The sequence below is a fragment of the Chlorocebus sabaeus genome, chromosome 5 (assembly GCF_047675955.1).
Source record: "Chlorocebus sabaeus isolate Y175 chromosome 5, mChlSab1.0.hap1, whole genome shotgun sequence".
Classification (NCBI taxonomy): domain Eukaryota; kingdom Metazoa; phylum Chordata; class Mammalia; order Primates; family Cercopithecidae; genus Chlorocebus; species Chlorocebus sabaeus.
In genome coordinates, this window is record NC_132908.1 from 55,181,197 (window position 1) to 55,315,771 (window position 134,575).

The following is a 134,575-nucleotide window of genomic DNA, read 5'->3' on the forward strand; positions in this document are numbered from 1 at the left end:
CATAAGGAAGAGAAAATCCACTTACTATTCATTAAGTGGATCATCATAAAGGTCTTCATCATCACATTGATGAGGAGGGGAGGAGAAGGAGGTGGAGTGAGAGGAGCAGGGACTGGTCTGTTGTCTCAGGGGTGGCAAAGGTGGAAGAAAATCCTCATATAAATGGACCCGCACAGTTCAAACCTGTGTTGTTCAAGGGTCAGCTGCATAATATGTCTTGTTCTTTAGATACTTTAATACAAGATAGTTCACAGCATGAAATATACAAGATGTTCAATGGAAATAGTTCTCTTTTCATATCACAAAGGAAACAGAAACATCACCATGAAGAAAGACAAACTAGGAACAAATTTACAAACCAGGAATATATCATTTTATTCATTTCCAGATTATGAGTATTACACAGCATATACAAATATTTAGATAATATATAAAACACAGAATAAACTGCAGGAAGAAATATTGGTCTGGAATTCCTTAAGGGCCATCTTGAATTCTGTAAGTTCATGGAAAAGGTATCTGCCCCAACACTGGGACAGGCGGCGGAATAAGCTCCAGAGTTCACGCGCCACTCACAGGACTCCTTACCCCCACTGCACTTACAATGCAGTTACAGAGTTACGGCATGTTCACCGGTGTCCATGACAAGCAACACCAAGTATAAATAACAGAACTACAGCAGAGTGAACTAAGATAAATATGTTTTTGCATCATCCTCCACATAGTTTCCTCTTTAAAAGAAGAGTCACATCCAGGGTCTATCCCTTGAGTCACAATTCCAGTTATTGCTGAAGGGAAAAAACAGAAAAGAGGCATCAGTTTAAGTTACTAGAAAACAGACGGTCAGTGTCACAGGCCCCTGCCTCTGGTGACACTTGAGTGGACAGTGACTGTGGAGAATGGACACACATCTGCAGCAGACAAGCAGGGAAGCACCCACCATTGTGTTAGCAGGTACCTATCAGCTGATAATACTTTTGGGCTGATTAAGAGTGAAGATGGGGCCGGGCCCGGTGGCTCATGCCTGTAATCCCAGCAGTTTGGGAGGCCGAAGTGGGCGGATCACTTGAGGTCAGGAGTTTGAGCCTAGCCAACATGGTGAAACCCCACCTCTACAAAAATTAAAAATTAGTTGGGCATGGTGGTGGGCGCCTGTAATCCCAGCTACTCAGGAGCCTGAGGCACAAGAATCCCTTGAACCGGGGAGGCAGAGGTTGTAATGAGCTGAGATAGTGCCACCGCACTCTAGCCTGGGCAACACAGCAAGACTCCATCTCAAAAAAAAAAAAAAAAAAGAGTTAAGATGGAAGATATTTTCTGAAGTTCTGTGAGCCAGTGGTAGGAAGTGCCTCATCCCCTCTCACCGTGGAGAGGGGAGACAGCAGTAACAGAATCTTTCACAGGAGCATTCCTGATTCAGTGCTGATGCTAGAAGGAGACCTAAGATCTTGCGATATAAAGACCCCCCAAAGTGTCAACACAGAGAGGCTCTGCAGCTGAATTCTTAGACCAGAGCACCTTCCAGGAGCACAGCTCCCCCAACTCACTGGTGGGCCTTCCTCTGGGGAAGACTGGCTTACCTTTGCCTTGTTCTGAACTGGGAGATACAGTTTGAACTCTGCCGGCAGCTCATCTTCTGAGTAGAGTCTGTCTGAGAAGTAAACCCGTCGGATGCGACAGTTTGCATGGATCTGTCAAGGCAATGCTTCTTTTGAGAGGCTAAATGTGACCGTTCTCTCCCTTTTCCAGAGTCTTCTAGAGGCCCTCTTCTAGGAATGGAAACGCTTCATCTCTGGCATTTCCTTGGCTTGTCTTAGGGATGGATTCTGGTAAGAGGGAGGTCTTTCTTGCTGCATTCACCTCTATACCTGACCCGACTCCTCAATATTTCCTGGACCTTTGTGAGGCCAAAGCTCTCTGGACAGTGTGGGAAACTGAAGCCAGAAACACACACTGTTCTGCTATGTGGGCCACAAGCCAGTATTAGACGCAGTGTGCCCTAACCCCAACCCGGGGCTCTGTCTGGGAAAGGAGCAGTACCTGCACTCTGAGGGTCTCAATGTAATTGGTGCCATACGCTCGCCGCGTGAAGTCTAGTAAGTTGAACTGAATCTGGTTCCAGCCGTCATCCAGCCGCATGGGCATGGTGCAGATGAAGGGTTTGACCCGGGTGGTGCTCTGGTAGTTACTTGCCCGAAAGCGACGACGCACATTCTTGTCATCTAGTACCTGTGAAATACAGAGAAGAAGCATCACACAGAGAAGCAGCTCTGTCTTGGAAGCAGCACACAACCTTGTCCAGACAAGGACCTGAATTCCCACAGCTTGCTTTCCCAAGGCTGAGACTCACAGGAAAATAAACAGACCAGACACAGGTCATACGCTGCATGCAGATGGGCCGGAAGTAGCAAGTTTATCTTGTTTGTTGCCAAGACAACACCAGCTGTTTATGACATATAACAGTCGGCTGGCTCTCAGACCATAGAGTACATAAATGTTATTCCTTTTGAAAAATCAGAAATACTAAAACAGAACAGCCACTGAGTATTAAATAGTCACTCCCGAAATGGATACCATGCTAACTCTGAAGCTTTGAAATCGCTAGATTTTCTAGGTGCTTACTATTTCTTTAAAAACCTGGCATTAAATTTTGATTACTAATGCCAAATTTACATAACAAGGACCGCATTGGGCTTAAGGTAGAAGCAGAAAATAATACATGCGAGAGGATAAAGATACTTTTGTAGGGCCACTTTTTCCCATCAGTTCAAAGGCTATCTCTCTGGTATCGCCAAGAGTGGACACATTCACTTCCATGTACTTACCTGTACTTCGAAGGTAAAATACTTCTTCAGGTTTTTGATAATCATGACGAGGAAAGGAAGTTTAATTCCCAGTGTCTTCTTGGGGTCTGCAGGGCATGTGATATATGTGGTGCTGTAGAGAGAGGAAATACCAATAAACACATTCCTGGACTCTCTTCCTTTGTGGTATATACAACAATAATACAGGGTCCAAGAGGAAACACTGGACAGCAGATCCAAAAGATTCAGACACGCCACCCAGTGAATCCCTCAGCCCTAAGTCAGCAGATGCTTTAACAAATGCTGGACCCAGAAATAAAAGCCTAACACAGGACTAGACAGTAGCAATAAAATATCTGAAAAAAAAAAGCCAGACAGTGGATCTCAGAAGCTCCTCCAGTGAGAGAAGACCTCAATTCTGGTCCAGGGGACCCACTGAATGACAGAAAACCAAAACTGAGACCTCTATGGCACTGAAAACCACACTGTCCACCCACTGGATGAGCTGTACAACACCGCCCACTCCCCACCCCAACACACACTTTGGTTAATAATACAGCTAATACTGACATCGTGCTTACTATGTGCTAAGCAAGGTTTTAAGTGTTTTATACATATTCATTTATTGACTCCTTGCAATAACCCTATAGGGAAAATGTACTATTATTCTGTCCATTGTACATATGAGTATGCTAAGGTCTGGGGAATTCAGTAACTTGTCCAGGGTAAGCTCTAAGTGGCAGAGCTGGACTCACATCTGGCACTCTGACTCTACAGTCTGTGCTATTAGCCTCTATGACATATGCCTCCCTAGTACATGATGTCTCTGGGAGAACAGAGGTGGCAACCTACCTTACATTTGTCCCTTCAATCTCTAGCACCAGGGACTGGATGTCATTATCAGTGATTCTTTTGATGTGGCCATTCCGTACCTACAAGAAAGAAAATTTGATTAGTACTGAAATACCTGATAAGGCTGAATAGGACCATTTCAAGAAAACCACGGTAGCCCAAGAGGCGTACAAAGAAATTTGTGACACAGTACACTGAAGCTTATATGTACGTAAGCCATGCTATTACCTCTAGACAGGGTCACATCAACCACCATGGGAATCCCAGGTAACTTGGCAATCCATAAATCAGGGGAAACTTCTCCCCAAATACATCAGCTCAATTTAGATTCAGCTAATATCTACTGAATGCCTACTATGCACCACGAATATCACACACATTATCTTCTCACTTAAGCCTCACACAGTCAAAACAACAAGGCAGGTGATACTGTTTCCATTTTATAAATGTGGACATTGGCACCCCGGAACTGCAAATCCCAAACTCTAAGTAGGAGACTCAGGATTCAGCAGTCTTTCCACTGCCTCATACTGCCTCACAGATTTCTTTCTTTCTCTTTTTTTTTTTTTTTTTTTGAGACGGAGTCTCACTCTGTCGCCCAGGCTGGAGTGCAATGGCCAGATCTTAGCTCACTGCAAGCTCCGCCTCCCAGGTTTACGCCATTCTCCTGCCTCAGCCTCCCGAGTAGCTGGGATTACAGGCGCCCGCCACCTCGCCTGGCTAGTTTTTTGTATTTTTTAGCAGAGACGGGGTTTCACTGGGTTAGCCAGGATGGTCTCGATCTCCTGACCTTGTGATCCGCCCGTCTCGGCCTCCCAAAGTGCTGGGATTACAGGCTTGAGCCACCGCGCCCGGCGAGAGACAGAGTCTCACCCTGTCTCCCAGGCTGGAGTGCAATGGCGTGATCTTGGCTCACCACAACCTCTGCCTTCCAGGTTCAAGCGATTCTCCTGCCTCAGCCTCCTGAGTAGCTGGGATTACAAGCATGCAGCACTATACCCAGCTATATTTTTTTTGTATCTTTAGTAGAGATGGGCTTTCACCATGTTGGTCAGGCTGGTCTCGAACTCCTGACCTCGTGATCCACCTGCCTTGGCCTCTCAAAGTGCTGGAATTACAGGCATGGGCCACTGCGCCCATCCTGCCTCGTGTACTTCTTTGGCCAGAAAAGCCAAGGAAAAGCTGAGTGTTACTGAGGAGGGCAGCAACAAAAAGTGAAAGCATTCCTCCCCTGGAGTTATCCTGCTTCATGCTTCCCTATCTGCTTTTCCCTAATTTTCTACTTTTTAAAGCAGAAATTCAATTCCCATCTGTGCCACACACAGACGCCTTCTTTAGCATTTTCAGCCCACACTGACCTCTCTTTTCTGATTTGTTTTTCTGGCTCATGTTGTCTAGACGACATAATTTAGCACCTCATCCCACATTGTTTTGTATTGTTTCCTGAATATGTAGGAGGTGGATGATGGGGAGGAATCAATACTCAATACAGATTCCTCCTCTCAAAATATTTAGGAAAGAACAATTATCTTCAAGCACTAAACTTTTTTTCTTTTTTTTGAGACCAAGTTTCACTCTTGTTGCCCAGGCTGGAGTGTAATGACGCAATCTTGGCTCACCGCAACCTCCACTTCCTGGGTTCAAGCGATTCTCCTGTCTCAGCCTCCCGAATGCGGAGGTAACAGGCATGTGCCACCATGCCTGGCTTTTTTTTTATTTTTTTTTATTTTTAGTAGAGACGGGGTTTCTCCATGTTGATCAGGCTGGTCTCGAACTCCTGACCTCAGATGATCTGCCTGCCTCGGCTTCCCAAAGTGCTGGGGTTACAGGCGTGAGCCACCGTGCCTGGTCTAAACTTTTAAGCAACTAATATGGACAGAACAGAGATGTGCAAAGGCACTTTCAAAACAGGGCTGGGGCCAGGCACAGTGGCTCATGCCTGTAATCTCAGCACTTTGGGAGGCTGAGGCAGGAGGATAGCTTGAGCTCAGGAGTTCGAAACCAGCTTGGGCAACAGAGTATGACATTGTTTCTACAAAAAATTAGCCAGGTGTGGTGCCGCACACTTGTAGTGTGCCTATAGTCCCAACTACTTGGGAGGCTAAGATGGGAGGATCACTTAAGCCCAGGAGGTTCAGGTTGCAGTGAGCCGTGATTGTGCCACTGTACTCCAGCCTAGATGACTAGGTGACAGAGCAAGACCCTATCTCAAAAACAAAACAAAACCAAACCAAAAAAACATGGCTGGGGTTGGGCATGGTGGTTCATGCTTGTAATCCCAGCACTTTGGGAGGCCAAGGCGAGAGGATTGCTTGAGCTCAGGAGTTTAAGACCAGTCTGGACAACATGGTGAAAACCTATCTCTACAAAAAATTAGCCAGGTGTGGTGGCACATGCCTGTAGTCCCAGCTCCTCAGGAGGCCGAGGTGGGAGGATAGCCTGGGCCTGGGAGGTCGAGGCTGCAGCAAGCCGTGATTACGCCACTGCACTCAAGCCTGGGTGATAGAGTGAGATGCTGTCTCAAAAATGAACAAACAAACAAACAAACAAACAAACAAACAGGGCTGGACTATTAGGGCTGAATGGAATATCATATGGAAAAGATCAACTAGGTTTAGAACAGGAGACATCAGAAAGACAAACATATGGTCTTTCTTTAGGTATTGTGGAAAGGGCTGTGTTAGGCTGCCATAATCAATGACTCAGTCACACTGACTAAAGCTCCTCTTGTTCACTCATCAGACTTCTGATTACAATTTGGCTATTAGACTTGCATATGGGGAGAAATCAGTGTTGAGGCTGGCAGTTTTATTTTTCAACATAAATTATTAATAATATGTTTCTGTTTTTAGACATTAGTCTCTGTGACTCTGTCCCTGTGAGTCTGATCCACTCACGGTCTGCCTGGTGTTCTACAGGTGACATCTGATGTCACTGCCCACCCTTTTCACAGTTGCAACCAAGTCTTGTCTCCTTAAAGAAGAATAAGCTCAAGCAAGAGCAAGGACCAGTTATGAAGCATCATTTCTATCTTCGACAATGCTTAGCACTGTGCTAGCCATAAACTAAGCGTTCAAATATTTGCTGACTTCTGGAATCTGTCACCCTAAGAGTTGGCACAAATGAATAGGTTCAAGGAGGGTTTTAAAAATTCCTGGATAACACATCCACCGTGGACTATTATAGGAAGCCAGAGATGCTGGGGCATGTCACAAAGCCCACAGGACCGCCAGCATGAAGAATGCTTCCACAAATGGGTGCCCATTGTCAGAGACGGAATGTTGGGCTAGACGGGACCCCAGTCCCCGCCAGTGGAGCATTTCTTAGGCTCTCAAGACACAAAACGTCACATTGAAATGCTTCTCAGACAAAGCTGGCAATGTTCAATGCCCTCCTGCTTTGAATTCTGGGCCTCTTTCCAAGGAGATTAAGAGCACAAAGGCTTGGCTCTGTGCAGAACACGCCACCACTGCCCACCTCATTCGCCGTCTAAATGTTCGCAACCTAAGTGGCAATATTCCTCCTATATTTTCTGTGTAAAACCAGGCAGATTCAGTGAAGAAGGAATTAATCAATAAATCATTTCCAACCAATGCGAGCAGCCCTACTGATAAGAGCTGGCAGTATTCCAACAAGATGCAAACACTACTTTTATAACAGACCACTAATTATTCTCAATAACATAACCATTCTTTAAAATGGGACAAACTGCAAAGATCAAATAGACAGCTAAATTGAAAGGATTAAGAAGTAACTTGGGCCTGGAAACTGCTATTGTTAAAAAGCAACATGTTGCTATTTATCCACCCTTATTTAAAGCATGCCCTCAAATTTCACATCCCTCAAGCTCTCTCCGGCCAGAGTCAATAAGAGGCCTCCCTCAGTCACAGAAAGACCAGCCAGATCTCACAGGGAGAAAATGTTAAGGGAAACTGCCTTCTGCCCCTCTCAAAGTTGACGACTTCCCTGGGACTCCAGCAGATATGACCTATTCAGGTCTTTACAGAAGAAAACAAAGCCATACAATGCACACAGAAGCCAACACAGGCTGGAAGGCGGATAGACTGTAGTATTCCTACACTTCTGCCCCGAGGCAAGCTAACTTTTAGTTGGATTTTCAATAACTTACTAAAGAGATTTCTCTCTCCCCCAGTGTTACTAGATAACAAACACACTCACAAATTTAAGTTTTACAAAATGAATGAATGTATTCCACAGAACAAGGGAACTTGGAGGGGTCAAGGCAACTTTGTTGAAGGAATGCCCATCAGTCTCTCTAGAGTTTGAACCTGGCTGGTGGTAAGACAAACTAAACAGAGCTTTTCCCCAAGAGACTGTTTAACCCCCAAAGAAGAAAAATACAAGTATCCCCATATGACAAGCCTCCAGATGTTTGAAATCAAATTAAGTGAATTTGTTAGTGAATTATGATTTTCCTCCTTTATTGTTTAAAAGGCTGCAAATACAAACTCACTGGAAAAGAGTAGGGTGGAGGTGGTAAGGGCGATCAATCAGATATGTGCATTGGAGGGTAGGGAATTTCCCAAAGCCTTTTCTCTAGGCTCTGAAACTAGGATCAAAGGGGAGAGGTAACAGCCAATTGGGGCAAAGGCTCCCCACCACCATGGCAATGTGGCTGTCACTGTCTAATATTATAAAGGTCTTCCAGGAAAGCAACCCCCTCCTAAAACCAGCTTCTGACAACAGCATACAGGAAGATACATGTCTCAGAAAGTATCAACGTCCTTTCCTTAGCTCCTTCCAGTTCAGAGGTCACTGGGCAGGCTTGGCTTTGGGAGGAAGATAAAATGAACTGCTCAGCATTTATTGCTGATGGTGGAAGCAGGTTTTAACATGCTCTGTCCCTCTCTAGATCACAAAGAGCTGTTTTTGATTTGTTAATTCTTTTTCAATCATGACAAATTCCCACTATTAAAGTGTGGCCTATGATTGCTTTATTCCAAAAAAAAAAAAAAAAATCTAAAGCCAATATTGTTTTATTTCATTAATTTCTCCTCCTCTGCCCATGAGCTGGAGGTACTCAAAGAGGTTCAGAACCCAGTTACTGCCAATTACAGATCATAATGGTTCTCAGCCTCTGCAGACAACAGAGGGGACCAAAGCTTCAGGCTAGTCTTACACTCTCCCAGGCTTTCCATGGTTGCTAGGGCAACTAATAAAGAACACTGATTTCTCTCCCTCCCCAAAATGTAAGCCTCAGGGAGGCGGGTCAAGCTCAGGGAAAAAAAAAACAAACTACTACTACTGGGATAGGGAGGGAGCCGGTGGATGCTATATATTTCTATGATTGCTTTAAAAATAACACGAATTGTATCCATTCCCTCCCCCAACTTTCATTTTTCTGGCCCCACCCACTCAGCCTGGCAGGCAGCTGAACCCTCAGCCATCTGGTATCCTAGCTTTAATGACACATGCTCTAATTTACATTAAGCCATTAGAGCTGTCCCTTTCAGCAGGAAAGTTCCCGCACTGGGTTAAGGGCTGGTTTCCCAGACAGAAATTAGGCAGAGGGAGACCCCTGTGGGGAGAACTGGGCATAGCTCTGACTCAGACTCCTAGGCTCCAAGGGAGTCTGAGACTCCCTTTGCTGTACTTGACAGGGGCTATCCAGACAGCAGACAAGCAACTCTGGGCATACACCAACAACCCCTAAGTTAGCGTAAGGACAATTATGTGCATAGCTAAGAAAAGGCAAGTGTAATGAAAACCCATGCCTTTGGATAGGTGCTGTGGCTCATGCCTGTGATACCAGCACTTTGGGAGGCTGAGGTGGGCGGATCACCTGAGATCAAGAGTTTTGAGACCGGCCTGGGCAACATAGTGAAACTCCATCTCTACTAAAAATACAAAAAAATTAGCTGGGTGTGGTGGCGCACACCTGTAATCCCAGCTACTCAGGAGGCTGAGGCAGGAGAATTGCTTGAATCCGGGAGGAGGAGGTTGCATTGAGCTGAGATTGTGCCATCACAATCTCAGCCTGGGCAACACAGCGAGACTCTGTTTCAAAACAAACAAACGAACAAACCCAAAAAACCATGCTTTCGTTCAATTACAGTAAAACCCGACTCAGAATAATGAAGAACATTCTCCCAGGGTTCAGCTGACCCTGGGAAAGCCAGAAAAAAAAAAAGTTTTACCACCTTTATGTCCAAATACACTGAATTCTACTACTGAAAATGGCACCAATTTAATTTTTATCAACAAGGCGTGCTAACTAAAAACTAGAATGTAGGAAATTTTTTCTGAAGAGAGACTATTTTAAAAATTAGAACAGGAAATGGGAATCTAACACTATCCAGCAACAACAGCAAAAGACTCTGGTCTAATATTTAGTCTTGGAGTAGGGAAGATACAGCAGCAGCTGAGAGAAAGACAAGGTGACAGGAAAGACAGACAAAGGCGTTTTCATGAATTAATGCAATCTCATCTCATGTACTTTTAGGATGCTACCTTGTCTTTTTTGAGACAAAGTTTTACTCTTGTTGCCCAGGCTGGAGTGCAATGGCACCATCTCGGCTCACTGCAACCTCCACCTCCCGGGTTCAAGTGATTCTCCTGCCTCAGCTTCCTGAGTAGCTGGGATTATAGGCATGTGCCACCATGCCCGGCAAATTTTTGTATTTTTAGGAGAGACGGGGTTTCTCCATGTTGGTCAGGCTGGTCTTGAACTCCCGACCTCAGCCCACCTCGGCCTCCCAAAGTGCTGGGATTATAGGCGTGAGCCACTGCGCCCAGCCAAGATACTACTATTAAGACTGAAAATTATACCATGTTTTGCACAAGTATAAGTGGGAACAGAACCTCCTGGTATTTTCCTTACAACTAGAAGTAATGTTTACATTAAACATAAGAGTCTTTTAATAAATATAAGATGTGCTGGTCCCAGATGTCAAGGTAACATTAAAGAAACCCCTAATTTCTTCTAAGCTGTTGGTTTAGAAACTTACAAAAGCTTCTATCAGGAACCTGTATAGCCAGGAATACAGACCTTAAGAAGCTAATAATGTCACGTGTGATAAGTAGTAGTAAATTAACTTAGCCTGAAGAGTCAAGGAAGGTCACTCTGAGAAAGGCCTTTGAACTGTGACTGGAGACTAATTTGAAAAGATGGGAGTAAGGCTTGTGGGGTGATGAGGGGCAGCGCCCAGCAGAGGGACCAGGAAGTGCAAAAGCTTGAAGGTGAGAGAACAGGACTTCCTTCAATTCAGTAGGAGGCTAGTACTAAGAGGGGGAACCGGGTGAGGTGAGCCCCGCCTGAAGAACGAGTGAAGCAGGTGCCACAGCATGGGTTATGTGGCCTTAGAGCCACATTAAGGGCTTAGGGCTGGGCGAGCCACGGTGCAGCAACTAAATTCTTCTCATTTCAGAAGTCTGGTTTTACTGTATTTCGTATTCCTAGACATTTGGATGGTGGGCTCGTTTCAAACATCTTATTTTAGTTTTGAGCAAATTCCTTAGTCCCTGCCATATTTAATACTATATGTCATTACTTATAAAGTACTAACTACAGTCATGCATTGCTTAAGCATGGGGTTACGTTCTGAGAAATGCCTCATTAGGCAGTTCCATGGCTGTGTGAATATCAGAGTGTACTTACACAAACTTAGACAGTACAACATCCTACACACCTGGGCTATATGGTATAGCCTATTGCCCCTGGGCTACTATCTGTACAGCATACAACTGTACTGAATACTGTAGTCAACTGTAACATAATGGTAAGTATTTGTGCTTCTAAACATAGAAAAGGTGCAGGAAAGTACTGTATAAATGATAAAAAGTGATATAACTGGATAGGGCACTGGCCATGGGTGGAGACTGCAGGACTGGAAGTTGCTCTGGGTTGAGTCAGTGAGTGAGTGGTGAGTGAATGTGAAGGCCTAGGACATTACTGAACACTTTATGAACACCATACATTTATGCTACACTACATTTATTTTATTTAGTTATTTAATTAGGGCTGGGATTACAGGCATGAGCCACTACGCCTGGCAGGCTGCACTAAATTTATTAAAAATATTTTTCTTTCATCAATAATAAATTAACCTTGGCTTACTGAAACTTTTTTACTTTATAAACTTTAAAAATTGAAAAAACTTTTAGACTATTTTGTAATAACACTTAGCTTAAAACACAAACACAATGTTCAACTGCACAAAAATATTTTCTTTCTATATATTTTTATTCCATAAGCATTTTCCTATTTTTTTTTTTTTTAACTTTTTAAACTTTTTTATTAAAAACTAAGACACAGACACCACACACATGAGCCTAGGGCCGCACAGGGTGAGGATCATTAACATCAATCACAGTCTCCACCTCCACATGCTGTCCCACTGGAAGGTCTGCAGGAGCAATAACGCACGTGGCGCTGTCATCTCCTATGACAACACTGCCTTCTTCTGAAATATCTCCTGAAGGACCTGCCTAAGGCTATTTTACAGTTAACTTTTTGTTGTTGTTGTAAGTAGAAGTATGTTCTAAAATTATGATAAGGCCTGGCACGGGCGCTCATGCTTGTAATCCTAGCACTTTGGGAGGCTGAGGCAGGAGGACTGCTTGAGCATAGGAATTAAGACCACCTGGGCAACATGGAGAAACCCTGTTCTCTACAGAAATACAAAAATGAGCGAGGTGTGGTGGTGAGGGCCTGTAGTCCCAGCTACTTGGGAGGTTGAGGTGGGAGGATTGCTTGAGCCCAGGAGATCGAGACTGCAGTGAGCCCTGATGTGCTACTGCGTTCCAGCCTGGACAACAGCAAGACCTTGTCTCAGAAAAATAAAATACAATAAAATAATGATAAAGAGTACAGTAAATACATAAGCCAGTAACATAGTCATTTATCATCAAGTGTTACGCACCACACATCATTGTATATGCTACACTTTTACATGACTGGTAGTGGAGTAGGTTGGTTTACACCTACTCACAAACACGAGTAATGCATTTGACTTAATGAACAACTATTATGTCACTAAGCGATAGGAATTTTTCAGCTCCATGATAATCTTATGGCACCACTGTCATGTGTAAGGTCTGTCATTGACCAAAACGCCATCATGTGGTGCATGACTGCATATACTATAACTCTGTTGCTAAGGACTTTCTATACAGCTTCACTGAATCTTCATAACCGTGAGAAATAGATGAGAAAACTGAGTGGTTAAGGTCACACAACTGGAACACAGCACAGCCAGGATGCAAATCCAAGATGTCTGACCACGCCCTAGCACTGAGGTTCTTAGGCAAGATACTGTTCTTCCGCTTAAGGAACCTGCGGTCCAGTGGACGATCTACAATAGAAAACTGCCAGCCACAGGCGTACCCATGAGGCTTAACTCAAATTCCCAATGAAAGGAATGTTTAAGTTGAGATCCGAAGGATGAGATGGAGGGGAGGGGCTGTGAGCTTCAGAGTGTCAAATAAATTGCAGGTGTTACAAACACTAACGAGCAAGCCATCCTCATAAAAAGGGAAGCTTACAAATTCACTGGTACTGTGAATACAGTGCTCACTTCTACACAGACACAGAGCCTAAACAAGAGTCAAACCAAATTTCTCAAGATTCTTCAAAGAAACCAAACAGAAATTCTCTCTATATATACTCAGGAAAGAAAACAGTAAAGTTTTCTGGAAATAAAATAACTATAAATAGGCACCACAGTCAATATATACCTAGTGGCAAAAGTCAAGGCCATGTCTAGCTAAATGTAGACAGTCCTCAACTCCCCACAAACTCTGTCCTTATTACAACTTTGCCTTAGTCCCTGGGAACAGGAAAAATGTTTTCTCTATCTTCCCAAGTCTACGCAAAGCCTGTCACTCAGCTGTCGTTCAATAAATCTTTAATAAATACATCAATTCCCAGCATTCCCCCTACTGGATTGAATTTCCAGCACTTACTGAGGACTTATAGCTGAGTAAAAGCACACACGACAAAGCTGAGGGATATGGCCCCAAACTTTTTTTCTTCTCTTTCCTTCCCTTGCCCCAAGAGGGGAACAAAACCTCAATCCTAAACATTTTTCAATTGAGTCTAAATAAGAGTTAGAAACACAAAATGAACTTTTACCATTGTGATTTTGCTTGAAATGAGTGTTCTAAAGGTTTTGCCAAAATGTCTGTTTAATTTACTCCAAGTAACCCTGCCAATCGATTTAACAATGTTTTCACACGTGTTTATGTCATCAGGGTACCATCCAACTTCTAGTGGCGTTGTTAAGGGACGCAGTGCACCATGGTTACTTTGCTTTTATATTCTTGGGTAAACACGTTGACCAGTCAAAAAGCCACATTTGAAAACTAAAACACAGCACACAAGATCAAGCCCAGAAGGGTTAAAAATGGAAAACGGATACAAGTTTCCTAACAGAAATTCTGAGGCCTCCCTACTACGGGAATTCTTTGAGCTTTAGTAAGTACTCTGATCTGCTCTGAAAACCTCTCCTCCTAGGTCAAGCCTTATACTGACACTTTGTTACAGTTCAGTTTCCAAATTCCACTGGCACAGAGGGCTCCCCTCTCTTGATGCCTTCTGACAGCCCATAACTGAGTCAAGCGACAGCTGGGAAACCAATCTCCTTACAAAGTTCCCAGGCGACGCAATTTACAGTTTACGATGCTTTATTCCATTGTGAGAAAAACCATGAAACCAAAAACCTCAGTAAGGCAGCAACATTAAGGAACTGCTTTCCTGTACTCCGGCACTAGCTCTAGCTTGTGGATAGAATCATCTGAAAGAGAAGAGATGGGCAGATTTTACATACACGAAGGCCCAACTTCATTATATTCAGATTTTTCAACTATCTTATGAAAGTAACACTATGAACACACCATCCTCAAAGCTGCCCTCAGAACGCAGAGTTCCCTAGTGGTGACAGGCAGAAACCTGCCCATGTTCTCTCCCAACTTTATGTGGCCCAGAGCTCTCATCTGTGGATAAGAGAATACAGAGGCTTGTTCCGAGATAAAATCCAAAATTCTTGGCTTCATTACCAAATAAACCCTGCTGAGATTATTCCACATGCATCTCTATAAAAAGCAGCATTCATCATACCCACACTCGACATTCTCCCAGAGAGAAGTACTAAGAATATGACTGAAATTCCACACTGGAGTGCCTCCCGTAACTTATATTCAAGAAATAGTACAGCTGATTGCCTGGGAACTTGCATGAAGAACGAAATACCAAAGTAATAAAATGCAGACCAATTCATACACAGCTAGATCTTTCTTCACATCTGCAAAAAATAGACTCATCATCTCGTGGAGCCAAACACAGTATCATCTAGTGGATGCCGGAATAAAGATGAGGCCTGTACTTGGCTCTGAGTTTATTAATCCAAACAAGACTTTGACTGTCAGCATTCTGCAGTTTTCCTGATGGAGAAATCAGGCACCGAGGGCATAGTACAGGCAAGTCACAGTGAGTGTGGAGCAGGTGCCAAGGGCCACTGAATTCTGACTTATTTGGGATCAGTGGGAGGAAGGGAGCAAATGAATGAAATTGAAACATCACTGGCTTGGCCGGAGCTTTTCTGTCTGCGCCTCTGTAAGGGTGCCTGAACAAAGGCTCTGTGTCTAGCGCCCAGCACCGTGCCTGGCACAAAACAGGATATCAGTAAATATTTGGAATCCGTGAATAGCAGGTACTTTCATCTGTACATCCCCGAAGCTCCCTCAAATAAGTTTGTGCATTTCATGCTAGGAGATGGGCACCATCAACCCCATTATATTGGTGGGGAAACAGTGGCTCAAAAGAAGGGACTGACCGACCAAGTCAAGTCAGCAGCCAAGAGTCGTGGCCCTAACCACACCACAGCTGCAGGACGCTTAGATCCCAGCCACGCCCACCCACACGCACCACCCGCCTCCTCCGCTGCTTACACGACGCCCCCACCTCGCGCCCCAGTCCCGCCAGGCTGACGATAAGGCACAGCAGCGTCCTCTCGGCCTCTCCCAGGCCCCAATTCGACACAACCATTCCCCGTCCCCAGTCCCCGGACGAGGAGGGGGTGTAGCCCCTCCACCCCGCACCACCGCCGCCCCCAGCCCGACCTTTTTGTCCCAGATTTGCAGGGGCTTGCTGCCGATGCTGTAGAGGATGGAGAGGAAGCCGCTCTGGAACGTATTTTTGAACATCTCGCCGGCGGCCTTCTCCTAAGCCGCCCCGGAGCCGAGCTAGGCCCAGGAGTAGATACAGGCACCGAGCAGCGAAGGCACAGCAGCAGGCCGGCCCTGTTCCGAAGAAGGGTGGTTGAGCTCCCGGCCTCCGGATCTGCAGTCACTGATGGCCGGACTCGGACGCGGGAACGCTAAGTCCGCGATCTTCAGCTCCTAAGCTGCGAGCTCAGAACGGAAACCACAGCAACTACCGCCAGCGCCGCGGTATTTCCCCGCCTTCAATGGAGGCGGAGGGCCGCCCGTTGCTTAAAATGAATCCCTCCGCCCATCTGAGCCCGCCCCCGGGAGCGCGGGGTCCAATCCCGTTACAAAAACCACGGACTTCCGTTTCGTTGCCCTTGTAAGCCCCGCCTGGTCCCGCCTTCTCCTGAGAAAGAGCTCAGTTGTCAAGGAACTATTTTTCTTGCCGTCGTCGCAGAGAGGCCTTTGGAAAAGCGGAAGGGCACGGAGGGTTCTGGCCTTTGTTGCTGGCGCCTGCGTGGTGTCATGGGAACGTGGCGGGGCGGTGAGTGACGTGAGGGGGCGTGACGGCCAGGCCGGGAGGAGTTGCCCGCGCGGGAGAAAAGAGGCTGGGCAGGGAAAGTGGCTTTGAAGAGCTTCTTGGCGTCGGACGGACGCCCAACAAATGCTTGTCGGCCAAGTAGAGGGTAAGGTTAAAGGGAGTTAACCAATATTGAGCACTGTGATGAGAGCCTAATATACAATCCCTGCCTGTCATTATTCACATTGTGGCATGCAGTCAAAGCGACACTCTGAGGAAAATGTATCCCCTTAAATACATTGATTAGAAAATAAGAAAGCCCGAACATTATTAGGCCGGGCGCGGTGGCTCACGCCCGAAATCCCAGAGCTTTGGGAGGCCGGGGCAGGGGGATCGCTTGAGTCCAGGAGTTCAAGACCAGCCTGGGCAAAAAAACGAGACCCTTCCTCTACAAAAAAATACAAAAATTAGCCGGGCGTGGTGGCGCGCGCCTGTAATCCCAGCTACTTCGGGGTCTGAGGTGGGAGGATCCCTTGAGCCCGGGAGGCAGAGGCTGCAGTGAGCCGAGACCACGCCACTGCACTACAGCCTGGGCGACAGAGGGACACCCGGTCTCAAATAAATAAATAAATAAATAAATGAATCCTGAACATTAAGATAAAGGCAGAAATTAATAAACGAAATTAAGAAAGTTGACTTGAACCAACAACTGATTTTTATTATTTATTTATTTATATTTGAGACAGGATCTTGCTCTGTCACCTAGGTTGGAGTGCAGTGGCGCAATCATGGCTCACTGCAGCCTCGACCTCTCCTGCTCAGCCATCCTCCCACCCCAGCCTCCAGAGTAGCTGACTACAAGTGTGGACCACCATGCCTGCCTAAGTTTTTGTTTTTGTAGAGACAGGGTTGCACTATGTTGCTCAGGCTGGTCTCAAAGTCAGGCTGGTCTGCACTCCAGCCTGGGCAACACAGTCTCTGAAGAACAAAAATAAAAATAATACGGACGGCCGCGGTGGCTCACTCCTGTAATCCCAGCACTTTGGGAGGCCGAGGTAGGCGGATCATGAGGTCAAGAGATGGAGACCATCCTGGCTAACACGGTGAAACCCCGTCTCTACTAAAAATACAAAAAATTATCTGGGCGTGGTGGCGGACGCCTGTAGTCCCAGCTACTCAGGAGGCTGAGGCAGGAGAGTGGCGTGAACCCAGGAGGCGGAGCTTGCAGTGAGCCAAGACCGCGCCACTGCACTCTAGCCTGGGCAACAGAGAGAGACTCCGTCTCAAAAACAAAAAATTAATTAATTAATTAATTAATACCTAGAATATTTTAGAAAACACATAAAGTAAACTACATTTTGAGTGTAAAGGGAAATCTCAAATGTTGACATACATCAGTCACTGAGCATCTACCTAAATATTGTATTTTGTGCCTAGGCCTGTGCTGGGTGGTATGGCTGATAGAAAAGGAGTCTGTACCTAATATCATTATTAGCAGTTTTTGTCCATTATAGCAGTAAGTTGAACAATTACTATATGTCAGGCACTATATATTATTAACACCTTAGCATGTATTAACTCATTCAGTCCTCACATCAGCCCCCTGAATAATCCAGCCAGAATTTCCGGACATAGTGAAAAAATATATGAATCTTATTACTGAAGAAAGTCAAAAGCTTTTTATATGAAACTGTTATTTTTGGATGATTTCTGGAGACGCTGTACCTTAGACTGATGAACAATGTGTCCCTTGATTGTTATTAAATTGTTAAAAAATCTTAGGCAAAAACTTCAGTTAAGAAAAGCAGACACATTAAAGAAAGAATTGACAATAGAAGAGTTATTATGATGATTATTCAGATACTACACACGACTTTACCCACTTGGAAATCTATATGAGATAAATTATTTTCTAGGAAAAAAGTGACGAATATTGGGTCTAGAAGTAGAAAACCAAATAAACAATAATCATAGAGGAAAATAAAGGTTGTGATTGATCCCCTTTGGAAAGGTTCTGAGTCTAATTACTTTATGTGAGTTTACTTTGTTTTTCTTTTCTTTTTTTGTTTTGAGACAGAGTCTCATACTGTCACCTGGGCTGGAGTGCAATGGCGCGATCTCGGCTCACTGCAACCTCCGCTTCCTGGGTTCAGGCAATTCTCCTGCCTCTACCTCCCGAGTAGCTGGGACTACAGGCACCCGCCACCATGCCCAGCTAATTTTTTGTATTTTTAGTAGAGACGGGGCTTCACTATGTTGGCCAGGTGGGTCTCGAACTCCTGACCTCCTGACCTCGTGATCCACCTGCCTCTACCTCCCAAAGTGCTGGTGTTACAGGCGTGAGCCACTGTGGCCGGCCAAGTTTACTTTTTTCTGATTAATGTTATGTAATATTAAGTTCATTGAGGACACTGTGCAAAATAACATTATGATCACTCATAATGCCATCATTCAGAAATAATTGTGTACTTTCGTGTATTGTCTGTTCATGTCTTCCTGTCTTGCCATCCTCACTCATCCATTTGACTTAATTCATTCCCCTTCCTCATCCAATTGTTTAAAATATATACAGACATCCATGGAAGTTTTGTTTTAAGATAGACACAGCCAGGTGCAGTGGTGACACCTGTAAGTCTCAGCTAGTTGGGAGGCTGAGGCAAGAGGATCGCCTGAGCCTGGGAGGTCGAGACCAGCCTGGGCAACATAGTGGGACTTGTCTCAAAAAAGTAAGATAAAATAAAAATAAGCAGCACATATTTTCCAAAAAAAGAAAAAAGTCCGCCTGGGTATGGTGGCTCACGCCTGCAATCCCAGCACTTTGGGAGGCCAAGGTGGGTGGATCATTTGAGGTCAGGATTTCCAGACCAGCCTGGCCAACATGGTGAAATCCTGCCTCTACTAAAAATACAAAAATTAGCCAGGTGTGGTGGTGGGCACCTGTAGTCCCAGCTACTAGGGAGACTGAGACAGAAGAATCACTTGAACCTGAGAGGTGGAGGTTGCAGTGAGCCAAGATGGTGCCACTGCACTCCAGCCTGGGCGACAGAGTGAGACTCCAACTCAAAAAAAGAAAAAAGAAAAAAGCCAGGCATAGGGCTCACTTGTAGTCCTAGCTACTGGGGAGGCTGAAGCAGGAGGATCCCGTGAACCTAGGAGGTGAGGGCTGCAGTGCTATAATGGAGATGGTGAATAGCCACTGCACTCTAGTCCGTCTCTAATATATTTATATATATATATATATATATATATATATATATAAAGATACAATAGACATGTACTGAGCACATTCTTTAGCACTGTGGCTTTTAAGATCCATCCACCGTACCAGTGTGCATCTAGTCCATTGCTTGTAACTGCTGCTTAGTTTTCCAGGTGTGCCCCAACTACATTTTATTTGTCCATGCCTGCAGTAATAGACACGCTTATACCTGTCCCCTTAAGAACCTATGTAAGAATTTCTTTTCCTTCCTTCCTTCCTTCCTTCCTTCCTTCCTTCCTTCCTTCCTTCCTTCCTTCCTTCCTTCCTTCCTTCTCTTTCCTTTGCTTTCCTTTCCTTTCTTTTTCTTTCTTTCTTCTCTCTCTCTCTCTCCTCTCTCTCTCTCTCTCTCTCTCTTTCTTTTTTTGACGGAGTTTCACTCTTGTTGCCCAGGCTGGAGTGCAAGGTGCAATGGCACAATCTTGGCTCACTGCAACCTTCGTCTCCTGGGTTCAAGCAATTCTCCTGCCTCAGCCTCCAGAGTAGCTGGGATTACAGGCATGTGCCACCACCCCCAGCTAATTTTGTATTTTTAGTAGAGACAGGGTTTCTCCATGTTGGTCAGGCTCCAACTCCTGACCTCAGGTAATCCACCCATCTTGGCCTCCCAAAGCGCTGGGATTACAGGAGTGAGCCACTGTGCCTGGCCAGGAATTTCTTTTGTATACACATGCATAACAGAATTTCTAGGTATTCATCTATGCATACACAGTGTGTAATGTGACTAAATGGCTCTCCAAAGTAGTGTAGCCATTTACACTGACATCAGCAGTGCATGAGGATCTCTGCAGTCACATCCAACCACCAAAAATGGATGTTATTTCACTTTCTGAACATTGCCAGTCTGATAGGTATACAATGATAATTCATTTTATTTATCATTTGTCTGATTACTAATATGCTGGCTTATCTACTCATAGGCATTTAAGTTTCTTTATTTTATTTTTATTTTTATTTTTGGAGACGGAGCCTTGCTCTGTCATCCAGGCTGGAGTGCAATGGTGCAATCTCAGCTCACTGCAACCTCCGCCTCCCAGGTTCAAGTGATTCTCCTGCCTCAGCCTCCCAAGTAGCTGAGATTACAGGTGCCCATCACCACGCCTGGCTAATTTTTGTACTTTGTTTTTTGAGATGGAGTTTTGCTCTTGTAGCCCGGGCTGGAGTACAGTGGTGCGATCTCAGCTCACCACAACCTCCAGCCTCCTGAGTTCAAGCGATTCTCCTGCTCAGCCTCCCGAGTAGCTGGGATTACAGGCATGTGCCGCCAAGCCCGGCTAATTTTGTACTTTTAGTAGAGACAGGGTTTCTCCATGTTAGTCAGGCGGGTCTCAAACTCCTGACCTCAGGTGATCTGCCCACTTTGGCCTCCCAAAGTGCTGGGATTACAGGCATGAGCTACCATGCCTGGCCACTTTTTGTATCTTTTAGTAAAGATGCGATTTCACCATATTGGCCAGACTGGTCTCGAACTCCTGACCTCAAGTGATCTGCCTGCATCGGCCTCCCAAAGTGCTGGCATAACAGGCGTGAGCCACAGCACCTGGTCATTCTTTACTTTAAAATTGCCTTTTGGCCGGGCGCGGTGGCTCAAGCCTGTAATCCCAGCACTTTGGGAGGCCGAGACGGGTGGATCACGAGGTCAGGAGATCGAGACCATCCTGGCTAACACGGTGAAACCCTGTCTCTACTAAAAAATACAAAAAACTATCCCGGCCCACGGGATCGTCGAAGCAGGCCCTGGAGGAGGGAGTGGGAATTTGGGGAACAAGAGACACGAGAAATGGAGACAAGACAGTGCTCTGATCAAGTCTCGTTTAATGGCAGTAATGCAGTGCCTTATATACACTTGGAGAGGAAGGGGTTGGGCCAAGGCGGAAATGATCTCATTTCAGAGGGCGCGGCCAGGCAGGTTTTGGTTTCAACGGTCGGTCGTCATGTTGCGCCTGCGCTAGGAAGTAACCATTTTGCTATGAAGTAACAATTTTCGCGCGCGCGGGAAAGATGGGTGAAGAAGAAGCAGGAAGCGCGCCATCTTGTGCGAGGTATTTAATACAGGGAAAAAGACAAATCTGGGAAGGAGGTGAGAGGTGGAAATGAATAGAGCTCAGGCGTTTAATCGTCAATAATTACTTGCTATGGCTGGGGCGCGCAGCTCCGGACAGGTCCCCCTTTTTATTGTTTTATGACAAGAAAACGACCCCCCGGGAACTGCGCCTGTCTTAGGTTGGGTCAACTCATCCCCACCTTCTAGGCCCGTCATGGGATAAGGCAGCAGCAAAGGCGGCCCTCCTGTCTTAGGCTCCGGTGGAGATAGTGTCCTCTTACCCGTCATTGACTGTCCAGTTCAGCACACAGGGGAGGTGGTCTTATTGAGGTAAATAAGACTCACCATTTTCAGTCATCTCAAGGTGATGATAATGGACCTGTATAGGTTTGGCCTGGAAGGCCTCGATTTGTTGTCTGACGAATGCCATAAGCTTATTAAGGATTATAGGCCCGAGAGTGAGGAAGAGTAGAAGAGTAAGTAAAGGACCAAGAAATGGCAGGAGATAGGGGAGAAGTCCATCGAGTCCCGTCCACAATGGATTGGCGGCTAGGCCCTTTCTGCGCTTTTCTAGTTCTTCTTGTAAAGTCTTTATCTTATCTCTGACAATTCCGGATTTGTTGGCGTAAAAACAGCACTTTTCCTGTAAAGCCAAACAGATCCCTCCCTGTTCTGCTGTTAATAAATCTAGACCTCTTCTATTTTGGAGAACTACTTCAGCTAATGAGTCTACTTGGTCTTGTAAATCTTGTATAGTACTGGATAAGGTCTGTACATCTGAAATTAATTGGTTGGATAATTTAGTATATGGGGTTAGTGACACCCCTAGGCCTGTGGCTCCTGTGTCTATTAGTCCAGTGAATGCCTTCCCGTCTAACCATAAGGTTAGAGAGGGTTTTTGATTTGTAATTGGTTGCACCCAATATATGTCTGATGATCCGAAACCTTTTATATTTCTATTAGAGTGTTGGATATTATTATTTGTTTTGACCAAAGGTAGCAGGATTAGCTGAGCTATTCTAACTCCTTGAGGGACAGTAATAATACTATCAATAGCTCTGGCCATAATTTTAATTTCTCCTTCATAATCATTATCGATAACTCCAGGGAGGACTTGTAAGCCTCTCATGGTGACACTACTTCTTCCCAAAAGCAGCCCAAAAGTATTAGGTGGTAAAGGTCCATATATTCCGGTATTTAAGGTTTGTGGTCCCATTTCAGGTGTTAGTACTGTGTGGGAGGTGGAACTGAGGTCCAGCCCTGCACTTCGTGGGGTTGCTCTACTAAGTTTTGAAATGGATTGCTGTTGCTGGCTGGAACAAAGCTGACTGCCCCATATGCTTGTTTCGGGGCCTGAGGCTGGCCCCTCATCCCGTTTCCCTGCCTAGGGGATAAAGGATTTCCTTGACTGTCAGTTTTAGATTTACATTCGTTTGCCCAGTGCCTTCCTCTTTTACACCTTGGGCAAAGGCCTGGAATTTTTGCTTCTGGATTTTTATTTTGGTTTTCATGCCAATCTTTTGCAAAGTGTCCCCTTTTACCGCATCTAAAACATCCCCCTTTATCTCTACCTTTGTTAATGAGGAAGTCTCTTACTGTTTGGCCGCTAAAAGCGGCGGCCATTGCTAGGCCTTGTTGATATGAGGGCCCAATATCTGAACAAAGGCGAATGTATCCTGTTAAATCTGTTTTCTTTCGATAAGGTCTGATTGCCGCTTGGCAGGCGGGGTTAGCGTTTTCATAAGCTAACTGTTTAACATAATCTACACCCATTTCTGCATTTCCAAAGATTCTACCTGCCGTGGTCATAAGTCTATGCACAAAGTCTGAAAATGGCTCATCGGGTCCTTGTTTAACCGCTGTGAGCGAGGCCCCTGGATCTCCTTTAACGGGAAGTTTTCTCCAGGCTTTTGTAGCGGCAGCCTGGATTTGCGAGAACAATCCAGGATCATATTGCATTTGGGCCTGAGTGTCTGCATAATTACCTAAACCAGTTAACATATCAAAATCCCAACCGTTTCCTGCCTGTTGATTTCTTTTAGCCGTGTCTCTACAATTTTCAAAGAACTCTGACTTCCAAATTAAATGGTCTCCCCCAGAAAGGACTGCCCTAACTAAGGTATTCCAGTCTGTAGGAGTGAGCCAATTCTCAGCTACAGATTCCACTATAGCAAGAGTATATGGAGCAGTAGCCCCATACTGAGAGGCAGCAGTCTTTAACTCTTTTATAATAGTAAAGTCAAATCCAGTATGATGCCTCCAAGCCTGTCCCCGTTCATCTATGGTTTCAGTGACCAGAAAAACGTCTTTGGGGGAGGAGTCTTCTCCATGTCGGCTAACAACTAACCCCCCTTTTTGAACATGTTGTCCAGGCCGCTGAGGTGGGCGCAAGGAACCCTCCATAGCGTCTGAGTTGGGTATCTTTTCATTTCCTGTCTTTAGCTTTTGGAGCCTAATTATCAATGATTGATGTAACTCTTCAAGTTTAATTTGTTCCTCTAGTTGAGCAATTTTTTGTTTTAATTCTTCTTTGGGATCTATTGCTGCCATAACAATGGGCGCAGAAGCCTCATTATGTGTCTTATTATATGGGGGCGGGTATGAAGTAAAGGGAGGCAAATCAGGGTTGTGATATTTAGCCGCCTCTTCCTCTAAATCATCCCAATTTATGTCTGATTGATTAGGCTTATTAATTTCCTCCTCTTTTTGAAGCATCTGTAAAATTGGGTATTTTTTTTGGTTTGTTTTCGTGTGGCATTTCTTTATCTGTTACAGAAGGAGACTTGATTTCCTCATGATCACTTTCGAGGGAAATGAGATCCTCCTCCGTATCTTGCGGAGGCTTTGTAAGGTTAGAGCGGGAGCTAACCTTTAAAATATGCTCTGTCTGAGCGACCGCAGCCATGACTTGCGGATCGGCCTCCTTCTTATCTATTAAATCTCTAATGAGGTTCCAATAAGAGAAGGCAGTCACAGGAATTTTTTCTGGCCCAAAAGTATTATAATAGTCCTGAAGACAATCCCCTACTCTACGCCATCTTTTAATATCAATAGTTCCTTCCTGTGGGAACCAAGGGCAAGTGTCTTTTACAAAATCAAAAAATTTAAACAAATCATTACCTTTAACCTTTACTCCTCGTATCTTTAAAGCCTCTTTTAATTGTCCTACATAGATCTGATGTTGGCTTAATTCTTGTCCCATTTCGGACGCGTCACTTACCTTCGATTCTGACGCGGCAGGTTCCCACGGTGATCGGAAGAGTTCACTTTCTTTTGTCTTCGTTAGCGGTCGACCGTCCTTTGGCGTCCTCTTCCTCACAGAGTCCCTCGTTTCCAGGTCCCTGTTCGGGCGCCACGTATCCCGGCCCGCGGGATCGTCGAAGCAGGCCCTGGAGGAGGGAGTGGGAATTTGGGGAACAAGAGACACGAGAAATGGAGACAAGACAGTGCTCTGATCAAGTCTCGTTTAATGGCAGTAATGCAGTGCCTTATATACACTTGGAGAGGAAGGGGTTGGGCCAAGGCGGAAATGATCTCATTTCAGAGGGCTCGGCCAGGCAGGTTTTGGTTTCAACGGTCGGTCGTCATGTTGCGCCTGCGCTAGGAAGTAACCATTTTGCTATGAAGTAACAATTTTCGCGCGCGCGGGAAAGATGGGTGAAGAAGAAGCAGGAAGCGCGCCATCTTGTGCGAGGTATTTAATACAGGGAAAAAGACAAATCTGGGAAGGAGGTGAGAGGTGGAAATGAATAGAGCTCAGGCGTTTAATCGTCAATAATTACTTGCTATGGCTGGGGCGCGCAGCTCCGGACAAAAAACTAGCTGGGCGAGGTGGCGGGCGTCTGTAGTCCCAGCTACACGGGAGGCTGAGGCAGGAGAATGGCGTAAACCTGGGAGGCGGAGCTTGCAGTGAGCTGAGACCCGGCCACTGCACTCTAGCCCTGGCGACAGAGCAAGACTCTGTCTCAAAAAAAAAAAAAAAAATTGCCTTTTGGTATGTTTTGCCCAAGTCTCTATTGAGGTACCTTTCTTTTTCTTATTGATTTGCAATAGTAAATAGTATGTCCAGGTATTAATAATTGCTCGTTGGTTTTAGACACTGCAAACGTCTTTCCCAGTCAATTGTTAATTTTATTTATCAATGTCTTCACTGAACAGAAGTCTTAATTTTTATTTGTTTCCTTTCATTTTTGTGTTATGGTTTGTGCTTAGAGGTTTAAAGAAGTTATTACCCACTCTTAGTTCACCTTTGCATATTAACTGCATAGATTTATATTACCCATTTATGTTTCAATCCTTCCAAAGATAGTATTTGCATGTGGCATGGGTAGGAAATCAGTTTTATTTTTCTCTTTAGGGTAAGCCAGTTTCATTAATGTCATATATAAACTATATTTTCCTGAATGGTTTATGAAGCCACCTTTATTTTATATTAAGTTTCCATGTATACAATGTATCTGTTCCTGAACTCTCTTCTAGTCCACGGGTCTATTTAAAAGTTCTCACACCAATTATACCCAGATTATTAGATTTTATTAGTATTGTTTTGTAGTGTATCTTTTTTTTTTTTAAACAGAGTCTCACTCTGTCACCCAGTCTGGAGTACAGTGGTAAGCTCTTGGCTCACTGCAACCTCTGTCTACCTGACTCAAGTGATCCTCCCACCTCAGCGTCCTGAGCTGGGACTACAGGTGCACCTCACCATGCCCAGTTAATTTTTGTGATTTTTGGTAGAGATGGGTTTTTGCCATGTTGCCCAGACTGGTCTCAAACTCCTGACCTTGGGTGATCCACCCACCTCAGCCTCCCAAAGTGCTGGGATTACAGGCGTAAGCCACCACGTCTGGCCTGTAGCGTGTCTTAATATCTGACAGGGGAATCTCTCTCTTTTTTCTCAAGTCTAATTTGGTTAATATTCACAGACCTTATTCTTCCATTTAGATTTTACAGTAAGTTTGCTTCTCAAAAATATTTAACTGGTTTTGATTGTGATTGCATTGTAATTATAAATTAGTTTAGGAAGAATTAACATCTTTATAATATTGTCATCCCTATGAAAAAAATATGTACTGTCTCTCCATTTCTTTTTTTTTTTTTTTTTTTTGAGACGGAGTGTCGCTCTGTCACCCAGGCTGGAGTGCAGTGGCGCGATCTCAGCACACTGCAACCTCCACCTCCCGGGTTCAAGCGATTCTCCTGCCTCAGCCTCCTGCGTAGCTGGGATGCCCAGCTAATTTTTGTATTTTTAGTAGAGACAGGGTTTCACCAAGTTGGTCAGGCTGGACTTGAACTCCTGACCTCGTGATCTGCCCACCTCAGCCTCCCAAAGTTCTGGGATTACAGATGTGAGCCACCGTGTTCGGCCCTCTCCATTTCTTATTAAGGTTATCATCTGTCTTTATGTCTTAAAACTTACTCCGTAGAGGTCTTAAATTGTTTCTTAGATATTTTCATATCTACTTTTTATATCTTGTTATATCTATGTCTTCTTAGATATATTTTATACCTACTTTTTTAGATATAAATTTTTGTTGATGTTTGAAATAATATTTTAAATTATATTTTCTAGTTAGTTATTGCTGGTGTTGAAAACTACCACAGATTTTTCAAAGTCAATCTTGTATCCAGGCATCTTGTTGAAGTTTTAAATTATTAGTTTTAATAGTTTGTGATTTCTTGGTTTTTCTATGTAGATGATCAGATCACTGCACAAAATAAAAGCTATATCCCTTTTCCATTTTTATTTGAGATTGTCTCAGTCTGTCGTCCAGGCTGCAGTGCACTGGTGTGATCTCAGCTCACTGCAACCTCCGCCTCCCAGGTTGAAGCGATTCTCCTGTCTCAGTCTCCCGAGAAGCTGGGACTACAAGTGTGCACCACCATGCCTGGCTAGTTTTTGTATTTTTAATAGAGACGGTGTTTCACCATTTTGGCCAGGCTGGTCTCAAACTCCTGACCTCAGGTGTTCTGCCCTCCTTGGCCTCCCAAAGTGCTGCGATTACAGGCATGAGCCACCGGGCCTGGCTGCTATATCCTTTTTCTCGGAATGTTCATACCTCTTATTTGGTGTCCTTATTGCATTGGCCAGGATCCTCAGGACTATGTTAAACATTAGGGATAATGGTTGGCATCTTTGCCTTATTCCTTCTAATGAAATGCTTCTAAGGTTTCCCCACTAAATATGATGTTTCCTTTGGGTTTCTGGTATATAACCTTTGGTCAAAAGAAGGAGTTACTTTCTACTTCTAGTTTGCAACAACAGAAATGTTTATCACGTATAGATAATGATTGTATTTGAGGTTCAGCCAATTCAATTACAGAAGAAAAAGCAATTAGAGTCATAAGAATTGGAAAAGAAAAGGTAAAACTGTATTTGCAGATGATATAATTACATAACTGAAAAATCAACAGAAAAAATAGGACATTTCTATAAATAGATAACTTAATAAAGTATCAATATATAAAAATAATATACAGAAATCAATAACTTTCTTTTTTTTTTTTTTTGAGACGGAGTCTTGCTCTGTCGCCCAGACTGGAGTGCAGTGGCGCAATCTCTGCTCACTGCAAGCTCCGCCTCCCGGGTTCACGCCATTCTCCTGCCTCAGCCTCCCGAGTAGCTAGGACTACAGGTGCCCATCACCACGCCTGTCTAATTTTTTTTTTTTTTTTTTTTTTTTGGTATTTTTAGTAGAGATGAGGTTTTGCCATGTTAGCTAAGATGGTCTCAATCTCCTGACCTCGTGATTCCCCCGCCTCGGCTTCCCAAAGTGCTGGGATTACAGGCATGAGCCAGCACTCCTGGCCAGCTTACATCTTACTAAGAATAAACAATAAGAAAAAATGGGGCAAGGGACTTGCTAATAAGGTATTGGGAATAACTGAACAGCCATATGGAAAAATATGTAATTGAATTCCTTTCTCATCCCTCATCATGTAATGAGTTTGTATCATTCTGAAACCATCGACCCCCACCCCTGTTGTCCCCAGTCCATGGAAAAATTGTCTTCCACGAAACCATTCCCTAGTGCTAAAAAGGTTGGGGACTACTGCTCTAAAAATGTCAATAAAAAATTTGAAAACTAAAGCACAAAGAAAAAAAAATAAGAACAATGTGTCAGAGACGTGCAAAATGTCTAACATATCTGTAGTTTGAGTTCCATGAGGAGAGAATAAGGCAGAAAAAATATTTGAAAAGATACTGAGAATTTTCCAAAATTGATTACAAATGTTAACCTACAGATTCAAGAAGCCCTCAAGCACATTTGAAAAAGAGAGAAAGAAAAAGCGAGAGAGAGAACATCTAGGTATTGTCAAGCTGCTGTAAACCTAAGACAACCAAAAAAAAACCTTATAAGCAGCTAAAGGGAAAAAGCACATTACATTCACAGGAACAAATAAGAAAAATTACAGCTTACTCTTCAACAGCAACAATGGCAATGAAAAAACAATGGAATAACATCTTTCAAATACTGAAAAACAAATTACAGCCCAGAATTTTATACTGAGACAAAAGGGTCTTCAAACATTTGATAGCTGAAGAAGACAAACACATTTTCACACAAATAAAAGTTAATTCATTTCCAGCAGATTCACACTACAAGGAATACTAAAGGATGTTCTCCACACTGAAGGAAAATGATCTAAAGAGAAACACAGATCTGTAAGAAGAAATGAAGAGCACTGCTAAAGGTAAATGTAAAATTATTTAAGACTAAACTATATGTTTAAGTCAATAATAATTGTGATAATTATAACATAATAAAAGTAAAATTACATGATAATAGCATAATGGAGGGCATGGAATTTTATTATTTGCTATAGTTTGGATGTTTGTTCCCCTAAAACTCATGTTGAAATTTGATCCCCAATGTTGGAGGTGAGGCCTAATGGGAGGTACTATGATCATGATTGGGGGATCCCTCATGAGTAGAGTAATGCCCTCTTGGGACTGGGGAGCTCTTATTAGTTCCTGTGAGAGCTGTTATTAGAAAGGGCATGGCACCTCCCTCCTCTTGCTCTTGCTTCCTCTCACCATGTGATCTCTGCACATGCTAGTCGAGCTTCGCCTTCTGCAATGTGTGGAAACAGACTGAGGTCCTCACCAGAAGCAAATGCTAGCGCCATGCTTCTTGGAGAGCCTGCAGAACTGTGAGCCAAATAAACCTTTTTCTTTATAAATTACCCAGCCTCAGATATTCTTTCACAGCCACACGAAAGGACTAAGATATTATTGTAAGGTTTTAGACATTTTACACATTGTATAAGATGTGGTGAAATACAGTGGTTTGACTTACAGTTTTTCAACTTTATGATGAGTTCATTGGGATGATTAAATGCATTTTCAACTTAACAATATTTTTGGCTTACAATGGGCATATTGGGACATAACCCCATCATAAGTTGAGGAACATCTGTAGATTATAATAAATTAAACATGCACATAACGATCTAGAATAACTACTAAAAGAAAATGCAAACATAGGTATAACTAAAGAGCTGAGAGACAAAATAGATTTAAAACACTTGATTAAACTAAAAGAAGGCAGGAAAGGAAGAACAAAGGAACAAAGAACAAATGGGATAAAACAGAACATACAGCAAGATAATAGACTTAAACTCAATTATGCCAGCAATTACATTAAGTGTAAATGAACTAAATATGCAGTTAAAATACCTAGATTGACAGACTGGATTAAAACAAAATAAGATTCAACTATATGTTTCTTTTTTTTTTTTTTTAATAAGAAACATACTTTAAATATAAGATACACAGTATTTGGAAGTAAAAGAATTCTAAAAAGATATATTATGCAGATACAACTCATAAGGAAGCTGGTGTGGCTCTATTATTAGTCAGCTAAGGTTACTTTAACACAGAAATATTACCATAGATAAACAGGAACATTTCATAATGACAAAACAGTCAATTCTTTAAGAAGATACAATTATAAATGTGTGTGTACCTAATAACACAACTTACAAGGAGAAATAGAAAACCTGAATTGTCCAAATGTACTAAAGAAATTAAATGCAAAATAAAAATCCTTCCCACAAAGAACTCTTTTGGTTCAAGTGGCTTTACTAGTAAATTCTTCCATATATTTAAAGAAGAAATAATACTATCTTCACTTTCTCTTATAGAAAATATTTTCCAGTTTCTTTTTCTTCCTCCATCCCTTCTTTCCTTCCTTCCTTCCCTCCTTGCTCCATCCCTCCCTCCTTCTTTCCTTCCTTCCTTCCTCCCTCCCTTCCTCCCTCCTGCCATCCCTTCCTCCTTCCTTCTGTCCCTTCCTCCTTTCCTCCCTTCCTCCCTTCCTTCCTTTTTAAATTGAGACAGGGTCTTGTTTTATCACCCAGACTGGAGTGCAGTGGCATGATTATAGCTCACTGCAGCCTCGACTTCCTGGGCTCAAGTCATCCTCCCACCTCAGCCTTCCTAGTAGCAAGGACTACAGGTACATGCCACCGTGTCCAGCTAAATTTTTTTATTTTTTTTAGAGACAAGGTCTTGCTATGTTTCCCAGCCTAGTCTCAAACTCCTGGACTCAGGCAATCCTCCCACCTCAGCCTCCCAAAGTGCTGAAATTACAGGCATAAGCCACCAGGCCTGGCCCCAGTTTTTTCTACCAATCAGTATAACCCTGATACCAAAACTTAACAAAATAATCACAAGAAAACAAAATTACAAGTCAATATTTCTCATGAACATAAATGCAAAAATTCCAAATAAGAGACTAGCAACCAAGTTCAGCAAAATATAAATAAAGGATAATATATCATGAACAAGTAGGAATTATTCTAGGAATGCAAGGTTGACTTTACACATTAAAATCAATCAGTGTAATTTACCACATTAACAGAATAAAGGAGAAAAATAATAAAATAATCTAATTACCTCAAGATATGCAGGAAAAAAAGTTTAAATGTTCATTTATGACTTAAAATAATAAAAGAACTGGGTGTGTTGGCTTGTACCTATAATCTTAGTTACTCAAGAGGCTGAGGCAGGATACTCTCTTGAGCCCAGAAGTTTGAGGCCACAGTGAGCTATGATGGTGCCACTGTATTCCAGTCTGGGTGACAGAGCAAGGCATCATCTCTTGAAGGAAGGAAGGAAGGAAGGAAGGAAGGAAGGAAGGAAGGAAGAAAGAAAGGAAGGAAGGAAGGAAGGAAGGAAGGGAGGGAGGGAGGGAGGGAGGGAAGGAAGAAAGAGAAAGAAAGAAACAACTTTCAGCAAACTATAATCCTTCCTTCCCTCCTTCCCTCCCTTTTTCCCTCCCTCCATCCTTCCTTCCTTCCTTCCTTGCTGTCTTGGATAGCAAGATCCAAGACAGGATCTTGCTATATTGCCCAGGCTAGAGTACAGTGGCTACTCCTAAATGCAATCATGCTGTACACTATAGCCTGAACTTCTGGTCTCAAGGGATCCTCCTGCCCCAGCCTCCGGAGTAGCTGGGACTAAAGCTGTATGCCACCATACCCAGTTTCAGTTTCTTTCTTTCTTATTCTGAAGAAGGCTATTTACAAAACTATCTCAGCTAGTATCACACTTAATGGTGAAATGGAGCACTTTCCCCCTGGGGTTGGGAGTTGGATAGGGATGTTCACTCTAATCACTTCTATTCAACACTGTACTGGAGGTCACAGCCAGTGCAATAAGGTAAGAAAAAGAATTATGAGGTATAAAATTGGAAAGAAAAAAGTTAGAGTCATTATTTGTAGATTACATTATTATAAGTATAGATAACTACAATCAAATGGTTAATATTAATACATGAATTTAGGTAGTTCAATGGATATAAAATCAATATACAAAATGTCAATTATATTTTTATGTAACAGCAACGAACAACTAGAAAATGAAATTTAAAAAGACACCACTTACAAATAGAACCAAAATATCAAATTCCTGGAAATAAACCTGATGAAAGTTTGGTAGGATTTCTCCATTGAAAACTTCAAAATATTGCTGAGATAAATTAAAGAAGATGTAAATAAATGGAAGAATATGCTATATACTTAGAGTGACAGACAAGTATTAAGATGTTAACAACTTGATCTATAAATTTAATGCAATGCCAATTGAAATCCCCATGGGATTTTTGGTGAAAACTGACAAGATGATTCTAAGTTTTATATGTAAATGCAAAGGACCTGGAATAGCCAAGGCAGTCTTCAAGACACTTAACAAAACTGGAGACTTACACTTTCAGATATCAAAACTTAATACAGTTAGTATTTGCACAAGGATAAACAAATAGGCTGATGGAACAAAATCTAGAAACTGGCCAGATGCAGTGGCTTATGCCTGTAATCCCAGCACTTTGGGATCAGGCAGATCACCTGGGGTCAGGAGATAGAGACCAGCCTGGCCAACATGGTGAAACCCCATTTCTACTAAAAATACAAAAATTAGCCGAGTGTGGTGGCGGGTGCCTGTAATCCCAGCTACTTGGAGGCTGAGGCAGGAGAATTGCTTGATTCTGGGAGGCAGAGGTTGCAATAAGCCGAGATGGCACCACTGCATTCCAGCCTGGGTGACAAGAGTGAGACTTCATCTCAAAAAAAAAAACCAAAAACTAGAAACCAACCTATGTGATGTGTGACAAAGTTGCTAAAGAAATTCAGGAGGAAAAATGATGATCTTTTCAATAAGTGGTGCTGATATCCATATTTTAAAAAATTAAAGCTTGATTCTTACTTTTTAACATACACAAAATTAATTGTAGGTGGAGGGTGGACCTGAAGGTGAAAAGTAAACAATAAAGTTCTAGATAAAAGCCTAGAGAAATATCTTTAAAGTCTTGAGGTAGATAAAGATTTCTTTCTTCCCTTTCGTATTTTAAATAGAGGCAGGGTCTTGATATGTTGCCCAGATTGGTCTCAAACTCATGGCCTCAAGTGACCTTCCTGCCTTGGCCTCCCAAATGCTGGGATTACAGGTGTAAGCTACCATGTCCAACCAAGATTTCTTAAATAGGACAACAAACCCACTAACTTAAAAGAAAATATTGAAAATTTTGATTTCATTGTAATTATTTTTTAGATATTTGAAATACAGCTTTCTTCTGATTCTAAATGAAAAGGAATGGGAATGATAGTAACAAACAAGATTTCACCACTGAATATCGTGGTGTGACTGTAGTGTCTCATATTTGAAACTCAAGAAGAAATCAACTGTGTTCCAAAACAGTGAAAGATGCCGGTCCAAACAATGAAGGTATTTTTTGAACTGCCACATTTACACCAAAGCCCACTCATGTCCTTCGGCATCCCACAGGTGATAATAAAGTGGCACACATGCTGCACCACTGACATCGCAGGATAGCTTCCTATAAAACCAGACTCTGATGTTGGGCTCCAGCTTCATCCTCACAGGTCGTCCGTCATCCTCATCCAGGAGATCAGTTATCTGAGCAACCTCTAATCTGTGCTCGTACTGTACTGCCACAGCTGGGTCCATGACAGCCTCTCATAGGACAAGAGCAGGCATGGCAACCAACTCCAACTTAAGGTCTCCAATAAGCTTCCTAGCAAGCCAGAGGAGGGCTTTTCAAAGTTGTAGTAACTTTTTGACCAGGTGCAGTGGCTCATGCCTGTAATTCCAGCACTTTGGGAGACCAAGGCAGGTGGATCGCTTGAGCCCAGGAGTTTGAGACCAGGCCAGAAAACATGGTAAAACACTGTCTCTACAAAAAATGCAAAAAGTAGCTGTGTGTGGTGGTGCACCTGTAGTTCCAGCTACTCAGAAGGCTGAGGTGGGAGGATCACTTGAGCCCAGGAGGCGGAGGTTGCAGTGAGCCGAGATTACACCACTACACTCCAGCCTTGGTGACAGAGTCAGACCCTGTCTCAAAAAATAAATAAATAAAAATAAAATAAAATAAAATAAAAAACAAAACAAAAATCCCAAAAGACAACGTTGTAGTTACTTTTGGTAGAAATGTCATAGTACTGAAGGTTGTTCTTTTGGTGGAAGACAATAGATTTTGCCTTCACTTTTCTATCTTGAATATCCACTTTGTTGCCACATAACATGATGAGGATGTTTTCACACACTCATACCAGATCTCTGTGCTAGTTGGGCACATTCTTGTAAGTAACTCTTGATGTTACATCAAACATTATAATGGCACATTGGGACTGGATACCATAGCCATCTCCCAGTCCACCAAATTTCTCCTGGCCAGTCGTATTTATTTATTTATTTATTTATATTTATATTTATATTTTTGGAGGGGACAGAGTTTTGCTCTTGTTGCCCAGGCTGGAGTGCAATGGCATGATCTTGGCTAACTGCAACCTCCACCTCCCGGGTTTAAGCAATTCTCCTGCCTCAGCCTCCCAAGTAACTGGAATTACAGGCGCCCGCCACCACAGTCAGCTAATTTTTGTATTTCTAGTAGAGATGGGGTTTCACCATGTTGGCCTGGCTGGTCTCGAACTCCTGACCTCAGGTGATCCGCCCGCCTCGGCCCCCCAAAGTACTGGGATTACAGGCATGAGCCACTGTGCCCGGCCTATACATTAAATTTAAAAGGGCCTCTGTTGGTGTGAAACACAAGCAGATAAACCTCAACACCCAAGGTAGCTCTCTATACTTCTCAGATTCACCAGCCAAATGATGTTTCATGGATATAGTTTTTCCAGTACCAACATCACCAACCAGTACAAGTTTGAACTGGACTCAGGGCTCTCCTTGGGCAGCCATCGTCGTGTTGCTTCCAGAAGCATCTCCACGCCAATATGACTGGGCTGGAAAGATGGTGGAAGCACAATTGTTATCATTTTTAAAATTGGTTAATTAAAAGACAACATTATAAGAGTAAAAAGGCAAACCACAACTTGGAAGATGTTTGCCATGTATACATTAAAAAAAAATCTTTGTTTCCCGAATATATAAAGAACTCCCATAAATTAATACAAAAAAGACAAATTCAAATTTTGAAACATTGGTAAAAGACAGACACTGTACAAAAGAGAATATTCAAATGACCAATAAGCATATGGAAAGGTACTCATCATATCTGGTTATCAGAGAGGGGCAAATTTAAATCAGGATATATTATTACATCTCTACCAGCATGGCTAAAACTTAAGAACTGGCCGGGCACAGTGACTCATGCCTGTAATCTCAGCACTTTGGGAGGCCGAGGTGGGCAGATCACAAGGTCAGGAGATTGAGACCATCCTGGCTAACACGGTGAAACCTCATCTCTTCTAAAAAATACAAAAAATTTAGCTGGGCGTGGTGGTGGGTGCCTGTAGTCCCAGCTACTCAGGAGGCTGAGGCAGGAGAATGGTGTGAACCTGGAAGGCGGAGCTTGCAGTGAGCCGAAATCGGGCCACTGCACTCCAGCCTGGGTGACAGAGCGAGACTCAGTCTCAGAATTAAACAAACAAACAAACAAACAAATAAATAAATAAATAATAAAAGAGGGAAAAGAAAAGTCCTTTTTTTTGCCCCTCCTGGACTCAAGCGATCCTCCCACCTCAGCCTCCCCAGGAGATGGGGCTACAGGTGCACACACCACACCCAGCTAATTTTTGTATTTTTTGTAGATAGAGGGTTTTACTATATTGCCTGGGCTGGTCTCGAACTCCTCGGCTCAAGCAATCCACCTGCCTTGGTCTCCCAAAGTGCTGGGATTACAGGCGTGAGTCACCACGCTCAGCTATCACTATATACTCTGCACTATTGCCTTTATTTCTGATGGGAGGGAAGTTCCATTTTGACTCAGCTTTTTAAAATATATCCTATGAAGAGATTCACCAACTCAGCTTTGATGAGACCCAAATTCTCTGCTTACCTTTACAAATTTTACAAAACCATGTGGACCACTTAAATACATCGCTAAGTCACCTCCCAAGTGCTTGGAAGGGGCCAAGGAAGTGAGGGTCCCTGAAGTTTGAGTTTCCTCTGGATGAATATGTCTCCGCTTCTGTCATATCATTCCTTTACTGATACTCTATTTAGTCAGGTTGGTCTTTGCCATTTCCCATAAGTAAGCATTTTCCCACCTAATTTCCTGCCCATACCATTCCCTCCTCCATTTTGTCTGCTTATTCCCAGAAGGCAGGGCTTTCCCTTCAACCCTCTTAAAGTGAGGTAGGCGGCGGGGCGCGGTGGCTCACGCCTGTAATCCCCGCACTTTGGGAGGCTGAGGCAGGCGGATCACCTGAGATCAGGAGTTCAAGACCAGCCTGACCAACATGGAGGAACCCCGTCTTGACTAAAAATACAAAATTAGCTGGGCGTAATGGCGCATGCCTGTAATCCCAGCTACTCGGGAGGCTGAGGCAGGAGAATCGCTTCAACCTAGGAAGCGGAGGTTTCGGTGAGGCGAGATCGTGCCATTGCACTCCAACATGGGCAACAAGAGCAAAAGTCTGTCTCAAAAACAAAACAAAACAAAAAACAGAGTGAAGTAGGCTCTCCTTTGTACCCCTCAACCACTGGGTCTAGAGGTGGGATGTAGGTCCTCCTTTTTCTTCGTATCTCCTCCCAGACCATTGCCTCTCTCTCATTCCAAAACCCCCCAGCTCCTTTTAAACTCATACCATCAGGCTCCACTACCCACCACCTCTCCCTCATTGCAGCCATCTCAGATCCCTGGGTCATCTCTTGAATATTTAATGCCTGGTCCATTGTCTCTCTCCATGGCTCTCATGAACGACTATTTCTGATATGTGTGCAACAGCTTCATTGAGATGTAATTTACTTACGAGAAAACTCACCCATTTTAAGTGCAAAATGATTTTTCGTATATTTATTGAATTCTGCAAACACCATCACACATTTTCCATAACTTTCATCATTTGAAAAAGAGTCTCTCATCTAGTTTCTGTCCCTATAGATTTGCCTTTTCTGAACATTTTATCTAAATAGATTATACAAAATGTGGTCTTTTGTGTCTGTCTTCTTTCACTTAGCATAATGTTTGGAAGGTTCATCCACACTGCAGCAATCAGGACTCTATTCACTTTTGTTGCTAACGGGCATTCCATTGTATGGATGTACCACATTTTTGTTTATCCATTCATCAGTTGACAAACATATGGCTCATTTCTACTTTTTAACTGTAAAGAATAAGGCTCTTATGAGGCTGAGCGCAGTGGCTCATGCCTGTAATCCAAGCACTTTGGAGGCTGAGGCAGGTGGATCACTTGAGGCCAGGTGTTTGAGACCGGCCTGGCCAACATGGTGAAACCCTGTTTCTACTAAAAATACAAAAATTAGCTGGGTATGGTGGCATGTGCCTGTAATCCCAACTACTCAGAAGGCTGAGGCAGGAGAATCACTTGAACTCGGGAGGCAGAGGTTGCAGTGAGCTGAGATCGTGCTGCTGCACTCCAGCCTGGGTGACAAGAGCAAAACTCTGTCTCAATAAATAAATAAGGTGGCTATGAACATTCACATATAAGTCTTTATCATGACATATGATATATCTAAGAGTGAAATTACTGGGTCCTATGGCAATTCTATGTTTAACATTTTGAGAAACTACCAAATTGTTTTCCAAAGTGACTGCATCATTTTCCAGTTCCACTAGCAATGTATGACAGTTACAATTTCTCCACATCATCGCCAGCTCCTATCATTGTTTTTGATGATCCAGGACTTCACTCCACCCCAGCTACCTGCTCTTGTGGAAAGACCTCTCCCTCAAGCATCCCACTCCACTACCCCTTCCTATTATTATTCAGGCTCCCTTCTCATGTTCTGAGTCCTTGAGGCCTCAAGTTACGCAACATCACTGGGACTTTGAACATACTACTCTCCTATGTTGGACACTCCCTCACCTGTCACATCCTCACTTTCCTTTGTCCTGGCTTAGATTTCACAGCCCCTTATTAACTCATTGGTTTGAGTACATCCTCCACAACATTTTCATCCTCTCCTCCTGGTGTGCACATGGATTCATATGGCAAAACCTAAGCCAGGTTAAATGTGGTTGGGTCTAGTCTGTTTATCCCCAGGCAGTTAGACATGGCTGGAGAAAGGTTCACAGCCATGAGGACTCATCTTGCATCAAATTCATAACCATGGACCTCCAGTGGACACTTAGTGCAGCTCAGCAATTCTCTGACATTTCCTGGGCACTTGCTCTCTGATATTAGTTTGTTCTCACACTGCTGATAAAGACCTACCTGAGACATACCTGGGTAATTTATAAAGAAAAAGATGTTTAATGGACTCAGTTCCATGTGGCTGAGGCGGCCTCACAATCATAGTGGAAGGTGAAAAGCACGTTTTACATAGCAGCAGACAAGAGAGAAATGAGAGCCAAGTGAAAGGGGTTTCCCCTTACAAAACCATCAGATCTTGTGAGACTTATTCACTACCATGAGAACAGTATCCGGGAAATCACCCCCCACGATCCAATTATCTCCCACCGGGTCCCTCCCACAACACATGGAAATTATGGGAGCTACAATTCAAGATGAGATTTGGGTGAGGACACAGACAAACCATAACACTCTCCTTTATCACCTTCCCCTCTTCTCCTCAACTTTCAATGTTTCCCCCAGTGCCTTTCCAATAAATGCCATCTTCCTCCTCCTCTTCTTCTTCTTCTTCTTCCCCTATCACTATTATCTATTTTCAAACCTTTTAAATTATTTCAAACAGGAACTCTGTACCCATTAAGGAAGTATGATCTTGCTTCTATTTCACCGAGAAAACTGAAGCAATCAGAACAGGGCTTCCATAGGACCCTTCTGCAAAACACACAACCCAGATGTGTACACGTCCAGGTATGGTGCTTTCCCTCCCATTGCACAGGAGAACCACCTGTGCTATTTAAGGCCAGCCCTTGTACCTGGGCACCAGGTCCCAAAGCCATTGACTCATCACAGATGTTATTCCTGCAACAATGCCCTTGTGCTCCCACACCATCAATTTTCCCTCTGCAGAGGATCATTTCCAGCTATGAACAGCTGTAATATTCCCATCTAAAAATAAATCCCTTCCCTTGGCCCTACCTTTTTCCCCCTACAGCTCAATTTCTCTGCTGCTTTTTATAGCAAAGCTTCTCAAAAGAGTTATCTTATACTCCCCACTTCTTTTCTCCTGTCCCTACCTCAGTCCATTCCAATCCCACTTCTGCCACACCACTCTTCAAGCTCAGTTCTCATGCTCACAAGTGACTGCCATGTTCGCAAACCCAGCGGCCAATTCTGACACCTCATATGACTTGATTTTTCAGCAACCATTGCTTCCTTCTTCTTGAAATACATTCTTTCCCTGACTTCCAGGCACCATACTCTTCTAGTTACCCCCTTTTATCTTTTCACCAGTCATTCCTTCTTTGTCTTCTTTGCTAGTCCATCCTCATCTCCTCCGTGTCTAAGCTTCACAGGGCTCCAGGTGCCATTTGCAAACTCCACTCTTCCCCAAATCCACTCCCTCCAATATCAGCTAGTCTCATGGCTTTAATAGCTCCCTATATATAAGCTGATTCTTTCCACTCCTATTCCCAAAGTATATCTCCATTCCCACTGCTCCACTGGGCTCCGTTTGCCTATATCCAACCATCTACTTGACTTCTCCCCTGGGAGGTATCATGGGCATTTGGATCTTAACATGGCCCAAACAGAGCTTTACATTTCTCCACCCTCTCCCCTCACACACATCCCACACACAGCCCTTACCCAAGCCTGCTCCACCCCAAGTCTTGCTCATTTTGGTAAATGACAACTTGATTCCTTGCTGAGACCCAACACTTTGGAGTCAGTTCAAGCTCCACTTTTTCCTCACAGCCCACATCAGCAATTCTATAGCTCTACCTTCAAAATATCTTCCCAATCTAATCACATCCCTACCTTTATTTTTTATTTTTTATTTTTATTTTTATTTTTCTGAGACGGAGTCTTGCCTAGTCGCCCAGGCTGGAGTGCAGTGGAGTGCACTGCAAGCTCCACCTCCCGGGTTCACGCCATTCTCCTGCCTCAGCCTCCTGAGTAGCTGGGACTACAGGCGCCCGCCACCACGCCTGGCTAATTTTTTAAATAATTTTAGTAGAGACAGGGTTTCACCATGTTAGCCAGGATGGTCTCGACCTCCTGACCTCGTGATCCACCCACCTCAGCCTCCCAAACTACTGGGATTACAGGCGTGAGCCACCGCACACGGCCCAGGCATTTCTTTATAGCATCGCAAGAAGGGCTAATGCAGGCCCCCTCCCCTGTACACCTGAGACAGTCTCCTCCTGATGGCTCACAGCCACTCTTGCCGTCCTGTAGTCCACTCTCCACATGGCAGCCAGAAGGATCCCCTTAGTAGCTCTTTGCTCTAATAGCTACTCATTTTGCTAAGAATAAAACTCAGGCTCACACCTATAATCCCAGCACTTTGGGAGGCCAAGGTGAGCAGATTGCTTGAGCCCAGGAGTTTGAGACCAGCCTAGGCAACATGGTGAGACTCCATCTCTACAAAAAAAATGCAAAAATTAGCGGGGCGTGGAGGCGCACACCTGTAATCCCAGCTACTCAGGCTGAGGCACAAGAGTCACTTGAACCCAGGAGGCGGAGGTTGCAGTGAGTCAAGATTGTGCCACTGCACTCCAGCCTGGGTGATGGAGTGAGAAATATATATGTATATAATATTATTATATATATTATATATAATATATATTATATTTAATATATTATATATTACAATTATATATAATATATAATATATATTATAATATATAATACAATTATATATAATATATAATATATATCATTATATATAATATATATTATAACATATATAATACAATTATAGTAATATATTAAATATAATATATTATATATTAGATATAATTATATATTTTTAATATATTATATATTATATATAATTAGATATATAAATGTGTGTATATAAAATATAAAAAATATTTTTAAAAAGTATGTAAATATAAAAAATATATGAGTGTATATATACATATACATATATACACACACATACACACATATATACACATATTAAAAAAAAAATCCTTACTCTGGTCTCCTCCATCTTGTTCCCTGAAGCTACTTTGGCCTTCTCTCCCACATCCTTCTCCTCACACACTCCTCCCTCAGTATTGCCTGCACCCTGTACCCGTCTCTCACTGGGCTTCCCTCTGCCTCTGCCTCTGTGCCGGCTGGTCCTGCTCCGCCGGCTCACTCCTTTCCTCACTCAGAGCTCCACTCAGGCACTGTCTGTGTTAGCTCCCTAGGGATGCCACAACGAATGACCACAACCTGAGTATGGTGGCAACTGAACAAAATAAAATTAAAGTAAAATTAATTCAAAATAAAATTTAAATGTAAAATGACAACTATGTAATCTCTCACAATGCAGGAAGCTAAGAAGTCCAAAATCGAGGTGTTGATTGGGCCATGCTCCCTCTGAAGGCTCTGGGGCAGTGTCCTTCTTTGCTTCTTCCTGGCTTCTGGTGGCCCCCAGGCATTCCAATCTGGTTGGCTTGTGGGAGCATCATTCCAATTTCTGCCTCCATCTCCACATGGCCACCTTGTCTCTGTGCCCTCTCCTCTCATTATAAGGATACTCAGCATTGGATTTAGGGCACATCCTGAATCCAGCATGACCTCATCTTGAGATCTTTGACTAATTACATCTGCAAAATCCTTTCCAAATAAGGTCACATTCTGAGGTTCTGGGTGGACATGAATTTTGGGGGGATATTACTCAGCCCACAATACTACTTTACTGGAGAGGATGTCTTTGACAACCCAGTCTTAAAAATAGCACCCCCTCCACACCCTACCGATGCTTGTTCTCCCACTGCTCTGGCTGATTCTTTTTCATTGCACTTATTACCACTTGACAGTCTAAATAGTTATTTGCTTATTGTCTGTCTTGCCCATCACTCAGTTCTGAGCTTCTGGAAGAAAGAATTTGGTCTGTCTGGCTTATAGATGTATTCCCAGTGCTCAAGCCTAGTGCTTGCATTTTTAAGTGGGTATGCAGTATGTGTTGAATCAGTGAATCAGACTCACAGGCTTGGGGCTCTTGGCCACTGAAGGTGCAGCACAAGCTCTGTGTCTCCTGGTCTCTGCAGCTCCAGACCCACGCAGTCCATAGAGCCCCTCCTCAGCTTGGAATCCAGGCTCACTGAGCCCATTTGCCTACCCACAAAAGCTCTGTGGTCTCTTATTGGGTTGTGTTGTTCTTGCAACTTTCTCTCGGTAACTATGCATTTTCTGGACACAGTGGCTCACACCTATAATCCCAGCACTTTGGGAGACCAAAACAGGAGGATTGCTTGAGCCCAGGAGTTCAAGACCAGCCTAGTCAATGTAATGAGACCTTGTATCTACACAAAAATAAAAAATTGGCCTGGCATGGTGATGCACGCCTCCTGTAGTCCCAGCTACTCAGGAGACTAAGGAGGGAAGATCACCTGAGCCTGGGAGGTGGAGGCTGTAGTGAGCTACTCCAGCCTGGGTGACAGAGTGAGACTGTCTCAAAAAAGAAAAAAAGAGGCTGGGCACGTTGGCTCATGCCTGTAATCCCAGCACTTTGGGAGGCCAAGGCAGGTGGATCACAAGGTCAGGAGTTCGAGACCAGCCTGGCCAAGATGGTGGAGCCCTGTCTCTACTAAAAATACAAAAATCAGTCAGGCGCAGTGGTGGGTGCCTGTAATCCTAGCTACTCAGAAGGCTGAGGCAGGAGAATTGCTTGAACCTGGGAGGCAGAGTTGCAATGAGCTGAGATCACACTGCTGCACTGTAGCCTGGGTGACAGAGCAAGACTCCCCCCAAAAAAAAGAAAGAAAAGAAAAGAGAAAAGAAAAGAGAAAGAAAGGAAGGAAGGAAGGAAGGAAGGAAGGAAGGAAGGAAGGAAGGAAGGAAGGAAGGAAGGAAGGAAGGACAGCACAGACATCTCAATTGGTTCGGCTTACACAATTTTGAAAAATAAATCACGAAAAATAAAGTTAAGCAAACTTTCCATTTGATGGGTGCTAAAACTTCTGTGCCCAGATCAACTATAGAGAAGAACACAGCTTTCAATGGCAATTTTAAATAAGTGGGATCAAGAATCTGAAGCATTTCTTCCAAAAAAAAAAAAAAAAAAAAAACTGCAACAGGAGATGACACATGGGTTCACCAGAACGATCCTGAAGACAAAGCACAAAGCAGTGGCTACCAAGAGGTGGAAGTGATCTGGCCAAAGCAAAAGTAGACCAGTCGAAGGTCATGGCAACAGTTTTTTGGGATGCTGAAAGTATTTTGCTGTTAACTTTCTGGAGGGCCAAAGAATGATAACATTTGCTTCCTATGAGAGTGTTTTGAGTAGGTTACCCAGAGCTTTAGCAGAAAAATGCCTGGGAAAACTTCACCAGAGACTCCTTCTCCACCACAATGCTCCTGCTCACTCCTCATGAAAAACGAGGGTAATTTTGCAAGAGTTTCAACAAGAAATCATTAGGCATCCATCGTACAGTCCTGATTTAGCTCCTTCTGACTTTTTTGTTTCCTAATCTGACAAACTCTTTAAAGGGCACCCATTTTTCTTCAGTTAATAATGAGGCCGGACACGGTGGCTCATGCCTGTAATCCTAGCATTTTGGGAGGCCAAGGAGGGTGGATCATCTGAGGTCAGGAGTTCAAGACCAGCCGCCAACATGGTGAAACCCCGTCTCTACTAAAAATATAAAAATTAGCCGGGCATGGTGGCACGCATCTGTAATCCCAGTGCTTGGGAGGCTGAGGCAAGAGAATCACTTGAACTTGGGTGGCAGAGGTTGCAGTGAGCCAAAATCATGCCAGTGCACTCCAGCCTGGGCAACAAAGGGAGACTCTGTCTCTAGATAAATGAATAAATCAAGCAAGCAAGACTACATTGGCATGGTTAAATTCTCAGGACCCTCAGGTTTGTTTTGTTTTGTTTTGTTTTTTTGAGACAGAGTCTCACTGTGTTGCCCAAGCTAGAGTTCAGTGGTGCAGTCTTGGCTCACTGCAACCTCCACCCACCAGGTTCAAGTGATTCTCCTGCCTCAGCCTCCTGAGTAGCTGGGATTACAGGCACGTGCCACCACACTGACTAATTTTTTTGTATTTGTAGTAGAGGCGGGGTTTCACCGTATTGGCCAGGCTGGTCTCGAACTGCTGACCTCAAGTAATCCACCCGCCTCAGCCTCCAAAGTGCTGGGATTACAGGCACCTGCTACCACACCTGGCTAATTTTTTGTATTTTTAGTAGAGGCGGGGTTTCACCGTATTAGCCAGGATGGTCTCGATCTCCCGACCTCGTGATCCGCCCACCTTAGCCTCAAGACCTTAATGTATTAAATTTATGAGTGTAGATTTAGGTTAGTATTTGAATGCTTAGGAAGATTTCATCATATTTTAGGCCTTTCATATTATTGGAAGTGTGTGCAAATCAAACAGTTTAAATGTGTAATTTAAACAGTTTAAAATGGCCAAGGAAACTAGATTAAGTGTGCAAGCAATTTTTTCATTGTAATTCATTAAGTTTTGAACTAATTGAACGTTAAAGATTAAGCATTTCTATCTATATACAAAATCAACTTGTTTGTAGCTATAACAAGATTTATAAACTGATCTTAAAGACATGAGGCAAATTAGATATTTAAATGTGCAGCTTTAATAACTATTGTTTAAAACACTAGTAACCGTAAGCATCCCTTTCAGTGCACAAAAGCCCTAGTCAGATGCCAACACCTAGTGGACAGTGTCTGTTCATGTTAGTCCAAGCCCAGAAATTCAGAGCATCTGCCCTGGAGACACGACGGGCTTGCCACACACTGGAAGGCAGAGTTGACTCCCCGTGTCTCTTTTCTGATGGCGATGGGGATAGGGATGCGGAGGTATAGCAGTGAGGTGAGGAGCTGTATCCCTTAGCTGGGAGCAAAGATGGAAGGGTGCCCTGAATGACTGGAGTGTCTAGCTGGCAAAGGACAACTGTATCCCAGCCCCAGCAGTGATAGCCATTGAGCCTATCAGGAAGAGTCATGGTGGGCAGATGAGGTTCCTGCTCATCTGAGAGTGGAGTCTAAATGGGAGCCTGTGAGGCCCTGCACGTTACTATTATTTTAAAAAATTAATTTTAGGCTGGGCCCAGTGACTCACACCTGTAATCCCAACATTTTGGGAGGGTGAGGCGGGAAGATCGCTTGAGCCCAGGAGTTTGAGACTAGCCTGGGAAACATAGCAAGCCCTTGTCTCTATTAAAAACTTTTAAAAAATTAGCTAGGCGTGGTGGTGTGCGCTTGTAGTCCCAACTACTCAGGACTCTGAGGTGGGAAGATCATTTAAGCCCAGGAGGTTGAACTGCAGTGAGCTATGATTACACCACTGCACTCCAGCCTGGGCAACAGAGCAAGACCCTGTCTCAAAATGAACTTTTAACTGTACATACAATCAAATGTACTCTTTTTTAGGTGTAAAGTTTTGACAAGGGCACTAAGTCAAATAACCACCACCACATTTAGAACACAGAACAATTCCATCATCCCCGAAATGACCTCATACTTATGTTTTGTAGTCATCCCTAACCCTTGGCAACCACCAACTACATGGATCTGGCTTCTTCGCTTAGCACAATGCATTTAAGATGCACATTATTTTAACAGCCTGTAGAATAATATTCTGTAAAAGATTGTTCATCCATTCTGCCACCCGGCCCCTTACAGCCAGAGCTATTTTAAAACATGCTGGTCCTCAGCATGCTTTTTTTTTTTTTTTTTTAAAGCAGGAACTCACTCTGTCACCCAGGCTGGAGTGCGGTGGCGTGATCATAGCTCACTGCAACCTCAAACTCCCAGCCTTAGGCGATCCTCCCACCTCGGCCTCCCAAAGTGCTGGGACTACAGGCATGAGCCACCATGCCCTGCCGTTGTGCTTACTTATGAAATCTTTCCCATGGCATTTCAAATACATTAAAATGCAACAATTTTTCATATTTGTTTTCTTCTTCTGTGATTTTTGAGAAGAATCCTTAGAATTTGCTTTTGAAATTATCTGACAATTCTGTGACTCTTCACTAATTTATCATGAGAAAAATATTTTTAAAAGCAAATATTGAATTTAATGAGCGACACTCACAAGGCTGTACATTAAGACATTTAATTCCACTTATTAATATTTACTTTCAACTTTCTTAGGTTAGAGCCAACACGTTTTCTTTCTTCAGGTCTCAAACATTTCTATAGTCCCCTAGAAAGCTGAGAGGCTGCAGACACGGTGCTCCGCGTGCTTGATAGAGGCCTGCAAGAGTTCCATGGCCAAAGTCATCACAGCTCCAGCCTGCACCAGTGAGGGAAGGGATGGGAGGCTGCTTTCTGGGATCGTAAGAATACCCTTTCTAAAAAACATCATATAGCATAATTTTTAAAGATTTCATTCCACATACATACTGTCCAAAAATGTATGTGCAGATGTGTTTATTGCAGCAATACTGGTAATACTGAAAAATTAGGAACAATCCAAAGTGTATGAATAACAGATTGATTCAACTGTGGTGTATCACGTAAACCATGCAGCCACGAAAAGGGATGAGGTAGATTTATACATGCTAATGCAGTAAGGTTTTCACAACTAAGTGGAAATACAAGTTGCAGAATAAGAATGCATAGCCTGATTATCATTTATGTAAAAATGAAAATTATAATTTTAAAATAGTAAGTGCATTGGAACAAAATGGGAAGATAAACACAAAATTTAATGGTGATTACCTCTAAGGGAGGAAGAGGTTTTCGTGTGAGCATGGGGGGTGTGTGTGTGTGTGTGTGTGTGGCTGGGGGCGGGGGCTTTTGTTATTTACTTCTCTTTAAGCATTTGAATTTTGTTGTTGTTGTTGTTTCTTACCACAAACATATATTACTTTGGTAATCAGGAAAATGCAATCAATATTGTTTAGAACACAACCAGGACCACTGGGAGATGAGAGCTGATGTTCTCAATCTCCAAGCACATTGAGGAGGAGCTGAAGATGGTTTTCGTGTTATTAAGTGTTAGGACATGTCCCCTGCTTTCAAAAGTCAAAACAACCTACTCAAAAATCACCTCCTTTCCCTTTTTTCTACAACCACATACTTTCTCAACTCAACCATAATCACCCACAAAACTGAAAATTATTTGTGAAACATGATTTCCACACGGAGCAGTTAAAGAGAGACTTGGCTGAGGGGGGAAATTGGAGGAGGGAGCTATGGTTCCAAGTTCTACATGACATCTCAAGATGCAAGCCAATCAAATGATTCTATTCGAATAAGACCCTCCATGTCCGGAAAAGACCTCAAATGGCAGTAAGTCATGCTAAGTAGCACAGATACGTGCTGTGGAGATAAACATGCACGCACAAAGCATGTTCCTAGGTACAAGGTACAACAAAATAAAAGTATTGTGATGCCGTCCCAGAGATCTGGGAGACTCACAGAAATTTGCACAGTCTTGAGTCACAAAGGGCCCCACGAGACAGCCAGCTTGAGAAAATTAGGCCAGAGATGGGGCTGGAAAGCACCAGCTCCATCTGCTTGGTGTCCCACGGGTGGTGGTCTATGGGTCCTCACCTGCTGGTGTCCAGAGGGGATGCAGTCTCAAGCTCCCACACCTGAGCAACAGCTTAGATGCCACAGAAGCTGGTCCAAAGGACACCATGATGCTGTGGTGGCCCTGAAAGGGGCCTCTTTGCTTTCCTCCACAGTCACTTAAAAAACTGTGAACATCCACACTCGGGTGCCCACCGTGGGCCGGAACTAGCTGCAGAGGAGAGAGAATGTTGTGTGGACCAAGTTGCTTTTGTGGAGACCTAGCTGGTGCGCCATCCAGTGGCTTGGGTGTCTAGATCTGCCCATAGCTTCTGCTGTCCCCCAGGCAGTGGGAGGACACAAACCAGCAGCCAGGACAAGGTCATGGCCACTGCTTTCACCTGCCCTGACACCGCTGTCTCGAGCTGAGGACCATGGGAGCCAGTGAAGTCTCATTTGTAGCACTGGGTTTCTCCCGTTTAACAAATACAACCAGTGCTTCCGTCTAGCTCCCCGAGTATCCGCTTTTCCTTCCAGCTCATGGATGCTTCAGAACGTGTGGTCAGAAGCAGCCCTCAGATCAGAGACCCCGACCCCGCTCCTGCCTCAGGACAGCAGACTCAACAAGCCTCCGAGATGGGGCCTTTCTTCAGTAGCGGGTGCTCGGGGGACAGGATTGAGATGGGATGAAATGTGGAGACGGGAGCAAAGGGGCAACCAAAAAAGGGCCAAGGCTTCTTCCTGCATTCTCAGGAGGCGACTCTTCTTTGAAGGAGAGGCCAGGGAGGATGCTGGTCAGTGGGAATGTGTCCAAGGCAAGGCCCCGCTTTCCTGGCTGAGTCTACTTCAGCCATCCATGTTGTCCCCATTCCTAAGACTGGTTCACTGTGTACCTCTTACCACTCACCTCTGGAACAGAGTCCTTACAAACAGGCCCTCCTTGACTGAGTGTGGTGGCTCACACCTCTATGTAGTCCCAGCACTTTAGGGGGACGAGGAGAAAGGATCACTTGAGTCAAGAGTTTGAGACCAGCCTGGGCCACATAGTGAGACCCTGTTTCTACAAAAAAACTTAAAACTTGCCAGGTGTGGTGGCATCCACCTGTAATCCCAGCTGCTCAGGAGGCTGAAGCAGGAGGATCACTTGAGGCCAGGAGGCCGAGGCTGTAGTGCTCGAGCTATTGTTGCACCACTGCACTCCAGCCTCGTGACAGAGCAAGACCCTGTCTAAAAACAAAAATGAAACCTGGCCCGCCGTGCCCCAGGGACCTCCCCTGCTTCATCTGGTTAGAACCTGGCACAGATGCACTTTTGTCTCGTCCTGAGTCACAAGTCTCAGTTCATGACCCTTTCCATACTGAAAACTCTCCATACGTTTCTTTTAAAACCTTTTATTCAATAATATATACTTTTAAAATAATAATATGTAACTGCCGCCATGCCACATACTGCCCCCGTCCCCCCACTGTGGAGTCTGTGGTCAGCTAGTTAGCGTGGTTTGCTGGAATAACAGGCGGCCACGGGACGAGCTGAGGGGCTCTGGGAGCAACAGTAACCAACAACATTCTGCATACCCTTCACATTCCCCATGCTTTCTGGGTCGGGAAGAAGTCAACAGGAAGCCAAAGGCAAGTGAGCCTTTTACATTCGGAAGTGAGGTTTGATATACGGTGGTGGGCTGCCCTTCGCTTGGTCTAGTTCGTGCTCGCCAAACCTGCCACCGTTTTGTGTCTGCTCACGGAACGTGATCTCTCTATACGCGTTAAGACGTTTGATTTGGTTCTTGTTCTGCTTATGGAAAAGTGGGAGAACCGCAACAGACCTGGGGAAAGAGACGGGAGGAGGGAAAGACGTCATTAATCAACCTGAGCGGGCGAGGGGAGGCCTCCATGTGCGGGAGGGCCTGCGCTAGAATGCAAGCTCGGCCTTCCCATGCCACTTGGTGGAGAACCCTGCGAGAACTCGCTGAGTTCAGGTTTCCAACAGTACCCTCTGCCTTCCTCTTCTGATTATCATGACAGAGATGGTCTCTAGCATGGCCTTCTGTCACAGGAAGGGTGCTCTAGGCACCACGTGTGTTGTGACCCAGTCTTCTACCCTACCCCATCCCTCAGGTCCAGGGCGCTGATGGAGAAGGCTCGGAGACTCTTGACCATCCTGTGCCAGTCAAGCTACAAATTCAGCAGTCAGCTCTAGGTCCCCCTCAGACCTGACCTGATTATCTGAGGTGTCTTAGGACTAAGATGGGGTCTGTATTTACTCAGAAAAAGGGCTGACTCCACTAATAAACAAAGAGCAGTAAGTGAGCTCAAATATTTTTAACTCTCCCCTGGAAACAGCTAGCTGCCCGGCATGGCCTGAAAACCTCATTTCTCCTTCCAGGTCCAGCAGAGCAAGTGGGTGGTGAGATGCCGGCAGCGGAATTCTAGAAGCAGTGCCTCCCAGAACAGCACTACAGTACTGAGAAAGGACTATACACCTGGGAAGCTATCACACACATAAAATTATTTCATGAAAACTTTCTTTGGGTAAAGGAAGGGTTCCACTGCGTAGTATTTGAGAAGGGCTGCGTGGTGCATAAGGTTAAGAAAGAAATGACTATATTTGCCTTTAAACACTTCAGCTGATTCCAAGCACTCCAGAGGATCAGTGAGAAGAAACTACACTAATTAAAGACACCACCACCTGCCAAATAATAGCGTTGTGCTGCAAGGAATGGGGCTAGGGAGAGTGTTTCACAAATGCAGAACACTGGGCCACAAGGTTAAAGTCATGCACTAAAACAGTCAATCCCAAGAAGCAGGTGTCTGAGTGGCGCAACTCAGAAGCAAGTACATAAAAACGGAACACTCCCACCAGGACACCACTCTAGCCCCACTTCTGCCAAAGGAAAGTTTTCACATCAAGGTGTAACACACATCTTTGGAGTTCAACGTTTATCCCTCCCCACTCCCCAAAGAGAAAGGAAATACAAGTTAAGGTCCTCATAGCAATGGTTTGTCTCCCACTTGGGAAAGCTGGTTATTGTCAACATTTTTATTTAAGAAAACAGGATTTAACATGGCATTTTTCTTCCCTCTAAGGGCAGCAGCACATAAATCATACATCAGTCATCCAGTGATACAAAGAGGTGGCCAACTGTGTCTGAAGTAGTCACTTGTAAAGGATCATAACCCAGGCAGTGTTGCTTTTCTGCAAACAGAAGGAAACAGAAGGCTCCATGGTCCTTGAAGATTATCCAAGTTTTCCACTAGTTGTCAAGATTTCTGTCCCAACCTCTTAGTCACCATTTACAGCAAGAAGAGCCAGCAAGTGAAAAACTGTTAATTTATTGATTCAAAGTTTTTTTTTTCTTTTTAAAAAACAATCCCCAATACATGCAGTTCAGGGTTAAGTATCACATTTGTAGCACATTGTTGAGTCTCAACACAAAAATATGCAACACCTGTATAATCCCATCACATCTTTTTCCAGCCTCTACAATACCTAGTTGGGGGTGTTTGCATTTACACATCCACATAGCTTAGAAGCATGTTATTAGCGGTTGATCTGGCCCGATGCTTCTCTGCCACCTCCCCTGCCCTGGTCTCCACCGTGGGGTTATTTTTTTCTAAAGGCAGGATGTTACTCAGTCTTAATTTATTAAGGTCACTGACAAACTTTGGCTTCTTGTGTGCTCATGTGGTCCCTGCTTTTGCTTTCGGAAGGGTTTATATTGAAACGACTGTGACTCTGATCAGTTATTATCCCCTCGTTTATTTGTAGGAAATAAGTTTGCTTGTTCCTGTGGGTGCTCACACAGTAACACAGGTTCCTAAAGTAATCATTTAATCTGAACTGGCATTAAAGGAAACTGTTAACTGGGCTCTCTTAGATCTACTTCAGTTCATATAAAAAAACTCTTCCAATTGTTGCGTGTGTCTCAAAGTAGTTCTGCTTCCATCCTTATCAACAGAGCACCTGGGAGAACCTAAGTCATTTCCCTGAGTAGGCACAGACCATGAGCCCCGCAGCACTCAGCTCTCTCCGGGACTCAGCACCTGACTCGAGAGCACCACCTTTCAGTCCACTGGGACCAATCCAGCGGGCAGCGCCCTCCCCAGGGTGCATTCCAGAACATAAACTTGGTACCCTCTAATTTATCCCCTCAAGAAGTACATTTCCTCCTCAAGAGCTACCTTTAGATAGTTTTTCTTATTGGTCCCTTTTAACAGCCCCTCCCCTAGCCACTCTCTTCAAGTCCCCAACGATTACGAGTTTGTCTGTCTCTTCTAATCTGTCAGTCTGAGAGCACCTTCCTCTCTGCAAGGGAACACATTTGCTTTAAACCTTGTGAGTGCTGACATGTTACAGAATGTCTGGGAGGAGGCCCGGCTGAGTGACTGGTGTTTAAGTGCCTCAATGAATGACATCAGCACTTCTCTAGTTGACGAGAAGGCCCAGGAAAGCTTGGTCTGCATCATACACTCAATAGCTTCTCCTACCCAGCCACCTACCCTGCCTACAGGGATAGGACGAAAGCAAGGCCAGCTGACAGCATCCAGGGGAGAGTGAACTGCCACCACACCAGAGGTGCAAATGTGACTCAGCACTTCATGAGTTCTACTCTCACCATGGGATTTCTCAGCAGAAGCAAACCTTGCAGGCAGTTAGGCTCACCTGTAGCCAACAAATGATATAGCCATCTGGATTTGGCATAGGAACCTTTTGTTCTCACCATACCAGGTCTATGTTCTTGAACATAGGCAGTACCTGAGATGATAGTATAACACTACCCTGTTCCCCACATTTTTTGCTTTTCTTTAGGAAATAATTAAGTCCTTATCATAGGCACTTTTAACCTGTTTAAGATAATGAAGCAAACAAATGAAAAGTACTGAGATGAGTTTAAGAAAGAATATGCTAATTGAAAAAGATACTGGGTGCGTACATTTACCATGGTTTAGTCTAAATATTAGACACACAGACACACATACAGACACACACACACCCCTTTTGGAACTCTCCAAGACCATCTCCGAATCTAGGTAAATAGTCTTAAATTTTCGGGGGAGCTAGGTTTGGAAACAAAAATGGTTTTTGGAGACAGGAAAAGAGACGGTCTGAAACTGGACTCACTTCAGTTTGGAAAAGAATGGCGTAGGTGCCAAGACCAGACCCAGGAAGGGGTGAGCATTTCAAGCCCAGTTATGGTCTAAGTCTAAGGCATGAAGAGAGGTAAAAGTCCAGGTGCTGGAAAAGCAAGCTGTGTGCTTAAAAGAAGAATGCCTGTGTCAAAGTTGCAGTTATAAAACCCTAGGACAAGGCAGGCAGGTGGTGTCTGCACCTACATAACCGTCAGAGAGACAGGCAGAGGTCAATCACCTGACTCTTCTCCTCCAGGTACTTTTATGACCTTTGGGGGACCCACGGGAAAGGAATGGGGTTACCGCTTCGCCAAGACCCTCCAGCAGGCTCCACATGCCTGGTCCAGACAGGCAACTTAAAAAAAAAAAGGGAGGGCTGAGGAGTGGGTGATAAAGGAGATTGGAGGGGGAGCAGGAAAGACACGCAGTGGCACATCTCCCTGATGATAACCAATGCTTCAGGATTGCCTATCAGGGCACATTAGAAGGCTTTTGAGAATCCAAAACACTGAGTTTTGCTGCCTGACATATCAATATAGGTTTAGCCGAGAGCTCACATCTTGCTTTTGATTTTCAGGTAGAACAAATGTTTACATTAGTATACAGCATGTGCAATGCAAGCAGGCAGCATTGGTATGAGAACCTTAACTGAATGCATTTCTTGGCTTTGGGATCTTATTTTTTATTTTTTACTCTATAAACTCAACTCTATAATAAGAGAAGAGATTCATTTGTATTTTAAGTTCCCACAGACCAAACGACAAAAATAGAATCTACGTTTAGAGATAGGACCTGCTACCAATACCAATAAGATTTTATTGGAATATGGAATGTAAACAAATGTTTCAAACAAACAATCTAACCTTATAAAAATGTATGGCATTATTAAATAGTTAATAAAGAAATCCTAAAGGGTGATGTGGTAAACACCTCTAGTTCTAGCCTAGGTGTGTGAAGTCCCCAGAGCTGTGGCATGGCCCTGCAGCTGGGATGAGGGGACTGCCTACAAACCATGTTGCTGCTGAGTCCCCCAAATGAAATCAGCCCTATTTTTGTTTAATCAAACTCTAGCTTTCTCTGCTAACATGAAGGTTTGCACAATGGATCCAACACTTGCTCCGGGAGCACCGTTTTCTTCCCCAAGCCCCTTGTATATTCCTCTCAGTTGCTTGAGTTTCAGATGACCCTGCCCAGACAACTCTAGTACCTGCATGCAAGACAGACTTATCTTTGCCATCACATAAATGAATCACATATCAGAACTCACAAATGCATATTACAGTGGGAAACTGTATCTCATGGGGATAAAAGGAGGTGGGAGAGGGATATCTTTTTCGGTCTTTCCTGAAAAAATTCTAATGGGATGTTTTCCTCCCTCGCCTTGCCTGAAGACTGACTTTCCAGCTTTAGTTATGGTTGTGAACAAAAAGGTCTCTGTTTCAGAGAGGTGTATTAAAATAGGCGCACACATAGGGATGTGCTGGGAAACGGTGACGTTCTCTTACAAGGCTGCCAAAAAAAAAAAAAAAAAAAAAAAAAAAAAAAAAAAAAAACAAACAGAAAAAGCAATAAAAAAATAGCAACAAGATTTTATGGTAAGGCAAATCAACAAAGGTTATAGTGAGCTCCAAGTTATGCACTTAGCATGGAACTTCTGATGATACCCACGGACCAGTTCATGGCATTGTAAGGTTTCGTGATCCCTCCTGACATCAAAGAGGGCTCTTGTGAAAGTGACTGCAGTTTGCTCCCAAATGAATCCACTTGGAGGAAAACTGCAGGGATGAGGTACATTTCCTGGAGAGCTCATGTCATAAAAAAATACATGAAACATGGATTTGTAAAGAGCTTAAAAAAAATACTGTCACTGTTTTAATATCTCCTTTTTGTAAATGAGGCTGGTGTGTCAGTATAGACTGCTGACATTTCGCTAAGACTTGAGCCTGAATTTCACCAAAGGAAACCCAGACCACCATGGAATAGATAGGAAGTCAGACATTCAGAGCTTGTTGACTGAATGGGTTAATTCAACAGTGGTGCCCTGTTAAACAAAGGTAAATGTACAACAACTCCGAGTCTCTCTCTCCCATGCATTCCAAAGGCAGAGCTCCTGCAGGTCCTGAACTAGGTGCATCCCCATGCTGCCACAGTGGCAGCTCCCTGGAGACTAGCACTGGGGAGTTTCTTTCTTGCTTTTTGACAGACTTTTAGGTCTTTACTCTTCTTTGCATTTAGAAGGAACGATAAGAATTTCTTTTTATCACACTGTAGTTTTCCTTCAAGGTTTGTGTTTGGTTGGTTGGTTTTATTGGCAAGCATCAATGCCGCATTACCCGTCGCTTTCCAGTCTTCATCGTGCTGCCGTGAGACCACTGGAAAGCACAGCATTGTCTGCACAAGGCTGGGACTGCTCCTTCACCACAGGGTCTGCAAGAAAGCAGGAGGAAAGTCAGGCAATCGGGGTGGTGAATGCTGAGAGAAGCCCATGGCAAACCCACCCTTTCAACTGAGAGAGAGACAGACTGATGGGCAAGCCAGGGTCAGGGGGGCAACAGGGGAGACGGAAATCACGGAATTCCAGCCACATAAAAACCAAACACTGAGAAATGATCAGGGGAATCGTTATTGCAGTCAACTCTTACACTTTCTCAGAGTACAGACTCAACTGCTAAGAGGCATAGAAACCCTAATTTCCCACTGTTCAAAATTTCTACTATTTTTATTTTCTTTCAATACTAGTATCATCTCTAATCCCTAATTTCTTCAAAGCATGTAGAATAATAAGCACTTCAAAGGAAAGGTGAGTACAAAGAGCCATTAGAAGACCTATTCATTTTAAGCAACCGTAGTTTGAAATTTTTTAAATTGAAGTATGACATATATTCAGAAAAGCAGAAAGATCATTAATGACATGTCATAAACATCAGTATTCCTAATTTGATCTAACTCGGGTAAAACCAGCTTTCTGTCCCAGACACTGGAGTGGGGACATCTGAGTTCCCTGGGGCTGAGGTCTAGAAGACTGAAGGCTTTTCCATTTGTGGTCTCCCTTATGCATACGGGCCACAGGCTCAAGACCACAGCGACACATTCTTCAGGCAAGAATTTAGTTCATCTCCAGAGGAAATCGAAGGAGAGGGAAAGACAGCATATTGGTTAAGCCAGAGACAACAACTTTAAGTGTTGAATGTTTCCATCTTGATTCAGAAAGCGAACTGAGGTAAGTCTCTCAGCCGCCATGCTCCCCAGAAAGGAGACTGATAACAACAGGAAGTTTATTTGAAACACACATTATCAGTGGAAGGAACCACACACATGCAGAACAATAAGCAACCACACAAAGTGAATGCGCACACACTTCTAAGTAAGCAGTTCAGTCAGGATTTCAGTGAGGTCTCTCCATACCTATTTACCTTTCCTCAAATTCCTTTCATCCATCCATCTGTTCATCTCCTTCTTTCAAAATATACAATGGTTATCTTACTACTTTTAACTAATTACTAGTTTTCTGAGGGGAGAAATAATCTTCAAGTAGGTTTCCACACAAATATATATATGTTTGAAAACAAATTTTAGAAACTTGTGATCTATTAACTCAGGGTAACAGGGAGTAGTCAAACAGCCTGAATTCAAGGGAGATACATTCAGAGAATAAGCAAACACCTTTGGTGATCAAGAAATGGATCTACAAAGTTGTTTCAATCATCTACAATAAATGAGGTCAAATTCTGGAATAATCCAATCCAAATACCCTAGAATTCTCCTGACTGGTCTCAAAGATAAAGAGTGGAAGATTTGTTCTCTTGAACGAATGACTCCCTGAACACAGTGCCTGGAGACTCACAGAAGTATGGGTGCTCCATGGCCTCTTTGGCAGTCAGTCTCTGTTGATGGTCATATCGCAGAAGTTTGTCCAGAAGATCTAGGGCCTCAGGGCTGACAAGGTGTCTGTTCTCACTATGGATAAAGTTTTCCCAGCGTTTCCGTGAATGTCTGAGAAGAAAAATGAAACATCAGTAATCAGAGACTAAATTCAACGAGAATCCTTATCTACTAGGGCTAAAGCCAAAAATATCTTAGAATAATGTACTGATTACAAGCTTGTTGAATCTCTAACTGGTGCCTGCCTTACTGCCCCATAGTTACAGCATAGCATCCTGAAACACAATGGTGCTCTGTGATTAGATAAACACAACTAGGTAAAACTTCTATATCTGAATATCTGATTTAGAATATGCGGAACCTTTCTAGATTATTTTTTATGCGGTAGGCTTTTAGTCAATTCTGGGTGGCATGCAGGACAGTGGGTAATTTTTATCGGTCAGCAGATATATTTCCCAGGGCTAGCCTCAGGAACAGCGAGGTTACACAAAACACCGTTTGAAAACTGTTAACAAACTGTTTACTTCTCAACATTATTGCACTGTACCTGAAAACTCAATGTACTTTAAAATTTGCTATTGTATAGAAAAACCATTATGGAGAACAAGAAGAAATTGTAAGTCTCTCCACCTTGAAGAGGTATGAAGTAAATAAAATAAAGTAAAATAAAATAAAATAAAAAAAACTAAGTCTCTTATTGAAAGAATCATCGCTCTCTAAGTTTGGCCATTAAAAAGAAGCTTATGCTGTACCAGAAAACTTTTTTCTGTAACATTATGATTTTTGTTTTACCTTTTCTACTAATAGGTTATCTCTCAGAGAAGTAAAATGATTAAAAGACATAAAGCCCAAATCTCTCAATAAGTTAAAAGAAAATATGCATAGGAAAAAAGACGGCTATTTCCATTTTACTATAATTACAACAGGAAAAGAAAGTGATTTTGGCTAACCTTTCCACTTCTGAAACGGGGTAAGGTAAAGCACTCTTTCTCTTACTTACTGTCCCAGGATATCGTTGAAGTGTGGATCTAGGTCTATGTGATACTTCTTCAGATACCCATACAGTTCTTCTGTACCCAGAACCTTGGCAATGCGAACAAGCTGAAACACAAAACAAACTGACCAAATCACTGAGCTCAGAACATACCGTGAGCCCATGAGGACGCTTTACCAAAGAATCAGAAGACTTCCACACCACTAACCCTCTAGGGACCAGGTACAAACCCGAGTCCAGGGCAGGCAGGCAGACCCAAGGACAAGAAGTTCACATGAATGCAAATTTCCAAACTGCCTTTAAAATAACACAACTTATGATAATAATCTTCTATAGATGGACAAGTACAGGGCATCACAATCTAATGACTAAAATCTAGTTTTATTAGACAAGGAGGTGCCTGACTTCTTCACATTCACTTTGGAAGTCTGGCACAGATAGCATTATCTGCCTCTACTTCTGCGGACCTGGCAAACACAAAATTCTGTGCAATCTTTATCTTGAAGAAAAGCTCATATGCAGACACTGAGTGACATTTAGTGGCTCAAGGATAGTATTCCTATCTACGGATGCTATTTTCTTGGCATTCACCCCCAAATAAGTAAGAACCAGATTGTGTTTGCTCACCTGGTCATAGTTGTCCTGTCCATGGAAGAAGGGTTCCCTTCGAAAGATCATGCTTGCTAACATACAGCCCAAACTCCACATGTCCAAGCTATAATCATACATCTAAGGCAATAAGGACAACCCATCAGCCAAGGGTAGTAGAAATCCATTTTTCTGATATAAATTTCTTTTTTAGATGAGATTGGGTGTGTTCAGGGTGGTATGGCCGTAGATTATTTAAAAAAATTTTTTTTTAACTTCCTGGCTCCTAGAAATGTTCTGATCTGAATTTCTAGTCTTCATTTAATCTTTACAGATATTTTAGATTTAAAAACTTCTCTGTCCCCCAAAAAACTAGCTAAGAAAAAACTAAAATTAGCATTTTAGGGTGAAATAATGGCTGGGTTTTGAGTGTATCCAAACTGACTAGATAAACAGCAAATGAGAAAAAGCCCTAAGCAAGTATAAATAGCCCAGAGTAGCTGTGCTAAACAAGTGTACCTGATAGTCCACGAGGAGCTCCGGTCCCTTGAAGTACCTTGAGGCTACACGAACATTGTACTCCTGAGCAGGATGATAGAATTCTGCGAGACCCCAATCTATCAGTCGCAGCTACAAACGGGACAGAAAAAAACATGTGAAATGAGTGTTTCTAGGGGCCTATGCCTTAGAACAAGGCCACATCACATTAGGTAACAATCATTTGTCCACACAAAAAATGTGAGCAGGTGCACTGGCTTACAGATGACATTTTCAGCAACTGTGCAAGAGGTCATTTTTAGAGTAGAGCACTTGAAATGCTTTTTGAAAAAATTTTAAATTATCCTGGTTCATTCCTCTCTCTAGATCAACAGAGTTCAACCTTTTTTTCTGCCTACATTCAGAAACTGTAGGCAGTTACATTTGGTAACACATTCTCCCATTATTCATAGCTTTTCGTTATAAGCTCCAGGCGTCAGTGAAAGGGCTGGGGGGACACATCCCACTCCAGGACTGAAGCACTGCTCCAATGATTTATTCGTCTACTACTAGATGATCCATTTACTCACTGATTAGGGCCAACAGAGATGGATATCAAAAATAGGGGGGACCTAAGTGTTCTTTTAAGGCCAGGCAGATTGGTCTGCAGGTCATCAAGAAATGAAGCAGAAATCACCAGCTGTAATTTCTTTCTGAGGCCCTTCAGAAAACTATGACCAAAATAAAACAAGTGACTATAGTTAGCCAATATACTTAAACCGTCTACTTTCCTTGTGTACTACACTATACAAAGTAGAAATCCACAATGGAGATGGGAGAAATCACAGTAACAAAAGTTTGCCCAAAAACCCACCATGGGTCTACAGAAACCTTCATGGCACTGGACAGCTTTCTGGTCTGCTCTAAGCCTTTTAATCAAGCTTGTTGCTGCCTGGCTGTAATGGTACCTTTTTCTGTTGGTGATCTATCATGACATTGTGAGGTTTCACATCCCTGTGCATGATTCCCTTGCTGTGGCAGTAATCCAGAGCCTATTAGGTAAGAAAGCACAGATAATAGTAAGCAACCCCACTACCATCCCCCAATGCAAGCATAGTCTTATTATTTGTGACACCTTGACTTGAATACAGTCCCCCAAGGGGCAGCTTGCTGCCTGTAATGAAAGATTTAAAAAAGTGTGCTTCAGAAGGCACCCCTCGCTCTCTCTGCATACTACAGCCAGTAGAGAGAGGGTATGAAGGGAATGGCAAGGGCTATGAGGAAGTTTTTTTTTTTTTTTGAGATGGAGTCTCGCTCTGTTGTCCAGGCTGGAGTGCAGTGGCACAATCTCAGAATCAACACTTTGGGAGGCTGAGGCGGGTGGATCACTTGAGGTCAGGAGTGCGAGACTAGCCTGGGCAACACGGCTATATTAAAAATACAAAAGGTAGCTGGGCGTGGTGGTGCGCGCCTGTAATCCAGCTACTTGAGTGGGCTGAGGCAGGAGAACTGCTTGAACCTGGGAGGTGGAGGCTGCAGTGAGCCAAGATGGTGCCACTGCACTCCAGCCTGGGCAAAAAAGGCAGGCAGTGGGGAAGGGGGTGGTGTGTGTGTGGGATGATAAACCAGACTTTGGAACCTCACTGGAGTCACCTCTCATAATGGTTCAAAGGACAGACCAGCATCTATGTGGACATGAAGAATGACATTCAAATACATCTTTCAATATGGCTTATTTTGTACACAAGGGTCCCACGTGGGTTTTCTGGATGACCAAGCATTAGTATTTTCCTTAATACAATCCCCGAGCCTTTAAGAATTATCATTACGAGGCCAGGTATGGTGCTCACGCCTTAATCCCAGCACTTTTGGAGGCCAAGGCAAGCAGATCACTTCAGGCCAGGTCAGGAGTTCAAGACCAGCCTGGCCAACATGGCGAAACTCCGTCTCTACTAAAAATACAAAAAATTAGCCAGGCGAGGTGGTGGGCGCCTCTAGTCCCAGCTACTTGTGGGGCTAAAGCACAAGAATTGCTTGAACCTGAGAGGCAGAGGTTGCAGTGAGCCGAGACGGCGCCATCGCACTCCAGCCTGGGAAACAGAGCTGGTCTCCAAAAAAAAAAAAAAAAAAAAAAAAAAAAAGGAATGATCATTATATTATTACTCCAAGGGAGAAAACTGCTTTGTGTAAGATGATTGATATGCAGATATTAGGTATATAATGGTTTTTCACAAATTTAAAGAGCTGTGCAACCATTACCACAATCCAGTTTTAGAACATCTCCACCCCTAAAATTTTTCTTGAGCTTGTCTGTAGTCAATCCCCTCTCCTAACTTCTCCCAATCCCTCCGTGCCCTGCCCACAACCACTGACCTGCTATTTGCTGGTATAGATTTGCCTTTTCTGCACATTCATAAATGAAATCATACACGTATAGTGCTTCGTCTACCTTCTTTCACTCAGTATACTATGTCTGAGATTCATCCAAGTTGTTTTTCCTTGCTGAGTGGTATTCCACTACTACTGATGGACATTCGGGTTGTTTCCACTCATGCTTTAATTTCCCTTGGGTAGATTCCTAGGGGTGGAAGTGCTGGGTTGTATGCTAAGTTTGTGTTTAAACTTTTAAGAAACTGCCTAATTATCGTCCAAAGTGGCTGCATCACTTTTACTCCCACCAGCAACCTGAGGGTTTAAGTTTCTCCACATTCTCATCAACACCTGTCATTGTTCAACTTGATTACAGCTTTTCTGGTGGGCATAAAGTGGTATCTCCATGTGGTTTTGATTTTTATTTCCATAATGAGTGATGAAGTGGAACATCTTTTTATGTGTCTATTGGCCATTCTAAATCTTCTTTGGAGAAATGGTGATTCAAATCTTTCAATCATTTATTAGATTGTTAAGCTCTATTTTTTTTAACATAAAAATTTGCTTCTAAATCTCCCTTGCCTAAAATAATAACTATCTCCATAAACTTCAAATTCAGGACCTTTGGCTAACCTTAACAAGCACCTGAATCCTACACAAGGTCAATGAAATACTCCTCAAGCAGAATCCCTGTCCTCTACCTACCAGTAGAGCCCCCCGCCAGTTGTAACAACCAAAAATGGTTCCAGATTTTGCCAAACGTCCCCTGGGGGACAAGCTTGACCTGGATGAGAAGCAATAAACTAGACTCTCAAGGACACTGGAGTGGACTTCTTCATGTTGGAGGAGTACACAAGCCAGAGAATAAGTCCTGGGATTAGCATTCCAGGAATAAGCTCCCCCGATCTGTGCTTTTCCCTGAACCAAGAGTATACAATACAGAATGCTTGTTATGGCCAGGCGCAGTGGCTCACACCTGTAATCCCAGCAGTTTGGGAGGCCAAGGCGGGCAGATCATGAGGTCAGGAGTTTTGAGACCAGCCTGACCAACATGGTGAAACCCCATTTCTACTAAAAATACAAAAATTAGCCAAGTGTGGTGGTACGCGCCTGTAATCCCAACTACTCAGGAGGCTGAGGCGGGAGAATTGTTTGAACCTGGGAGGTGGAGGGTGCAGTGAGCCGAGATCGTGCCACCGCATCCAGCCTGGGCGACAGAGATTCCGTCTCAAAAAAATAAAAAAATAAAGATTGCTTGTTATTTGAAGATCAGGAACAGGCACTACTAAACTATGGGGATACATATAAGGATATAATCTTCAGAGGAGACACTGAACAGAAGAACACAAGAGAGCCCTGTCCAATAGGACTTTCTGCAACGACGGAAATATTCTATTCCTGCATGCTATGATACAGTAGCCACTAGCTACATGAGGCCACCAAGCACCTGAAATGTGCCTCGTGTGATTAGGGAACTAAATTTTATTTTATTATTTTATTTTTTGGGACAGGGCCTTGCTCTGTCGCCCAGGCTAGAGTGCAGTGGCATGATCTCAGCTCACTGCAACCTCTGCCTCACAGGCTCAAGTGGATCCTCCCACCTCCACCTGCTGAGTAGCTGGAACCACAGGCATGCACCATTACACCTGGCTAATTTATACATATTCATATATATATATATATATATATATTTTTGTAGATACAGGGCTTTGCCATGTTGCCCAGGCTGGTCTTGAACTTCTGAGCTCAAGCAATCCACCTGCCTTGGCCTCCTGAAGCGTTGGGATTTACAGGCGTGAGTCACTGAGTCTGGCCAGCAACTAAATTTTAAATTTTACTTAATTTACCTATGGGCAGTGGTTACTAACTATACTGGATATCATTGTCCTATGTAAATCTGGGTGAGAGTTTTACATACACAAACATCCTAAAGACTTTACATTTAAGATTTATTTAATTCGCTTAAATTCTACTTCAATTTTTTTCCTCTGTTTTATAATAACTGTAGCAAGATTCCAAAGTGCCTTTGTGGCAGTGCTTTATGACACCAGGGGTCGTGGGCAGACCTCCCTGAATCTCAATCAGGAGATCTGGTTGAGTCACTGAGTCATCACACTGCAGCCCTCAGCCTCAGTTGTTTCTACATTTTCAAAGGAGTTAAATATTTAGTCTTCGCCACTCCTATTTTTTCTTTTCAGAGAAAATTTACCAAGTGTTGATTCTGCTATATTGCCTACTCTGTCCAAAGGAATAAACTAATTAAGACCACAATACCTGGCATGGGAAAAATACTCAATGAAAGCAAAGACTGAACAAATACAGTAAGGTAATTAATTCTTTTGCCAAGTTTCCTAGTCGGACTCCCTATGGAGTTACTGACATGCTTTGAAATTCTTTGGGGAATTATTTCAGTTTTAAAATCTGGTACAGTTTCTGACTATTAAGCATGAAAGACATTTTTCAAGTTTCATCTGGGATTCTATGTCTCATTAGCAAAAATAAGTATATGCCCTTACTGCCTAGCTGCTACTTCCAGAAAGCAGAAAGGACATCAGACATTGAGCGACACCCACATGTCCACTTGGGAAGACCTGCATTAGTTGGATGTCTTTATGGGACCTAAGGGCAAGCTGGCTTAAACAACTTTAGCTTTGGCTGATGGTTAAATAACAACAAATCTCAATACCACCTTACTTAAAAATAACCAACTGTGAGATCTGAATTGTAGCTCTCGTGGGGTGAGAGTGCATAGGATTACTCGGGAAGCACCTCCAGGAAAGGAGCTAGCCTGACAGTTCACAGGATCCTGGCACTGCAAATTTTATCCACATCAATGCTTCAATTTTAGTCTGGAGAAGACATGGAGAAAGGTGGGATAAATCAAGCTCGACCTTTTTTTGTCTTTCTGATCTTACTGACAAAAAGGAAGACCCATTAGTCATAAGAGTGAACCTTAAACCCACCACCTCAGCTTTCTCTAAAAAAAAGTGGTTTGTACAAGTTCTTATAAAAACACATTCATTTCATAGAACTGTTCTTAAGATCTACAACTACCCTAAAACTTTTCGCAAGACTGCATATTAATACAAGCATTTCTGGAAGGAGTTCAGTTTTCACTAGGTTCTTAGTGATCCATGACACAAAAAACTAGGACCCATGGGTGTATTCCAGTTTACAAATTGAGCATTCCTTTAAGTGTTTATCTAGACAAACAAAATGATCATTCCTCCACCAACCAGTAATTCTTCAAATTTCATTGTGCTTGGGGTTAGTAAGTCTCTTAGACATTCTACCCATCACTTCTCCCTGCATTAACAAGCCAGGGCTACAGGGGTAGGAAGACTCATGCAAGAAGGGGATGACGACACATGGCAAGGAAAGATGGCTGCAAAGGCCTGCCACCCCTGTAGGCATGTCTCTCTACAATATGACTTCAGTGCTTTTCCCATCAAGAAGTGGAGTCGGTTTTTCCACCCTTTGAAGCTAGGCTTGGCCATGTGATTTGCTTTGGAGAATAGGGTATTAGCAAATATGACACAGGTAGAGGGTTGAAAAGTGCCTATACATTGAGGTTTCCCTCTCTCTGCCGCTAGAAACCCCAGGAGGACCACCATGGGAAGCAGCATGAACTTCACGGGCTGGAGGATGAGACCTCAGCTATCCCTGCAGGTCCAGCTGTGGTCCTAGATTGTGAATGAGGCCATCCTGGACCATCCTACCCCAGTCAAGTCAACTGAGACCTAAAGAATCACCTGGCTAACTCACAGAATTATAAGAAACAATAATCATTTTTTAAAAGTCATTAAGTTTGGGGTGATTTGTTATATTCACAGTAAGAATAAAGCAGCAAAGAGAAAACACATGGACCAAACAAGAGCTATGGGAGGTTCTAAGGTATAATGTTCCTGGTACCCCCTGACTGGCCACTTTTTTGTCAGTTCCACTGGAAAGTTTCTATGTGAAGATTCTTCAATGGAGGCCTCAATATAAGTTTAAAAACTTCACTAAATCCTCTGGGTATCAAGAAACATTCTGCTTGAGTTCTCTTTGTTTTCTCAAAAACTTATCTTTTAATGAACAGGCCTGAAAAAATTAACAGTTTATGAATACCACTTACTTTAAGTAGTTCATACATATAAAACCGGATATCAAAGTCTGTCAGGATCTGGTAGAGTTGCTGAAACAGATTCCAGAAAACAGAAAGTTAATTTAGTCTCACGCATTCTCTAAGCTTATTTTATATTTATGTGACTAAGGAATCCCATGACGTTTTTACTACCTGATCTGAAATAAATGGGAAGACTAAAGATGAAGGTTTTATATTTTAATCACAAAAAAAGGAAGGAATTCCAAGGGAGAAAAACATTTAAGCCAACTCAGATCTTTCCTATTTAATGCTCTGTGATTTTGCCAATTACAATCATTAACCACAATTACACCATTGTGAAGTCTAAGTTGTCTGTCTTCACATTCTTACTGAATATCAAGAAAACTAACCCCACTCTAACACCACAGTATATTCTAGAGAAGTGGGTTCTGAGTGGATGGCAGAGCTCTGAAGAACTTCATGGGCTATTGTGGTAAAACAGTGGCGAGACAGGCTGTTCTCAAAAGAAATGAGGAAAAAGGAGGTGCTATAGCATTTGCAGATGGCAAGAGCTTACAAAAAAATCTATACCCTCTGCTCCCTGGAAACCAATTCCAGGCTGGAAAAAAAGAACATTTCACAGGCAACAACTGATGTTTTAGGAGTGAAAAAAGACAGGGGTATCAAAAATGATCACCGGCCAAACTGATAGACAAATGGAAGTTTTCATTATTGATAATCCAAAGACCCACTCACTGGGAGTTTTTAAAAAATTCCTAAGAGTCAGAATACATTAATGCTACAAGCTTCATTAAAAGCATCATAAACCCTTGTCAGGAACTCTCATTATCTTTGATATTCAATCAAATCCATGTAAATCTGTTTTCCCATCAATTCGCAATCCACACTTTCTATAAAATTAAGAAACACACCTTTATTAAACTTCTCTTGTTCTTCTATTGGAAGAGAGACACAAGCAATGTAGGGAATCTCTCCAGGGAACACAGAACAGTGTATATACAATATATCTGTGTAATGGGGGGAAAATAAAACTATACATCCACATTTTCTGTATCTGCAAAAATGATATAGAAGAAAGTAATAAAAACTAGTTTCATGTATATATGTGTAAAGGAATAGGCAGTTGGAATACAAGGGAATGAAAGAGGCTTTTCACTGTCTACTATTTTATATTTTTGATCCACATATAATGTTCAAAAAAATTTAATAAAAACATCAAATTTGCCGAGAACAAAATTTAACATTTTCTAAGAATACCAGGTATTTGCTTTCTCAAGTTTCCCCCTTTAGGTAAGAGTAATTCCCCCTTCCAGCTTAGGAAAAATATTTGATTTCATCAACCTTAGGGCAGCGCAGGGAATGAAATGCACAGGCCAGTACATGGTGGTGTGGGGTTGGGTGGCTGGCTCTGGCTGCAGCTGACCCCCATTCAGGCAGAACAGCACCAACAAGCCACCACCTCTACTCAGGAGAGCTTCAGCTACATAACACACACCCAAGTTTTTTGTTTTTCTCCCAGCTCTGCTGCAAGAAGGCTTCTTAGCCAGGACTTGACTGCACACTGACAGCTTGAATGTAAAGACAGAGGCTTAAGATTCCATCTCTTGGGTGTCAAAGCAGTGCCTCCTCTGTGAGTTAAGGAAATCCCTCACAGAGACTATGCTAAATTGAACTTCAAGTCAACAAATATGCTATGAAAGAAAAAAGATCAAATTTTCTAACCCTTAGAGGGCTGGAATATTTTATTTCCAAAAAACTAACATGGGCTATCTTATTAGGACTTTTATCTGTGGAAGGCTTTCCTCACCATGTGGTACCTACACCATGCATCTGTATAAACAGTGCAAGCCATAAAAATAAATGTCTCTAGACTGTCAACACAGTATTTCTAGCTACAAAAACCATTAACAATTTAATTCAAAAGACACCAGTTGTACACTAGTGTTTAGGCCTAAGATATTACAAAGTCCCAAGTGACTGACTGCCATTCACCCTCACTTCTCATGATCTGTGGGTAGGAGGAGACCAAACTACATCTGTCTGTAACATTTAATTGCCAGGGCCTAAAATTCAAGACTATGCAGGGTCCACAGTCTGGCTTCCTCTGACTTTTGTAGCTCTGTTCTTCACTGCACCCCTAGAAGTCCCCAGCTCTGACAAAACAAGCCCATGTTTGCTTCCCTCTCTAGCCCTGCTCCACCTTAGCCTATAAAGCCAAACCCAACCTGTCTGCTTTCTACAGAGCTGACAATGATACCTCCCTTCTCTATCTCCATGCCACTGACTCTCCAACGTGGCTGTGCACAGGACACCATTAAGAACACAGCATCCCCAGAGTTAACATTCCTCACACAGGGACTGGTGGTAACCTCAGGTTCTCAAGGTGATTCCTCATTCTGCTGTGTGCTTTGTCCAGACCCCAAGAGTCTCACGCCAACATTCCCTGTGCTTCGTGGCATACACATGACGGGGAGAAACGGGTACAGTGGCTGGTGGTAGAGTCATCAAATTTGGTGATAAAAGATCTCTGAACTCCCCCCACCACCCAAGTATGCGAAGGGCCCACTGAACAACTCACTCAATACCACATCCATTTCCTACACTGAACTCCAACCACATACGAAGTCCTCACACAGCAGAAGAGCAGGCGCTTCATACACCAAACACCACGTATGGCAGCTCTGTCTTGCATACATGTTTTCACAATGTTCACAGTCAATGGAACAAAACAGAAGCAGTCTTTCAAGAAATAGAAGTACCAAGAGTCCATGACACATTAGAAAGAGAAACGTCACAAGAACCACACTTACCCTCCCTTCTTCTTAGCCAGCTATGGGGAGAACATTATTAAACAATCCACTGCAAAATGGTGGCAGGAAGTCAGCTTTGCTTACATTTTCAAAACATGACTTAAAAGGTGGAAATTTCCTGGGCCTTTTAATTAGCTCCAAAAAGTCTGAGAAGGAGAATGGCAGAAATTGTAATTTGGTCATCAGACTCAGGGCCTCCATGGTATAAAACCACAGACACCCACAAAGGCATGGCCACAGGTGGGCCTCACTACTACCGTAAGCATACACACAGCTGTTCAGACTCCAGTGCGATTCCGCTGCATCACCGTGAGCCCAGACTTGAAGACCCCATTTCCAACCATGACCTTCAGAAGATTCACACTTTATAAGCAAGCTTTCCCAGGCAGCTCTGGTCACCTGCCAGATGTGGGAATCACCAACACACCAAACTCTCAAGCCACACAGTGTGTACACATTCCCTAATATACACAGCTCAGTCCATGCCCATAAATCCCTGTCATGTGTAGAGAGAAGAAAAAGTGGTGGGATATATAAAGTCCAAGCAAAAGAGGTATTTACTGTAGCAGTCACCAGTTTAAGAATTGTTTACATGTAACCCTTAAGTTAAACAATAAAACCAAGGTCAATGTTTCTAGAAATTTAAGGAAGTGGAATAAATCTTTAATCAAGCAGATCAAAGTTATTACAAATCCCCCTGAAAATGTCACTTATTTCCCTATAAGGAAATGACAAAATGTTAACGACCTATAATAACATACATGATGTAATATAAAAGTACAATTTATTTCCCCAATTAAGGTAACTGTTTAGTCTGTAAACTCAACCTCTAACAGAATTAACAAGGCCTCACATTATCTACTAAGTGGTGATTTACCTCTATGTGATTTAGAAATTCTCCAAATATCAATATGATTCTACCAGCTTCTTAGGATGGAGCCCATTTGGCATGTCTTTTTGAAATCCCTTTGTTTTTTAATATTTCAAAATAGTATCTTAGCTTCTCTTGAGACACCTTTTTTTTTTTTTTTTAATTGAGATGGAGTCTCATTCTGTCGCCCAGGTTGGAGTGCAATGGCAAGATCTCTGCGCACTGCAACCTCCGCCCCTCCGGGTTCAAGAGATTCTCCAATCTCAGCCTCCCGAGTAGCTGGGACTACAGGCGTGCACCACCACACCTAGCTAATTTTTTTGTATTTTTAGTAGAGACGGGCTTTCACCATGCTGGCCACGCTGGTCTCTAACTCCTGACCTCAGGCGATCTGCCTGCTTCGGCCTCCCAAAGTGCTGAGATTATAGGCATGAGCCACCACACCTGGCCTGAGACACTTTTAAGTATGGGAGGTTGCTACAATTATTCATTCCAACTCTTAGAGACCAACTTTTCTCATTCATTTGTTTCGAAGTTTTGTCTTGTTCTAAAATATCTTCATTACAGTTTCGGTATATATAAAGCACAAAAACTGCTGATTTTAAGGAGAAACTGACCAAACCAATACCTCTACCATAAAGTGAAATACAAGGAAAAAAAATTAGTAGGCCATAATTCTGAACTAAATTAACACACTTGGCATAAAAAATGATCATGTACTAAAGTTACAAAGCAACCATCAACAAATTCCAAATAACATTATATAGGTCATGTTCTCTGAACATAGTGCAATTAAACTTTTAAAAAATTCAGCTGGATCCTGGATCATACATTCACAAACACACAGCTATAAACAATATTACTGAAACAATAGTTATAGAGAAACTTTTGAGTATGAACTTATCTTAGATGGCACTATTGTATAAATACTAAATTTCTTCGGTGTACTAAGAGTATTGTGTTTGCACAGGAAAACAGCCTAGTTTCAGTGCTAGCATATTTACAAGTGACATATCATAATGATGTCTGCAACTTACTTTAAAATGACTCAGCAAAAAGACAAAATAGAGACAGAAAGGAGAGGCTGGGCATGGTGGCTCATGCCTGTAATCCCAGCACTTTGGGAGGCCAAGGTGGGCAGATCACCTGAGGTAAGGGGTTCAAGACCAGCCTGGTCAACATGGTGGAACCCTGTCTCTACTAAAAACACAAAAAATTAGCTGGGTGTGGTGGGGCATGCCTATAGTCCCAGCTACTCAAGAGGCTGAGGCAGGAGAATCGCTTGAACCCAGGAGGCGGAGGTTACAGTGAGCCAAGATCAGGTCACTGCACTCCAGCCTGGGTAAGAGATCGAGACTCTGCACTCCAGCCTGGGTGAGAGATCGAGACTCTGTCTCAAAAAAAAAAAGGAAAGAAAAGCCAGGGTTAGGGGACAGGGAGAGAAATAACTGCAAATGTGGCAAAACAGTAACAACTGGTAAATCTAGGTGAAGGATACATACTGATTGTGCTATTCTTTCCAATTTTCCAAGTAAAAAGTCTGGGGAGAAAAACACAAATTCACCATGTTGCAGTTTGCACTTCTAGTTTGAAAACTATCCAGAAGCGAGTTCCATAACCATGGGATGTAGGTAAAATGATGCTTAGGGTTGTACAAACTTAAGCACACGTATTGTGAAGAAAAACAAAATCAAGGCTTGGTACGGTGGCCCACACCTGTAAACCCAGCATTTTGGGAGGCCAAGGCAAGTGGATCACAAGGTCAGCAGCTCGAGGCCAGCCTGACCAACATGGTAAAACCCGTCTATACTAAAAACAGAAAAATTAGCTGGGCGTGGTGGCACACACCTGTAATCTCAGCTACTCAGGAGGCTGAGGCAGGAGAATCGCTTGAACCTGGGAGGTGGAGACTGCAGTGAGCCAAGACTGGGCTACTGCACTCCAGCCTGGGCAACAGTGTGAGATTCCGTCTCAAAAAAAAACAAAAAAGAAAAAGAAAAACAGAATCCAATGAGTTTAATTCAACTCAAGAAATGAAGAAGAAAACCACTGAAAGCCCAACAAAGTTGAAGGAAGAAGAAATGTAAGATAGGAGCAGAAAGAGAAAGAAAAAAACAATAACTGAACAATAAAACCAAAAAGCTGGTTCTTTTAAAGGATTAATAAGAGATCTCTAGCAAGACTGATTTAAAAAGAAAAGGAGTAAAGGCACAAATACTACTCAAAAATGTGAAGGAAAGGATAACTACAGATACGCCAGAGGGTTTTTTTTTTTTTTTTTTGTGACCAGTCAACAATATAGTTTTTAAGTCCTAAGAGAATTCTTTGTGTCAATCAAATTTAAAGTAAATAAAATATATATTATCCAAATAGTCTCAAGAAGAGACAGAAAACCGGGATAAACTTTAACCTGTTTTAAAAAGGAAAGTATGGTTCAAAGTCTTCCTCCCACCCCTGAAAGACATCTACTCATATAATACCTATCTCATATAAACTTTCAGAGAATAGGAAGAGGAAAAGCTACCCAATCTATCTTGTATAATATAACCTTGATACTAAATTTAGAGAAGGACCCTATGACAAAATAAAATTACAGATCAAAATTTATAATCCATTGCACCAATATAAAATACTGAAAAGAATGGGCTGCGGGCTGCATCACTGTTAATTCACCCTCGTATTAACCAGGGACAAAAACTCTCTGGGTGATACCCTTAAAACCAGTTGTTAATATACTTTACACTAAAATTAAAAAGATAAAAAAGACAAACTTTCCTAATAAGACGGACACAGGACAAAATAAAAAGAGTAAAGGACATCACGACAATGAACTAAATGATTTTCTATTTGTGGCTTGCCTATCTGGAAAAGTATATAATTTTCCTGCTATGATTTGCTCTTCAAAAATACACATCTGCCATCTGATATTTAATGATCTCTTGACTAAAATGTCATGGCTTGAACATTCAAAGGGGACCTCCAGTTAAACAAGGCAGATCAAACACCTCTGCTCTACCTGAAACTCCTCTAAAATAACCGTAAAAGGGGCAGGGAGATTAAATCGTAAGAACTAAGGGATAGGAGAAACAACATTGTGAAGCTGGAAAACATGTCTCTGCCAACAGCGAAAGGGGAGCCAGAGGCAAACAGCTTCAAACTGAACAACCTCAGAGAGGCTCAGGACAAGCGACCTCCGATGTTGGTCTAAGAGAGCAAACAGAGTTCACTGGAAACGGGAAAATTAGTTTAAGATACCACATTGAAAACTGGAGATTTAGGTGAAGTCTGCACAACACTCCCCATGGTTCTCCTCAACTTGAGGCTAAGATACCAGCAGCCAAGCCTGCATCCTTGAGACAGGGGCTGATGGTTCTTTAGAGCAATGAGCAGACATTCAAAAACCATGATATTTCAGAGACAAATAACAAAAACTCACACACAAAGAAAAATAGAGAAAAAGTATGAAGGGAAAAAATACAATATTCTTAGTGAGAAAATAGAAGGTATTACATAAAACATAAAAGAACAGGATACTATTTTAAAAAGTTCCGAGACCAAAATGGAGCTGTAAGATGTGAAGTCTAACATTTGAATGAGTTCTGGAAAGTGAGAATAAAGAAGAAAGGAGAGAAAAATCAAAGAACATTAAAAATATTTTTTCCAAAACACAGGGGAAAAAGCCCAGCAAGTATGCAGAACAAAAAATAAAAAGGACCCATATGAAGGCACGTCATCGTGAAATTTCAGAAGACTGGAAATGAGAAAATCCTAAAAGCTTCCAGAGAAAAAAAACAAAAACAAAACTGTCACATAAGATGAAACCAGAATGGCTTCAGTGGTAATACTGGAACAATCGCTTCCAAATGGAGGACATTATGAATTAGAACCTAAAATTCTATACTCTAGCAAATACATTAATTGGCAGGACAAAATAAAAATGATTTCAGACATGCAAGCCTCAAAAAAACATTAATTTCCCATAATCTCTTTAAATAAAGCTACAAGAGAATGTATGAAACATCCCCTTTGAGGGTTAAGACCCGAGAATTTCTCTAAGAAATTAGAATTCCCACTAACTGATCTTCAGCAGTTGTTAAATCAACAGAGCAGATGTCACTTCAAGAAACAGAAAATGGGCTGGGCGTGGTGGCTCATGCCTGTAATCCCAGCACTTTGGGAGGCTGAGGTGGGTGGATCACAAGGTAAGGAGATTGAGACCATCCTGGCTAACATGGCGAAACCTCGTCTCTACTAAAAATACGAAAAAAAAAAAAATTAGCTGGGCGTGGTGGTGCACGCCTGTAGTCCCAACTACTCAGGAGGCTGAGGCAGGAGAATTGACTGAACTTGGGAGACTGAGGTTGCAGTGAGCCGAGACTGCGCTACTGCACTCTAGCCTGGGTGACAGAGCAAGGCTCCGTCTCAAAAAAAAACAACAACAAAAAAACCACAAAACGCTGAGGTGAAATTTTACACGTGTAGCTAGACAATTGGTAAAAACTCATTAACGAGGCACAGGCATTTAAAACTTGGGGAATTACACTATGAAGTTCCATTCACATAAGCCTTTCAACTTTGACATTAGGAAAATACTTGGTTTCATTAAAGACTATCTGGTTTTCTAAGACATGCACACACATTCCCATTCACATATACCAGGATAAATGTGGGTGATTCATAGGATCAGCTACACATATCGGCATAGTACCATACCAGCTAAGCGCTGTTATACTGCTGAATGAAAAAATTTACACCCCGTTCTTTAGAGTTCACTGCTAATTTCACCTGTAAGGAATCATATTAACAGGAAAATCTGTCACATGTGGGAAGTGCTATATACTACACATAAAACTTCCTTGTTTTATAAGTCAAAATATCTTCTTTTGCTTACTTTTCACTAACCTTGATTTAGTCATTTGAAAGTGATTAAGAAAAATTAGGCTGGGCGGGACAGTGGCTCACACCTGTAATCCCAGCCCTTTGGGGGGCAGAGGTGGGTGGATCACCTGAGGTCAGGAGTTCGAGACTAGCCTGGCCAACATGGTGAAACTCCGTCTCTACTAATAATACAAAAAAAAAAAAAAAAAAATTGCTGGGGGTGGCAGTGCATGCCTGCAGTCTTAGCTACTTGGGAGGCTGAGGCAGGAGAATCGCTTGAACGCGGGAGGCAGAGGTTGCAGTGAGCCGAGATCGCACCAGCCTGGGCAACAAGAGCGAAACTCCGTCTCAAAAAAAAAAAAAAAAAAAATTTAGCTGTGAGAATAAGGTTCTCTTACTTTCACCCAGAACCATCCCTCCTGATACCAACATCTTTCAACTGCTGATTTAGTTTTGTCTCTAGCTCCTGTCACAACAAAATCACAAGTCTCTTACTCACTGACAGAGTTACAATCAACGACAAGTCCTCCAAATGCCCCTGAAAATCAACACTACTATTTTGTTTGTATATTGGTTTTTAAATTATGTGCTAAAAAGGGGTTTCCACCATGTCTAGTATGCCTAACCCCCAAAATCTTGAAATTATAAAATTTGTGAAAAACCAGTTTAAAACCATGATTTTAAAAGAACACTTCAACGTCTAAAATAATTTACATTATAAGAAAATGTAAAAAACCCACATAGGGCTCTTCTAAAGCACTGAGACTGGTTTTTCTGAATCATTTCTTTGTACGTCACGTGCACACACACACTCGCTATCTGACAGCACTGAATCCAATGCATTGCTTCTTTTCACAAGAGCCTTGTATCAGTCTATCCCTTCCTCTCGGCAAAGTAAGATTTTGTACAAAAGTCAAAGTTAACATACAACTAAAGCTATGCTGTCTAAAACAGGAGTGTTACAGATGAGGCACAAGCTTAGACCCAGCTGAGCAGCTACTCCTGGGGTAAGCAAGGCAAAGGGTGATGAGTAATTTCACCTAATGCAAGAACCCTAGCCACTTTCTGCATCCTGCACTCATGCTTTAAGGAACCCAATTTGTTATTTCCTCCTCTCATCAATGACAGCCCTGCCCCTTGGGTTCTGGAGTACACAATATTTATCACCACCTCCCCCTCACCCCGTTAACCCCATGCCAGAAAGAAAAGTATACGCACCTTAAAATCTGTATTATTGATATATTCAAATACCAAAGCTGGTGTCTTTGACTGTAAAAGAGAATATTAATGCTTTTTAAGTACCCAAACAATAATCAATGTAATCTGCTTCTGCCAAAATGGCCCATCCCCAAATCCTACTTAGATAACAAAGGGATTCACTCATTAGGGACAGCCTGTCAAGAAAAGTATTCTCTTGAAATTTTATGATGTCTGGAATTTGCTTCAAAATAACTGGGGATAGTGGGAGGTGGGAAGTGGTGGGAGTATAGATGAAATAAGGTTGGCCACAGCTGATTAACTGCTAAAGTTGGGTCATGTGTGAAGGAAGGTTCATTACATTATGCATTTACTTTTGAAAACAGTTGAAAATTTCGTAATAAAAAGTTTTAAGAGGAATGTATTCTCTGAATAACCTACCAATGGCCTTAACCAATCTTCAATGGTTATGTGAGGATTTATACCCTGGAGTGTTCCAGTTTGCCAACTATATACAAAAAAAGTGACACATTTTCATCTTAGTTGAGCAAGCCAGAATTGCACTTGACAGAATTATCACAGGTTGTGGGAATGTATCACAGGTCTTTTGGGGGACCAAAAGGGAAATATAACCATCCATGATATTATCAATAAGCTACACCATAATATTGCCTTGGCTAGAGACCATTACAGATGGTCTCATCTTATCAAGCAGACCTGTTCCTAAAAACTCATATATAATCGAATATTTTTAAAGTACTATAATCTTTAATCCAATGAGTACAAAAATGTTAAATATTAGCTTGTATAAATCTAGATTTTCAAATAACAGGATTCCTTAATTGAAGTAAAATAACGCTAATTGGCAGTAAGAAGCTTTCAAAATTGGGAGAAAGTAGGGACTTAAGGGGTTATAGAAAAAAAAATCATCTAGCAATCTTTTGCTCAAGAACCATGTGAAAGTTACCTAGGAAACAGGCCACAGGGCAGCCTGCAGATCTCTGCGAGGACAACTCAGAGTCCAAACAGCAGCCCCAGTAGCAGCCATGATTAAAAATTCTTCACCAGCCCGAAACTGTAAGGGTTTCATCAATATTACCACATCTCTCTACAGGCTGTGAAGTAAGCCTGACCTTCTAATAGACAAGGGTTCCCTGTTGATTTTTGTCAACTTCAATTTACTTGTCTTACATTATCACGTAAAACATACACATACTTTAACAAATTACAAAAATAATAAGATGTAGCACTAAGTTCCGCTAACTTGAAAAAGAAAAAGCAAAACAAAGATGCTCCTGGTATACCACATACTAACTCACATTTTAAAAATTATTCTGAAATTCCTATATTTACATGGTGCTCATTTTTCAATGGGTACTCATTTCCAATGCAGCCCATTTTCAAACAGGAGGCAGTCCAGAACTAGTCATTATAAAATCAATCTGTGCTAAAAGGACAGGATATATCTCAAAGGCCAATTAGTTACAATCTGGCATACAACAATCCCTTCCCTTCTCAGTCTTCTCAGGGTCCAGAAGGAAAAACTTTCCTTATGCTTCAACAATACTGTGTAATCTTGAGTGAATTTTCTAACCTCTGCAAACTACGATTTTCTCATCTGTACAATGTGAATAAATGGTACCCACCCCAATGGACTGTTGTGAGGACTGAGTGACATGACACAGTTGGGCACTTGGAATATGCCCAGCACATAGTAAGCACTCAATGCATGTTAGCTACTATATTATTACGAGGATGTCTTTAGCAGCCAGAAAAAAAAACCTATTTCTTTAATAAACAAAACTATCATGGGAAGAGAACAGGGAAATATCTGAGGTAGAGCAGGTGGAGAACAGCAATGGGACAAGAAGGGGTACGAAAGTGGGGAGGTGAGGTGCCTCCAACTTTAGCTAATCAGAAACACCTAACGTTAAGTTACTCCCTAGGGACAGAAAACAAAATTAAACAGTACATTTAAAATGACTAAAAACTAAGCATTAACAAAAATATTTTAGTCTATCTACATATGTGACGTGAGCCCTAATGACACATGCTGAATTAAGGGAAAGACGACGACCTCTTCAAAGGGTCAGTGGAGCTGGGACCTGCTCAGGCCTTTATGCCAGGTGTCCACGTGGAGATGTTCATTCTCCTTGTGTAAACCCAGATTTTCAAATGTCATGCTTACTTAAGTGAGGTAGAGTAACACAAATTGGCAGTAATGCACTTTCAAAACTGGAGAGAGGCTGGGGCTTAAAGGAGACATTCAACAAACATTTGTGGGCTGAATCAAAACACTGAAGTACAAACCCAGAAAAGGGATTTTTCTCTGTACACTTTCAGGTTCCATCGCAGTGGTTGTAGCTGTTTTATCACTGGGCCACCATGATTTTTTTCTGGTTTTCAAACCAGTCAGTAGTTAAGACAAACACCACCATCCCCACTGTATCATTACATAAGTTCTGTGTGTTAAACAACCCTCATATCCACACCCCGGTCTACTAGTATACTCCCCCAACCATTTGGCACCTACCACAGGGTCCTTTACAGTGTCAATCAGCTTAATGATATTTGTTCCACCACGAAGGTTCTCCAGAATCTTAACCTCTCGTTTTATCTTCTTTTTCTTCACTGGCTTAAATACACAAGAGTAATCAGAAGTGAGACTCCTTTTGAAGTTAGTAAATAAAACTTTAAAATGTTAGCCAATAAGATGGACAGTATGCTATCTTGTACACTCTGTTGTGTTAAAGAGCGTGCCTAAATTCGAAGAGAAAAAACTGAAATAGAACGGGCTTGCCTGTAAGAACCTTTAACATTAGGTTAATTTACAGACCCATACAGCTTATGTCTCAAGATCTTTAAGTAGTTATATTGAGGGTACTTAAAAATTTTGAATACCCGTATCACACTTCAAAAATAAAACTTCTGCTTACTAGATAGCTGCCAAGTGGAAAATATAGCTCTGAACAGCTGTATATCATGCACTCACAAATGGAAAAACCGAAACAAAATGGTGAGACACCTGCTCTTCCAATGAGTTACATGTAATTTTGTCTTTCAGGAGTGAAAGACCAGTTCACTGACATCAGGTTACAAACTTGCTTCCCAGCTGCTGGCTCTCATTTCCTGTCACCACTCCCATTTCCTTAATATCTAGAATCTGAAATCAGCACAGAGCCAGTTAATGTTTCCCAACAGATTCCATTCCTGAAGAAAGAGATGTTGAATCAGGAAAGGAGAAATCAATCTGATACAACAGTGACTGAACACTTCTATCTAACTTTTCAGTCTGCTGGAAAGATTAAAAGCTTTAAAAATAATTACTCTCATTACACATATTACTCCTTGTCTTAAATAAGCTAAAGAGGTTGAGGAAGAATAGAAGCGGTTCTGAAAAAGTAAGTCTATCATAATCAAGTATGCTTTATAAGGCACTCAGAATGGTGACTGGAACACAGTAAGCACCTAATAAATGATACTGTTATTTTCATATTTTTAGTAATTTATTATTTAATAAGTCATTATGAATCCTCACAAAGTCCCTAAGTAGCAGAGTTGAGCTATCTGCCCAAGATCACACAGCTCATGGCAGAGCGGGGCAGGAATCAAAGCTGGAAGCTGGGCAGTCTGACTGCATGCTATACTCTTGCCACAGTGCTTTTGTTTCCCAAGTGTGGCCAACGGGAGAAACGTAACTAAGGAAAAAGAGTATTTTATCATTGAGACACTGTTATAATAGCAGAGGCAAAGAGAGGCCAATGGATTTGCCAAGAAATAATAAAGCAAAACTTCTTTTGCCTGTGTGTGGGGTGAGGAAGGAGAGGGGAGGGGGAAAATACAACATACACACATGCCAAAGAAACCTTCATCTTTTGTTGGTCACTAAGATACAGCTTTGAACACATAACAAAACAGAGAAGGAAAGGACTATGAAACTCAGAGCACTTGCATCACCTGTAACAAGGGGCTTAACTGAGAGGCTGGGCTCTTGCTGCGTCCTTGTGAGCTAGCTGCCATGATGATACCCGCTCTCCGCCCGCTGTGCCAGGGTTCCCAGGAGAGCAGATGAGGCTGCTGTGCATGTTCCCCGACTCCACTTAGAAACCTTACTCCTTAGTCCCTTTTTCATTAACAAGGGAGCTCGAAACTTTGGGGAAAAAAAGCACTGTACAATCCGATTAAAAAATAGCCAGAGAAGGACACACTACAAAATAACCAGCCTGAAAGATTCAAATATGTCAATGTCATGAAACAAACTGCGCAATTGTTCCAGACTTTTAAAATTTGACAACTGAATATAACACATGACTACAACTGAATATAATCATATAATCTGGGATTTTCCTTTGCTATAAAGAACGTTATAAAGGTAACTGGTAAATGTGAATGAGAGCTGTAGATTAGCTAATAGCATTGCATCAATGGTTACCTTCTTTTTTTTTTTTGAGACAGAGTCTCGCTCTGTCGTCCAGGCTGGAGTGCAGTGGCTGGATCTCAGCTCACTGCAAGCTCCGCCTCCCAGGTTCACGCCATTCTCCTGCCTCAGCCTCCCAAGTAGCTGGGACTACAGGCGCCCGCCACCTCGCCCGGCTAATTTTTTGTATTTTTTAGTAGAGACGGGGTTTCACCGTGTTAGCCAGGATGGTCTCGATCTCCTGACCTCGTGATCCGCCCGTCTCGGCCTCCCAAAGTGCTGGGATTATAGGCTTGAGCCACCACGCCCGGCCTACCTTCTAATTTTTTAATATGGCATTGTAGGGTTATGTAAGAAACTCTTTATTTTTAGGAAATGCATACTGAAGTATTTAGGGATGACTACGATTTACTCTCAAGCACTTCAGGAAAACATATGTTAACATAAATGTTATTATATAGATATATATATGTACATATATGTGTGTATATATGTACATATATGTGTGTATACATGAGACAGAAAGAGAAGGATAAAGCAAATGTTAACATTTGAGGAGTCTGGGTGAAACAGATATGGGAATTCCTGCAACTTTTTTTAAGTCCGAAATTATGTTAAGAAGTTAAAAGAAAAATAAAAACTGACTTTTTTTTTGAGACGGGGTCTCACTCTGTGGCCCAGGCTGGAGCGCAGCGGCACAAGCTCAGCTCACTGCAACCTCTGCCTCCCAAGTTGAAACAATTCTCCTGCCTCAGCCTCCCAAGTACTACAAGTGCACGCCACCACGCCCAGCTAATTTTTTTGTATTTTTAGTAGAGATAGGGTTTCACCATGTTGGCCAGGCTGATCTCGAACTCCTGACCTCAGGTGATCCACCTGCCTTAGCCTCCCAAAGTGCTGGGATTACAGGTGTGAGCGACTGCGCCCGGCCAAAGCTGGTTATCTTATACTTAAAAATTCAGCCAATGCTACCAGTTTAGTCAATGCCTTTCAATGTAAGAAAATTCTAGATTTGTCATCCAATACTGAAAAGCAGCTATAGATCTGTGAGAGTGGTAACAGAGAGAAAAAACCCCGCAACCAGAAGCCTATATCCACCAAAAACCTCTTTTACTCCTAACAGTACTCCTAACTGCTTACAGGGACAACCCATTAGTTGCCTTTATGACACTGCCCCATGTAAAGTCTTGCATTGCTCTCCCGTTATTAAGCAACGGGTCAGGCCTGGACAGCCCAGTTAAGATGAACCTATCTATCAATACATCTAAAGGTATCTTGCATAGCAACTGAAGCATATTTTGTTGCCCACCAGGTATCTAACTTAAACTTCCCGAACTAGAGACTGGGAATAGCAGGGCAACTCTGAAGGTGGCACAAAGGAGTCCCAAGTCACAAAGGCAGCTAGAGTCCTCACAAGCTGACAAAAGACCAAGAGATGATAAAAAAGAAAGGTGACCGACCCACAGTCCAGGACACTTCCCTCCAAACCATCAAAAACTCAGCGACAGGTAGATCCCTTCAGCCTCAGTTTATTCCTCTGAACTGGAGAGACGCTTGAAAAACTAAATCAATGAGCTCTGAGGAGCTGAAAGTGATGCTTTTAATGTGAATCAGAGATAAAAAGTTAGGATTTATGAGGGAGGATTGTTGGTATCCTAAGGAAAATAAACCAAGTTTTACAGAAATAAGGATGCTTTGATTCTCCTGTCCAGAGCCTGTAGCCATTTACCTCCAGTTACACAAAATGTAGAAAATACATGTATTTCTACAACGATCTCACAATTTCACTCTGCATGCTAGAGAAAGTCTCCATCTGGGGTTCATTTATTCCAGTTCAGAGACTATCTGTTTAAAAGATTCAAACTCAATCAGTTTAGCTATTGTCCAAACTAATAAAACAAATTTTTTTTTAACTCGAAGTCTAGTAGACAAATTGGTGAAAAAAAGAACAACTGAACTAACAAATTCAAGACAGGCAGGAATTTATCAACAGCTCCTAACTCTCAAATTTGGGGTTACTTTTACTCTACTACCAAACTAACAACTGCTCCACTATGATATGAATTTCATCACCTGCAATGAACAATGGTTGCCAGGAATGTAGAAGGACAGAGTAAAAAGAAAGTTCAACCACCCTGGTGGCATCCCTAAAACCCACTGCACTTGACCTAAATAAAAACATTATCTGAGCAATGTTATCTCATCACCGAAAACTTTTCCTCTCATCTTTCAAGTTTCATCATCCCAATTACATGATCTGCTCCTTGAGGGTAACTGTTTATTCTCAGGAGTTAAAAAAATTATGCAAAAAGGCAAGGCATAAAATCAAAATGATAATCAGATACCACCTCACACAAGTCAGATGGCTGCTATCAAAAAAACCAGAAAAGAAGTGTTGGCGAGGATATGGAGAAACAGTCAAACTTGTACACTGCAGTCAGAATGTAAAATGGTACAGCCACTCTGGAAAGTTCCTCAAAACATTAAATATAGAATTACCTTGTGATCCAGCAATTCCACTTCTGGGTCTATACCCAAAAGAAGTGAAGCAGGGTCTTCAGGAGGTATCTGTACACTCATGTTCAAAGCAGCATTATTCACAATAGCTAAAACATGGAAGCAACCCATCCACTGATGAATGAACAGCTAACAAAATGTGCTATATACATACAATGGAAAATGACGTAGCCTTAAAATGGGAGGAAATTCTGACGCATGCAACAGTGATAAACCTGGAGGACATTATGCTGTGCAAAATAATCCAGTCACAAAAGGATAAATACTGTACAATTCCACTTATATGAGGTACTTGGAGTAGTCAAATTCATAGAAACAGTAAAATGGTTGTTGCCAGGAAATGGGGGAGGGAGAAATGGCTAGTTATTGTTTAATGGATACAGTGTTTCCATTTTACAAGACTAAACGAGTTATAGAGATGGATGGTAGTGATGGCTGCACATTACCCATTGAACCGTACACTTAAGAATGGTTAAGATGGTAAATATTATGTTATTTTATTTTATTATTTTTTAGATGAGTTTCGCTCTTATTGCCCAGGTTGGAGTGCAATGGTGCAATCTTGGCTTACTGCAACCTCTGCCTCCCGGGTTAAAGCGATTCTCCTGCCTCAGCCTCCTGAGTAGCTGGGATTACAGGCGCCTGCCACCATGCCCAGCTAATTTTTTGTATTTTTAGTAGAGGCAGAGTTTCACCAGGTTGGCCAGGCTGGTCTTGAACTCCTGACCTCAGGTGATCCGCCTGCCTCGGCCTCCCAAAGTGCTGGGATTACAGGCGTGAGGCACCGCGCCTAACCTATGTTACATGTATTTTAACACAATTTATTTATTTATTTATTTTTTTGAGATGGAGTCTCGCGCTGTCACCCAGGCTGGAGTGCAGTGGCGCAATCTTAGCTCACTGCAAGCTCTGCCTCCCGAGTTCATGCCATTCTCCTGCCTCAGCCTCCCGAGTAGCTGGGACTACAGGTGCCTGCCAACACGCCCGGCTAATTTTTTGTATTTTTAGTAGAGACGGGGTCTCACCATGTTAGCCAGGATGGTCTCAATCTCCTGACCTCGTGATCCGCCTGCCTCGGCCTCCCAAAGTGCTGGGATTACAGGCGTGAGTCACTGCGCCCAGCATTTTTTTTTTTTAAAGGCAAGGCATAGAGCAGACCCTTTGAATCTCATCAAGAGAACACTGCAACCCTTTCTACTACTGGTTCTGCCTCTAAAAATCATTTGCACTGCCCAAATGTAATATTGTTATTACTACACTTTATTTATCTCTCAGGCCAGGCACTGTTTTAAGCACATTTAATCCTCTTAGATGAGCACTATTAACATTTTTTACTTGAGGAAGGACACTGAGGCACAGACAACTTAAGTAACTGTTCGATGTTATAGCGTGTCTACAGTTGGAACTAACACCTGACACCAGGCAGATCACTTCTAGGCCATACTCTCTCAGGAAAGAAGCATTTTGTAGATTACTAAAACATGATAATCAATCTCTCTACCCATCTGTCTACAGTTTATCTGACTTTCCTAACAACCCTGTGACTTAAGCAGGAAATGTATGCTTATTTCATAGATGAGAAAACAGTCAAGTGGTATCAACGAAGAAACTAGTTTTTGAACTCAAGCCTTCTGCCCTCTCATTTATAGCACTTCTTACACTATACCACCCTGATTATGAGATGGCAGATCCTGAAATTAAACTCTAGAAACTATCTGGAGCCCTGCTTTATACATGAAAATGGGCACACTATATCAAGATATTCTTTTCACACGTGGTTTGTTCTCAAATAAACTCTTGTATTAAAGGGACAAAACTATTAATCCCCAAATCTGCCAAGTGATCATGCTGAGACTTGGAGGAACTCTATGGGTTAAAAAAAACATAAAAATACTACTTATTGATGCTTCGAGAGAATAAAGCAGCATTTCATTTAAGCATTAAACATGCTGCTGTGCACACTAATCATAGAGAACCCCTGCCTGGGTCCCTACAGCCCTCTGGGACTCTTGGATTCCACACTTCAACTAGCAACTTACCAAAGTCCAATACTTCCTTTGAGAAAAATTACTCCAAAAATCATTAGAAACGAATTAACTTCATTTGACTCTTGGTGAGTGTTCCTCAATTCTTCCAGTACAGATCAGTACATCACAAAGTCAAACATCCAGCAAATGTCCTAATTATGCTCCTCGCACCTGCCGAGACTTCAGGACAGGTATACGGGTCCTACACCGAGTGCTTCCACCCTCTGACTACATGACGCTGAGCGTATAAATCCTTTCTCTGGGTCTTGGTTGATTTGTAAAAAGGGCCCGGGTTCTAACGGTTTCTAAGCACCCGCATTCTGTGATTCTGTTTGACACAGGTTAACTACACTCTTAATCTGTGACTCCCCACCACAATGTTGGAAATAGCCTAGTTCACATACAATTTTTAACATTATTTTGGATGTTAGCAACACTTCAGTAATACTGTTTTCACTACTTTTATACCATGAGACGTTAGTGAAAATTAGAATGTACCAAAAATTTAGATAAATACCACTAATGTGTTGTTTCAGGAAGATGTCTTCATACACATGCCTAAATTCAAAAGGGTAAAAAACCTACCACAGGAGAAGCTAGAAATAAAGAAGAAAGCACCATTCTGACAAAACATAAAGATCATCAGCTCACGATGAAGCTACTAACAAAGATGTATAACCAACGCCCATCCTTTTAACACTACCTACTGACAACACAAAACTTAAAAAATATCTGCAAATATGCTAAATATGCTTAAGGAGCAAAATTTAATACCACCATCCTTTGTTTAAAGCTAAAGAATTAATATCTGGGGGGAAACGGATAGTCAATCTGTTTATAAAATAAGACTACTAAGAGGAAGCCTTATATGGGAATCTCCAAGTCATTTTAGCACTGGTTCGAAATGCTATCTGTTTTTAAAAATAGTGTTGCTCTTAACTTTTATTCAAGAAATAGTTTAATTTGAAAGATCCCAAGGACCCCAGGAAGTACTGAAATCTACACACACAGGCAGTGTTCATAAAATTCTAAAAGTTGTCCAAAGTGGCCACTTTTACTTCTGTGTACACTTTTCTAAGAGGTACTACAAAGGAAATGAAGAATTGATTTTTCAAAATCAAAAGATGAAACGTTTGACACTAATGTAGCTTTCTGCCCAGCCATATAAACCCTTACCATTTTCCTCCTCCTTTTTCTCTCTTCTCCTCAAAACAATTTATCAAAAAAAGATACAACCTCTCCATTGATTGGAAAGTTTTAAGATTTTAGCCATAGAATACCACTTGGGGATAGACAGTAAAATTTTGCTCACCAGTTTCTAAATTCCTAAAACTTCTTAGTAGCTTATTTTTAATCAATACCTGGAAATCTACTAACGCAAATTAAACGATATAAAATTCCTCTGTAGTCACTCATCATTTACCCATTCTCACACATAGGAAAGAAGTGATATGAAACTACAAAAGTAAGACCGTTTGTCCTCAAGAAAGGCACCCTCTATCTTGGTCACCATGTGCATAATACAATCCTGCAGCTAAAATACAGCAGGCTTATACAAAAAGGAAGGCTGTTCTAAATTCTTCCAAGTTAAGAGCAACTGGTACTCTGTTAAGGACCTAATTTCCTATGACCAAGCACCACAATAGTAGCTATCAGTCATAACTTCAACTTATTTGAATAAAGAAACAGAACTTTGGCTAAAGATCCTGTTCTTTTTAAAAAGTAATACTTTTAATTCACAAAACAACAAAACCACAATAATGCCATTAGTGATGTATTACCCCATCCTTCAGACAGGAACAAAATCTGGATAGAAATGCCACCGGGCTTTAAAAAACATAAATGAGTGAGTGTAGTTTCACTAGTGGTTTAGGCTGCACTGTGAAAACAAACAATGTCAAGAAGAAACAAGAAACATTTCATTAACTAGGGGCCTCCCAAGTCTGATTCCAGGACACTAGTACCTGTTTCTGTGCTCAACGTTCAGATCCTACAATCCAATGCTAAAATGAACAGTAAGAAATATGAAGAAATAGGAAACAGGAGTTCTGGCTAATGGTCATTCAACATAATGACATTAGGTAAGTTTCTTTGTGCCTAGGTCTCCCATTTGTAAAGATAACCTGCAGCAGCTTACATACTGGGTTTCCTAACATCTGCCGAGAATCTTTAGAGTAGGAGAAAGCTAGAGCCTATGAAGTTCTTCAGATGATGAAGCAGCAATGTGATGCTCTCCTAAATGAACATGCTGGGATTTATACATACACCTGAATGCTGTTCCTTTCAAAAAAAAAAGCACCACAGAAAATCGTACACTTATTCTAAAAATGCTGCCATAGCACAAAAGTTCAGACATTTTTTCCAGAATTGCTTTAGAGTCAGCAATTCATTCTTCTGAATATACAGCAGTGGAATGTGGATATTCCTAATTTCAATTTATGCCTCGCTTATTTCTTAGATTTGAAGCAGCTTATTAAAAACTTATGCTTATATATATATAAAGCTAATGTATGGCTTTTTAAGGTAATTTCCTTGTGACTTAAAAAAAAAAAAAACCTTGTGACTTCATAAATGCAATACATATTTAGGGAAGAGAGGAGTCACACTCAGTATCTTCAACATCAATTCCTCACTTCTCATCCCCAGTGTGTCTGAGAACACAAGTAACTTTGTCTATTTCTCTTTACTGCAATTCTGCTTCTTCATCACTAGGCTAGGATGTTTTGAGTGATGGAGTTAATCATTTTTTCTGAAAGATTACCAGAAAGCATAAGCCTGACCCCTCACATTAAACAGTGATTACCTACACAGCTGCTCTAACACACAGAAACAGCTTTTCAATTCCACATTCTTAGTCCACAGAACCTCTGCAAAAGGGCCACAATGGAAATCACATGTATGCAAAGTGCTTACGTCACTCTTTCGTCTTCTCAATCTCTCACTAAATGACATGTATCCACATGAAATGATCTGGCAATAACGAAGACCCATCACAGATTCTAAGAACTACTTTTTACTATAGCCTGTAAAACATTATTAAAGCTATACAATTAATCTGTTACCAGAAGGAAAATTTAGCCGACCCTTCATGCTCATTAAAATCATCTTCATCAAAGAGATAACAAAAGACATATCATTATCAAACTGATTGCTAAACCATATATTAAAACTGTTTTGTTCCAATTATTGCTTTAGTAATTATACGTGAATTCTTCTACATTTTTACTAGCTGATAAGCAACAATGGCTCTCTGGCTTCCCAACAAGGCTTCTCAGCACTACTGGTGCACTATATCCATCCCACCTGAAACTTTACTGCCAAAGGAAAAAAAAAAACAAGTGATTATCTGCTAAGGAATTTCCTTCCACTTGGCTTTGACATACATTTCTGAAGTCGCTCCAATTTTTTCCAACTTTCCTTCTGGAACAACGGAGAGCATGCACCAAGAGTAACAAACACAGTGCTCAGGGAGCCCTTAAATTGAGAATGGCTTTCCTGTCTTTTGAATACCTATTTATTTTCTAACAAATGGAGCCCTTTAGGAATTTCTGCTTTAGGCAATTTACTTTTTAGAACAAACACCTTCCTGAACTTAGATTTGAACTAAGATCTGTGACCAGTCTGCACATTTTCTTGAAAGTTCACAGGAAAATGGGGTGGAAAAAGAAGTAATGAAGGGACATCAGATAAATAAAATCTGAGCGTGGGCTGGGCACAGCGGCTCACGCCTGTAAACCCAGCAATTTTAGGAGGCCTGCAAGGAGTCCTTTTGGAGGACTGCTTGAGCTCAGGAGTTTAAGACCAGCCTGGGCAACTTGACCAGACCCTGACTCTACAAAAAAATTTTAAAAATAGCTGGGCGTGGTGGCATGCACCTGTAGTCTCAGCTACTTGGGAGGGTGAGATGGGAGGATCACTTGAGCTCAGGAGTTGAAGGCTGCAGTGAACTATGATCTGCACTCCAGCCTAGGTGACAAAGTGAGACTCTGACTCTAAATAAATAAATTAAATTCAAGCTTGCATTGCCCATTCTAGAACGTGACTGGGGTAGCTTACAACCTTCTGCCCTGTGGGGGGGAAAAATGTTACATACCACTCATAGGACACTCACCTTGAGGATTTTTACAACCACTCTCTCATTGTTGGTGATGTTAATGGCCTCAAATACTTCACTATATTTTCCCCGACCAAGTTTTCGAACCAGTTGGTAATCATCTTGATTACTGTAAAAGGAAGACACACACATAAATGCCAGGACTGGGGGTTAATCTAAGCAAGCCTATGCTCACTGTATACGTCATTCAGCCGCTTCCACCAGGAAAACACTTGGAAGTGTCTATACATCACGTCACAACTCATTCCCTAAATGAAAGCCACGACGTAATCTTGGCTCCCTTCACTCTGCAGAGCTCCTAACCTAATTAGTCTCTCCTAACTTGGAAAGATGGGGCAGGAAGGCAACGCTCTGAGCCAATCCAGAGGGGTGAGCAAAGTACCCGTCCTGAAGGCCTAGAGGGTGCCCCCCCTGTGCCCCGCGGCTCCCCAGCACCTGCTTCCCGTTTCACACCCTGAGGGTAGACAGTGCCTGTTTTAAAAATCTGGACATCTTTAAGAAATTTCCTCCCACCATCTCATCTCAGAAAACCGAAAAGGCAGGGAATTTTAATAGCTCCAAAGGACAGCTGTTGACTTCCCACCCCAGTGGAAACCCAGAAGCGTGAGAAAGGGCTACTCCCTCACTTCCACCCGGCGTCGATCCCTGGACCCCACACTTCTCCCCGAGTAAAAAAGCATTCCTTGGGGGAAAGAGGTGCGCAAACCGGGGAGAAAGGGACAAGGGGAGGGAAGAGGAAGACGAGGACATGTGCGAGAGCTGGACCTCTGCCTCCCTGCGGGCCCGCGGAGGGGTCGGCGGGAGACACCACCGGGCCCGAGTGCGGTTCGCAGGGGGTGGCCGGGCGGGGGCAGGGGTCAGCGGGCCCGGCGGGGGGCGGCGGCGGCTTTACCCCCAGCTCGGGACGTGAGCCTCGTAGTCCCAGTACTCGCGGCTCCTCAGGCTGTTCACCTCGGCGTAGACCCGGGCCCTGCTGCCCGCGGCCGGGCCGGGCATGGCGGGCGGGACCGGGGGGCGGCGCGGGGCGCAGAGGGTGGCGGCGGCGACGCGGCGGGGGGCGCGGGGCGGCGGGCGGAGGGGGCAGCGGGCCGCCGGGCGCTGGAGAAGGAGGAGGAGGAGCGCGGCGGCTGGCGGCCGCGCCAGGCCGGGCCCGCGGGGGCGGGCGGGCTGGGGGCGCGGGGGGCGCCGGCCGAGCCGGCCCGGCCCTGGAGCGGCCGGCGGGGCGGCGGGGCGGGCGGCGCTCGCGATCCGCGGCGGTCTCCGCTCGGCTCGCGGCCCCCAGGAGGCGGCGGCGGCGGCGGCGGCGGCACCGGCAGTGGCAGCCACCGGCCGGGAAAGGGGCAGCGGCGGCGGCAGCGGAGAAGAAGGAGGAGAGGAGGAGGAGGCGGAGGAAACCCGGAAAAGGGGCCGCGCTCGCTGGGAGCGGCCGCCGCCCGGCCTGGGGCCGCCCAGGCTCACAGCGCCCCCTGGAGCGCGGGGGGACCCGCCGGGCGGTGCCGGCCCCGCCCCGGCCCCGCCCCGGCACGCCCCGCCGCCTACCTCGCGCCCTCCCGCACCCCCCCGCACCCTCGCCCTCCCGTCGCCCCAGGTCGGACGGTCCAAATCACCTCACCCTCGGGCTGGCCTGACTTCACGCCACAGGAGCCCCCCTTCCACTGGCCTTTGCCCTAGAGCCCTCGCCCGCGAGTCCCGACCCTTTCACTGTCCTTGGAGACCCTACCCCCAGCCCTGCACTCACCCAGCCTTTACCCACCTGACCCTATTCTGACCCTCCTGTCACCCAAACTGTCAAGTCCCTCCCCAGGGCCTCGCTCAAACCGCAGAACCTCCCCCACCTCAATACTTCTCTCTTTCCCTGAGACATACCCCTCCTTCCCCCTGTGGACCCTGCCCTGTTAGGGTAGACTCCTCAGTCCCCAAGGCTTCCCACCCCCGTCATTCAGAGTCCTCCTCACAAAACCTTTCCACGCTTCCCCCAAATGCCCTTCCAGAGCCTTCCCTGAATATCCACTTTGGTCACTTGGTTAAGCTGGCGTCAGCCAGGTTGTGCCACAGCAAAGTTACAATTTTTCCCTTTGTGATTAATTACTTATTTGTGGGGAGAGACTTTGAGAGTGTAAATCTCCTGTTTGTGTTTAGGAGGAGGGAGAGCAGAAGAATTGCAAATCCGACCTGAAGGGACAGGCAGGGGTTGGGGATGCACCAGGGTAGGTGGTCAACTGAACTGGCCTGGCTTCCAGTGTTGCCTGCAGCCCTGAACACCCTTCTCTTTTGACTTTCTAGGCCCTTCCTTTGTCTTCCTTTCCCATCCCACATCCTTTATCGACAGGACCTCTGCACCCAGTGCAGATTGCTCTCATTCCAATCCCTTTTCACAGTCTGTTTTCTAGATGAAATCCTGGGCCTTCCTCCTTGACACAGCTAAGAGCACAGACTGTGGAGTCAGATCTATCCAGCACTGCTACTTAGAAGCTGTGTGACCTTAGGACAATTACTCAACCTCTCTGTGTCACAGATTCTACAGCACAAAACCAGTAATAGCACTCACTTCACAGGGCTGCAAGGAGAATTAAACAAGGTAAAGCATGTGAAACATGTAGGATGGTGTTCAATATTAAGATACTATGTGTACAATATGATTATTCCCAGACGCAGGGCCTTTCTCTGATCATGCCTCCCTCCCTGAGACCACCACGCATCCATCTTTTGGTTCCTTCCATCCTCCAAGCTTAACTAGGAGCCACCACCAACCCCTCCACCCCACCTTCCCAAGGGTGACTCCTTTCCCCTATTCAAGTTTCGCCATTTTCTTTATTAGTAGTATTTTTTTTAGAAATAGAGTCTCACTATATTGCCCAGGCTGGAGTGCAGTGGCCTATTCACAGGAATGATCTCACTACTGATCCGCACGGGAGTTTTGACCTGCTATTTGCCACCTGGCAACCTGGTGGTCCCCCAGCCCCAGGAGGTCATGATAGTTGATGCCAAACTTAATGTGGACACCTGATTGGCATTGTGTACTACAGCCCAGAACTCCTGGGCTTACACGATCCTCCCACCTCAGCCTCCTGAGGAGTTGGGACTACAGGCATGCCCCCAGCTCAAGTCTCACGTTAAAGATGACTTTCTCTACAGTTGATACTTCTCTATCTCAGCACCCTATCCACATCCTTCATAAAACTGCATATCTTGTCATTTGTTTCCTTATTGTCTGTCCCCTCCCTTGTAAAAACAGCACAAGAACAAGGACAGAGTATGGGTGCTCACCACTGGCTTGCCCAGCATTTGCCACAGTCAGAGACCTTCAGTGAATACAGTGTTACCCCACAAATGACTTAGGGATTACCAAGGGGAAACGAGGTCACCACCTTATCCGTGGTCCAAACTTCTCATTAGTAGGGAACCAACTAATCCTCTGATGTGATGCAACGAGAAGGGACACCTCCCCCATGAGGTACTCCTGCCAAAACATTTAACCTGAATCTAATAATAAGGGCGCCATCAGACAAATCCAAGCTGGGCGACATTCTGCCAAAGAGCTAAGCTGGGTTCTTCAAAAATGTCAATGTCACTAGGAGAAAGAAAACCAAACGAAACCTTGGATTAGTGTTCTTGATTACCGAAGACCGAGAGACATAACTAGATGAAGTGTGTGATTCTGAATTAGAGTCTGGATTTTTTTTTTAAGTAGAAAGGAAAGGAGGAAGGGAGGGAGAAAAAATACAGCTCATACTGGGTTGGTGCAAAACTTATTGAAATTCAATTGAAAGTAATGGTGAAAACCTCAATTACTTTTGCACCAACCTAATAGAAGGGTACTCCAGGGGAAATTTGAATATAGGATGTATATTACACAATGTTAATATATATTACACAATGTTATATTGTATCAATGTTAAATTTTGTGAGTATGATCATTGTATTTAGTTATGCAGGAGAATCCCGTAATTTTAGGAGTTGCATGCCAAGTGTGTAGAGATGAAGAACCAGTATTTGCAATTTAGTCTCAAATGGTTCTCCAGAAAAACGCGGGTTTCTGACAGCATAAGCATGCATAGAGTGGGGAGGAATTGGGGGAAATTTTTGATAATTAGTGAATGTAGTTGAAGAGTACATGAGCTTGCAGCTTTTTGGTAGAATTTGAAATTTTTCAAAATAAAAACTAGAAAAAAAAACATTAATGGAAAAAGTGGACTTTGGAATTTAAATCCTGAACCTGCAAACCTTTCTAAATCTCTTTCACTCTAGAAGACATAAATATCCTCAAGCTCTTAATGCTTTAGGATTTGTTTCTGACAAGTCCCTATGAACTAGTCCAGACCAGAGATTCTTAATTCCAAGTCAAATTTCTTGAGTTCTGGGAACCCCTGACACAATGTGCAGAATTTGTGGGTTAGTGTGTGTGTGTGTGTGTGTGTGTGCATGTGTCCGTGCTGTGTGTGTGTCCATTCTTTCCTTAGCATACATCAGATTCTCAAAGGAGGCCATGACCCAAAAATGATTCCAAACCACTGGTTTGACTACTATGTCCAACCTCTGCTGGGGCCCCATTCCTCACCTCCACCCTCAGCCACCTCTGACCCCACCCACCCTCTGTGCACCATCCTCTCATCCCTTACCACGTAGCCCACACCCATCTCACGTAACCTGCTCCCACACCTGCCTGAGGATTCACCCACACACCACTCTGGTGCAACACACTCCTGGATTTGGCTGACACCATATACTAACTCAGCCCTGAAACCTGCAGTCAGTCCACCCACGGGCAAATGGAATGTTTCTGTGGTTTGTTGGGAGGTTGGGTGGGCACCCCATGGAATTGGCAGAGACCCCTGCCTCTCATTTCTGCCCACCCGCCATGAAACTGGCTTGGCTTGAGTTAAGATGGGCAATTAGAAATGGTACTCCTACAACCCTCACTGAAGGAGTCTCACTTGGATGTGAAGAGGGATAGGCTGGTGACTCTGTGGGGGAGGCGCCAGGCAGGGAGGGTCCGTGAATGAGAAATGACTTCACCTCATTACTCTGTGTGTGCAGTTTGAGGGTGAGTATAATTCAGTGGTGCAATAAAAGGGAATGAAAGAGGATATTTTGAAGCAAATAACCCAACACTTTCATACCAGCTCCAATGCCCCCACATTCTATCCAAACACCAAAAATCCAAAAAACAAATGCACATTTGAAAATCCCTCTGAAGGCCACCTTCTGTCTTCACAAGCCTACTTTCAAAACATTTGAGAAGTTTATAGGCTTTTGTTCTGCACTGATGCTTCTCAAGAACCTAGCCTAAAAAAAAAAATGAAAATTATGAACAAAGAATTATTAATTGTAATGGCAGTTGGTGTGTTCATCACACACATGATGATTCCACATCATTGAATCCTGCCAAAACCGTACATGGCTAAAAACCATTGAATTTAGGCTTCAAATGGATGGATTTATGTTATGTGAATTTTATCTCAACATAGTTGTTTTTAGAAATCTATGAGTTTAGAGCTCTTGTAAGGGTCCCCTTTGTGCAGAGGAGGAAACCAAGATTCCAATGACAATGATAAACTGAGGCAGAGCCTGGATTTGAACTCTGATCTTTCTGACCACCAAGTCACTTTCCTTAACTCTGATTGGGTATGTCCTGCAAAGGCCCACAGACTTTCCTCATGATAATCATTATCTTTAATCATGAAAATGTAAAATGACGTAAATATCACAAGCTGGGGGACCAGCTAAATTGTGGTACATTCCCTACAGTGAAATATTAGGCGTTACTAAAAAGTGTGATTATGAGGAATTTTTAGCAATGAAAAAATTTTATGATATAAGATTTTTAAATAGGAGAGCTGGGCATGGTGGTTCATGCCTGTAATCCCAGCACTTTGGGAGGCCAAGGTGGGAGGATCTCTTGAGGCCAGGAGTTTGAAACCAGTCTGGGGCAACATTGAGAGACTCCCATCTCTACAATAAAATTTTAAAAATTAGCTGGACATGTTGGTGCAAGCCTATAGTCTTAGCTACTCAGGAGGCTGAAACGGGTGGATTGTTTGAGCCCACGAGTTTGAGGCTTTAGTGAGCTATGGTCATGCCATTGCACTCCAGCTTGAATGACAGAGTGAGACCTTGTCTCCGAAAATAAATAAATAAATAAATAAATAAATAAGTTTTAAAAAATTTGTGGCCAGGTGTGGTGGTTCATGCCTGTAATCCCAGCACTTTGGGAAGCTGAGGTGGCTGGATCACCTGAGGTCAGGAGTTCTAGACCAGCCTGGCCAACATTGGGAAATCCCATCTCTATTAAAAATACAAAAAATTAGCTGGGCATGATGGTGTATGCCTCAGCTACTTGGGAGGCTGAGGCAGGAGAATCACTTGAACCCGGGAGGCAGAGGTTGCAGTGAGCTGAGATCACACTATTGCACTCCAGCCTGGGCAACAAGAGCAAAACTGTCTCAAAAAAAAAAAAAAAAAAATGTTGTACAAGTAATTGTAGTAAGCAGAATAATGTCCTTTCCCCACCTCAAAGATACACACTTACGCTGGGCACAGTGGCTCATGCCTGTAATCCCAGCACTTTGGGATGCTGAGGCGGGTGGATCATCTGAAGTCAGGAGTTCGAGACCAGCCTGGACAACATGGTGAAACCCTGTCTCTACTAAAAATCCAAAAATTTGCTGAGTGTGGTGGCATGCACCTGTATTCCCCCAGCTACCTGGGAGGCTGAGGAAGGAGGACTGCTTGAACCCAGGAGGTGGAGGTTGTAATGAGCCAAGACTGTGCCATTGCACTCCAGCCTGGGTGACAGAGTGAGATTCCGTTTCAAAAAAAAAAAAAATTTATGTATATATAATATATATTATATATATACATATTTACATATATATACAGTCTGTACACTGACCCCCACTCTATTCCTTAGTTATAAATGCCCACATGTTCTTGTTGGAGTAGCAGGTGAGTACGGTCTCTGTCACTCACTGCAAAACCCCTTGCAGTGGTCCCTATACCTGTCGCCATGACCTTCATTTGGATAAAGTCTGTCTTACCCTCTTCAACAAAAGTGCCATGAATAATTTTTTCTTTAATATTTTTCAAGAAATTCAAGAGTCAGGTAAAGAGTGAAACTTGTCCTTCTTTGCCTTCCACATTTCCACAGTTTGGTGTGTATCCTTCCAGGCCTTTTTCTATGCAATAAGAATAGACGATACAACTTATTACTTTGTTTTGCTTTGCTTTGTTTCAAAGCAGGACACCAGTGTATACCTACAGTTTTTTGGCTTGTTTGTTTGTTTTGTTTGTTTGTTTTTTGAGACAGAGTCTCATTCTGTTGCCCAGGCTAGAGTGCAATGGCACAACCTTGGCTCACTGCAACCTCTGCCTCCTGGGTTCGAGCAAGTCTCCTGCCTCAGTCTCCCGAGTAGCTGGGACTACAGGAGCCTGCCACCATGCACGGCTAATTTTTGTATTTTTAGTAGAGATGGGGTTTCACCACATTGGCCAGGCTGGTCTTGAACTCCTGACCCCAGGTGATCTGCCAGCCTTAGCCTCCCAAAGTGCTGGAATTACAGGCATGAGCCACCGTGCCCAGCCTATACCTACATTTAGTAGATAAATTTTCAGGTATGTAACAAACACATCCAAAAAGAACTGGAAGGAAATGCATTACATGCTTTGGGGTCTTGGAAGCATAGATTTTACTTTCATAATCAGGGGGCAAATAAACCAAGGTTTTCAGGCTGTTGACCATCCTAACCCTCCCCTCAAGAACTTGTGGGTTAATGGGGGCTTTACACCAGCTAGGAAAGGATAGAGGGTAGGGACGTAGGGTCTTGAGTTATCTCTGTAATCCAAGGAGTTTATGGGGAATTGCTAAGAGAAAAACTTTAGACAAATTAAATTTAGCAGAGTTTAACTGAGGAAAGAACAATTCTAGAACCAGGGAGCCTTTAGAACCGAATAGGTATGGAGAACTCTGGCCTGACCGTGGTCAGGCAACATTTATGGACAACAATGAGGTACACAGGCAGTTGGGTTGGTTACAGTTCAGCTCTTGCCTTATTGGAACGTGGTCTGATCAGTGGGGTGCCTATGACTGATTGAAGCTTAGCTGCTGTGATTGGCTGAGACTCAGCTGTTTGTTACAATAGTAGACTCCTAAGTTAGGATTTCATTCGGTTTGCCTACAAGGTAGGTTGCAGTTCATTTTTAGACTCAAGTATGGAGATGTCTGCAGGCCAAATTTAGTTTAATTTAACAGAGTGCTGGACTCTTACCTTTGGGTTTCTTTGAGGCCCCGGACAGGTGAATAAAATATTTACATTAAGGCCAAATTGGCTGCACTCCACCTGAGTACATATGCACATAAATTCCTTAGGAATATCACTTTCTGATTCTTTTTTGTCCTAGTCATCCTTACCATGTGACCCACTCTGTCCTCCAAGCAGAAAGTGCCCCTGAGGGGGATGGCGGGAATGCGCCAGAGCCTGTCCTGGGCAAGAGAGCCAGAGGAATGGGAATTTTCTGCTGGTGCTCCTGTGGGGGACCCCTCTTATTCAGTCTTGCCTGGCTGGAGAGAAGGGCACATTTCAACACTCCTGCCCATCCCCCCATCCCCCCAAACACCCACCTATTCCCAGAAGCTCAGTGAACTGAAACTCTTCTAATATTCTCGGGGAAGGATGGATTAATCTCTTCAGACTAAATTTTAACTAACAGCTATTGCAAAGGGATTTAAATCTTAAACAGGGACAGGACTAAGAAGTCTGGTGAATGCAGCCTTAATCCTGGAGTTTCAAGAGATGCAAAAGTGGAGGGGCTACTGTGAAGGGCAAGCAGTACTTTCCTGGTGGACACGCCCACTTCCACCTGGCTGGACTGGGCATTTGGAGGGGAGTGGGCTGATGCTGCAGTGACAGTCTCCCATAGACCCTGGCAAAGCCATCAAACTTCAAGAACACTCATCATTTTCCTGCCAAACTGCTCTTCCATAGTATCTCTTTATTTTATTTATGTATTTATCTATCTATTTATTTTTGTGAGACAGGGTCTTTCTCTGTTGCTCAGGCTGGAGTGCAGTGGCTCCATCATGGCTCACTGCAGCCTCAATCTCCGAGACTCAAGTGATCCTCCCACCTCAGCCTCCCCAGTGGCTGAGACTACAGGTGCATATCATCATGCCCAGCCAATTTTTGTAGAGACAGAGTTTTGCCATGTTGCCTGGGCTGGTCTCAAACTCCTGGTCTCAAACTCCTGCTTTGGCCTCCCAAAGTGCTGGTATTATAGGTATGAGCCACTGCACCCAGCCCACAGTATCTCTTAGCCCAACCAAATTTCCCAGAATCACCAACAGCTCCCACATCCCCCCAACCACTCGCCACCCCCAACCAAGTGCAACTGGCTTCCTCTCCAGTTGGCCACTCCCATTTACACTCTTGTCTGGGTGTCCCCAGCCTTTGTCCTGAGTTAAGCCAGCTGCTCCCTTGATTTCCCCCCAGGGACCTTTCCCACAGTGATCTCTGGGCTTTTAGACTCAGCACACGCTAACCCAGAGGTCCTCAACCTAGGTCAATAGTGAGAATTCAGTAGGTTATAAATTCAGACACAAAAATATTACGTCATTATTCACCAACCTCTAAATAAAATTTAGCATTTCCTCTCTCTCATTATGGATATAGTAAAAAAAAAAAAAAATACAATACAATACAATACAAAACATGGCAGTATTAGCAGTACCTGTGAGTTTGTCACCAGTGGAAATCAGACGTGTGCTAGTCACGTTACAGTTGCTGTTATTTTGAAGCAGGAAAATTTGCTTCCCAGAAAACCTATCTGCTCTGATTGTTGCAGGCAAAAAAAAAAAATGTGGAGGAATCCTCCTGAGTTTGGACTTTTCCTCCTGTGTTCCAGCCCCTACTCTTCCTCCCCTTAGGCCTTCTGTTCAGAAGACTCTGAGACTGGGATTTGGTGACATTTCATATCCCCCCACAGACACTAGCTTCTCTATCCTGAAGAAAAACCAAATGAAATTAAATGATATTGCACATGCAAGCTCTACTTTTTGTTGTAGGAAGCACACCACTCTGGATGCTTGCAGAAGTCTTCCTGTTTGACTAGAGGATGACATGGAAACCCTGGATCCTAGTCCTGCCTGTTCCCAAGCCAGGGAGGAAACTCTTAGCCGAAAAAAGCCACTTTCTTCTTTAACCCGGTGTCTGAGGGGTTTTGTCCACGGCTCGTCCTGCTACATTAGTGACGGGCCCTTTGTCAGCTCTGATGCCCACGAGAGCATAGAGTATAGCAGAAGTTCCCATGGATGATCAGAAAACACAATCAATCCCAAGAAGATCAAAACTCTACATGCCTAAGGTATGATCAGTCCTTGCATTGAGAAAGTGGAAGAGACACAGGTGACAGTGGAGAAAGACAATTAGGAAGACGGCACTGGTTGCAAGCACACTGGACATCAGTGTCATTGAGAGATTCATCTCACAGTGAAGCGGGAGCTTGTCCTGATTAGCAGAATTGTGTCATTCTGTCAACACCTACACATTATGACCATCTAATCCTTAGGGTCTATCCTAATTTTGTCATTTGCCCAAATAATGTCCTTCAGAGGAGGGGTCTCTAACCCCAGGGCTGTGGACCGGTACCAGTCAATGGCCTGTTAGGAATCAGGCTGCACAGCAGGAGGTGAGCGGTAGGTGAGCAAACATTACCACCTAAGTTCTGCCTCCGGTCAGATCATGGTGGCATTAGATTCTCATAGGAACCCGAACCCTACTTTGAACTGCACATGCAAGAGATCTAGGTTGCATGCTCCTTATGGGAATTTTTTTTTTTTCTTTTTTTTTGAGACAGAGTCTCGCTCTGTCACTCAGGCTGGAGTGCAGTGGCCGGATCTCAGCTCACTGCAAGCTCCGCCTCCCGGGTTTATGCCATTCTCCTGTCTCAGCCTCCCGAGTGGCTGGGACTATAGGCACCCGCCACCTCACCCGGCTAGTTTTTCGTATTTTTAAAGTAGAGACGGGGTTTCACTGTGTTAGCCAGGATGGTCTTCATCTCCTGACCTCGTGATTCACCCATCTCGGCCTCCCAAAGCGCTGGGATCACAGGCTTGAGCCACCGCGTCCGGCCTTTTTTTTTTTTTTTTTTTTTTGAGATGGAGTCTCACTCTGTCGTTCAGGCTGGAGTGCAATGGCACGATCTCAGCTTACTGCAACCTCCGCCTCCCAGGTTCAAGCAATTCTCCTGCCTCAGCCTCCCAAGTAGCTGGGATGACAGGTATGCACCACCATGCTCAGCTAATTTTTGTATTATTAGTAGAGACAAGGTTTCCCCAGAGACAAGGTTTCACCATGTTGACTAGGCTGGTCTTGAACTCCCAACCTCAGGTGATCCACCCACCTTAGCCTCCCAAAGTGCTGAGATTACAGGCGTGAGTTACCATGCCCAGCCTGCTTAAGGGAATCTAGCTAATGCCTGATGATCTGAGGTGGAACAGTTTCATCCCGAAATCACCCCCCACCCCCAGATTGTCTTCTAAAAACCAGTCCCTGGTGCCAAAAAGGTTGGAGTCCACTGCTTTAGAGCAAAAAGATCCCCTCAGTAACCATGTGCAGCATTTAGTGGTCATTTTTTTCTATCTCTTTCCATTTATGACAGTTTTTTAGTGTCTTTTTGAAGATTATTGGTGAGTTATTTTGTGACATATTCCCAATGGGGTTATCTGATGTTTCTTCAAGATTAGATTCAGATTATGCATCTTTGGCAGAAATATCACAGAAATAAAGCTGTGTTCTTCTCATTGCTTCCTACCAGGTGGCATACAGTTTTCTTTGTCCCATTACTGAAGATATTAATTTCAATCAGTTGGTTATCAGGGTAGTGGATACCAGATCTCTTCACTGTAAAGTGACTCTTTTTATGTCTTTTGTTTTTGTTTTTGAGACAGCATCTCGCACTGTCGCCCAGGCTGGAGTCCAGTGGCACAATCTCGGTACTGCAACCTCCGCCTCCCGGGTCCCGGTTCAAGCAATTCTCCTGCCTCAGCCTCTCAAGTTGCCGGGATTACAGGTGCCCACCATCACACCTGGCTAATTTTTTTTTTGTATTTTTAGTAGAGACGGGGTTTCACCACATTGGCCAGGCTGGTCTCGAACTCCTCACCTTGTGATCCACCCTCCTTGGCCTCCCAAAGTGCTGGGATTACAGCCATGAGCCACTGTGCCTGGCCCTTTTTGTGTTTTTAATGAATGCATATTTGGGACTGAGGTATTTTCTTTGTTTAACTTTTTTTGTTAAAAAAAAATTCTGACTACAAAGACCTGGAAAAGAAAAGTTAAGGCATTTTGAAAACTATGTAATTATCCTAGTCCTCATCAAACTTTCTATTTAATTATTTATATTATTCGGTTTTGTTTGTTTGTTTGTTTTTTGAGACAGAGTCTCGCTCTGTCATCCAGGCTGGAGTGCAGTGGCGCAATCTCGGCTCACTGCAAGCTCCGCCTCCCGGGTTCATGCCATTCTCCTGCCTCAGCCTTCCTAGTAGCTGGGACTACAGACACCTGCTACCATGCCTGGCTAATTTTTTTGTATTTTTTTAGTAGAGATGGGGTTTCACCGTGTTAGCCAGGATGGTCTCTATCTCCTGACCTCATGATCTGTCTGCCTCAGCTTCCCAAAGTGCTGGGATTACAGACGTGAGCCACCGCACCCAGCCTTTTGTTTGTTTTTTGAGACAGAGACTTGCTGTGTCACCCAGCCTGGAGTGCAGCAACATGATCACTGCTCACTGTAGCCTTGACCTCCCAAGCTCAGGTGATCCTCCCACCTCAGCCTCCCAAGTAGCTGGGAGCACAGGTGCTTGCCACCATGCCCAGCTAAATTTTAAAAAATTATTTGTAGAGACGAGGGTCTTCATATGTTGCGCAGGCTGGTCTTGAACTCCTGGGCTCAAGCAGTCCACCCACCTTGTCCTCCCAAAGTGCTGGGATTGCAGATATGAGCCACCAGGCCCAGCAGTTGTTTATATTATTATGGACTCATGGATGTCTATTTTATTCAATGAGTTATAATCCATTATTATCATGAGTTATTTTGATGCTCAAATCATTTCTATTGGCTGGTGGGAGCTCCTTCCAACTGGCTCCTGAATCCCTTTTACCTGTGCTATTGTCCTCTGATCGCTTTCTTGTTTTTTTGGCACAAAATTTGCTCCTGGTTCATCTTGTACTTTTCCTGTTCCAGCCCTGAAATCAACCATTGCTCAAAGGGATCCTGATTCCTTTTAGTGGAGGGTAGTGTTTAGAAGCCAACATCAGAGCATGAGTGTGCTCATTGTTATTGAACTGTTGCTGCTCCCAGGCTGACCTAGAGAATATATGTATGTATATGTTCAATAACACACACACGCAGACACACATTTATATCTCTATTTATTTCTGTATTTATTTGTGTATATTGAAAACTATAAGTACATTTCGTGCCTCCAATTCCAATCTAACACCATAGAACTCATTCTAGTTTTCTTCCTTTCTATATTTGTAACCCTCTTTTCTGACAGTGAGCAAGCTGGCAATACAGGGCTCTTTGAGGTGGAGGAGGCAGTGTTAAGAAAGGTCTCTCTGAGAAGGTGACATTTAAGCTGAGACTTGAAGAAGTGAAGGCATCAGTAAGGCAGCTTCTGGGGGAAGAACATTCTGGGGAGAACACGATAGTAATCGCAATGGCCCTGCAAGAAGCATGCCAGTGTGTTGGAGGAATAGCAGGTGTCCTGTGGCTGAGCCAGTAGGCAAATAATGCCAGCCAGGTAAGAGGGATGGTTCAAGTAGCACCCTACTGTAAGCACTACAATAGTGACCAAGATAGGAAGCCATTGATACATGCTGAATACAGAAGAGATACTGCTTTGTAAACGATTGCTCTAACTGCAAATGTGGAAGCAGAGTCACCAGCCGGGAGACCTGCAGGAAACCAGGAAAGTGAGGAGGATGGTTGGGAAGGTGGTGAGAAATGCTCAGATTCAGGAATCGTATTTTAGGGGAAGCTAACAAGATGTGGCATGTGGGGTTTGAGAGGTAGGTGGTGGCACATGGTGCTATGTAAGTGTTTGTTAAATAAATAAAACAGAAAATTTGTATGCAAAGCACTCAGCACAAAGTGTGCCATATAATAAATGAATCATTATCACTGTCCATTGATGAATGAAGATGAAAACCCTCCCTCAGCCCCATTGACCCAATTCTGGCCGCATCTTGGCATCCTGAAATGTCACCTCTTGAGCAGTGCTACCCCTTTTCTACCAGCGCTCCCTCATATCCCGTTTCCACCCTTCCCAATGACTCAAAACTCCCACTTCTTCTGAGTCCTGTCCCTGCAGGGTGTGGGTTGGTATCTGATAAGCTAATTCACAATAAGGTATGGACTTCTTGCAAGATGCTTACCCCTCCCAGAAGGATTCACATTTTTAAAAGGTGGCAACTTATTTACTTACCTCTGGGAATGTGGTGGAATCTCTGACAGTATGGCAGCGTGGTGAAGGAGGTTATTTTGTTTTGGGTAGGCCTCAAATGACACTATATGGACATCTGGGACCTCCTTGAGGGGGCCCAGCCCAGGGCCAGGCTGCATTCCTCTGTCTCCTGCCTCACGTTACAAACCCTGGCACTTACTGCTGCTGTTTACTGCAAGAACTTGATCCTGATGTGGCCAAAAGATCATCATTCTAGATGCTCTCCCCATGGTGGGCAGGGCTTGGTGTAGCCGTCGTACCCTTTTGAGACCCCCCACCTGTGGGATGGCTCAGAAAGGCATTGATCAGACTTAATCCACGAATGGAAATTTATGACCTGACGCCACAGTGCTTGGTACCTCAGATTGTGGGCAAAATTGGTGTCTGTGCAAGATTGGTTTAAGAAGCAAGGCCACAAAACCACAGTGAGATACCACTTCTAGCCCACTAGGATGGCCGTAATAAAAAAGATAGATAGTCACAAGTGTTAACAAGATGTGGAGAAATGAGAACCCTTATACATTTGGAGTTGGTAAGGATGCAAAATGGTGCCGCCACTTTGGAAAACAGCTTGGTAGTTCCTAGAAAGATTAAACACAGTTAACCATATGAGCCAGAAACTTCATGCCTAGGTGTATTATACCCAAGAGAAATTAAAACATATGTCCCCCGGAAAACTTGTAATGCATGTTTATAGCAGGATTTTTCATAATAGCCAAAGAATGGAAACAACTCATATGCCCATCAACTAATGAATGGATACATAAAACCTGGTATAGCTATCCAATAGAGTATTACATGGCAATAAAAAGGAAGGAAGTACTGATCCATGCTATGACATGGATGAACCTTGAAAATATTGTGCTAAGTGAAAGAAACCAGACACAAAAGGCCCACATGTTGTATGGTCCCATTTATACAGAATGGACAGAACAGGCAAATCCATAGAGACAGAATGTGGATTATAGGTTGCTGGGGACTGGGCAGAAATGGGAACTGATTGTATTGGGTATAGAGTTTCTTTTTAAGGTGATGAATATGTTTTAAAACTGATTGCACAACTCTGTGAATATACTTTAAAAACCCCATTGAATTGTACACTTTGGTATGTGAATTATATCTCCATAAAAGTTATATATTCATAAAAATGAAAGCAAGTAAGAAGGGAAGAAAGGAAAGCAGGGAGGGAGACAGACAGGGAGAGAAGGAAGAAGGAAGGAAGAAGAAAGGAAAGAATAAGAAGGAGGAAGGAGGGGCCAGTGTGGTGGCTCACGCTTGTAATCTTAACACTAGGAGGCCGAGACAGGCAGATCACTTGAGGTCAGGAGTTCAAGACCAGCCTGGCCAACATAGTGAAACCCTGTCTCTATTAAACGTACAAAAATCAGCCAGGTGTTGTGGTATGCACCTGTAATGCCAGCTACTCGGGAGGATGAGGCAAGAGAATTGCTTGAACCCGGGAGGTGGAGGTTGCAGTGAACTGAGATTGTGCCATTGCACCCCAGCCTGGGTGACAGAGCCAGAGTCCACCAAAAAAAAAAAAAAAAAAAAAAAAGAAAGAGGGGGGAAGTGAGGGGAGGGAGGGAAGGATGAAGGAGGAAGAAAAGAAAGGAAGAGAGAGGAGGAAGAAAGGGAAGGAGGAAATGAGGGAAGAGGGGAAGAAAGAAGGAAGAAAAAAAGGGAAGGATAGAGAAAAGAAAGGAAGGAAGGGAGTGAGGGAGGAAAGAAAAGGAGGGAGGGAAGGAGGGAAGTAGAGAAGGAAGGGAAGGAGGAAGGGAGGTTACAGTGAGCCGAGATCATGCCACTGCACTCCAGCCTGGACGACAGAGTGCAACTATGTCTCAAAAAAATAAAAATAAAAAGATACCAATAAATGATGGCCTTAATCACCATAGACACCAGAACTTGAGCTGTATGGTGAAGACACCTGGATGCACAAATGAGAAGAGTGCAAAGTACTCTGGGAACTTAAAGCAAGGGGAGACATTACAATGTTAGGACCTGGAAAAGAAGGATTTTCCTTAAAATTTTATAGAAACGTGTATGTGTGTATACATAGATGCTTACATTCTAAACAGAAGAAGAGAGGAAAAAAAAGTAAAAGCCTACAAAAATAATCACCTAGTCAGGTGTGGTGGCATGTGCCTATAGTCCCAGCTACCTGAGAGGCTGAGGTGGGAGGATGGCTTGAGGCCAGGAGTTTGAGGTTATAGTGTGCCATGATCATACTTGTGAAGAGCCACAGCTTGGGCAACATGGAAAGACCCCATCTTTTAAAAAATAAGAATAATGGGGCTGGGAGCAGTGGCTCACGCCTGTAATCGCAGCACTTTGGGAGGCCTAGATGGGCGTTGAATTCCTGACACCTGAGGTCAGGAATTCAAGACCAGTCTAGCCAACATGGTGAAACCCTGTCTCTACTAAAAATACAAAACATGAGCTGGGTGTGGTGGCGGGCACCTGTAATCCCAGCTACTCGGGAGGCTGAGGCAGGAGAATTGCTTGAACCTGGGAGGTGGAGGTTGCAGTGAGCCAAGATTGAGCCATTGCACTCCAGCCTGGGCAACAAGAGCGAAATTCTGTCTCAAAAAAAAAAAAAAAAAAAAAAGAAGAATGACCAAAATTATGTTATCAGTGGTTATGTTGAGGAGGTTTAAGGAAATTTTAAAGTTTTCTTCCCTGAGCTTGTCTGTATCTTCCAATTTTCCACAATAAATATGTATTACATTTGAGTTTTTTTACATTCTTTGAAAGAAAGCCAGCAAATAAATTTGACAGGAAACAAAACTCAAGAGTAAGTCAAGAGAAATGAACCCCTTATCTGAGCACACAGGGGAATGGAGTGCTGAGAAAGTATGTTCTCCCCAATTCATAAATAACTAGTTGTAACAGAAAAAAAAGAAGTAAAAACTGGGTTTTTACTAACTGTGTTGTAGGTTGCTAAGAGGTCTTCAGATCAGTTTATAGCAGTGGTTTTCAATAGGGGGTGATTTGTTTCCCTGGGGCACATTAGGCAATGAATGGAGACAGTTTTTATTGTCACCAATGGGAAAGTGGTAGGTATCTAGTGGTGGAGGCCATGATGTACTAAACATCCTGTAATGCACAGGACTTCTTCTGCAACAAAGAATTATCTGGTCCAAAATGTCAACAGTGCCACAGTTGAGAAATCATGATTTATAGGAAAAAAGCCAAAGGGAAAAAATCAGAATCTGAGGTGTCCACATTATAACTCTAATTATGTAAATACAAAGGCAAAGATATGGTTAAAACTAGGTGCAACCCATTCCCACCCACCAAATCCTGCCCCTTGACAGCAGAGATGCCTGCCCTGCTGTCATCCCCACCCACTGGGGGATAAGGAGTGATGAACAGTTACTTTTTTCTTTTTGTCTCTCCTCTGGAATAGGATTTCTGTCCCTACCATGGAACATTATGCAGCTTTCATAAAGAATAAGGTAAATCTATATGTGCTGACATTGAAAGATGTCCAGAATATATTAAGTGAAAAAAAGCAAATTGTCCAATGATATGTACAGCAAGATTCATTTTTGTAGAAGTAAACTGTACAAAGGGGTATGAATACTCACGTGTGTAGGGAAGCATCATTGCAGTGATCTACACTGGGGGGAAAATGGAAAACATGGCACTTTCACTTAATAGATTGAAGGCATTCGTTTTTGTCTGCCCTCTCCCAAAGCCAAACCAAAATCAGAGTCAATGAACTAAAAGGGTATAAACTCACAAAAGAAACAAAATGAAGCAGAGACAGGAAAATAGCAGATGAGAGTTTTAAACAAATTTTTGGAAGGTGGAAAGCAGGTGAGTTTGGTAGAGCTGAAAATGCCTGCAGAGGGAAATATCAACCAGCAGTCAGTGTACCTGTTAGCCTGCAGTCTTTGCATGAAGAAGTGGCTTCCTTTTCTCTAGATGCTTGACATCTATCTAGTGGGAAAGTGACATAATGTGCTGTTCCTCCCACGCTTTACTGCTCTCTGCTGGAACATTATCATAAGTGGACAAAGCAAAAATGTTTACAAGGTGAATGGCACCCCTAAGATATGGTTCCACTGTGTGCTGCCCAACCTGCACACCTGTACAAGGGGTCTCCCCACAAGAAAAAGAAAGATCTATGGACTAAAACCCCAAATGCCAGAAATTTAGTCAGAATGATGTGTTGGAGGTTGTTATGATTTGAATGTATCCCCCAAAGACCTTGTGTTGGAAACTTAATCCCCAGTGCAACAGTGTTGGGAGGTGGGGTCTAATCTGAGGTCATTAGGTTATGAGGACTCTCTGCTCTTATGAATGGATTAATGCTATTGTCACAGGGGTGGGTTCATTACTACAAATTGAGCTTGTTGTAAAATCCAGTTTGGCCCCCTCTTCTCCCATACTGTCTTGCCTTTCCACCTTCTGTCATGGATGGTGGTGCCCAAAGGCCCTCACTAGATGCTTGCACCATGCTCTTGGACTCCCCAGCCTCCAGAACTGTGAGCCAAATACATTTATTTTCTTTATAAATTACCCAGTCTATAGTATTCTGCTATTGCAATACAAAATGGACTAAGATAGAGGTGGAATGGGCTTGAAAACAGAAGTATGACTAGGAACCCCATGCAAGAGGTGGTGAGACCACTGTGGAGATTGTGTTTTCCAGAGATAGCCACTACAAATATCTCCCATTCCACATGCTATTCCACAATATGACTGACATTCCTCCTCTTGAGAGATATAGTCTAGGTCCCCTCTGTTTTAACTGAGGCAGGCTCAATTCAAGTGACTCGTTTATAACAATAGAATTCAGTGGAAGTGGTGGTGCATAATTTCCAAGGCTGGAACTCACGTGCTTAAACTATAAACCTCTATGTGAACAGTTTGACTGCCCTGACACTGCCATATTGTAAGGAAGCTTAAAATAGCTCATATGGAGAGACCACATGGAGAAGACCTGAGACTTCAGAGAAAGAGAGGTAGGTGCTTTGCCAGCTGCATGCTAATCCAGCTTCAATCATTGTTTGGCTGCAACAGCATGAGAGGTCCCAAACTAGAACCACCCAGCTGAGCCCTTCCCAAATTCTTCAGCCACAGAAAGTATGAGAGACAGTACAATCAGTGTTTTTGTTTTAATTAGTTTGGGGTGATTTTTTGCATAGCAATTATAACTGGAATAACCACCTGGATCTCCTTTCAAATCTGAGGTGGCCAGGCAACTACCCCTTCCTGACCTTGCCAGAAATTTGTTCTACAGAAAAATGAGACTTAAGGACACTAGAGGCCGGGTGCAGTGGCTCACTCCTATAATCCCAACGCTTCGGGAAGCCAAGGTGGGTGGATCACTTGAGGTCAGGAGTTTGAGACCAGCCTGGTCAACATGGTGAAACCCTGTCTCTACTAAAAATACAAAAAATTTGCCAGGCATGGTGGCAGGCACCTGTGATCCCAGCTACTTAGGAGGCTGAGGCAACAGAATCACTTGAACCTGGGAGGTGGAGATTGCAGTGAGCCGAGATGGCGCCATTGCACTCCAGCCTGGGCAACAAGAGCGAAACGTCATCTCAAAAAGAAAAAAAAAAAAAAGAAAGAAAGAAAAGAAACCACTAGACATGGCAGAAGGGAGGGGGAGACACTATACTGAAAACGGGGATGATATGTGAAAGTCTGTGTGAACCCTAGCCCTTCCTTGACTCTAAGGATGCTGCCAGCCAGGCACATATCCTTCCTCAGCAGGAGACTGGAGAATTATCCCTAGAGAAGACTCAGAAAATTAGCCTAGATATTATGGACCAAGCTAAGTTCTCCACATAGAAGCAGGAGTGTGCCTTTTTAAAAAGTTAGATCTCACTATAATTCATATCCTTACAGAAATAATGAGATATTGCATCCATAAGACAAGAATAAGATTTTACTTTAAAAAAGGAGGGGCAGCCATTCTTACACTGCTATAAAGAAATACCTGATATGGGTAATTTATAAAGAAAAGAGGTTTAATTGGCTCACAGTTCTGCAGGTTATACTGGTAGCATAGGGGCTTTTGCTTCTGGAAAGGCCTTGGGAAGATTACAATCACGGTGGTAGGCGAAGGGAAAGCAGGGACATATTTCATGGCCAGAGCAAGGAGCAAGAGAGAGATGGGGGAGATGTTACACACTTTAAACAACCAGATCACATGAGAACTCACTCACTATACAGTACCAAGCGGGGAAATCAGCCCACATGATAAAATCACTTCCCTCCAGGCCCCACCTCCAACACTGGGGATTACAATTCAACATGAGATTTGGGTGGGGACACACATCCAAACCATATCAGAGTATCTTGATTTGGGTTTCCCCAGCAGCAGACTCTGAGACAGTGAAAAGTAAAGTTTGGCAGGTATTCCCAGAAAATACAAGTTGAGGATTGGGAAAGTGAGATAGGGAAGTGAGGGAAGCCAATGAAAGGTGTGCTATCCAGCCAGTTAGCGTTGTGGACAATCGGAGCTTAATCTTACTAGGAAACTCCAAGAGATGGTATAGAACTTGCTGCAGAGACATTCCAATCAAAGGGCAAGAATCTACCAACTGCTTCTAAGAGAATTGACCTTACTTTCTTCCAGCTTGTCTTGTACTGAGGCTGAGGATGCTACTTGGAAGAAAACAGTCCTTGGGCAGACAGTCATAGATATTTACAGAAAATAGCCTTGGGCAGCATGCAGGAGCTAATGCTACATTTGTGGATTTGTGGATAGGGCACCAACAATGTCTGCTACAAGAAGGAATCAAAAGACAAGAAAGAGTTCTTGCAAATGAAAAATGTGAAAGTAGAAATAAAACATTCCATGGGACGTTGAGGCAGGAAAAGTTAAAGAAATCCTTCAAAAGTAGGATAAGAAGAGAGATAGAAAGAGATAAAAATAGAAAAGAAAAGTATCCAAGAGGTCCAACATACAACTAACAGAAATTTCAGAAAAAGAAAATAGAGGGTACAGAAAATTGTTATAAGACTAATTCATAAATTTTTTTCTCACACCTGTAATCCCAGCATTTTGGGAGGCTAAAACAGGCAGATGGGTTGAGCCCAGGAGTTCAAGATCAGCCTGGGCAACATGGCAAAAACCCCTTTTTACTAAACATAATAAAAATTAGCCAGGCATGGTAGCACACATCTACCATCTGTAGTCCCAGCTACTTAGGAGGCTTATATAGTAGGATCATCTGAGCCCAGGAGGTGGAGGTTTCAGTGAGCTGTGATTGTGCCACTGCACTCCAGCCTGGGTGACAGAGTGAGACCCTGTCTAAAAAAAATTTTTCAAGAACATGACTCTCAGGTTGAAAGGAGCTATCAAATGCCCAGAAAAATAAATAAAATAGAGTCACATCATCACAAAATTTCAGACTACACAAATTAAAGAGAATAGCCCAAGAACTTCTATAAAGACAATATAGGCTTTATACACAAGATCAGGAATGAGAATGGCATTGGACTTTTCCAAATACACAATGGGAGCCCAAATGTAATGGTTTCAAAAATTATTAGAAAAAATAATTTCCAACTCTAGAATTTCCAACTCTAGAATTCTAGAATTCCAAGCTGAAGTCTCAGTCCATCAAATTTGAGGGTAGCATAAAAACATTTTCAGACATACAGGGTCTCAAAAAATATACTCCCATGCACCCTTTCTCAGAAAGCTACTAGAGGATCTGCTCTACCAAAAAGAAGACAGTATCAAGAAAGAGAAAGACAAGAGATCCAGGAAATACAGAAAGCAACACAGAAGAAAGAGAGAGAGAGCTGTGGGTGGGCCACACAGACAGACGGAGTTATCTATAGTGGAGTAGGATGGCCCCAGAGCATCCTTGTGGGAAATGGAATTTCTAAATGATGTTGTGCTTGACAGTGTAGACAATAGCATCCAGAGGGGTTTTACACTTCTGTAGGAGAGTTTTAAAAGAATTCATGATAGAAACATAGAAATCTAAGCAGGTGTAAAAAAATATTTCCCAGAGGAAATATTAAACAAAGAAAACAACGTAATCATACGTGGCTTAGCAACAGTGGTTCCTGCCCTTGGCTGAACACTGGAATCCCTTGGGGAGTGTCAAATCATCCTGATACCTGGACCCCACTCCCAGACAGCCGAGTTCACTAGATCTAGTGTGTGGGCTGGGCTCTGAGATTATTTAAAACTCCCTGTGTGGTTCAATGTGCAGTTAAAGTAGAGAACCACTGTTTGGCAGGAAAAAGTAGTCCTATGGTTACAATAATGTAAACAGAGGATACTGATTTAACTGGAAAACTGTCATATGGGAATAATTAAGAGAGGGAGACAAGTTGGTGGGGTGGTGAGTGTAAAGCATTAAATCCACTTCCACCACAGTAGGAAGGCAGTCAATCATGTCTAAGGTTGAGAAATCAAGAAATCATATATTAGCATCTTATTTGTAAATATGGAGGTAAGTACCAGAAGAAACAGCTGAAAGTGACAAGTCATTTTCTTTTCCCTTTTTTTTTTTTTTTTTTTTTGGCGGGGGGATAGGGTCTGGCTCTGTCCCCCAGGCTGGAGTGCGGTGACGCGATCTGGGCTCACTGCAGCCTCCACTTTCTGAATTCAAGCAAGTCTCCTGCCTCAGCTTCCGGAATAATTGGGACTACAGGTGCCTGCCCCCACATCCCCACACCTCCATGTCTGGCTATTTTTTTTTTATTTTTTTTTTGTTTTTAGTACAGGTGGGGTTTCACCATGTTGCCCAGACTGGTCTGGAACTCCTGGCCTCAGGTGATCCACCTGCCTTGGCCTTCCCAAGTGCTGGAATTACAGGCTTAAGCCACCGTGCCTGGCCTGAAAGTGGCAAGTCGTTTTCTTACAAGAGCAGGACTCAGAAGTGGATGTCATCGGGGGTTGATTACTGATTTTTTTCTATAAGCCTTGTATTATTTGACTTATTAATACCATGAACATGAATGAATTTGGTCAAAGTTGAAAAACATTTTTATTAAAGATGTAAGAAAAATTGGAAACAACCTAAATATTTATCAATAAGAAAAGGATAAATAAATGTTGATATATTCATGTAAAACAATACCATTGTCATGCTTAGAACGAGGTAGCTATGTACGTCCAACATTGAAGAGATCCTTAGACTCAGTGTGACTGGGACTGGCAAATAATAGGTGTGATATATGTCGGCATTTATATAAAACACGTGTACACAAAATACAGCTTTCTATTTCCCATGGACCTAGACATATGTACAAATAAAAGCACATAGAGAACGGTGGAGAAGAGAAAATCCACAGGCTGTGGCAAGAGTGGATTCAGGTGGTGGGTAAAGGTCAAAGCGAATTTTGCTCAGCTTCATTTTTCTTTTTTTCCTCGAAAAAGAAAGATGTCTGTATTAGTTGCAAAAATAAATGTTAATTTTAAAAATTGAATATGCATTAGACAAAATCTGGAATGTTTCCATACTGAGCTATTAATAATGGTTTCTTTGGGGGCGTGGACGGGGATGGCGGGCAGGGAGCGGAAATTTTCTCTTTTTACCCTGTGTTATTCAGTAATCATTGTTTTTGTTTTACAAAGGTGACTTGGGAAGACTTTTGAATAGAATGGGGTTCCGGGGTCCTGGTAGTTCTGACCTGGTCCATTTGTGTCTTCTGCTTCTGATTCCAGAGAAGGGAGGAGGGCCAGGGTTGGCAGGGGCCGGCTTGGCAAGGGCAGGCCTCAGCTCCAGGGGGATCTGGTAGAACCTGCTGTGATGTCAGAAGGGCATGTTGACAGGGTGACTCACTTTCCAGGAGGGTGGATATGGCTCCTCTCCTCCCTTCACAGGAGCTGCCTGTGGAGTTGTCGCCTGCAGGGTGCCCTGTTTCAGCAATCCTAGAGGAGGAGTCCCTTCCAGATCAATAGAAAACAGGGACATTTCAATCCAGGCCTTTGCACAGAGTTCTCTTGCAGCCAGCCTGGGGAAGTTGTGCAAGGTTCATTGATTAGAGCAAAGGGTGAGAGGAAGGGATGGCGGAGAGTGGGGGAAGAGTCTTGAAAATGAGGCTCTGGGGGCCCCCAAGCCTAAGTGTGTATGGGAGGGAGGGAAAGGTTTTAATGATCCCATGAGCTTCTTTAGGGACCTTATATTTTCCAGGAGCTGCTAATTCTAGCCATTTTTAAAAGTTGCTCCCCAGGACGACTTGTGAAGTAGATGGAACTGGTGTAAATATCCCCATTTTCCAGATGAGAAGACTGAGGCCCAGACAGATGATTAGATCATTCATCAGAGGCTTAAGTTAGTAGCTGAGTCTCGTGTCCTCTCAGCCCAACCCACAGCCTCTGTTTGCCCTTTTTTTTTTTTTTTTTTTTTTTTTTTTTTTTGACAGAGTATCACTCCGTCGCCCAGGCTGGAGTGCTGTGGTGTGATCTCGGCTCACTGCAACTTCCGCCTCCTGGATTCAAGTAATTCTCCTGCCTCAGCCTCCCGCATAGCTGAAATTACAGGTGTGTGCCACCACACCCAGATAATTTTTGTATTTTCAGTAGAGATGGGGTTTTGCCATGTTGGCCAGGCTGGTCTCGAACTCATGACCTCAAGTGATTCTCCCACCTTGGCCTCCCAAAGTGCTGGGATTACAGATGTGAGCCACTGTACCCAACCTCTCTTTGCCTTTTTATCAACCACAGTGTCCCTCCTGAGGGAAAACAGAGAGACACAACTTTCTCCGAGACAACAGCCTCCCTCCTTGAGATCCACTATTAACTCAGCCACGAGTGCCAGACTGGCAGGGACACAGACATGCGCAGCCCATGTTGACCTCTCAGACAGTTGCTGGTCCTCCAAGTCCCTCCTTTCCAGTGAATCCACCCAGCATTCGCTGCAGGGTGGTACCGTGTCCAGTGCCTTCCGTACATGATCTCATTTCAATCTTGAAACAAGCCTGTAGTGTAGGTGATATTATTATTATCACCCACGGTGGGGCTGGCCTTTTGGGCCATTTGTAAACCTGTTTTTACATTTCTCCATTTTGCTTTTTGTTTTTTGAGACTGAGCTTCGCTTTTGTTGCCCAGGCTGGAGTGCGATGGTGCGATCTCAGGTCACTGCAACCTCCGCCTCCCGAGTTCAAGTGATTCTCTTGCCTCAGCCTCCTGAGTAGCTGGGATTACAGGTGCATGCCATCATGTCCAGCTAATTTTTGTTTTAGCACAGACGGGGTTTCACCATGTTGGCCAGGCTGGTCTCGATCTCCTGACCTCAGGTGATCCGCCTCAGCCTCCCAAAGTGCTGGGATTACAGGCTGAGCCACCGTGCCCGGCCCATTTTGCTTTTCAATATCCAGGAGTAAAACAACAACAATGATCAGGTCTTTCTTGATTTCTGTTTGGCTCTGTTCATTCAGCACCTGCTTATTGGGCACTTGGTCTGTGCTGCTCTCTCCTCAGCATGGGGATAGTACAGGGGACAAAACAGATGGCATCCCTGCCTTCAAGGAGCTTTTGGCCTCCTGCATGTTGGAGTGAGACTGAGAGACCGTAAAAGTGTGTTATCACTTTTGATCTTCATAACATACTGTAGAGGAGCGGATGGGAGGTATAGGTGGTCTTCTGTAAGGTCATGCAGAAAGTGGCTGGCAGAGGACTAGAGTCTTCCGTAGCCACAATGGAAACAAGAGGAATCACAAACGAGAAGGAAGGGGACACCTGAGAGTGTCACAAAGTCCTGAGGTTTTAACACACAGTGACCAGTGAACTCTAGATACCAGCATCCTTCCCCATGGCCATCATTTTATCTCATTCTGTTCACAACCATATGGGGTAAGCAGGCAATGCTTCTTCATTTAAGAGAGGCTCAGAAAAGCTTGCTTAGGTCACACAGCTAGCGGGAAATACAAGAGAGAGGGAGATAGAAGAGAGAGGGGACTCCAAACCCAGTTCCCTTCCTCGTTCCATCATTTGGTGAAGCTCAGAGGAAGGAGGATGAAACCAAGATTAAAAGGGGGCTCTGAGCTGGGCTTGGTGGCTCACGCCTGTAATCTCAGCACTTTGGGAGGCCAAGGTGGGCAGATCACTTGAGGCCAGGAGTTCAAGACCAGCCTGGCCAACATGGTGAAACCTCATCTCTACTAAAAATACAAAAATCAGCTGAGTGTGGTGGCTCGTGCCTATAATTTCAGTTACTTGGGAGGCTGAGGCAGGAGAATCCCTTGAATCTGGGAGGCAGAGGTTGCAGTGAGCTAAGATCGCACCACTGTACTCCAGCCTGGGTGGCAGAGTGTGACTCTGCCTCAAAAAAAAAAAAAAAAAAAAAAAAAAAGAAGAGGCCGGGCACAGTGGCTCATGCCTGTAATCCCAGCACTTTGGGAGGCTGAGGTGGGTGGATCATGAGGTCACAAGTTCAAGACCAGCCTGGTCAACATGGTGAAACCCCGTATCTACTAAAAAGAAATCCAGAAATCAGCTGGGCGTGTTGGCGGGGGCCTGTAGTTCCAGCTACTCGGGAGGCTGAGGCAGGAGAATGGCTTGAACCCAGGAGGCAGAGGTTGCAGTGAGCCAAGATCGCACCACTGCACACCAACCTGGGCGACAGAGTGAGACTCTGTTTCAAAAAAAAAAAAAAAAAGGACTCTGGCTTTCCAGACTGAGCCACAACGTGGTCTGATGCTTGGAGGTTTACAAAGCACTTTGATGCTCCCTTTCTGGTAGCACTGTTCTGTCTCTTCTTTTGTGGTCCGTTAGGGCAGACCTCACCTGTGCTCCAGAAGTGAGCATGTGTTTTAGCAGGACATAGGTGGCACATTCAACTCTGCCACTGAGGAGGGTGTTATAAAGGGTCTCTTTACTAAGGTGAAGGCAGGATCTAGGGAGACAGACAAGAGCTGGTGCACTGTCTTGGGTCCTGCAATAACAGCAGGAAGCCATCATCTCCCGTATCTGAAGGGGCAAGGAGGGAGGGATTACTGGACCCATGAAGAATGGTGCTGTATGAAGAAGCCACCTTGGCAGGAGCTGCAACTTTCAGTGGACACACGCAGCCAGTGCATGGAGACATGGGAGGGAAGTAGCTGAAAATGCACACTCTGACCTTACTCTTGTCCTGCCCTCCAGTCTCCTTCCTGTGCCTCCCATTTGCTGAACCCAACCTAAACCCGGAAGGCAGGGGAGCTTGTTTTTGTCATCTCTAAGGGTCACCCTCCCAAGGCACAGAGCAGGGTGGAAAGGGTGGAGAGTGGCTGTGGAGAGGCAAACAGAAGTGATCCAGCACAGCACATGACCTGGGATTGGTTCAGATATGGCACGTGACCCAGGCAGACCAATAAGCCCTGGGACAGTTGCAGATGGTCTGGGAAAAAGCCACTCTCTCATTTTTCAGGTTGCACAGCTGGTGGGATATGAGCCCATGGCCATCTAACAGCTTGCTGCCACACAAAAGCCTGCCACAAGGTGAAGCCAACACAGAGGTAAACTGAGTCCAGAAGAGGGAAGAGAGTTGGTAACTTGGTGACATCATTAATTGTGCCTCTGGATCCAGCCATGCCTGAAGGTAGAGGAAGATCCAATAGATCCTTGTTTTGTTTAACTTGACAGGCGCTAGAATTGTCATTTGCACCAGAAAGTGTCCTGACTGACACAGATGCCTGATGCACAGACACATGCAGCTGCTTGACTAACGTCAGGTCAGCATGGAGGTCTTGCAGGCCTGGGTCAGGAGAGATACTTGTGAACAGCAATCCCTGCGGGTAGTGGAGGTTCTCAGGAATCATTTTAAGCGACGAATCTAAGAATGAGTAGATGTCCCCAAAGGCCACAGCCTATATGTGAAGTCATGACAACCGCCAACATCATATCTACAGCTCTCACGTGCCAGCGGCTGCATCGAATAGTGTCACCCTCTGCAAGATCCTCCGGAGGCACCACATCCCCATTTTACAGATGAGAAGGCTGATCCATAGAGATGTGAAGTCACTTGCCAGGGCCAAGATTTGAAATCAGATGTCCTGGCCCTTCTTAACCACCTTCCCCACCTGACTCCCTGAAAACTTCCCCAAGCAAAACAAAGTGAATTCCCAATACACCAGGTCAGACATGATGGCTCATGCCCATAATCCCAGTGACTGAAGGGCTGAGGTGGAGGTTCCCTTGAGGCCCAGAGGCCAGGAGGTTCACTTGAGACCAGCCTGGGCAACATAGCAAGACTCCATCTCTGCAAAATAAAAATCAAAAAATTAGCTGGGCGTGGTGGCACGTGCCTACAGTTCCAGCTACTCAGGAGGCTCCAGTGGAAGAATTGCTTGAGCCCAACAGTCCGAGGTTGCAGTGAGCTATGATTGTGCCACTGCACTCCAGCTGGGGTGACACAGTGAGATCCTGTCTCAAAAAATAAATTTAATTTAATTTAATTTAATTTAAAATCCCAATATACCAATATATAAAACAGATACCTTTTTAAAGCTGACCTGGGTTTGGATGTCAAAGTCAGGGTTCAGAGAACTCAAGCAGAGCTCCCTGAGGTTCACCGTGACACTGTGGAATTCCCTATACCTCCTCATTTGAGTGTTACTAGGATAGGCCCACCATGGAATGTAATGAGGAGGAAGAGAGGTTATTCAAATCCACATTCAAGAAGAACCTCAAACATAGACTTTTGCTTTAACTATCTTATGGGGGAATACAATTATACTTGCATCACTTTTTGTGGGGGGTGGTTAAAAACCATTGGTTTTATAAAATGTAAACACTTGAAATATACTGCAATATGTATAATTCTTAATTTGAGCATTCTTCCTCGTCTTCCTTCTCCTCCTCCTCCTCCTTCTTCTCCTCCTCCTCCTCCTCCTCTTCCTCCTCCTCCTCCTCATGCTTCTTCCTTTTTTAAAAGTTGAGGTGTAAATTCTCTGCCAAAAGGAACCAGGAATGTTTGGAGAAATGGCTGACTCCAGATTTGGATAAGGGAAATAAATACAGATGCACATCTAGCTTGCCAAAAGTAAATGAGTACACAAAAAATGATGGGAACATGTCAAAAGGACACCGGAGCCAGCTGGAAGGGGCTCCTATTGGCCAAATTTGGCACAATTTGAGCATCAAATGGAATAATGGTAGTAAGAGATTACAGCTCATAGCATAAATTGTTTTATTGGTACTGATAAAAATAAGTGTAGAATCCTGACTAAGAAATGTAAAAGGAATGATGGAATTAGAAAAATCACCATTTGACAGCTGTCATAGTAACGATGTTTTTAGGCAAGCATCACCAATGAATGCTGAAACAGGTGAGTGAAAGTATGATGAGAAACAGGATATTTACATCGACTTAAAGTGTCTTCCCACAAGATATTGATAAATTACAAAGGAAAAACAGTAATTTTACAGTAGAGAAATCTGGCAGGCACCATCTAACCAAGTGATCAAAGTGAAAATCACCACCTAGGTATCAAATGCCTCCTGAATGCACTGCACTGAGAATGATGCTTCAATTGGTGGTATTCCTGCCCACAATGCAGAACTGGGCTCAGATCACGAGGAAGCATCAGACAAGCCCAAATTGAGAAGCACTGTTCAAAAATAACTGACCTTTACTCTTTAGAAATGTCAAGGTCGCAAGACAAAGACCAATGAACTGCACCAGATCAAAGAACACTAAAAAGACATGACCATGAAACAAAATCCTGGAACAGAAAAATCCATTCACTTATTGTACTCTAAAGGATATTAGTAGGACAATTGACAATTTTTTTTTTTTTTTTTTTTTTTTTTTTTTGAGATGAACTTTTGTGCTCTCATTGCCCAGGCTGGAATCCAATGGAACGATCTCAGCTCACTGCAACCTCCGCCTCCCAGGTTCAAGTGATTCTCCTGCCTCAGCCTCTTGAGTAGCTGGGATTACAGGCATGTGCCACCACACCTGGTTATTTATTACTTTTTTTTTTTTTTTGTATTTTTAGTAGAGATGCAGTTTCACCATGTTGGCCAGGCTGGTCTCAAACTCCTGACCTAATGTGATCCACCTGCTTCGGTCTCCCAAAGTGTTGAGATTACAGGCGTGAGCCACTGCGCTCAGCCGACAAAATTTAAATAAGTTATCTCATTAGATAACTCTATTATATCGATGTTAATATCTTGGTTTTTATAATCTTTTTTTTTTTTTTTGAGACGGAGTCTCGCTCTGTCACCCAGGCTGGAGTGCAGTGGCGCAATCTCGGCTCACTGCAAGCTCCGCCTCCCGGGTTCACACCATTCTCCTGCCTCAGCCTCCCCAGTAGCTGGGACTACAGGCGCCCGCCACTGCGCCCGGCTAATTTTTTCTATTTTTAGTAGAGACGGGGTTTCACCATGGTCTCGATCTTCTGACCTTGTGATCCGCCCACCTCGGCCTCCCAAAGTGCTGGGATTACAGGCGTGAGCCACTGCGCCCGGCCGGTTTTTATAATCTTTTAAGAAAATGTCCTCATTTCTAGGAAATATACACCAAAGTATTTAGGAATAAAGAGCCATTAGATTTGTAAGTTACTCTTCCATGTTTCAGAAAAAAACAGAGAGAGAAACAGAGAAAGAATGATAAAACAAAGGTAGTGAAATATTAACATTTGGGGAATTTGGAGAATCTGGGTAAAGGGTGTATGGCAATTCTTTATTCTATTTTGCAACTGAAACTATTTCAACATAAAAAGTTAAAAATAATGCAGTGTTAAAAATATATTTCATACATTGGGATTATTAATGTGATCCCCAAAGGGGCAATTTATGACTAGAGGCAAAGGTCTAGATTATAATAGGCAAGTTCATTATATAAATTATTTTATCAGATAAAATGAGCTAATTGTTAATCTGTTAAAGCTGAAGGTTATGACTTGTTTTCAGGCTATTACTAATAAAAACAAATAAGTATACAAATGAAAAAAATTGAAGTGTAGCATACATGTGGTAAAGTACAATTCTGTGTTATGTGTGTGCGTGTATATATGTTTGTACACACACACACACACACACACACACACACACACATACTACTTCACTGATGCTTATTCATTATTTAATCCTCTCAGGAACCTGGTCAGGTGGGCATCATTATTTTTATTTTACAAGAATGAAGGAAACTGAAGAAGGTTCCACACTAGCAAGGGACAGAACCCAGATTTGAACCATTGTCCTTGGAATTCCAAAGCCGGTGTTTTAAAGCACTCTGCTACACCAATTACTGATGCTATTGTCATCAACAAATATTGACTAGGTACCAGTTACTCCACATCCCTGTGCCCCAGTTTTTTGATTTGTAAAATGGGATCACAACAATACGTGCTTAGTAAGTTAAGACATGCTAACTGCTCAGAACAGTGCCTACATATAGTAAATGCTCACATGTGGGTTATTATTATAACCTACTGTGCATAAGGCACTGGGAATACCATGAGGTCTAAGATGCCATTCTCTACTCCTGGGGCTACTGTCTATCCAGGAAGCCATCCCAGGCAATTCACACTGAGGACTGGCCTGTGGATCTCTGATCCACAGAACCAAACAGAGGGATGCCTTGGAGGGAGCAGCCTTGGCCAGCAGGACAGAAGGCGGCCTCCACATATTGCTCCTTGGTCTAGGAGGAGCTACTGCACTTATTTGGCAGCCATCCTTCTGGTGACTCCCCAGGCAATCTAGAGCTTATCTAGGCCCTCTGCCCTCCCCCTGGGTCTGCCACCAACAGTGGAATGGTCTTAGTGAATGAGACTTGGCCTTCTGCCTGGAGATCTCCCCACTGGCCCTGGTGGTCTGTGCCAGGATCAGTGAGCGTCTAACCAGAAAGAGAGAAACTATTCTAGAAGCATTTAAAACTGGCGGTGATTGTGGGAAATTGGATACCTAGGTGATGGATGAGTGGGGAAACCAAAGAGGCACGACAGTAGGAAGCCACTGCTGCCTTCCCCTCCCCCGCTCTCCTGCCCCTGGCTGTAGGAGCAGAAGACAGGGGATGCTACTACACCCCATGGAAGAGATGCAGTCACAGCCTGTAAGCTTCTTCCATTCTCCTGCCTGCTGGGCTGTAGGTAGCACCATCCAGCTGATCCAGGGGCCTGGGAAACCCAGCCTGAAGGGCTCAGCGCCAGCCTTGACCCCTGATCAACCCACCCACCCACCCACATGCTACCACAACACTCACAGACACAGGGGAGGAGAAGGGTGAGGAATAGATCTCAGGGCACATGAGGCCAGCACCAGCCTCTGGCCTTTCCACCTGAGCATTCCAATTACCCACCCTGGCCTGGGCCTGGCACAGATTTGAGTTCCATAAATGGGTTGAACAGATGATTGACTGTTGGAGAAAGAGGGCACAGTGCCTCATGTCACTGATTTTTTTTTTTTTTTTTAAGTGAGTGCCTGGTATAATCACCCTGGACAACTATTTGGCAGTAACTACTAAAGCGGAACATTTTATGACCTAGCAATTATACTCCGAAGTGTATACCTAGCAGAGATGTGTCTGTGTGCTCACTGAAAGACATATACACACACACACTGGAGTGATCATAGCAGTGCTTACTGCAATAGCCCCAAACTGGGAACTCCCCAGATACTCATCAACAGGCAACAGTGGAATGGATAAACACAATGGAATACTGTACAGCAACGAGCATGAACGATCTATAATTAACCTTCATCAAAGTGGATGACTCTCATTAACATGATGTTGAATGAAAGAAGCCAGTCACAAAGAAGAAGGTACTATGTGATTCCATGTATCATAAATAGAAAGGCAGGCAACAACACTAATGTCCACTTCAGAAGTCAGGGTAGTGGTCATCCTTGCGGGTGGCAGTGACAGTGAAGGAGTATTTGAGGGGCTTCTGAGGCACTGGCAATGTTCTGTTTCTTCAACCATGTGCAGGTTACACAGTGCGCTCAGTTTTTGAAATTATGTCAAGTTGTACTTATAATTTACATGCAGCTTCTTGTACGTAATTCTTTTTTCTTTTTTCTTTGTGTTTTTGTTTGTTTGTTTGTTGTTGTTGTTGTTGCTGCTGTTGTTGTTGAGATGGAGTCTCACTCTATCACCCAGGCTGGAGTGCAGTGGTGTGATCTCGGCTCACTGCAACCTCTGCCTCCTAGGTTCAAGTGATTCTTGTGCCTCAGCCTCCCAAGTAGCTGGGACTACAGGAGCACGCCACCATTCCCAGCTAATTTTTGTATTTTTAGAGACGGGGTTTTACCATGTTGGCTAGGCTGGTCTCGAACTCCTGACCTCAACTGATCTGCCCCCCTTGGCCTCCCAAAGTGTTGGGATTACAGGTGTGAACCACCATGCCCAGCCTGTAATTCTTTAATAAAAAATGAATACCCTAGTGGAAGGACTGTTTTCTTTTCCCACTTCCTGCTTTCTCTTCCCACTTCCTGCTTTCTCTAGTGAGCCTCCCTGGAAACCTGATGAAGAAGGCTGGGTTCAGAGATGAGAAGGAAATGAACCCAAAGGACTGGGCTCTTTTTGGGTGCCAAGCCCTGTGCTGAACCCTTAGGAGAATGGTCCAATGACCCGTCTGTAGCACACAGGCACACACCCCCAGGGGACAGCATCATGGTTATGAGGAATGAGGTTGGAGAGGTGAGGTGACTTGCTTCGTATTACACAACTAGTAAGTGGCTGGGGCAGGATTTGAACCCAGGTCACCTCCAAACTCTCCAGGCCAGGCTCCTCATCCCTTTGTTCCTCTAAGATCCAGAGGAAACAGGAGACACAGGTAATAACTATGGCTCTTGGCCCTTAGCTATGAGTTTCTGATTCTGATTTTTAAAATAGGAGCTACCTTGTCAGTGAACAGGCCCCAGCTCTGACGCTTTCTGGGGACTTTGTGCCTCTGCCTCATCCTTGCTGGGACAAAGTAATTTCTAGACACCAAAGATGCCTGATGTCCCTCTCTAAATGAGGTCCAAAGACTTTGTCCTGGCCTAGGTCAGGCCCAGACATGAGTCCCTGTAACTTTAGGAAAAAGAGAATCAAGCTCAACATAAACACCAAGAGAAAGCATCCAGCTGGGCTCGGTGGCTCATGCCTGTAATCCCAGCACTTTGGGAGACTGAGGCAGGTGGATAACTTGAGGTCAGGAGTTCAAGACCAGCCTGGCCAACATAGTGAAACCCTGTCTCTACGAAAAATACAAAATTTAGCTGGGCATGGTGGTGCACGCCTGTAATTCCAGCTACTCGGGAGGCTGAGGCACAAGAATTGCTTGAACCTGGGAGGTGGAGGTTGCAGTGAGCCAAGATTGTGCCACTGCACTCCAGCCTGAGCAACAGAGCAAGACTCTGTCTCAAAAAAAAGAAAAGAAAAGAAAAGAAAAGAAAATATCCAAACAGCTCACACTAGAAAGGAAGGTCAAAGGGAGCCCCCAGAGAACAGGGAGAAAAACCAAAAGGTGGATATTAGTAATCACCATCTCAGTTTTTTTTTTTTTTTTTTCTAAAAGGTGAATCAGCTGGACGTGGTGGCTCACGCCTGTAATCCCAGCACTTTGGGAGGCCAAGACGGGAGGATCGCCTGAGGCTAGGATTTTGAGATCAGCCTGGGCAACATAGCAAGACCCTGTCTCTACGAAACAAAACAAAACAAAAACAAAACAAAAATTAGCCAGGCATGGTGGTGTGTGTCTATAATCTCAGCTACTTGGGAGGCTGAGGTTTGAACCCAGGAGTTCGAGGATACAGTGAGCTATGATTGCGCCACTACACTCCAGCCTGGGCAACACAGTGAGACACTGTCTCAAAAATAAAATAAAATAAAATAAAATAAAATAAAATAAAATAAAATAAAATAATAAAATAGTGAAGCATAGACTGACTTTCCTTCAGTTCTTCAAATGCGCTCTCTTTTCTCTCCAGGCCTTTGCACAAGCTCTCAAGCTCTTCCCTTTCTATTTTTTTTTTTTTTTTTTTGAGATGGAGTCTCGCTCTGTCACCCAGGCTGGAGTGCAGTGGCCAGATCTCAGCTCACTGCAGGCTCCGCCTCCTGGGTTTATACCATTCTCCTGCCTCAGCCTCCTGAGTAGCTGGGACTACAGGCGCCCGCCACCTCGCCCGGCTAGTTTTTTGTATTTTTTTTTTTTAGTAGAGACGGGGTTTCACCGTGTTAGCCAGGATGGTCTCCATCTCCTGACCTCGTGATCCGCCCGTCTCAGCCTCCCAAAGTGCTGGGATTACAGGCTTGAGCCACCGCGCCTGGCCAAGCTCTTCGCTTTTTAAATACCAAACTTCCCTTGGCCTTTGCTTGGGGGCTAAAGTTGTTGTGGTGGAGTCTGGCTCACCTGGATTCGAATTCAACTCGGTCTGCACATCTCAGCTAAGATCTTACTTACTCCAGGAAACCTTCCCTGGTGCCTTAAAATCTGGTACACCTTGAACTTCTTCCATTACAGCATTTATCACCCTAAATTGTAATGGTCTATATCAGAGTGGAAGCTCAATGTGAGCAGGGACACCATCGGCTTTGCTGCTCACTGCTGCATGTCCAGGACCAAGCATATAGCAGTTGCTCAATAAATATTTGCTGGAAGACTGAAAGAGTTTTGTTTTGTTTTGTTTTGTTTTTGGTAGAGACAGGTTCTCTGGCAGCCATCAGATGATAATTTTCACAACTTGCCCATGAGCCTGACTGAGTTCCTTTATCTGATATTGCGTTGTTTTTGTTTGTTTTTAGAGACACGGTCTTACTCTGTTGCCCAGGCTAGAGTGCAGTAGCATGATCATAGCTCACTGCAGCTTCAAATTCCTGGGCTGGAGTGATCCTCCTGCAGGTGCGTGCCACCATGCCCAGTGGATTAATTTTTTTTTTTTTTTTTTTTTTAATAGAAACAGGGTCTCACTTTGTTGCCCAGGCTGGTCTCCAACTTCTGACCTCAAGTGGTTCTCCCACCTTGGCTTCCCAAAGTGCTGGAATTACAGGCATGAGCCACTGCACCCAGCCCCTTTATCTGATTTTTGAGAAGCTTCCCATTTGGGAAAGAAGAGGCGAGGTACTTCTTACTTATGGTTGAAGCTTAATACTTAGAATGGATCCGACCCTATTGTTCAAAACATAAAATCCTGCAAAAATGCAGGCAGGAACAACATCCCCATAAGGATACTGGGGGCTAAATCAGAGGAAATGGGCCCAGAAAGGTGGAGGGACTGAGTGGGCGGGAGAGGGTGGCCTCTGGACTCAGAGAGGGCGGCCTCACCCACTCTGAGCCCCTTTCTGTTTGTAGCTGTCAAGATTAGCAGAGGCAATTCTCATTGCTTTCCAGAGAAGAAATGCCTCTCTGAAGCAGGGGTTCTCAACCTGAGCACTACTGACATTTGGGGCCAGATAATTCTTTGCTGTGGGAGCTGTTCTGTGTATTGAAGGGTGTTCAGCAGTGTAGAGGCTATGAAAATGCATACCCATCTGGTCTGATTTCAGCCCCACCCTGGGAATAGCTATGTGACCTTCAGCAAGTTGCTTAATTTCTTGGAACCTCAGCCTCCCTGTGAGTAAAACGGGGGTTAATGAAGTTACCTGAATTTCACAGAATCCTCAGGCTGATGAAATGAGATAATGCGTAGACTGTGCTTAACACAGTGTTGAGCATACAGCTAGCACTCAATAAATAGTAACTGTGACCCTGGAACAAGGGTCTTAGCAGATGTAATTAGTTAAAGATCTCAAGATGAAAGAATTCTGGGTTTAGGGTTGGCTGTAAATCTAATGATGTACAATTATTATTTGTCAATTAAAGAAAAATAAAACTTATGACTGGTGTCCTTATAAGAAGAGGAGGGGACACACGAAGTCCATGGGAAGATGGAGGCAGAGATTGGAGTGATGTAGCTACCATCTAAGGAATGACGAGGTTGCCAGGAGCCACCAGAAGCTAGGAAGAGGCAAGAGAGGATTCTTCCTAGAGCCTTCAGAGGGAGAGTGGTCGTGCAGACACCTTGCCTCCAGACTTCTGGCCTCTGGAACTGAGAGATGATACATTTCTGTTGTTCTTATGGTAATTTGTTACAGCAGGCCTAGTAAACTAATACACACGGCATCTCTGGCTCCACCCATGAAATGCCAATCTCACCCCCTCAGTTAGGACAAACAAAAATGCCTCAGACATTGCCAAATGTCGCCTGGGGGAGGGGGCCAAATCTTTCATGCCAACTTGCTGAGAACCCCTGGTCTAACGGAGCGGAGTGGATTTGTGGAAAAGACAGAGCAATGTGGAATAAGCCTGGGTTTGGATTTCGGCCCCACCCCAAATGGCTACGTGACCTTGGACAAGTTGCTTAACTTCGCTGAACCTCGGTTTGCGTATGAGTAAAACGGGGCTAATGCAGGTACCTGTATCTCACAGAATCATTACGCTGATGAAATGAGATAATGTGTAGAAGGTACTTAGCACAGCGTTGGGCACACAGCTAGCACTCAAGAAATATAGTACCTGAAACAATACTTGTTACAAGTGTTTTTTATTAAGCAATAATAATATTACCTAATTGGTAATAAATACATTAAGAAATAACAATGACAAGTAAATTATCATTATTATCACTGAAAGCCTGCAAGCTGACTCAGTTTCTCAGGTGGTAATCTACTATAGACCGCTGCCAAACTAGGGCAGTGGCTCCTCTCAGAGGAGGAGGTGCTGGGGTGCCCATCTTGGTGTCATACTTTCCAAACTGCTGCCTCGTCTTACTTTATCCCATTTGATGGCATATTAGCCTGATGATATCCTTGTAACATGCATAGGGTAAACGCTTAAAATGTCATCCCCACTTTACAGAGGTGGACACTAAGGCACAAAAACATTAAGTTATTACCAAAGTAATTACCAGTAGCTAAGCCAGGCCTGGATCCCTGGGTCATTTAAACGCAATCTGCTCTTGACTCCCCTACCTCCAAGCCATCCCTGTTCCCACTTCTTTGAGACACCTGTTACTACCCCACCCCCTTACAAAGCCTGGCTCCAAGAAAAGAAGCCGATACCCTACAGCTTAGAGTGACTTTATATTCAATAGTCATCTTCCCGAGGGATATTTGCACAGTGAACCTCTGTCTAGTGGGCAAACAGGTAGTTTTTGGAGCCGACGTGAAATCCTCAGGTAGGTGGAGTCCAGGTGTATTTACTAGTCGGGGTCCTGTAGGAAACAGAACCTTATTCAGTTCAGCTGAAGAGACCTTGGTGACGGGGCTGTTTCCATTCCCATGGGACTGTGAATAAGGCAACCTGCGAAGATGGTTGTGGCACCCAGAGACCAGCAGCATTCCAGGTAATTCTAGGTGAGACGGGGGAGGGGAGGGATGATAAAACCAGCGTCCTGGGTCAGCCAGACACGAGGTATGACCAAGGAGAGGCTGTGCGCCGCCAAAACTGGGGTGGGAGAGCAGAGAAGAAATATACGGGGTGCTCTCCCTTCCCGCCCGCCTGTCTCCTTGGACGCCTCTTATTGGCTGAAACCAACTCGAAGTAGCCGCAAGGGAGCCTGGGAAATGGAGTCCACAGGAACCAGCCTCCCAGGGCTTAGGGCAGGGAGGGACAGGATTATGAGGAAAGGGGTTGAGGGAGGGAGCATCGCTAGCACACGGATGGGTGAAGTGGTGATTTGAAGGGGTAAAGGGAAAATCAGCAGCACAGGCAAGGAGCTGATGTGGTGATAACCGTATTTGTATGAACTCTTCTGCTAGGAACAGGACGCCTGGAAACATACTGGCTCACACTGACTTTGTATTTTTGGTGCTTGCTTTAAAATCAAACCACTTTGCTTGCTAAGTTGCCAGGACCGAGAAGCGGGTAGAAAGGAGGAGGAGACCTCCTTGGAAGATAATCGAATCTGAAGGAGGTGAAGGGATGAGCCATGTGTTTATCTGGGGGAAGAGTGTCCAGGCAGAGGAACTGCCAGGATGAAGGCTGGGAGGCAGGAGGATGCCTGTCACGATTGAGAAACAGCCAGGAGACCAGTGTGACTAGAAAGGACTAAGTGAAGGGGTCGGGGTAGGAGCTGAGGTCAGAGAGGAAATAACTGGGGTGATAGACAGGGTCAGCCACAGTAAAGCACTTTGGGTTTTACTCTGAGTGAGTTGAGAAGTCATTGGAAGGCTTCGTTAGGAAGAGGCATGATCTAACTCACGTTTAACAGGATCCCTCTGGCTGTTGTGTGGTGAATGCACTACAGGAGGTGGAGGTGAGAACAAAAGGGGATGAGAATTTGGGATTGGGCAGTGTTTCCCTCCCTCCTTCCCTTCCTTTCTTCCTTTCTTCCTTCTTCCTTCCTTTCCCTTCTTTTCCTTCCCCTCTTCTTCCTCTTCCTTTCCTTCTCCTCCCCCTTCCCCTCCTCTTTTTCCTTCTTTCAGCTTTTTCTTTCTTTCTTTTTTTTTTTCTGAGACAGGCTCACTCTGTTGCCCAGGCTGGAGTACAGTGGTATGATCTTGGCTCACTGCAACCTCTGCCTCCCTGGTTGAAGCAATTCTCCTGCCTCAGCCTCCCAAGTACCTGGGATTACAGAAGCGTGACACCATACCTGGCTAATTTTTGTGTTTTTAGTAGAGACGGGGTTTCACCATGTTGGTCAGGCTGGTCTTGAACTCCTGACCTCAGGTGATCCGCCCACCTCGGCCTCCCAAAGCGCTGGGATTACAGGCATGAGCCATCATGCCCGGCCCTCGCCCCTCATCTTGCAGTTTTATTGACCCATAACAAACTGCAGAGTGATGAGATAACTGCTATAATGTAGACAACAGATGATGGTGGCTTGGACTAGAGTGGTTGTAGTAATGAGAAGAGGTCAAGTTCTAGCTTTACTCTGAAGGTTGGGCCAGTGGGATCTGCTGACAGATCAGATGTGGAGGTGAGAGAAAGAAGAGAGTCAAGAGTTAGTCAGGGATTACTCCCAGGTTTGTTGGAAGGAGTAATGAAGTTGTCCTGGAAGGATGAAGTTGTCAGTTACTGAGATGGGGAAGAATGGGTTTGGAGGGAGGGGGAAAGTCATGAGTTTAGTGCAGGTATGTTAAGTTTTACATGTCCATTACACATGCAAGTGCAGATGTTGAGTACGTGGTTAGATGTAGACAAGGCTGGAGTAGAGAAGACAGCATGTTTATTTGTTTGTTTTACAGCTTTATTGAGGTGTAATTGAAATAAACAAACTGCAGGTATATAAATATTGTACAGTGTACAACTTGAATAATTTTTTTTCTTTCTTGTTTTTTTTTTTTGAGATGGTCTCGCTCTGTCACCAGGCTGGAGTGCAGTGGCACAATCTTGGCTTACTGCAACCTTTGCCTCCCTGGTTTAAGTGATTCTCCTGCCTTAGCCTCCCAAGTAACTGGGACTACAGGTGCACGCCACAACGCCCAGCTAAGTTTTGTATTTTTAGTAGAGACAGGGTTTCATGTTGGCCAGGATGGTCTAGATCTCTTGACATTGTGATCTGCCCGCCTTAGTCTCCCAAGGTGCTGGGGTTACAGGCATGAGCCACCGCACCTGGATGATAAGTTTTGATATATGTTTACACCTACGAAATCATCACTCCCAAAAGTTTTCTTGTTCCCCTATGTGATCCCCTCCACCATATTCCCACTTCCCTGCCCCCTCCATATCCCAAGCAGCCATTAATCTGCTTTTCATCATTGTAAATTAGCTTACACTTTCTAGAATTGTATACAAATAGAATCATACAGCATGTACTCTTTCTAGAATCCAACTTCTTTCACTCAAACTATTTTGAGATTTATGCATGTTATTGCCCGCATCCATGGTTTATTCCTTTCCCTGTGGTTTTTTTTTTTTTTTTTTTTTTTGGATGACAGATAGCATTCCATGGCTCATATACATGTGTGGATTTGTTTCTGGACTCTATTTTATTCCATTGATCCATTGTCGATTTGTCACCAATGCCATGCTGTCTCAATTACTGTAGCATTATAACAAGTCTTACAGTCAGGTAATATAAGTTATTCAACTTTGTTCTTCCTCTTCCTTTGTTCTTTCTTCTAAAGTTGTTTTTTCTTTGTTCTTTGAATTTCTGTGTGGCCGTTAGAATCAGCTTATCAATTCACAAAAATAAAGTCTGATGGGATTTTAATTACAGTTGCATTGATTCTACAGATTAATTACCCAGGATAACTGATATCTTAATATTTAGCCCTGTGATCCATGAAGGTGGTCTCTCTCTCTCTCTCTCTGTCTCTGCAGTATAGGCATTTTAGTATTTTAAATTTCTGTCTAAACACTGCTTTGGATGCATGCTATTTATTTTAATATTTGGTGTTTGATTTTTATTCCATTTAAAGTAGTTTCTAATTTCCTTATTGATTTGTTTTTTAACCTATTTGTGATTTAAGAGTGTGTTATCTTGTTTCCAAATATATTAGAGGTTTTTCCAAATGTCTTTCTGTTTCATTTCTAATTTAATTCTATTGTGGTGAGAGAACATACTTTGTATGGCAAATACTTTTAAATATACTAAAGTTGATTGTTTTATGAATATGGTCTTCTTAGTTATGTTCTGTGTGCACTTGGAAAGAATGTGAGTTCTGCTGTTGTTGGGTGGAGTGTTTTAGAAATGTCTGTTAGGACACTTCAGTTAATAAAGCTGCTCAGATCTTCTATTTCCTTACTTATTTTTGTGTCCTTTTAGCCTATCAGTTTTTGAGAGATTGGTGTTGATATCTTTGAAATCTTTTTTTTTTTTTTTTTTTTTTTTTTGAGACGGAGTCTCGCTCTGTCGCCCAGGCTGGAGTGCAGTGGCCGGATCTCGGCTCACTGCAAGCTCCGCCTCCCAGGTTCATGCCATTCTCCTGCCTCAGCCTCCCGAGTAGCTGGGACTACAGGCGCCCGCCACCTCGCCCGGCTAGTTTTTTTGTAGTTTTAGTAGAGACGGGGTTTCACCGTGTTAGCCAGGATGGTCTCGATCTTCTGACCTCGTGATCCGCCCGTCTCGGCCTCCCAAAGTGCTGGGATTACAGGCTTGAGCCACCGCGCCCGGCTGAAATCTTTATTATTTATTTATTTATTTATTTTTGAGATGGAGTCTCGCTCTGTTGCCCAGGCTGGAGTGCAGTGGCGCGATCTCGGCTCACTGCAAGCTCCGCCTCCTGGGTTCACGCCATTCTCCTGCCTCAGTCTCCCTAGTAGCTGGGACTACAGGCGCCCGCCACCACGCCCGGCTAATTTTATGTATTATTTTTAGTAGAGACGGGGTTTCACTGTGTTGGCCAGGATGGTCTCGATCTCCTGATCTCGTGATCCACCCTCCTTGACCTCCCAAAGTGCTGGGATTACAGGTGTGAGCCACCACATCCAGCCTGAAATCTTTAATTGTGAATTCGTCTGTCTGTTTCTTCTTGCAGTTCTATTGGTTTTTGCTTCATGGATTTTGAAGCTCTCTTATTGGATGCATAAATATCATGCATTTATGAATTCATCCCTTTATTATTATAAATGGACCCTCTTTATTACAGGTAATAATATCCTTTGTTCTGAAATCTACTATGTCTGATATTAACATAACTACTTCACCTTTCTTTAGTGTTTGTATTATTGTTTGACTAGTGTTTGTATCTTTTTCCCTTTTACTTTTAACCCACTTGTGTCTTTATATTCAAAGTGCATTTTTTTTATAGGCAGCACGTATTTAGGTTTTGCTTTTTTATCCAATCAGATAATCTTTACCTTTTAGTCAGAATGTTTAGACCAATTACATTTTATGTAATTATTGATATGGCTGGATTTTAATCTACCATCTTGATATTTTCTACTTATTCTTTCTTAAAAACAGCTGTATTGATATATAATTCACATACTTAACAATTCACCCACTTAAAGAGTAAATTCAGTGACTGTTACTATATTCGAAAGTTGTGCATCTATCACCCCAATCAATTTTAGAACATTTTTCTTATCCCAGAAGAAACTCCACACACCTTATCCATCACTTATCCCTCCTTTTCCCTACCCCAGCCATAAACAACCACTAATCTATTTCTTGTCTCTAGGTATCTGCTTATTTTTGACATTTCATATACATAAAATCACACAATATGTGATTCTTTGTGATTTTCTTTCTTTTTACTTATCATAATGTTTTCATGCTTTGTCCTTATTGTATGTATCCATACTTCATTCCTTTTATATTGCCAAATAATATTACATTTTATAGATACAACATTTGTTCATCTGCTCATCAGTTGATGGACATTTGTGTTGTTTCCACTTTTTGGTTAGTTTAAATAATGCCCCTGTGCACATTCATGTACAAGTTCATGCATGGATATGTGTTTTAATTTCTTTTGAGTATATAATAGGAGTAGAATTGGTGGATCATAATGTAAGTCTATGATTAGACTTTTAGGAAAGACCAAACTTTGTTTTCCAAAGGAGCTGCACCATTTTCCATTCCCACCAGCAGTTTATGAGGGTTCCAATTTCTCCACATTCTTACTGACACTTGTTTTATCTGTCTTTTTAATTATATATGTTTTATTATATATTACACTTCCATGATGACTAATGTTACTGGGCATCTTTTCATGTGTTTATTGATCACTTGTATATCTTTTTTGGAGAAATGTCCATTCAAATCATTTGCTAATCTTTTTTTTTTTGAGACAAAGTTTTGCTCTTGCTGCCAGGCTGGAGTGCAATGGCATGATCTCGGCTCACTGCAACTTCTGCCTCCTGGGTTCAAGTGATTCTCCTGCCTCAGCCTCCAGAGTAGCTGGGATTATAGGCATCCACCACCACACTTGGCTAATTTTTTGTATTTTTCGTAGAGACAGGGTTTCACCGTGTTGGCCAGGCTGGTTTCGAACTCCTGACCTCAAGTGATCTGCCCGCTTCAGCTTCCCACAGTGCTGGGATTACTGGCGTGAGCCACTGCGCCTGGCCTATTTGCTTATCTTTTAGTTATTGAGTTGTAATAATAGTTCTTTATGTATCCTGAATATAAATCCCTCATCAAATATATGATTTGTAATTTTTCTCTCATTCTATGGATTGTCTTTTCACTTTGTTGATGGTGTTCTATGAAGCACAAAAGTTTTTAGTAAGTCCAGCTTATCTATTTTTTCTGTATTTCTTTGCTTCTATTTGTTCTTTTTGTTTTGTTTTCCTTTTTCTGCCTTCTTTTGGATCCATTTGAATATTGTACAATTCCACTTTATCTCCTTTGTTGACTTAGCTGTATTAGTTTCATAGGCTATTGTGATCTATTGCCACGAACTTTGTGGCTTAAAACAATGCAAATTTATTCTCTTATAGTTCCAGAGGCCAGAAGTCCAAAATGGGTTTCACTCAGCAGGACTGTATTTTCTGTAGAAGCTTGAGGGGAGAATTCTCCAGTTTCTAGAGCTTCATTCCTTGCATTCCTTGGCTCCTAGGCCCTCTCCTCCATCTTCAAAGTTCACAGCATAGCATCTTCAAGTCTCTCTCTGCTGAGGTTGTCATATTGCTTTCTCTCTTCTGTAGTAGAATCTCCTTCTGCCTCCCTCTTGTAATGACACTAGTGATTGCATTTAGAGCCCACTTACATAATCCAGGATAACCTCTCCATTTTAAGACCTTTAACTTAATTGCAAACTTGTTAAGACCTTTCCCCCCTTTACAAGGTGATATTCACAGGTTCCAAGGATTAGAACTTGGATATCTTTGTGGGCCATTATTCTGTCTACTACATTGTCTAGACATTCAGTCTAGAATTAAAGCTACTCTTTTAGTTTTATGTCTTTGCTGTGTCATTTTTATCATTGCTTTAGGGTTTATAGTACATTTCTTTAACTTAGTACAGTCTATCTTCAAGTGTTATTATACCACTTTATGTATAGTATAAGAACTTTATACCATCACACTCCCATTTCTCCTCTACTATCATTGTTGTACATTTCACTTATAAACTCTACAATGTAAATGTTTTTGTTTGTTTGTTTTTCTTTTTTTTGAGATGGAGTTTTTTGCTCTCGTCACCCTGGCTGGAATGCAATGGACTGATCTCGGCTCACTGCAACCTCTGCCTCCTGGGTTCAAGCAATTCTCCTGCCTCAGCCTCCCAAGTAGCTGGGATTATAGGCATGTGCCACCACGCCTGGCTAATTTCATATATATATTTTTTTTTTTTTTTTTTTTTTTTTTTTTAGTAGAGACGAAGGTTCACCATGTTAGTCAGGCTGGTCTCAAACTCCTGACCTCAAGTGATCCACTGGCCTCTGCCTCCCAAAGTGCTGGGATTACAGGTATGAGCCACCGGGTCAGCTACAATGTAAATGTTGTAAACTCTACAAGACATAATTTTTGTTATATAAACAGTTATTTATCTTTCAAAGATAATTAAATGAGAGAAATATATTTACCTACCCACTTAGTTACCATTTCTAGTGCTTTTCATTTCTTTGTGTTGATCCAGATTTCCATCTGGTATCATCTTCTCTCTGCCTGAAGGACGTCTTTTAACATATCTTTATGGTGAAGCTCTTCTGGCAACAAATTCTTTCAAGCTTTTGAATATCTGGAAAAAAATTATTTTGTCTTTATTTTTAAAAGATATTTTTGCTGTGTAAAGTATTCTAGTTTGACAGGTGTTTTTTTTTTTTTTTTCTTTCAGAACTCTACCAACTTGAATTGTCACC

At 43.3% G+C, this 134,575-nt stretch overlaps 2 protein-coding genes, 1 long non-coding RNA gene and 1 pseudogene across 4 annotated transcripts; 1 reads left to right on the forward strand and 3 right to left on the reverse strand.

The window, feature by feature from the left end:
* Positions 1-350: 350 nt before the first annotated feature.
* CFAP20 (cilia and flagella associated protein 20) lies at positions 351-16,112 on the reverse strand. The gene is made up of 6 exons (XM_007993496.3): positions 15,735-16,112; positions 3,657-3,736; positions 2,826-2,937; positions 2,041-2,229; positions 1,581-1,691; positions 351-788 (listed from the first exon to the last, which is right to left on the reverse strand). The coding sequence occupies exons 1-6, from the start codon at positions 15,816-15,818 to the stop codon at positions 783-785; spliced, it is 582 nt and encodes a 193-aa protein (XP_007991687.1). The 5' UTR covers positions 15,819-16,112; the 3' UTR covers positions 351-782.
* LOC103233083 (uncharacterized) lies at positions 16,077-51,478 on the forward strand. Its single transcript, XR_012092952.1, has 3 exons — positions 16,077-16,365; positions 29,229-29,333; positions 50,513-51,478. It is a non-coding gene; the product is annotated as an uncharacterized lncRNA (long non-coding RNA).
* Positions 33,744-35,355, reverse strand: LOC140711751 (GTP-binding nuclear protein Ran-like; annotated as a pseudogene).
* CSNK2A2 (casein kinase 2 alpha 2) lies at positions 49,506-89,881 on the reverse strand. Of its 2 annotated transcripts, XM_007993498.3 has the most exons (12): positions 89,399-89,881; positions 88,504-88,615; positions 77,965-78,066; positions 75,453-75,503; positions 65,685-65,744; positions 60,166-60,249; positions 59,240-59,350; positions 58,760-58,861; positions 58,139-58,239; positions 57,101-57,249; positions 55,590-55,683; positions 49,506-49,952 (listed from the first exon to the last, which is right to left on the reverse strand). In XM_007993498.3, exons 1-11 carry the CDS (start codon positions 89,500-89,502, stop codon positions 55,607-55,609), a joined length of 1,053 nt encoding a protein of 350 aa, XP_007991689.1. In that variant the 5' UTR covers positions 89,503-89,881; the 3' UTR covers positions 49,506-49,952; positions 55,590-55,606. The 2 variants fall into 2 exon arrangements, with proteins under 2 accessions (XP_007991689.1, XP_007991691.1); XM_007993500.3 differs by lacking the exons at positions 49,506-49,952; positions 60,166-60,249 and having other exon boundaries at positions 51,444-55,683; positions 89,399-89,563.
* Between the last annotated feature and the right edge of the window lie 44,694 nt (positions 89,882-134,575).

Bases quoted from the DNA above. Each gene is read 5' to 3' on its own strand.
- CSNK2A2 (XM_007993498.3), bottom strand. From the start codon at position 89,502: ATGCCCGGCCCGGCCGCGGGCAGCAGGGCCCGGGTCTACGCCGAGGTG. The intron at 58,862-59,239 runs GTACACTTGTTT...TTATTGCCTTAG, and splicing joins AGCTCCTCGTGGACTATCAG to ATGTATGATTATAGCTTGGA. The intron at 58,240-58,759 runs GTGAGCAAACAC...TTTGTGTTTCAG, and splicing joins GACAGGACAACTATGACCAG to CTTGTTCGCATTGCCAAGGT.
- CFAP20 (XM_007993496.3), bottom strand. From the start codon at position 15,818: ATGTTCAAAAATACGTTCCAGAGCGGCTTCCTCTCCATCCTCTACAGC. The intron at 2,938-3,656 runs GTAGGTTGCCAC...CTCTCTCTACAG, and splicing joins ATTGAAGGGACAAATGTAAG to CACCACATATATCACATGCC. The intron at 2,230-2,825 runs GTAAGTACATGG...TGTATTTCACAG, and splicing joins ATTTTACCTTCGAAGTACAG to GTACTAGATGACAAGAATGT.